Below are 144,179 nucleotides of genomic sequence, written 5' to 3' on the forward strand. Positions count from 1 at the left end.
TGAAAAAGGGTTTATTTAAGTGTCAGATTTTTTTATGACAGGAGCCTCTCATTTTCTCTCCGTCTAGGTCCATGTGGATTTTGTTTTCTGCTGCTCCTGCTTTGCTGAAGGGTGCCTGGCTGTCTTGCATCCACACTACCATTCTGAAGAGTGTTTTGGAGCCTTCTGTGGTGGGCTGATTCGCTCTTTTCACATACAACAAGCAGCAACTTACACAGAGTCAAATAAAAGACTGTGCTTTTAGATATGCTTTTCACAGCTTTCTGTCTCTCTTTCCAGTCTTTTCGTATTCTCTGTGTGTGCTTTGTACTGCGGGGGACATGAGTGGAGATGCCTGACAAGTCAAAAAAGGATTCTGAGATGTAATGTGGAAAAGGAGAAACAGAGAGGAGGAGAGGACTGAGGGACAAAGGGAAAGCAGATGGTGAGGGTCAAGTGATGGAGCAGAGAGAGCAGGCTGTGGATGTTGATGTTCAGATGGCCTCAGAGACACGCAGCATATGTCCCAAGCCAACCAGTTCACACCTGCGTCTGCCAGGCCCTGCAGAGGCTGAACACAATGCTGGCAGGGTCAGTGGTGGCGCACAGGTCTGGACATGGCCGATCATGTCTGCTGATGATCAGAGGGAGGGGGGGACCTCGCAGGCCAGGAGCTCCAAGCACAATCATGCTCTTCTTACCGTGAATTAAAGGGGCATATGGATGCATCTGACCTGATCTGGTTAGATATCACTACATTTTCAGACAGAAATTAAGATAAAAAAGGAAAGGATTATGTTGTTTTTTGTGTGTGTGTGTTTACAATGACCCACCTTTCCCAACATCCTATCAACTCTAAAAGGTCATGTCAAAAAGACAAATCTCTCTTCAAAAACATAATTTCACTTCCAGAGCATGCATATATCAAATATGTGATATATCACAGCCCTGTGGGGTTGTGAGAACATTGTGGTGTATGAGCACAACTGAGTTTATGAGGTCTTTATATACAACACACAAACTTAGTCACTTACTGGTCTATGGGGACTGACAAACATCACAAGGTCAGAGGCAACTGGACTTGTTTCAGTTTCTTGAAGATGTTTCACCTCTCATCCAAGAGGCTTCTTCAGTCATAGGTAACTGGAGGGGAGTTGCAGGCTTTTTAACCTGATAATGGTTTGAGAGATGGGACTGGAGCGACCGTCTTTGAACAGAGGAGGTGGCCTAAGACATTACTTATCACCCACCTACAATGCTGCACTGAGTTTCCTCCCCAGACAGCTTAACAACCATTCACACCTGGGCTCACCTAGCCCTACCAACCCACATGAAGGCCGATTTGACCAACGACCCACAAGTGGCTCCTTAACAACTCTGTAAGGACACTCCCACACAGGGTTTAAAAGCCTGAAAACTCCCCTCCAGTTAGTTAGAACTGAAGAAGCCTCTTGGATGAGAGGTGAAACGTCTTCAAGAAACTCAAAAAAGTCCAGTTGCCTATGATACAGCACTAAATGATAACTTTAACCTTTTAAAACCACTGGGTGATGTGGCTGTTACTGAATGACAAACCTATATACTTGGCATACAAATGTAGATGAACAATTTTGTATAAAACAAATGGTTAATAACTAATACAAGCCGTCTCTTTACTGTTAAGCAAATTATATGAAAAACTGGTCCTTAACACTTAAGAGACAACATTGGGTACTGGAAGACTAACGATATCGGGTACATGTCTATTTACATAAACGGGGCTGAGGTGGTGCGTGATGTCAGCTTTAAGTTGCTGTATCCCTGAGGGCCTTTCCTGGACCCTTACCACCTCCAATAAGGCACAACAGCTCATTTTCCCAAGGGGACTGAAGAAAGGCTCTGTAGCACGTAGTGAAGAGAGTCCAATTAATCAGCAGTGCTCAGCTCCCTGCGAATATGGACCTGCCAATATGAGTATTTGTAACTTTATAGTAAATGTCACCCTAAAACAATTACCACTGCCTGGGAAGAGTGTATTTGATCTGTGGAGATAAAACATATAGCTGCCTGTCATAGAGTGAGTTTCTAAGAACGTGCTATTTGGCTTACTTAATTCCAATGATCAGAGAAGTAGAGTCACACGCTACATAAAAGAGAGCTCTCTGAGATCCAGCAAGTAGCCGGTCTCTTTCTCCCCTCCTATGGTGTTTACATCGCCCAGCAGGAAATCTCAGCTTTGTCTGAAGTGTTAGAAAACCATCTTAACACCTCTGGTAAAGCAACTGCAAAAGAGGTAAAAGCACTGCATGATATTCACAGGTTTAACCTCAGGAATCTCGTGGGGATCTTTGGCTCATGGGGTGCAGGTCTGATCAAATTCTTAACCTCTCATTGCAGTCTTATTTCTATTGCTTATTTTGGGTCCATGTCTAGTAATGGTGGTAAAATTAATAATACGACGGGCCGCTTAAATGTCATCCAAGCCCCTCAGGTAATTGTGAACAATGAGATTGGGGCACTACACCAGTGAGGTATTTTGATTTTCAGGATTTGCGTTGGGCCCCATCAGAGTTGCCAGATGATGATGATGATGATGATTGTAGAGGAAGAGTTATAAAGACCTCACTGATAAAAGTCCTTTGATGAGAGGTAGCTGACACGTGTTCTCCTTGCCTTTAATCCTTGCCTTAAGCAGTCAGATAGGGATTTGTGTGTGTAGTTTGTGTTATCCAATAAATTCAAGGCATACAGGTAATTTTCTATCTGCAAGAGACAGCATACAAGCTGCTATCTCAGGTTTTATTCATTAATACAATACACTTATAGCAAAGCTCTTATCCATTTCTTTGTCACTGTTAAATACATAAATACTTAATACTAAATTGCGATTAATCGCATGATTGTCCATAGTTAACTTCCAATTAATCGCAAATTAAGGAATGGATTGAAGAAATGTTTACAGTGTCAAATCAAACAATCATGTTCATCTGTGGGGATTTCAATAGAGATCTGCATAATCGAAGTTACCTCAAACCAACTGAAGACTTTATCAATACGATGTACAGTTTAAGCCTTTATTCAAAAATCACCAGACCCAGCAGGATTACATCTCATTGTGCCACATTGATTGACAACATATTTACTAATGTTACAGACAACAGTACAATAAGTGGATTACTGATTAATGACATCAGTGACCACCTACCAGTGTTATAGTCTTTGACAGTGACTACAAGAAGGGAAAGCGGGACATTAAACTCGTCATACCAAAAGTCATACCACTGTATTAAACTGGAGACAAACACCACTACAGAAATTACAGGTCTGTTTTCTCTGCTTCCTCAATTTTCCATAATCTTGGAAAAACTCTTTGTTGACAGACTGAACAAATTCATCAATAAATACATTTTACTAACTAAGTCAATACAGATTCAGATCCAACAGATCAACATCTTTAGCAGTCATTGAACTAATTAAAGAAATCACAAGCTCTTTAGACAAAAGGAAAAATGCAGCTGGGGTATTTATTGATCTCAAAGCATTCGATGACATGACAGATGAATTAATAAACTGAAACAGTATGGTATCAGAGGGGATGTTTTGAACCGGCTGAGAAGCTATCTAGATAACAACAGTTTGTGAAGATGGGTGAGTTAATGTCATCATGTTTGAAAATTGCTTGTGGAGTCCCCCAGTGGTCAGTATTGGGGCCAATTCTTTTCATAATCTACAACACAAACACAAATATTTTTTTGTACTAGAGAGGATTTGCAGCAGATTCTGAAGTTAATTACATCTGAAATGAACAAATTAAAAAGGTGGTTTGACAGTAATAAATTATTGTTTGGAAATTGTAAATCAAATAAACAAGTACAGGTTAAGCTAGATGGTGTGAATATCGAAGGAGTGTATGTAAATACATTTCTAGGTGTGATAATAGACCACAAAATCTGCTGCAAACCCCCTGGAAATCTCAGTCCTGTGCAAGGCAAAGCTCGTACTGGATCACAAATCACTGCACATTCTCTACTGTTCACTGGTCTTACATATTTAAATTATCGTGTGGAGGTCTGTGTTAACACCTTCACACTTCAAAAATTTGCCACATGAACATTTCATAAAGTAGGATATTATGATCACACCAACTTATTGCTTTTAAATTCCTGTGTGTTAAAGTTAATTGACCTTCTGATAGAGATGGGGGTTATAATTTGAGGGAACAGTTGAATTTCAAGATGCTAACTGTTCGTACAACTATAAAAAGTAAGTGGATTTCAAACGGCAATGTGAAATTGTGGAATGGTATGAGTATGGAGTAGAAGCAATGTCCAAGCAAGATCCAGTTCAAAAAAAGGTACAAGGAGATTTGAAATCGCTGGTGTTTTCATAGATGTATGCATGTGTTTGTGTGTATAAAATATGAATATGTTATGAAATATACATTTGTGGTAATAACTTTTATAATAAGATATAGAAATGTGGTCAGTGTACAGTATATATATTATGTATATTATATTATAAGCTATGTATGTATATTTGTATGTGTGTGAGTGTATGTATATATGTAGGTGTGTGCGCATACGTACATGTGTTAAGCACATATGTATATATGCATATATGGGTGTGTATGTAAATATATTTATATATAATATATGATTTATTAATTGTATGTATAGTATATAGAATTGTATATAGTTAGATGGGAGCATACGAAAGTACACAGGTTCGGGAATGGAAGTAAATTGATTATGATTAATTACTGAGTTGTGCAGAAGGGGCAGGATTAAATAAGTGTATACTTCTTCCTACTCCTTTTGGGCATGTCAGTGCTTGTTAATGGAGTATACTTTGTAACATGCTTTTCATTTTATTATGCTTATTTGTCAAACTAATTTAACTTTTTGTTTTGTTTTGTTTCAATTCAATTAGTCACACATTTTTCTATCTGTTCTAAATGTACCTTAAAGGGATATTTTTCATGTTTTTAATACTCTTACTAACATAGGAGTGGACAAATGTTCTTGCTTTACGCAAATGTATGTTTATTATTGTTGCAACAATCCAAAACAATGACAAATACTGTCCAGAATATTCTCCAGAATTACCTCAAAAGTACTGCATGCTCCAAAAATATGCTGAAAGTATAACAGGGCAAACTCAAGCCCAACAAGCGACAACAGATGGGCATATTGACCTGAATTCAACATTCCTTAGTAATACCAACACAATGTAGTGTAAGTACACTTTTGAGGTACTTGTACTTTTCTCCAGTATTTCCGAGATTAGCAGGGCTGCAGCACCTTGTCACATCCTATTGTTTACAGCAGATATTGTATACGTTCAGCATGATTGTTAAGATAACTTGTTTCATGTAAGCATAGAGGAAGCATGACCTAGCTCATAGTCATCTGAATCAGTTTGTACTCTACAGCAAAGTATGTGTGTCAGCAACATTCTCCTCTGTATTAAATAATCTGTGAAAACTCTGTTCTTGGCTCATCTGCCTCGTGATACGACCATATGCATATGTCTGATTATTGGAATCAGAATAAATCTTTCGCAAGTGAAGATGCTGTGAAACTGGGTCTGCATTGAAAATGTTACTCTAGTAAATGTAGGTACAATCAGGAAAATGTACTTCAAATATTAAAAGTAGCAGAAAAGTAGTAAACAATCAAATAGTTGCCAAATAATTTTCTGCCAATCGACTAAATGATTAATTGACTTATCATTCGACAGTACTTGAATATACTTTTGGCTAGTTTAATTTATAACAAAACATCAATTCAATGTATAAATCCTCATTTTTAAAGTAACTAGTGACTACAGCTGTCATACAAATGCAGTGCAGCACAAAGTACAATATTTCCCTCTGAATTGTAGTGGAAAATGGCATTATAAGAAAAAGACTCAAGTAAAGTGCAAGTACCTCAAACTTGTACTGAATGAGTTATTGTATTTAGTTGCATTCCATAACTGAACTTTGCCAACATGTCTTGTCATTCATCATTATTTTCCTTTAACGATTTTAAAACCAAGTATCTCACTGGAGCGATCTCCAGCTACTTAAAATACACTGTACATACATTCTCACTCTCATATGGATAGAAAGTCAACTCACACGTACTGTATATGCATTCTCACACGCACATACTCTCATACTTGTACACGCATTCTCACGTTATGCATGCATATGTATGTATACATGTGCATGCCTGTATGTATGTTTTTGCATTAGAGTATGAAATGAAATTTGGCCGGGCCAGCTTCTCAGAGGTTACAGTTTGACCATGAATAAACTCTGCAGCTCCTTAATACCCAAGGAGAACTTATGTTAGAGTGACAGCTATCACTATCCTTTCTAATATTAATGCTAATTGTATACAAAGATTATATACATGCTATTGCTATCCATGCCATCCACGTTAATCTTGCTAGAACAGCAGTCTGGTTGTAATTGTAATAATTACCTCCTGCTATTCCACAGCCCTATCTCTGTTTGAGAAAGAACATTCGTTGACCGTTGACAATAAGAAACACTGACTGGAGTGGGACTTTAAATGTAAAATTTCCATTTAGTATGAAAGCAACGTTTTGTCTGCTGCTGTGTTTACAAATCTACTATGGAATGTAAAGGGAACATGTTTAGTGACGTATGAGGTCAAGGGGCATCATATAGCCTGATTTTTTTTTAATGCTTTATTTTTTTCTACAATTAATTAATGGAAATTAACACATTATTTTGACAACTCGAATAATTATATTTTATAGGTAATTTATAGGTAACACAAGAAGAACAGATTAGGGACTTCTAATGTGAATTTATGAGAAAGGTTAATCTCTCTGGCAACCTCATGTGCACTGCCTCTGTTTCTTAAGAAAAAAAGACGCTATGTTGGCGCTCTAAACCCTTTTTCTTTTTTAATATCTTCTCTCTTGTTCTTTCTGTATCCCTTTCCATATAGGCTAAAATAATTGCAAAGACAGAAAGGGAAGGGAAAGTGGCAAGTTTTGTTTTTTTTTAGCTCAGCCTGTCGATCATTATCTAACTGTGTCAGTAAAGTGGAACAGTGCGCCAATGTGACCTTTCACTGCTTCAAATCACTCTTTCTTTGGGAAAAATGAGCCTGGATTCACAGGCTGGGGGGAACAATCTGCAACCTTTTTTCGCACCTATTAAGACAGTGGGTTGTATTTAGAACACGCTTTTAACATCTCTCCAAAGTTGATCAGTATACTGTATGTTGATTTCAGGGAAATGCAGAAAAACAGCAGCACTCAATTGATGAGGTAACATACAGCCGACTTTTGATGGTATCAGATTAGATTTGGGTATGGACAGTAGGAATGTGTCCCTACCAGTATTGGGTGATGTTACTTTAAAAGTAACTCATTACATTACAAGATTACTGCCACTAAAAAGTAACGCATTACGTAACTGTGTTATCTACTGAGAAAAGTACCGTGTTAGAGTACTTTAGAGTTACCAAAAATTAAGGTAAAACCCCTTTGCTACTTGTTGTGCATGGCGGTTGTATGGTCCAAATGGTGTGCAGCCAACTGTTCATGTACCTTTGAATGTATTGACTCTTATCGTCTTTTGTAGACTCTTTACGGCCCACAGTCGATAACTCTGCAGCCTAATAATAGGAATGACAGATGCAATATAACATTTACAGCTCTTTATTTTGCTAACAATCTGACAGAGAACTGGGCGGAGGCATAAAGACACAGCTGTTTCAAATTTAAACAATACAACATGGCCTTATAGCCTAGTATATGATGTTTAAAATACAACTAATGAACCCATAAACTATGAGTGCTTACATAGAAACGATAAAAGCACAAATACAACGAAAGTACATGGGCTTTTTAATAAAAAAATTCAAGACACATTCCTACAATCTGAGATTTGGAGAATGAAGTAGTAATGTTGTGAGCGTAAATACGAGAATTAAGTTGTAATATTTTGAGAAAAAAGTCATAATATCATGGGCATAGAGTCTAAATAAATATTACAATAATTAAGTAGAAATTTTATCATAAAAAGTTGTCATTTCAAGCCACAGTTAGTCTTTATGTTATTTTAGAGGAGAATATCAGGAGAGCAGCCAGCTGCATGCACGTGGAGCATCTTGTAAATTATATTTTGGCATAGTTTTCACAAATAACTGAATGCTCCCTCATTTTAGTGCTTCTGATATTTCTCTTCAAAATATCATATGGACTAACCATAGCCTAAAATTACAACTTCATACTCGCAATATCACAACTACATTCTCGATATCTCAGTTTTCTTCTTTAATGTGTCCCTCATACTTCGTCGTACAAAACACATACCTACATACAGACTGTAAAGTGCATAAAGGCTTTTCAAACACATTCCTACACACAAGCTACATTAGTGCATTTGGGCCTTTCAAACACACAGACTCAACCAGCCAATGTTCTGTTCTCTCTAGTTTACTTTACTCCAAAGTAATGGTTATAAAGCAAATGAAGAAGTTTTTTTAAAACATGTGTCCGACACTGCACACTGGATGGTGTTGGGGTATTGACTCATAGAAAGATTTTCTTTATAATGGGGCATTTGTTTAAAACGTCCAACCTGATTTCCAACTTGAGATACTCATACATCAGCATCTACAGACTCCGAGGCTGTATTTCTGTCCTGTAAATGCAAAAATTCCCCCTCAGTGTCTCGTCTGATAACTTGTGCAGGTGGCGGGAGTTCTTGTGGTTCCTCAGCAGGGAGGGCTCAGCACTGGACTGGACACAGCACTCCTCCCTCATCCAACGCAGCTTGAACTTAGGAATCGTCACCACAGCCAGCACGGCCTCCTTGCTGTCTAGCACTGAAGCAGACCGTTTCTTGAACGCCTGGAAGATTTATTGGGTCAAATATATTACAGATTGCTTAAAATTATATGTCTAGCTTTATTTATTTTAACGTCATGTGGATGCACCTGCTACTGATAGACCTTATGTAGGCTACAGTGTAAATTCTGTCAATGAAAATTGATAGTGAACATCATGAACATATTTACCTCGACTATAACATCAGGCAGACCAGATGTCATACGGGAGAGGTTTTCCTTTAATCCCAATGTTTTAGTCATCAGGGCCTCAAGTGTTGGCTGTACAGTTCCATAAAAGCAGTTTTCTTCCCCTTGAGATTTTCCAAGGCCACTGTGAGCAACTTCAAAATCGAACAGTACTCCTTTAGAAATTGATATTCTCTGTCTGTGATGCACCTGATGCCTAGCTGGGTGCAAAGGCTACTCAAGTCTGCAATAGGAATGTCGGTGACCCTGCACAAGGCATCATAGAAGGAGTTCCACCTGGTTGTAGAAGGAACGAGAAGCTTTCTCCTGCTAAATTTTTCCATGCTCTCCGATGCCACAGTTGACCTACTAGCTTTGGTCCACAGCCCTGAACATTTGTCAGTGACACTACAGTGCACCGCTCTGGTTTCACTGTTTGATGACAGCCATTCCCCTATATCTGTGGTGGTGATGAGATTGAGAGTGTGCAACGTACATCTGTGGTGTGGAGGGAGAACAAACTTGTTGTCATCGTCATCACTGGTGGAAAGTACATTATGTAGATCAGCAAATATAACTTCTTCGCTCCCTTCATCCACCTCTGATTCAGAGTCAGAACTAGTTTTCTGATACACCTGGAACGCCTTAACAAAATTGGAACCGTTGTCGGTGACTGTGGCAGTCACTTTCCCGCTTAGGCCAAATGATGTGTGTATCTGTTCAATCTCACTGGCAATCGTAAGTGTGCCCCCTCTCACTCCTGTGCATGCAATGGCAACTTTCATGCACTTAAAGAAGATGAAGAAGAAGAAGATGGATGGATCCAGTGTGTTGTCACTCCCACAAAACTTTTATTGTTTGTTGTCAACAAGTCAGCTGTGGTGGAAACGTGTTCCAAGCCCTCGAATGTTTTTTTCAGTTCTTTCTCCATATCAGAGTAAGCTTTGTCCAGGTAGCTAGCAAATATTGTCCTCCCTCCATGCTACGGGTCGTCTGGAATTTATTAACGATCTTATGGAAATATGGAGACTCCACCGTTGATGTTGTCTCCTCCACCACATAGCCAGCTACAAGCTCATTCATTTTCTTCTGGTTGACAGTTTAAACAGAGGTAAAAGCCAGCTGTTGCCTTTTTTGAAGCTGTTGCATCACCGGTATCTTTCTCCTCCTCAGTCGGCCTTGCCACCAGTGTTGTGGATCTTTGTTTAGCCTGCAGAAGCTTCTTCAAATTTGAAGTAGAGCTCCTCTCAGGTGACAAGCACTTATCCTCCAGGCACAACTGGCATTTCACCGTGATGTTGTTCTTGTCCTTTTTGCCCAAAAAGTCAAAACAATTGAAATATTTCCACGAAGTCAAAGCTGTCCTCTCTGCCATCTCGCTACACTGAATTAGCTATGCATGCAAACTGACACAACTGTAGGTTTACGTTCTGCTGGTATGCAGCCGCCTGCTTAGCAGCAGGAGAGAAACAGAAACAGTGCAAATGCTTCAGGGATCTTCTTCAGCGGTGACAGAAGGAAAGGAAAAGAAAGACATTTTTTTCAAGTAACAATTACTTTTCTGAAAATGTAACTAAATAACAGATTACTTGAATTGCTTAATAATCTAACGTGTTACGTTACTCGTTACAAAAAAGTAATCCGAGCACTAAGAGATTATTATACATTATTATTATTACTATTCTACCTGGGATGACCAAACCTTACATTTTACACATCTGAGAGTGTTTGGCGAAGCAATGACATGACAGCATGACTGCATTTGTCTCAAGAGGAGGTGCTTTTGAAGGTGATCACATACTTGTGTGTACAAAAGATTCCTCACAAAATGTACGAGCGTGATCTCATCAATTACAGGAGGTAGCTTAAAAAATTGTAAAATAAATAAAGATTTTTGAATCTCAAATTCATCGAAAACTGACGCTTTGGGATTTGAGCACAACATTTTGTGACAAATTTACCATTTAGAGAACTTTGATTATTGTAGATGCAGCAATTGCTTCTATGTAAACATTCTGCAGACAGACACATCATTGTAATTTTCACACGATATATGCCGTGTACAGTTACAGTTATTCAGAAAAGATGCAGCAATCACAGACATTTTCATCAGGAAATGAAAACATTATAGTTTTGTATGAAACCTTTTCTGTCATTGTAAAAAACTATCTGGAACAATGCAGCTGCTGCAGGAAGAACCTAGTTGCTGCAGCTCAGTGAGGACCTCTCACTAACATCAAGCCAGTGATCACTCTCACATTTAAAGGACACTGAAGGAGAAATATTGAACTATTTATATTCTGTTTTCAGATACTAAAACAGGGAGCAGCAAAAACAAGACAACAACAACGGCTAAATGGCAGCAAGCCAAGGACCAATTAGAATAATTAGAATATAGGTTCAGCATGTTAGCATGTGAGCTAATAAACATTCAGCTCTCTTTTCTAAATGAGTGCATTCGGCCACACACACACACAGACACAGGAGGTGAGGTGGTAAAAGAGACAGATGGAGGAAAAGCTTGTTCTTGCCTCCTTAGTCATATTTTCTCTTTGAAAGCAGGTTGCTTGTTATTTAATTGCATATTTTTGCATAGAGCTGATAGCTTCACGTTTGGGAGGCACTGCATGGGAGGACCGCCAGGTCAAGGAGATCACAACTCTGAAATGTACTTTGGTCCAAGTTTCATAATGTCTTCTTGCTCTTTCCAAGGATTTTTACACAACTCTTCGAAGTGTTTAATATGTGCATATTAAATCACCTCTCTCTCCCCCACTTCCTGTCAAACTCGAAGTCCTATTTGAATAAAGGCTAAAAGCCAAAATGTAAAAGAACAAAACAGGGAAAAAAGGTAACAGTTTTACTGTATTCTCCTGCATTTTATGCCTTTTTAGAAAGGTGACAGTGGAGAGATTTCAGGAGTTGAGTGGAGGGAGAGATATGCAACAGAGGTCCACAACCAGATTCGAATCAAGAGCATTCTGTTTCATGGTCAGTATCCCAAATCCCTGTGTAACCATGGGGCGCCTATTATTTATATCTTAGACATGTGACCAGCTGAGAAATTAATCCAATGTGGGGGCTGTAGTGGGCCGTAGTTGATGTTGTTATGTATCAGCTTGAATAACATACATTCAGTCAGAGACACATCAAGCAATTGGACATTAATAGCTAACAGTGTGTCTACACAGGAGGGATTTCAGCCGCTGTCTGTCAGAGCAGTGTTAGTGATTAATGTCTATACCAGCCAAACCAGGACATTCGCTCGTGTCTAAATGTTTTAAACTGTTGCATATTGCTAGCTCTGTGTAATTAAATTCCATTTGACTTGAATGTATAGTGAGATTAACAAAGAAAGCAAAAGTAGTTGATATTGGATGCATTAGTGAAATAATATTTTGTGCAGTGAGATGAATTTGTGAGTGAACTTCTCATTTTGTGCCATTTGATCATTTTGCTGTAATGTGCTGTAATTTGTTGAAAATGTATGCACAAGAGTAAGAGACGGCATTTATTTTCAAAAATATGTATAATGATTAGAGATGCACCAATCGACTGGCCAGGGACTGGAATCGGACAGTTTTAGGTATGACCAGCTATGACCGGCAACTGGCTGGTCAGCGTCAGATACTGTACGTATATCTGATATGTGCGGCTCACATTTAAACAAATGCTGCCTGCCCCCCAACAGGGCTGCCAGCCCAAACAGAAAGAAATAGACTAGATTTATTCATTTAATTTATGTGAGACATTACTCCAGTTAACAACAAGGTGTGTTGTTAGATAGATCGGTTGTACCTGTTTCCTTCTGGGAAAGTAAAACATTGTAGTCGTTGGCAAGAGTCCCAGATACTTGTATACACTTGTGTAATTGATTAACAGATGGAACTTAAATTCACTTAGACCATTTAACTAACAGGTCATTCAGTAAAAAAGCTTATAACATGTTAGATAAAGTGGGATATACTGCAATTCATTTCCAGTTGGATGTTACTTGAGAGGAGGTCCTCTAACCTGGTGCAGTTTAAGAAAAATATAAAAGTTAGGCCTGAATTATTCTTGTTCACGTGTTTTGCTCATGTTGGCAAAGGGTACAAAATTAGCACCATCCACTAACCAACTACTGCACTTTACAATGGGTGGCTGGAGCTCAGGAGGTAGAGCAGGTCGCTAGTAATTGGAAGGTCACTGGTTCAAATACCCGGCTCCCCCAGCTGCATGTCAACGTATCCTTGCGTGAGATACCGAAACCCTAAATGGTTCCTGATGGCACCTTGCATGGCAGCCTCTGCAATCAATGTGTGAATGGGTGAATGTTACAAGTGTTGTAATGCGCTTTGAGTGGTCTGTAGACTGGAAAATAGAAATGCAAGTCCATTTGTAAAATTTTATATTGAAGGAAACAAAGTTTATCACCTGTTAAAGGTAAAAAAAAAGAAAAACTAAAAAAAAAAACTGAACTGAATCAAAATTAATTGAAATAAATCTGTTCTTGCTTTTTTTAATCATAATCAAATTGAATCTTGAAATCAGTGATTATATCAGCTTCTGACACTTAAAAATCAACTATCTTTCTGAATTTCTTTGAATATTTGCCTATGGCCTGTAGAGGAAGCTTGTTTTGTTTATTATGTAGCAAATCTTTACAAACCACTGCGGTTCCAAATGATATTGCAACTACTAGATGTACTTACCGACTTTTAGGAAACAACAGCATTAGTAGGCCTACATGAAATAGGAGAGGTTGCATCACAGTCGGTGCATTTACAGGAGGGATGTAACACCAGAGAACATGTGCAAACATTTTTCTGTCCTGGCAGTACGCATTGGCCTCATTGGATGAAAATGTCTTTAGAAAGACAGACTAAGGCCGGTAAGAAAATGTGTTCCTCTTAAGTGTTAAGAGGCTCACTTAAACCAAAACATTTGTTGATACATAAAACATGCACTGCAAGTTTTGTAGATGGTTTATTCTTTGTAAGACTAAAAACCAAATGAAGGATTGGAATAAAGGGAAGTTATTAGTTTTATTTCATAGGTCGGAAACAGAATTGAAATCATGTACAGTATGTAAATGTCAGAAAACATTTAAGAAAAATTACTTTTTTTCTTAAAAAATTCTCAAACTGACTAATTAATTATCAAAATAGATGGTGATTAATTTAACAGTTGACAACTTATAGAGTAATCGATTATTGTCGCAGCTCAACAACAGCCTTGCAGCAGATAAAGGAAGCTCTACGAGGTCTGTCACTGCCAGCATCTCTGAGAGGATCAGCCTGCTGTTAATTCACCTTAAGAAAAAGTACTTTGGTGTGGAGGATACCTGCATCCTTTAAAAACATGTTTTTAAAGTAAAATCCTGGCATACCTTGAAACTTGTTCATAAAGTTAGGATGCCTATGATTTTATGAACTCTAAATATGTTTTTGTTACTTTTTAATAGAGCTGCAACAATCAATTGATTAATAATTGGCTGTTAAATTAATTGCAAACTATTTTGATAATCAATCTGTTTGAGTATTACTTCTTTTAAGAAAAAAAACAATTCTCTGATTGCAGCTTCTCAAATGCGAATACTACAGTATGTGGTGTCTTTACTCCTCTCTGACAGCAAACTGAATATCTTTGAACTTTGGACAAACGAGACATTTGAGGACGTGTCGTATTAAGTTACTGCTAATTAAAACCCAATACTACTTATGCTGTTTCACAGTAAAAGCTTTTAACTGGAGAACCATAGGTTGGCTAAAAGGATAGTTTCACAATTTTCCAAGTCTTGAATGAATTGAATCTTTATTAATAAAGGCAGACTAGTTATTGAAGTCTTGAAGCTTCTATAGAGAAAAGTAGCTGTTGGTTTACCTGATTTTAGATATTTCTAGTTTTACAGCTCCTTATCTGTTACTGATCCGTTCCGTTGTCCAAGTGCACTCCTCTCAGGAGGATCCTGTGCGGAGTCAGTTTGCTATCTGGGATGTTTGCTGGGAAAGATTATAAATGGTCCAAGAAATATGAAAACACAAAAATCTATAAATATATTATATAAATTCCACTGATCAATTCTTTGCTTTAAATGTGTTTATGAAGGTTCTCAGTCATCCAGGTCATGGTAATTCAAAGTGCTGTATCGTAGGCAAGTGGACTTGTTTCAGTTTCTTGAAGATGTTTCACCTCTCATCCAAGAGGCTTCTTCAGTTCTAACTAACTGGAGGGGAGTTGCAGGGTTTTAAACTCTGTGTGAGAGTGTCCTTATACAGAGTCGTTAAGGACACGTGTGAGCTCTGAGTTTCAGAGTCGTTAGGGCCACCAGTGGGTCGTTGACCCAACCGGCCGTCATGTGGCATGTGGGGTGCTAGGGCTAGGTGAGCCCAGGTGTGAATCGTTGTTAAGCTGTCTGAGGAGGGAACTCAGTCCTGCATTGTAGGTGGGTGATAAGTAATGTCTTAGGCTGTTTTGACATAGGTGGATTCTTTTACTCCTCTTTCAAACCATCTGTCTTCTCTGACCAAGATGTAGCAGTCAGGCTTCCCTTGGCTATGACATGGAGGTCTATGCAACCCTCCAAGGATATGCTTTCCCAGACCATCACTGAACCACCACCAAACCGGTCATGCTGGATGATGTTACAAGCAGCATACCATTCACCACGACGTCTCCAGACTCTTTCACGCCTGTGTGTTCAGTGTGAACCTGCTCTCATCTGTGAAGAGAACGGTACGCCAATGGCGAACCTGCCAATTCTGGTGTTCTCTCACAAATACCAATAGAGCTGGACTGGGCTTTGAGCCCAAAGTTTCACTGGAGGACATTAGGCCATGCCACCCTCATGGAGTCTGTTTCTGACAGCAGATACTGGTCCTGCTGCTGGGTTGAGGCCCTTTTACAGCCTTGTCCAGCTCTCCTCATGTAACGGCCGGTCTCCTGGTATCTCCTCCATGCTCTTGAGACTGTGCTGGGAGACAGAGCAAACCTTCTTGCGACCACACATACGGATGTGCCATCCAGGAGGAGCTGGACTATCTGTGCAACCTGATTTGGCTGCAGGTACCGCCTCTTGCTACCAGTGACAAGGACACTAGCAGAACACAAAACTAGAGAAGAATCAGTCAGAAGGATAAGAAGAGAGCAATTGTCTGTGGCCACCACATGCAAAACCATTCCCTTTTTGGGGGTTGTCTTGCTTTTGTCTCTCCATTGCATCTGCTTTCACTTTCATTTGCACCAAAGCAGGTGAAATTGATTCACAATGACTTGTGCTTCCTAAATGGACAGATGATATCCCAGAAGTTTAACTGACTTGGTGTCATACTGTGACGATTAAGTCTTCCCTTAATTTTTTTGAGCTGTGTATTTACTGCTGTAGTGCTTCATACAACATTAATAGGGAGTTTTGGGTTAAATTTGGCTGTCAATAATAATTAATGATTATCAGGGATAATTATTAATTATGATAAATAATAAGATCCAATTTAGATTAGATCACCTCAGGGCACCACCCTTGATGAAGGGAAAAGATAGACAATTCACCAAATCAGTCTCATAAAAAGGTACTAAACTTTCAGTTGGCGACTCTGATTAATAATTAACTTACAACCAAAATTACCATAACAGCTTGTAATGGTTGAAGGATTTTGGAGTACTTGACAGAGTAGAGGTTGGCAACAATCACTCCTGCGCAATATTAAATATACAGCATGTAGGTTCAAACGCCTTTTATTTAACAGAAAGATGAAAACACACAATCTAACTAACATGTACTATATACAGATGTGTGTGTGTGTGTGTGTGTGTGTGTGTGTGTGTGTGTGTGTGTGTGTGTGTGTGTGTGTGTGTGTGTGTGTCTGGAAGAACAAAAGCAAAATGGTGGCTAGGGTTCAAAGTACCACAACCACGGCATAGGAGAGAACAAAGAAACAATGGTGGTGCTCACACCATTAGCTCACTGATATCACATGTAGGTGTGATATGGTCCAGGCTGAAGAAGTGTGTGTGTCACGTGATGCCAAGTTAGAGAAGATGGTTACTTGCATGCAAAGACCCTGAGGCTATGAAGCGTAATTCAACTAACATCTAATTAGCCATGTAGCAAAGCAAACTACCAAAAACCTGACCCTGAGATCACAATAACACCAAAACAGTGATTAAACACATAGATTGAACACACATTTGCATTACATCAACCAGAGTTAAGAGTCCTGTGATTAGCAGTGCTATGCTATGCTACGCTGTGTGCTATCTAGGCCCAGTTCCAGGTTACCAGTCTTTGAAGAAAAGGTGCCGGTGGTTCCTTGGCTGATGAGCCAAGCAGGAGACGGCTGTAATTCCAATGTTGAACAATGCCTTTCTTGCTTTTCAAGGTCTGATGAAAGACAGCAGGTGGAGGAAACTGGGCGCTCCTCTCCTTTGCAAGGATAGCAGGTCGGTGCTAACTTGCTTCGTGTTCCTTGGATTGTGTAGTTAGCTCGTAAGCTTTGCGTTGCAGCTGCTGGTGCTAACTAAGCTGGAATACTAGCAGGACCTTGCGTCGCTGCTGTGAGGAGAAGTTCTTTGGGCCTGTTGTAAATGCAGCATGTTAGGCCCAGAAGAATCCAGGAGAAGAGAACTTGAGGGCAGGCAGCCCCGTGGGGAGAGAGGTGTAGAAGAGAGAGAACATGTGGAGTTTTGACTATCTGGTAAGTGTGGGGTTTGAATTTGCACCTAGGTGTGAAGACTGGAGAATTCTGGGAAACTGAGTTCAGTTAAGAGCCTATTTTGAAATCCACAATAAACTACTTCATCTGCGGGTCCCAACACTGCGGACGACTGTACATCTGACAAAATCATTTACTACCATTTTGTAGTGCTGTCCATATGTATAGTAAGAATTATTATACCCTAAATAGTTGATTCAAAGTGTTCCACAATGTATCATGTAGTCAATACATTGTGGAACACTTTGAATCAACTATATAGGGTACAGCCGATGGTCACTAACCAAGCATTATACTGTTGTGGCTAGAGCTGGGTGAACAACTTGTGGCAGGAAGTGAATCACTGCCTTCCCTCCTCAGAGGAAGGGGAGGGACTAGGAAGTAATTAAGTTCACCTGGGAGTTGGGGGAAGAAAATGTTTGTTCAGGTAGACAAAGAAAGCATGGAGGAGAGAGGAGGAAGCGAGAGTAAGAGGAGATACCCAAGCTAATCGGCGCTGGAGAGGAGTTAAACACTTGAGAAGGACTAAACGCTACCCCGGAGTGTGTATCAATCCATCTGATGTCTTTTACGCGGTACTCGGAGCGTACAACCAGACTGAAACCCGGCTCAGCCAACTCTACAGCTAAGTGGTCTCGGCCTGTTGCTCTCCCGGCTTCATCACCCCTCTCAGCTACTGTCTGGTCTTTCCCCCCCAATACAGCCAACCCTCTCCCTATACCCTGGCCCTTTCTACCTCCCCATATACCCATGCACCCATATACACATAACATCAGACTGAACTAAAAAGGACTGAACTGAATCCACCACTATAACCCCCCCACACACACACACACCTTGGTACACACCCTCACGAACTTCAACTAACCTGAACTCAGAAAGAACTGAACTGCATCAACACCCATTCATGCATGTTTTTTGATGGTGAATGCGTTTTTGTTATTTAATGATATGGCTTTTTGGGATTTGCATTTTGAATTTGGATTTGTTATTTGGTTTTTGCAATCTGTTGATTTATTGTCCGATTACCTTTGGTTTTCCTACAGTGATTTATCTGTTTGATTTTTGATTCGTCTAGCGTGGTGAACAATTAACTTTTCGTTTTCAGTTATTTTGTTGGCCAGTGTTTTGTTTGGGTTAATTATCTTTTGTAGCTAGGGCCTTGAGCTAGCTGGGATTTTGTATGGTGTTGAGTTGACAAATGTTTTGGGTTTATCTATTTGTTTTTTTTATTAGAGGAATAAACGGCAGGCTGCCTTGTGCTCCTGTCTGGCGCCCAACTTTTGCTTAGCAAGCATCTTTTTTCAGCCCTACGCTACAAACTAGCTGTTAAAACTAAACAAAACTCAACTTAACTGTAACCACAAACAGAGCATTGTTTATTTATCAATCAGGGCATTCAAATAATCACTCAAAATCAGAAGGGGGAGGTGCATAACCAGCTGTTTACAATCTGCAGTGCATGTTCTCTCTCTCTCTCCTTCTCTCTCACTTTCCTGACGTTCCCTTCTGTCTGCTGATTGCTACATTGGCCAAAAGGTTTATTACAACCGTGAAAAGCAACAGGCTAAGAATCAAAACTAACTGACATGTTCTGTCTGTCCATCAACTGATGGCCTCCGCTCTTTTTCAGTCCTATGGACAGCGTCACACTGACACACAACCATCTTAATTAAGTTTCTCATTTCATCATTTCACAGCACAAATGTCCACTTGCTTGTGGGGCTTAAAGTAATCATATGCCAAAATACTGAGACAAAAAAAGTATTAAGCTACATGCCAGCATGGCTCATGTGATATGCACAAAACTCACAGCTTCAGACATCACTGAATGGCCTGACAGCTCCTTCTTTCCTTTAAATTAGATTTAAAATTCATCCGAAATATGTAAACAAGTTATTTATGAGTAACTTCATGGGGAATAAAATAAGCAAGTAGAAGAAGATCTATTTGAACTGTGTATTGTTTTACTAAGAGGTAATATAAACAATAAGCCTGTGTACTCCACATAATGCATTGATTTGATCTCATTTATAAAGTATTTAAAATGTATATATGTTCTCAATAACAAATGCTTCAACAAAGTTGTGATTTATTAAACTGTCTCCTAGAAAAGGCTGGTTTACATATTCAAGACAATATAGGGTGATATGGAAATATCAGTAAAAATGGTCAGGAACATTAATTTATGCACAAAGTCACTCTTTTCAAGATTATAGGGTCTGTTGTGAGTTGGGTCCAATGGCTTTTGTTGTTTTAAAAAAGTAGGTCAGATAAAAGTTTGGGAATCACTGCCTTAATCCATTACCTCATCTGGAAAGTCTCATTCTGTGTTTCTTCTTGTTGGACTAAGAAGTGTTTCGACAAGATGCATGGAGACATCAAATTCGACATCTCCTAAGATGTGACATCAGACCTCATAAGGGGGAATATTCAAGTTAATGTTAAGAATTAAAATGTATTATCAGTTTCAGTTTCGACTCTGCCATTAAAAGAACAAGTTAATCTCCTAAAAGGAAGCCAGAGTCCTGTGCGTCTTTAGTAGGGAGTTGTTTTTTCTATCTGCATAGCTGCGTTGGAGGAGCAGTGAGGACTTAATATACAGAGACACAAAAATAAGTATTCACTCATTCACACACCACAAAGTCCACAAGGCTAACAAGGAGATTATCTTCTTATAATTATACTATGTAATTGCTGTTTAGCAATGCTCATCATCAGAAAAAGAGGGAGCAAAGCTTACAAATATTAAATACATATTTCATGTATAACAGAGGCCTAATAAACTGTGTAATCAAAATTCCTGCTCTGCTGTAGGGTGCTCTGTGTTGGCATGAAAAACTTGATTTTATAGTGACATAATCTTAGAAAAATAAACTCACAAATAAAAACATCAAATAAATTAAAATGACTCTGTACATTTTCCACTATAACACATAACTGCAATATCTACAGTTACACCAAAATTAAAATGGACCCCTTACAAAAGAAAGGATGTGTCATTTGCTCTCACGCTCTAAATGGCCATAGTTTTTACACAGGAATAATTGGTCCTCTGCTGCCACTCTCAGTAATGTTACTGTAACAGCAGGCCAACTGGCTTTGCAGTCAATAGGCATAAATGCCATACAGCCTTCACTTATTAAATGGGTGGTAAGTTCATACTTGGGATTTTACTGAGTCGATCCAAACAAACAGCAGATGAGATCAGTGCTTGATTTCTGTATGCTGCCCTTCTTCTTTACTGATTGGGTGATCACAGTTCAAATGTATTGGCTGTGAAAAGGGCAGAGACCACAGCGCATAAGGCGTTAAATAAACACAAGGGGTGTCATATGTTCAAATTTGGCGCAGCTTATTAAAAACCTGCATTATTTAAAATGGTGACGATTTGTGAGCCTTTTGGCCTCTAATATGTCTGTCTGTGTGTCTACAGATTTTAGTCAGCACAATATACTCACAGCTGTGCAAGATGCAGTTATGAAACTTTACTTTACTTTAGTTGAGATCAAAATTAAGGCTGAGGTCCAAGACAGGTGTGGTCCAACACATGAGTACTGAGTTCTTCAACTACTGATGTAATGAAGAAGGCTATTTTTTGACCCAAGTTGTGCATTAGGAGGCATTTGCATTGCCTGTGTATCAAATGGTTAAACAGAATTCACCAGACTATTCTTTTCTCCAGAGAAAGATCTTTATTGACCTTTTATTTTTTATGCCTAAACAAACTAAATAAACAAATTCTTTGTTTTCATGACTGAATAAACTGATTAAACAAACTGACCTTAAAGGACAACACAATTTCATAGGGTTAGGGTTAGGGCTAACCCTGTTTGACTTTGTTTATATTTGGCGGACCCTGCCACCTTTCTAGCTTCAAACAGTGTTCTGGGGACCTTATTTTCCTCTGAGAATAGCTTGTTTATTCACTTATGGTAAAAATAAATATTTGTGAGTTTGTATTATTACCTCATTTACATTCTAAATATTAGAATTCAGAGTTTGAATTTCTTCTTCAAAACTGCATGATGCCCCCTTTAAAAACAGTACCTAACTGACAAGACAATGATAGCCAAAACACAGTAATAAGTTACTGTTACCGTATTTTGTATGCCAATAAACTTGTATGAGTTCAGCTGCTCATTAACACTGTCAATATAGATGGCCATGTTACTGAACAGGTTATTGAGTCATGGACTCTCGCCTCCCTGGGGTCAGGTATCATTTCTTTTCTCATTTGGTTTTGTTTATATAAAGAGTGTATAGAAAAGTGGTGGCTGTCACACCAGTTCTTAAAGGTGGCTTTCTCTGTGTGATACACTGAGGGGCAGTCTTCACCATGCAGCAGGCATACAAATTAAAATGTAAATTTGATTGTGTAATTGTTTGGCTGACTGCTCCTGCATTCATTTGTGTACAGGGTGAAGAGGACAGGTGAGCCTTGCGCTACACCTGTACTACAGAACCTGATCTCAGAGAGGGACCCTTTAACCTTGAATAAAACCATTTGATGATATAAATGACTATGACCATCATAATACAGGAGAAAAAAATGTGAAACAAAAACAAACATAACAGAAATACATTGGAATATCTACTTGACGTTCCCTAGCAGCTTTTTGACCTTCTAAGCTAGTTTTTTTCTTTTTTTTGACGGTCAGTCTCCTGATCAATCAATGACAATTTTTTTTCTTCCAAACCACCAGGACTTCAAGGGACACTATGTAGCTTTGGAGAAGAAATTCAAAGTCACAATTTCGATATTTACAATATTAATGAGGTAATAATACAAACTCAGAAATATTTTTTCCATAACTGAATAAACAAGCTGTTCTCAGAGGAAATCAAGGTCCCCAGAACACTGTTTGAAGCTAGAAAGGTGGCAGGGTCCAAATATAAAACAAACACAAAGTAAAGTATGAACTAAAGTAAATAATTGTGTTGTCCTTTAAGGTCAGTTTGGTTATTCAGTTTATTCAGTCATGAAAATTAAGAGAGTTTGTTTATGTAGTTTGTTTAGACAGAAAAAAATCAGTGAAAATCTTTCTCTTCTGATAAAAATGTCTTCCCTACAACTACATAGTGCACCTTTAACAATAGTGTCAAAATATTGTTTAACAATTGTGTGTGGTTTGGCAAGTGCTTGTAGTTTTCTGCTTATGGAGATGTGGATATGTGTTGTGGAAAAGCTTCAGTAGGAGGAAGGAGAGGAATGTACAGGGAGAGAGAACCGGGTGAGAATACCAGAATACGAGAACATAAGTGGAGGAGACGGTTAGGAGGGGATTTATAGGAAAAGCAGCAGAGGCATGGTTGAGGTGTGGTCCTGCCTCTGGAACTATATTAGATAGCTTCATAAATTAGGGAACACTTTTAAGCTTTAACATTTCTGGCTGTCTTACAGGCCTGCAGGAACTTCTTAATATACATTATAGAGTAACCACTGTTTCTGTGAGCCCACATCTGTGAAGAAGCTAGAGACTCTACATCACTCTCCCAATCATCTTGTCTTTCATCTGATTGCAGGCACTCACTCTGAAGAGAAAATACATTTGATTGACACACATTTACATTTTTCAGGTCCACAAATGTCATGGTCAGGTGGTGATTACCAAGTAACATTTTTGAAACTTCTTTGAAATTAAACACTGAATCCCTCCAACCTGCTCTAAGGTTTCTGCCTGTTGAAAGGTAGTTTTTCCATGTCACTGTCTCCATATTAGTGCTTATGGGGGGAAATGTTGGGTCTCTGCAAATTAATATAAGAGTATGTTCTAGACCTGCTCCAATCCAAGTGTCATGAGATGACTTTTATTGTGAATTGGTGCTATATAAATAACATTGTCTTATGTCAAAGTGTTTTGAAAACTACCCCAACATGATTTAATGGCAACTCACAAGCCCCCGAGTGATCGCTGAGGGGAGGGTTCTGACTGTTGTTTGAGCTTCTGCACCAAACAGCAGCTCAGATTACAGACCTGGGAAACCCAAACGACTAGAGAGGTGGAGGCCCTGGACCATCAGGTCTTCAACTCCCACGTCCGGAAGAACTTCTCACTCATCCCGGGACAGGCTGGGGACATGGAATTGGAATGGGCATTGTTCAGAGCTTCCATTGTAGAGGCGGCTGCTTGGCAACCCAAGAACCCGCTTGTGGACACCAGCGGTGAAGGAGCCCTGAAGGAGGGGGCCTTTTAGGCTTGGTTGGCCGAGGGGTCACCAGAAGCAGCAGACAGGTAGCAAGAGGCCAGAAGGGCTGCAGCTTCAGCAGTCACCGAAGTAAAAACTCAGGCATGGGAGGAGTTTGGGGTGGCTATGGATTCAATCGGCTAAGATATTGAGTTGGTCCCCGGGCACATACAAGCACCCACTGCTCTCTTGGGATGGGTTTAATGCAGAGTGCCAGTTTCACTATGTTGTACATTGTATGATATGTGATCAAATAAAGAATCTTCCTTCTTCCTTCCTTACCAGTATGTTCAAACCCTCACCTATGATCACAAGCTGTGGGTAGTGACCGAAAGAATGAGATTGTGGATACAAGCAGCCGATATTAGTTTCCTCCATATGGTGGCTGGGCTCAGACTTAGAGATGGGGTGATAAACAGCATAGTCAATGTCCTCAATGTTGTTCTTCAGAATCATCAACTCATGTCTTTTAGAGGAAACAAAATGCTTCAGGTGCTGAGATTAACAACCCGGAAGAGTAAATTTAATTGGCAACTGTCCGTGTCTTGCCAATTCTCTCTGCAACATTTTATTACTAAGACAGGAAAAAGAAAGTGACAGCAAGAAAGTGACAGCAAAAAATAAGACCATGTTTTTCTTACCAGTTTGTTATGACTGGCAGTGTGGACTGACATGAGGTAGCTAAGGGGACTAATGATGGGTGTGTCTGTCAAGAGCAACAAAGGACATTACACAAATTAAAAAGATACACCACAAAGGACAACATAAAGTTTAAAAGACATAGTCAAACCCACTCTAGGTAAGTCTAGGTAAAAGTACATTTCAGTGAAGCATTACTTGAATAAAGTCCAAGTGCCTATCTATTTAGCAAGCTCATATCTGTGCTAAGACAGAAAAAACTTTCTGGAGGAAAACTGTGGTCAGATGAAACAGAAATTGAGTTGTTTTGCCACAATGAGCAGCAATATGTTTGGAGGAGAGAAGGTGAGGCCTTTAACCCCAAGAACACCATACCTACTGTCAGGGCCGTTTCTAGCTTTTTGGGGGCCCCTATTTTATCAAACTATGATAGAGGGATTCCAAACCCTTTAAGATGATCTGTGGAGATGCATCGATCTGTTACACTTTAAGAGGAAAACAGGCGAGATTTGTGAAAACCTACTTCAAATTCAAATTAAACATTTCAAGTTGACCCAAGCAAGTTAAACCTACAGAATGAAATGATAAAAAAAGGTAACAATGAGGCTCCTCTATGTCAATAAATGCAACAGATGCAGCATTTTCCTCAAACTGTTTTATTTTAAAACAAAGTTCATAAACATAAAACATAACTCAACATAAAAATTCCCTCCCCACCTACCTAAAACCATTTAAAAAAAATTAAAAGAATGGCCCATTGCACAAGATGAGTCAGCTGGATCAACTGGTTGACCATACACTGGCTGTTGTGCTTGTAAGTCTGCAGGAGAAGATGTACCTGCTGCTTGCTGATCTGGAGGTGCTGAGGAACCCTCTGGCTCTGCTTGGACTGGAGCTCCAAAGAATTTCAAATTGAAATAAAATCCTGGCCAGCTAGCTGAGCTAGCTAACTTATCAATTTAGCTGACTGAGGCTAAGACTAACATAAGCTGAGCTAGCCAGCAGGAAAAAAGTAGCAAACTTGCTCAAGAATTGGCTAACATTATGGCAACCCCCTCCACCCTACAATGAATCTACAACATGAACAAATGCCTTACCTTTATCCTATGAACGTTTTTCGTCTTCAGTTTTCTTCTTTTTTCTGCACCAGAGGGATATGTACCGTAATTCTGACTTGATTACCCCACAACCACATGCTACAGCTTCCCTATCATAGCAACTTAGTTTTGTTTATGTCCTACATTTGATTTTTAAGCATATAAATGCTTCACTAAACACATGAGGGAGATTGGCTGGCTACAAATAAAGACAGGTCATTTTAATTCTCTCAAAATATATTGAGGGTGAACTTGCAGCAAGGGGCCCCCCTAGTCTATGCAGGGACCCTATGCATCCGCATATAGCAGGAAACTGCATTGCCTACTGTCAAGCATGGTGGTGGTAGTGTTATGCTGTGGGGCTGTTTTGCTGCCAGTGGATCTGGTGCTCTAAATAAAGTAAATGGAATAATTAAGAAGAAGGATTATCTCCAAATTCTTCAGGAAAACCTAAAATCATCAATTTATATGGTTCTGTATTCTACACACATCCAAGTGTTACTGTATGTTTGATGTACTGGCCTTAATAAAATAAACCGTGCATTCTAATTTTTGACAATTGTAGTTTGATGGTGACAACACGCGGACAGAGATAGCAACAAAGACAATCGAACAATGACCCAATAAATATGTATGATTATGAGGAAAGCAATTATGCTTCACCCCCCTTTGGATGGTGGTGAAGTACTGTCAATTCAATTTAATTCAATTTAAACCTTTATTTAAGCCTCTAAAATCATTGTTAGATGTCAATGTTGTGAGCTCCTGTTAGGCTCGGCACAATGTTGCAGGCAATTTTATCAAGGTCTATTAAAAAATTTTTATAAACAATGAAGAAGTGATATATACAAAGCCCTGAAGTTCTAAAAAAAAATGTTTTCATGTGTGAAACAGAATTAAAAAGTGTTTGTTTTTGTAATACTCATTTTGACCACAAGAGGCTGAAGTTCCAAGTAGGACCAATAGCATCCATGTTCTTCCAGGTGACTTTTAATTTCCCTCTGCACTCTAATCACAAGGTGCATCTACACAAGGCAGAGAAAGAAAACAGCCCTGACTGGGATGCGCAAAGAATAACTTCTAGAGTATGGGAGTATCGTGTGATCTCATAATTGTAGGCAACGTTTTTGTTTTGTCTTTATATAGTAATATCTGCTTTTCCATCTTCTTCTCCTTTTGCTTGAGTAGCACTTAGCTGGTCAAAATGTTGCCTTAGTAAACTTTTCTAATCTTGTATGATTCAGTGTACAGACACAAGAGCAGTTCAGTCATAGAGCCTCGACATGAGTTGCTCCAGTGCTAACGAGCTATGAGTTGTGCACCAACATTTCTCAAAAAGCTATCTATTATGGTGCATTTTATGGAGAATATTTAGAGACAAATTCCAGTTTAATCCATTGCCTTACAGCAAAGGGTGGAAGGCTCAATATACACATAAAAAACAGTGTGTGCAAAACAAACATTTTACCATGAAGCCACAATGATATATATAAATAAATTGTTTATTTTATTCAGGAATATGAGAACATGTTTACTGACAAGTGGTGAAAAAAATATGTTTGTGAATTCATACAAATATGAGATGAATAAATAAGTGATCATAATTCAAAAGGAACCTCCACAGGTATCACATATTTGCAAAAACATGCACTGTCTGTCATGACATTTGCTTGATACCATGTTTGTTGACCGAACCAAAGAGCCAGAGAGATTAATGTGAACTGAGTATGATTCAGGAGAGTGTGTGTCAGATCCCACCAGGTGTTGTGTGTTCAGTGTTCAGACTTAGAGAGACACTGCAGTCCTGGCAGCCTCCAACGATGAGTGTTGCTGTGGATCCTCAGGTCCAACCATTCCTGCTGAGCGTTACCCAGAGCCAGACTGGGAGGACAAAATAAAGATGCTACAGTTTAGTTTGATCACAACAGCACACGTGGGCTTATAATTGTCCCACAAAAATACACTAACACAGAACCATGTGAAATACTTAAAGTGAGGGAGAGGCATTAAGCATCAGTACCTACTCCGAACCACATCACTCAGGAAACGCTGCCTCCATTTAAGAAAAATGTAGTGAAAACTTGCCTTGGAGCGAGGTAGGGCTCTGCGGGGGTGGATGGATCCACTGGAGGGAGGTCAGTGGTCTCAACTGAGGGATCAGACTGAGTCAGGTCCTCACCCTCCATACACCTCAGGTTTGTTATACTGCTTCCCACCACTGCATCAATGCTGTCTCTGCTGGTGTTGGATGGACCTGAGGAGTCACACAGTTTAATGCCTGTGGGTTCTTTTTTTTTCTTCATTAAACAAATTAATTACTGCATCAACAAACAAGAAACAAAAAGCAAGAACAACTAGTTTGCTTAAATAGAACATAAAGACTACGTCAGTGTCGAATCAAATGCAGAATTAAATATCAACTTGAAGTCAACTGTCAATAGATACAGGTACGACCCCTAGCTGTTGACATTTTTTCACCCTAAAATACTTTCCCATCTGTGTGACGTATGACTTCAGTTGCACAACAGTACAGGGTCTCCGTTGTCAGAGGACAACTTGCAATGCAGACTGGTCAGACCAGAGCACACTTTTCCACCAGAGTTTCTGGATTTTAACACATCGCTTTAGCTTTGCATGGATGAGTCTTACAGTCACTTTCATTTGTAGATGTAGTGAACTGACTGCACCAACAACGATTTTCCAAAGCGTTCCCCGGCCCATTTTATATAGTGATATCTTTTATACAATCATATTGGTTTTTATTAAGTGCCGCCTGAGGGATCAAAGGTCTTGGTCATGTCGACATTGGATTTCAGCCTTTCAGCAAGACCACAAACCAAGATTCTCTGAATCTTTTCATGATATGGATTGTAGATGGAGAAATCCCTAAATTTATTGAACTGTGCGTTGAGGACCATTTTTCTTAAACTGCTGGACTATTTGCCCATGCAGTTTTTAACAAAGTGGTGAACCATGCCCCCATCCTTGCTTGCTGTGAATTTGAAGTGAATTTCAGGCTTGAAAGATACAAGCTGCTCTGGCAACATGGGGCAAGAACACAATGCAGCCACTTATAGTAGACACTTGGGGTCATGCTGCCAGGAGAGCAATGAAGTCTTGTTTAGCTAAGAGCCCCACAGAACTCCTGCATATAGTTTGATAGAGTAAGAATTGAGAAGACTCATTTCCCCAAACAAAGGCAAAAATACACTGAAAAATGGCATTTAAAAATCTTAAAAGCAACTTGCTTTTCCAAGGCCAGTGTCCTCATTACTACGGATTATCCACAGATCACACATTCAGGGGTTTCAAGGAACTGCTTTGTGCAGAATAAACAGTGCCAATGACGTGCGACAAAAAGATTGATGTCATTAGATGTCAAATCACTTTGTGGGTGGGCCAGATATTACCCACTGACTGCTATTTTCTAACTTACATTTACATTTAGGGCATTTAGCAGACGCTTTTGTCCAAAGCGACTTACAGTAATTCACACATACATTCATACACTGATGGCGGTGGCTGCCATTCCATGAATCGAACCAGCAACCTTCCGATAACAAGATGCTGGCTCTAAATTTCCAGACTTTAAATATGCTTTAATTCCTCAACTTTTTCACTGAGTGGTGTGATACTCACAGCAGCGTGTGAAAGGCTCCCAGGCTCTAGACTGTAGGTATGGTTTGGCTTGTGGCTGCTGGAGCAGACACACCACTGCTGAGTCCACTTGCTGAAAAACCCTGCAGACAGAGAGATGGATTACCCAATCTGCTCACATAAAGCAGAATGGAAACTGATCACCACAGGTATAGGATCTCTTCCCCTTTGCATTAATTTACCAGCAGGGATGAAAGTAACAAATTCAAATGAGTCAAACAAAAAATTCATGATAACCATTTTGAGAATAAAACACATGAAAGATGCCAATTAGCAGCTGCAGCAGAGCAAAAGCTGTTGGTGTGTCTGCTACTGCAGGAGTGCAGTTCTCCAGAGAGTTCTATGTCCAGGTTAGTGACACCAAGCAGTGTGACTCTCTGAAACCACTGCACTGCCTAGCAACTCTGTACGTGTGCACAACGTGGTGCGTACAAACTGTGCAGGTCTCCTGCTGATGTAAGGACCAGATTTTTTGGTCTGAGAATTGAAGCCAATGTGGAAGTACCAAAAGAAATGCACTTCCGCAAATGGCCACTTATTAGAGCCCATATTAAAATGCCCAACTTTACAGCAGAAATAATCATGTACAGCCTGGTACAAAAAAAAAGGTTTTGGTCTATTTACCTAATTTATCCTTCATGACAACAGCATACAGGATTCATTTTAATATAACCCACTTGTTTAAATTATATTAAGGCTTAAAGTCATGCATAATTAGGGCTGTGGCCGCTTTGAGTGACAGGTAGCCAGCAGCTGTATGCTCGGCTTCACCTCAGCTAAATCCAGTCACTGAACCTGATCTCTCGGATGTATTTGTGGTGTTGATGCCTTTTGGAGTATTTCAATTCAGATATTGGACACAATATGTCTTTTGTGCAGTTGATTGGACTAAAAGACTGGTGGAGGGACAGAGGCCGGTGTTTCAGATTAGAGAGCAACTCTGTTAGCATTAACCGGCAGACTGCAACTGGAGCTGGCAAGCTCTGAGGAGGACAGCCAGCTGGAGCTTCTAAAACACTGGGAGTTCTAAGAGAGTACAGAGTTTGTTTTTTGTGTACAAAGTATTATGGCTGTTTGGAGCAAATAAACCTGCGGTCAAACTCTTGTGAGTTACGTGAGGTGAATTTAACTAATCTTTATGTTTGAACACAGATAGCTTGTTAGTATTGGCTAGCTTGGTAGCTTCCAGCTAGGTGGGCTTGTATAATTAACTAAGCTTGCTTCAGCACCACCCACGCGACACCTCTTTGCTTATTTTTGTCACGGTGGCTCTGTCCACTATTTTACACAGTCAATGGATGAAATGCAGATTATGATACCGGAGGCTGAGCAGTCCGTTGGTGGAGTTCCGCTGACAGGCCATATTTGTCTGACTGGATCAACTCTCGGATAGAATCAAAGTCCTGCTTCAGCTGGAGAGCTCCCTGCACACTGAGGAGGAGGAAAAAAACAACAGCAATCAGAGATGTAACTGAAGAATGCATCAGTGCGATTACAGTAGTGACTTACTTATCCTGCTCTGGCCTGATGGATACTGACTAGATTCTGAATAGACTAAATAGATTCAACAGTCAGTTTATTGACATAGGAAGTAGGAACATGGGGTGAGTATAACATAAAACAAAGACATGGATTGGAGTTGAAGCCTTGGTATTGCGCCTTTGTGGTATGCGCCTTAAATGTTTGGCTACAGGGGCGCCCCATTCTGTAGAATCCTGTCATTAGTTTGGTGAATAACATTGCGGATGACATCAATGCATGATGCCTTGACCGAAAACATACCTGAATTTGATCTTCTGTTTCAGGATATGTTCCATCCATGCCTCCATGAAAGCTGTCATTGTTATACTCAGTGCTTGGACACGGGCATCATCGGACAATGGTGCCACACCTTCTAAAACCTGACCAATCACAGTCTGAGCTGCCAGAGATGCATATTCACTGGGACTGCTGGGAAAACCTGTGCACCAACAGAGAAACAGAGAAATACACAATTATTAGTACACAATAAATGTGCCAAAAGTCGTGTGAGTATTCCCCTGGAAGCCCAGTATTCATGTTAGAGAAAGTTTGACCCATGACTAAGCCGTGCAGGGATATCAGGCTGTGCTACCATTAATCCACTGAGCCCCGTAACAGGCAACACCATTCTCTAGGCCTGACCTAACTTCCCTTTAAGCTGCATTTAACTACTCTCACCAAAGCAAGTAGACACTCTGCAGCTTGATCCAGCTTTATATCTAAATGTATCAACTAAGGCCAAACTACCATGGCTGGTCCCACTGGCTTGAAAGGAAGTATCATCTGAATGCCATGGCATGCTCATGTTGTCCAACCACTATCGCTGTCTATCTGGTATCTGGTTATCTGGAACTCAAACCAATAGTCACTAGTAAGCAACTCCACTGCTAAGAGAAGCTGTTCTTCAAGTATGTCCCTTGATCTGTCTTACCAAAAGAGGCAGTTAAAAGGGAGTGATGTTCATTTGAATATGTTACAAAAACATGTAGTTTTTTAAACCGATAAACTTTGTTCTGAACCTTCTGAATTTGATGCTTTCAACACCTTTCAAAAGTTGGGACAGGGGCAACAAAGGACTGGAAAAGTTGAGGAATGCTTAACAAACACCTGTATGGAACATTCCACAGGGAAACATGTTTATTGGTATGAAACGGCCATCCTCGAAAGGCTGATTTGTTTAAAAGCAAGGATGGGGCAAGATCTCCACTTTGTGAAAAACTGCATCGGCAAAAGGGTCCAACAGTTTAATTCAATTCAATGCAATATAATTTGGATATTTTGACATAGAATCTACAGAAAAAAACTCTTTAATGTCAGAGTGAAAACAGATTTCTACAAAGTAATGTCAATTAATTAAAAATGTAAAAAAAAGTGTTTGCATAAGCATTCTCCCGGCTCAAGTCAGTATTTAGTAGATGCACTTTTGGCCGCAATCACAGCACTGAGTCTTTGTGGAGAGGTCTCAATCAGGCTTGCACATCTGGACACTGCAATTTTACTCCATTCTTCTTTGCAAAACTGCTCCAGCTCTGTCAGGTTGCACAAGGTTTAACTCGGCCACTCAAGAACATTCGCCTTGTTGTCTTTAAACCTTTTCTGTGTAGCTTTCGCTGTATGCTTCAGGTCATTGTCTTGCTGGAAAATAAATCTTCTCCCAAGTTGTAGTTCTCTTGCAGACTGAATGGTTGTACTCCAGGATTTCCCTTTATTTTGCTGCATTCATTTTACCACCTACCTTTACAAGCCTTCCATGGCCTGCTGCTGAGAAGCATCCCCACAGCATGATCTAAATTACATTGACCACGATTCCATTCATAAATAAAAGGGTAAAACAATTAAGGGATTGAATACTTTTTATAGGCACTGTAGATAGTATATTTCACAGTCTGCTGGGTTAGCCACTTCCCATCATTTTTTGTATAAATGATACCTAAAAATTCATCTTCTGTCAAGTATATCTACAAAACCATCCAACTGGTGCCCCTCTGATAGAGAACGTGTGTCAAAGCAATCAAGACAGTGTGTATTCTCAAATTAAAAGTTGAGTTTCGAGTAGTTTTAAGAGTCATCCTCTGCTAGGGATTAGTAAGTATCTGTTGCATAAATTCATGTCAGATACTGCCCACTAAAAACAGTCCATACCTGTCCTGAGGCTGGGTCTCCAGTGTACAGCAGAAGGCATGGTCCGTTCAAAGATCTCCCCTGACATCCTCTTGCAGTCACTGGAGAAGTTCTTCAGCATCAGAGAAGAGAAGGTCTGATGGATAAAGACACAGAGCTGTAGCATCAGGCTCAGAGTAGAGAAAGCTTTCTTCAAAAGAGTGTAGGTAATGAGAGCCATGCCAGCTCAAGTGCATGCTGTCATTAAAGCAAAAGGGGACAAACCAAATATGAAGATATTCTATAATCTGACATTTTTCAAAGATTCAACTTTTCACTCAAACTGTTAAACTGAAATAATTATTCATACTTACTCATACATAAGAATAATTGGTATAATTGCTAAGGTCAACAGATGTTGTCATTGTCACTAGAACCATCAGACAGATTAGTAGAAAAAAACTGAAAAAAAAGAAGGAAAGAGGTGCAACGTATCACATCCAGAGCTAGTCACAGCCCAAATCATATTTTCTTTAAAAAGCTATTAGAAAGTAAAGATCTCATGTAACTGTTTGTATCACCTCGACGGATGTAAAACCTCTGCCCTGATTGCAACAAATTAAACCAACTATTTAAAGGGTGGTGGGTGTCCCATAAGATGACATGAGCTTATGTGTGGCTCTCACTTGGAAGATCATTTAGATTTATGCCAGCAACACATCCACTTAGGCATGTTTGGTGGTAAGAAAGACTGTTCAAGAGCAGCCCCTGTGCTTTACAGAGAATATTTTACTCTTACTCTCTGCTAGTCAAAAAAATCTATTAACTAATTAAAAAATATTTTGATCCAAAAAAAAAAAAAAATTTGACAGCAGCCTATGTGCGCAGGGCTGACACAATTAACGGCTGAAGCTAAAAAAAAAAATGCACTGGTAAAAGCGTCTTTAAAAGGCTTTAAAGATCAATAAAAAGAAAAAATAATGAAGAGTAGATGTTTTCTGTTTCTTTCCAGATGCCTCCGTTTTTTCAATTGCTATCAGGCATCTGTCAAAACTGAAGGCACATTGTCAAAACCCTTCATGCACACCTTCACCCAATCAGCAAAACAGAAGTCTATGTGGACCGAACTGTGGATCATATTTCATTGCTTTCACACAAAATGCATTTGATGACCACATTTTACAAAAAATATATGAACTCTGACCACATGCTAAACACTATGTATTTGCAGCAGCAGTTTTCAAAACTGTTAAATACATTCAAAGCAGAATAATGGCGAATTTCATGCATTTCTACAAGAAACCATATCAAAATAGAATAGAACAGAATATTTATGATACCGTAAATCAATAATAATTTCAGCGGAATGCAATTTTAGCTGAAAGCCTACAGAGGTGTCTATTTTTAGTGTTTAGAGAGGGAGAACAAGAACCCCCACAGTGCTGTACATTGTGAGTGGTTATACCATACATGTTGTTGATAGGTGTTTTTTTAAATGAATATTATTGTGGCCCAGCTCTCATTCCCCACAAATACAGACATTTTGTCACGTCCCTTGGTGTCTCACACAGAAGTCGAAGGTACCATTCATTATCTGTATGAGACACAAAAGGGTTTACATAAAGTAACTCCAATGTAAACCCATCTTGGGCAATATGAGATGATCAGAGCTCCACCTGACATAAAGAGGGACAAAGTCCCAAGATGGGCTGGGGTTGATTGGTGGGTCACACACAGCACCTTCATCCAGAAGATTTGTGTTAAACAAAGGGTCCTTTTTAGATGGTCTATAATGCAAAGTAAGGCACACAGTGCAAAGGGGTCGATTTAGACTCTGAATTAGTCATGGGAGTGTTTGGAGTGGAACATAAAGTGAACCAATCCAATTTCCTTCTCTCATTTCCTTTAAGAGCCAGGTGTGCCAGGAGGCAGAAGGTCCAGCAGCCGAGGATCGACGAGTGCCGCTGTGTAATATGTACCAGGTCCCAGCGCACTCGGCTCTTAAAGGGAATAGGAGATGACACTCGGATTGGTTTGATTTATGTTCCGCCCAAAACACACCCATGACTAATTCAGAGTCTAAATACAACCCCTTTGCACCGTGCACCGCAATATGCGCCCAGATTATCGGCCATTTAACTAGCAAAATTGACACGCCCTCAACACACTAGCACCATAAAAGTTACATTAAAGTTCATGCTTCCTGTTGTTAGTGATTTCAGCATCAATGAATGACAATGTATGCTCTCTGAGTGAGAACCTATGCCAGTGTTGTATAAAGAGTTTTGTTAACGTTGTCTCTATACTGACTGATGCAATAGCATCTTTCACCTTTCCTGTTATGTAAATGGGACAGGGTCCAGTCCGTTCTGGTCCATGGCTAAAATGTTATTTTTGTTTGTTTCAAAGTTTTTACATCCTATAAATATTACATATTTATAGCCCATTGTTGAAGAAGGTATAAACACACCCAGTAGGCTGCTTGGCTCTGATGATGAGTTGATTGATTATTTTGAGTGTTTAATTAATTAATTTAATTAAAATTTAATTATATTTTATTTACATTGATGTACCATCAGTGGTGGCGTTGATATTTATTTTGGTTTCAATTTGATGACAGTTCTGTAATTCTTTTCTCCAAGTGAGGATATTGTGGCGATCTCCATGTTTTATACTAGGGGATGTGCAAAAGTACAATTTTAGGAACTGTTCCTCCTACTGAAGTGCTATGTTTAGTCTGTCAAATATGATGCTGTTGAATGTATGAAAGTTCATTCTTGACCATGGACACAGGTCAACATAACTTGTTTGTCAGTTGACTCTAATGTGTTGCCAGTCTTGACTTTAATCCATACAATCCTAAAAACTGGGATACCCTCCACACAACAAAACTAAACACAGCTTCCACTGCTCTACAAGAAGAGCTTGGAGAAGAGTCAGCATTCTAATGAGTTTGGAAGACACTCGAAGAAATCAGAGAGGTCACCTGCAGCTTGGACACAGCACTGTCAAGTGCTTCAAGTTGCAGACTCAGCAGAAGCTGGTTGTGGTTATAAAGAGTGGAATGATGACCACTGTCCGTCTTCATCATCAGTGACTTAGTCTGATGCACCATCATCTCTAATGATCCTGTCAGCACCTGCAGAGACAAAAAAAAGAACACGTCACACATTGAAGGGCTACAAGGCAAAAAGCCAAGCTATAAGGAAAGTGGATGTTGACCTGCTATGACAACCACAATCACTTCATAAGCTGACTTAAATAAAGTATGTATAATTTAATTTTTTCTTCATACTTTTCACACAACAGTGGAGCTCTATGACACAGAGGAATACCACATATCGGACGTTGATACACAGACAATTATTTTAGTAGGACCCGTTTGTTGTAGATTTGGGTCTTTTCACGGTAATGCTTCTCATAATAAAATACCAAATAACACTAGGCTTATCCTATAAAAGAAGTGTGTACTACATACACTTGTAGACAAAGTGCTGTGAAGTTCACTTTACTGCATGTCTGATCATCCCTGCATCAAGACAAACAGGATTTTTCAAGTAATGTAACTATTGGATTTGCTATTGTCTAAAACATATAAAAGTGACTAATATAAATGAGTAACCTACTTTGAGGTCTCCCTGTGTTATGAGCAGGAATTTGTTGAGGCTCCACGAGGAGAGGAACTGGTAAGCCTTAGATATCACCCAGACTGTAGACAGTTGTATTGTTGCTAATGCCAAGCTGACAGTGAGTCTCTGGAGAGTGAGCCTGGATGGGAAGAGGCTACCTGGGAGGGGGTAGAGAGAGAGGGCGATGTTTTATTGCTATTGTGGCGAGTTAGTTAGTTTGTGGGTAGAGAGATAGAAGACCTAAACAGCAGCTTTATCATGACAACAGACCAGAGATGTAGGCTTTGTAAATTGGACTATAAATCAATACAATAATAATCATCATCACACTGACACCAAATATTTATTCTGAATATCAAGACCCATTTTCACCATCTTTATAACCAGCTAAAATGCAGTTACAACATCAACATGTCACAAAACACAAAGTTGTGTCATCATTTTTATGATTCTTCCATTCGTAGGTTGAAAGAGAGAAGATATTGATTGGTGTACACGGGGGTGTTTCAACATAAATGAAGCTGTAAATGAAGACACTGTTAAGCATTATACCTCTGACTACTCCAGTGGGACTTGTTGAGTTTGTTGCAGAGCTCATTAAATAAATATGAGGCTTCACAACGGAAAAACACCTGGGACGGTCATGAACCTGAAGGTTGGTGGTTTGATTCATGACAGCTGCAGTGAAATTACGGTCAAATAGGTTATTGCAGAATCTGCAATGGAGACCATTTTCATCCTCTACAATGTGCAAATAATTGCATATCATTTTGGAGCCTGACTAAGAGTCCACATCCAGATTTCTCATTTGCAAGCAAGTAATTCAAATCATGGCCATCTATAGTCTTCAAACAGTCATTTAAAAAACAGTTAAATCAGTTATGAACATCTTTTTGTTGGTGACCATAGACGTTTTTCAAAAGAACGTCCTTTGAACAGAAAAATGTTCATTGGGCTGTAACAAGAAAACACAGTTTGAGTCTCTGTCAGAGCTGCTTCTAAGTCTTTTGGACCAAGTCCATGTCAAGTCAGCAAAAGTGCAACTGAGCAAAAAAACCCTGATGAGTGTCTGCCTGTGTGGACATCATAGTGTTTCTATACATCATTGCCCCTGGTTTTGATCTTAACACATCTCTGCTTGCTCACATTAGAACCAGAATCAGTGCCGATCCTGAATGTGTCTAATATTTTAGCAAAAGCTTTAAACTGCCACCAATTATCCTGTGTGCAGCACAGGAGCCTTGTATTTCTGCCACAATATTATGCATTGCCACTGGCTAACCACAGCAAATGAAGTGGAGATTTAGCGATGATGATGCTGTTTCAGTGACAAAGAGGCATGCACTTGAGTCAAATCATTTTTATTACTGTATATAACTCTAGTTGTGCCTACAGTGATATACTGTGGAGGTAAATCATATTTTTCCCAGGATGGGGGGACAAAAGATCTTCATTGACTGATTTTTCAGGTCATGTAGACAGATTTTCATCAGCAATAGTGGTTGTTTAACAATGAAAAAAACTCCCCTGTTCTTATGCTACTTATGTCTTTTGTTGTGTTTGAAAGTTACCCAGTAGTGGAATTTACATAAGTGTGCTAATTAAATCAGATGGTATTTTGCACAAATGATGTAGCTGGTGCTGTTGATGTGACTGCATGATGCTGTGGTAATATTGTGTATGTCATCTTACCTGAGGACCTGCTGTTTGAGTGATTGCAGCACAGAGATGACATAAGAGGAGGGGATAGCAGTAGGAAGTGCTCCATGGTCACTGACATCATCACGCTTCCATCTTGCTCAGATGAGGGGATCACAGAGTTCCTGGCTTGATTCACACCTGTGAAACACTTGTCTTTCAGAGCTGAACCTATACTTCTGCACACCACTGAAAAAAGTCAGGAAAACAGAGAGAAAGACAGCGTGACAAAATAACACAGCAGAAAAACTGATAGAGGCTTGTTTATCAATCAATTCATGAGTTTTTAACGCTTTTATTAAAAAATGATCTTAAGTCCAGATCAAAGTTTAACACTTGTGTTGGGGGTCACGCGTTACAAGGTAACACATTACATTTGTACTTAACGCAGTGGTGTATTGTGTTACTGTTCCTAAATTTTGTGATGACATTACAGTTACTAATCAAACATTATGTTGTTACTTGTGTAAGACAAGTACTTCAATAATCTGCATAATGGGCGGACAGAAAAAAATCCTCAAACGAACAATCGCCTGAACTCTCCCGATATGGAATTCAACACAGTGACACCCTCTAGTGTGTCTTAGGAGAGACTCAGCCTGGACACTGGTCAATGAGGACAGTGTGCTGAGGACAGTCTGTGGAGGAACCGATGCTGTGAGAGACTCTTAATGAATGATAAACACGTCAAATTAGCTGCACTAGTTTACTTTAAAGCCATAGTTTGGTGAGTGAGCGTCTCAAGTGAGTTTGTTTAGTGTGTTTGACACGTTAAATGCAGTTCATATGACATTAAAACTTTTTTTTTTTTCCATCATCTAATGGTGTTAGGAGGGCCAGCCTCTTGTTGATATACAATGGGGTCCAAAAGTCTGAGACCACATTGAAAATCTCTTGTTGTCACATAAACCTGTGAATAATCAGAAACTCTGAGGATTCATAAAGTAAGTATCATACTGCAGCAGGACAATGAGCCCAAACACACCTCAAAGCTTTGACAGAACTACTTGAAGACCAAAGAAGACCAAGGAATCCTAACTGTCACAGACCTTTTACTTGTTGAGTCCATGCCAGCTCGAGTGCTGTCTTTAAAGCAAACCAAATACTAAGATATTCTAAAATTCATGGACATTATTCCAAGACTCAGCTGGTAAACTGATATTATTTCATTATAACTGATATTATAATGAAGAATATACACATTTGAAACAAATGCAAAATACAAGTGTCTTGAATGTTGGTCATAGACTTTTGGATCTCAATGTATGATTCGGGGGCAATTAGGCCAATACTTGCATACTAACACAAGATCTTTCTGTGAAGTGCTGTTTTCTGTGGGCTTTGTGGTATTACATTATTAGAAAGCATAAAATATCTTGTGTATGTCCTCCTCCTGTCCTATAACTGAGTGACAATGCATCTTAGGTGATTTTGCAGAGTGACGCAAGAGTAATGTTACAAGTAGTGTAATAAATTACTTCTTACAGGGAGTTATTAAGTGGTGTGTGCGTGTGTGTGTGTGTGTGTGTGTGTGTGTGTGTGTGTGTGTGTGTGTGTGTGTGCGCGCGCGTGCGTGCGTGCGTGCGTGCGTGCGTGCGTGCGTGTGTGTGTGTGTGTGTGTGCGTGTGTGCGTGTGTGTGCGTGCACTTACCATGGTCCCACTGACGATGTGCTGTAAAGGCAAACAGGTACAGACTGAAGTCCTCGAGCATGACTCTGCAGTCCTTTGGAACTAGATCTGCGACAAACAGCACAAAACCCCAGGAGGTCATGTAGTCATTCATGTCCAGGAGAAACAACTAACTTTTAGCATGAAGATCTAAAACAAAGACTATGTAGAAACCATATGCAGTCAATCCAACAATGGACAATCTTGCAATCACGAGAAATAACTACGGATTCTGACAATCGCCTAAAAATAGTCCCGGATCAGCAGCACTTGCCCCTCCCTTATTATCACCACTGAGGTGCCCTTGAGCAAGGCCCTTAACCGTGACTGCTCCAGTGGCCGACAGATAAGACTGTGGTTGTACTGAAGAGCTTCCAGGTGTGAATGGGCAACTGTGTGAATGTGATCAGGGCGTTCCTGAAAAATAGAGCATTGCTCTCAGTGAGGCTTCCCTAAATAAATTCAAGGTAAAAAACATATGTATGTTTTGAATATTGTTCTACTCTTTACATTCACTGTGTTAACAGGGTAAATTAATAAAAGGATTATGCTTTTAAAACTCTTTACAACATGCATGCAACTGACGTGATATTATTAAGTCTCAGCTATCTCCTAAGATACTGTCATTTCCGTCTCATAATGTCACTGAATTCAGCATTAACTGTTCACCTGAACAATTAATGATATAGTGTATGGTATCATTGTAATCCTTGACCATCAAAACATAGGGGTAGACGTCACCTTTTCTAAGTTATCATGTCTGGTTCAGGAGATATGATGCAAAATACATAATTCAGTTATTGCAGAAAAGTAAAATGGCCACCATGGCTGCAATATGACATTTTTGCAATGGCTTCATATCTGAAAATGTACAACTGTACCAAGTTTCACGCTTCTATGAAAAATCACCTGAACCATCTAGTTTCATTATCACAACGTAACTGAATTCACCATTAACTGTTAATCTGAACCATTTATGGCAGGAAGCTCAGAGAGTATGAAATTGTGAAATAAAACCACTGAATGTAAGATTCAGACCCATATACTGCATATAAAGTATATATGATTTTAGAATAGGAGTTGTATATACATATAATTGTAAAAAAAACAACAGTTTCCCCAGGGGATGAATAAAGTATTTGTGATTATGATTCTGAAATGAAGTAATCAATTGAACTAATAATTAATTAATTAAAAGACAGATAAAGAAATTAATAAATAAGTATTGGCAGTTGCAAATACTAGTGACTGTGTTGTAAGACATGTAAATGATTCCACACTGTTCAGAATGTGACTGGACATTATCATCTTACCTGTCTTTGAAGCTTGAATGATCCTGTGAAGGATTTGGAACCCCCTGCAGCTGTCTTGAAGGTTGATGCTTCCTGCAGAGTATCCTACTTGTGGCATATGAAGCTGCAGCCACAGGGCTTTGCTGCAGAGAGTCCACAGCAAGGTGTGGTACTGTTCAACCAGATCAGCAAACACCAGTGACTGACCAAGGTCCAACCACTGTACAGAGTGAGACCAACGAAGACAGTCTGGCTCTACTGTTGTCCCTTCTGCTCCGACAGGCTCCTTTTTCTCTGGGTCTCTGTCTCTCTGGAAGTCTGAGCTAAAGGACAAAAACAGTTATCATGTGCAGTTATCACATAATGACTGGGTACATGCAACTGTCAGTGTGGCCACCTTAAGAGCCAAAAAAGCTGAATATTCAGGCTGCTTATAAACAAAGTGGTGTACAGTGAAATGTGACAGGAAATCACTACTGGACAGGAATACAAGTGCAACTGAACATATTTCTGGCCACATTGCAAGATGTACAGTTAGTTAATTTATTATTTAAAGAGGCGTGCATATGAAGAGGGACCTGGACAACAAACATGTAGCATGTATGTGTGTTTATACATGTACATGTATAAAGACATCTAGCAGGTAACCCATAGCATCATAGGCTACAAAAGCAGGAGCACCCCCATCATGTGTCAGGCCACGCTGCCGGATGAGCTGAACACATTTAATGCTCGCTTCGATCTCCTCAACAAAGACTCAGCTGTTAGGTCTACTCTGCCTCCAAAGGACAGGCCATCGTCAGTAAGCACAGCCTATGTGAGAAAAATCCTGCTGAGAGATAATATAAATAAGGCTGCTGGTCCCGATAACATCACTGGTCATGTACTAAAAACATCAACTAACATTTTTAACAACTCACTCTCACAGGAGACTGTTCCCTCCTGCCTAAAGAGAGCCACCATCCCTCTACCTAAAATGTCTGCTGTGTCTAGTCTTAATGACTACCACCCTGAAGCTCTCACCTCCATCCTGAAAAAGTGTTTTGAGAAACTGGTTCTCCAGCACATCAAAGACAAAATCCCAGTCAGCCTTGACCCTCACCAGTATGCTTTCAGAACCAACAGATCCACAGGGAATGCCATATCTACTGCCCTTCACTCTTCATACACCTGGAGAATACAAACAGCTACATCAGGATGCTGTCTGTTAACCGGGGCTCAGCATTCAACACAACCTCACTCATGAAACACTACTGTGAAGTATGATACCACCATCACTGGCAGCATTTCAAACAACAATGAGAGTGGAAATTTCAGGGGAAATTAACACACAGAGAACAATCACAGTCAAAGCCTCACATCCCTGTCTACATCAGTGGAGCTGAGGTGGAGCAGGTGAACAGTTTTAGGTTCCTGGGAATCAACATCAAAGCTATCTTGGTCATCACACATCACCACCCTGGTAATAAAAATAATTTTATAAAAACTAACAAAAATGATCTACTTCCTACAGAAACTAAGGAAGGCTAAATACTGATGCCAAGTTCTCATCAACTTTTACAGAGGAGCAATAGAAAGCATCCTGACTGGGAACATCACAAACTGTCATGGTTCATCAAGGCTCTACAGCGGGTGATTAAAACCACCAGAACATCACTGGTACCATCTACAGAGCATCAGTGACATCAGTGAAGTGAGATGTCTGCACAGAGCCCAAAGATACTAAAAGACAACACCCACCCAGCCACAGTCTGTTCACCCTGCTGCCATCTGACAAAACATACAGAAGTATCACAGTTGTGTCATGAATATTTTTCTTGAGTTCAACTACAGTGGGACAATTTGGACTCATAAAAATGTCATTAAGTGTTATTACTTTGTAAAACGCTTTGGTAAAGGTATCATGAAAAGTGTTCTCAACCTCAAGTTTATTATAACTCCCTAAATTACATGTGTACTTGAGCCCTATCATTAAACTGGCCTTGTAACATTTAATGACATCTTCTTGACAAACCCAGCTTGTACCACTTACTTGAGGTCAATAAAATGTTTCATGACCCTGTTGCCAAAGCTTTTGACACAGTATTAACACTTAACATTTTAATGACAACACCAAGTCCAAAATGGCCCACTGTAGTTGAGGTCAAAAAAAATATTCATGACACAATTATAGTGGTCTCATGACTTCCAACGTCAAAACCACACGACAGTTTAATGTAATGTTAACGCATAAAGTTACATCGTTTCTTTAAGGTTTATAATTAGGCTTCCTATGACATGTTTATGACAGGTTGTGTTTGTTTTGGCTTATTTCAAGTTGCCATAACATAGACATCAATGTCAACAAAGTTATAAACAATCATTAAGACTCCTTCACGTTCATGACAGGCGTTATGTCAGCCATAACTTAACATACAATAAGATGCAACTACTTTTTTCTACTGCTCAGTTCTCCTGTTAGGTCTGACTCACAGGTACTTTATTGAAGGCCAGAACTTGTCTAAGGTCAGAAGTGATTCTATCTGTTCCATCATAATTAAGGCCGGACGGAAAGCCTGCCATCTCAAAGGGCAGATACAAAAGAATATGGCTGAGTTTATGTCACACCGCGGTACAAAAGCGGTCATGTTCACAAGTTTGTTGAGCACATAGTGTTTATGGTCATAGGTTTTGGGCTGCATGTGAACTTTCAGTAGTGACCCTGAGTGGTAATGGGATGCAATAAGCACAATTTAGACTATAGAATAAGGTTACAAGCTATTATTCATTCAAATGGGGATCACAGCGAACATTTCAGAGACTCTCTCCTGGATGGCAGTCATGGTATTGCACCCTTTGGTCTCATTAAAATGATGAATTCACTGTGTGAAGTGGACATAATAGTTTATGCAAGTTACAAAAGTGTTTAATTCTGTTGTCAGAATTGCCATTTCAGATGATCTGACACGCGATTTGTTCAAAAGTTTTGGACGTCTAACAACAGAGGACAAACATCAACACAACAGACAGTGGCTGATTATTGGACATTACCTGACAGTGGCTTCCGGCCTGGCTGTTGTTTCCAGTTCAGTCCATTCCTGCTGAGTTCCTTCCACATGTCGCTGCTTGTTTAGCTCTGTGCTCAGTTGATTCATTTCCACTGAATCAGTTGTATTTATGATTTGTGCAGCTGGAATCATTATGTCAGTTTGTCTGTTTGGTACCGACACATTATTTATTGTATTTGGGAGCAGTTGTTCAGTTTGTGCCTGTCTTTTAGGTGTATGTGATACCAGTGGAGTAAGCAGGTCGTTGGGGGGAACTAGCAGCTGAAAAAGTAGCTCTACTGAGGAATGGTCCTGATGGCAAACACCTGACAGAGGCAGGTCTGAGAGTTGATGGAAGGTGGCTGGAGAGGATGAAATGGTCTGCAACAGTTCACAGTTTTCAAAACCAAGCTGTCTTTCAAGATTTGGATGGACTGAAAGCAAAGCTTCTACACTGGTCTGGGTAGGACCAGTCTGGAACATGTATGTTTGGCACTGACTGGATTGGTCTTTGTTAGAGCCTTCTGTTCCACGTTGGACAAAGGTAGGCTTGGCAAATAGAGGATGGTGATTTACTGATATAGTACTGTCCAGCTGAAGGTCAGGGACATAAACAGGAGGAGTTTTATGGCAGGTATAATGAGGCGACTGCGAAGGGGAGTGATGATGAATAGAGAACAAAGGAGAGGAAAGGTACGTATGCTGCAGTTGTTTCCAGGTCCACTCAGATCTCAGTGCGGAGGTCCCACAGCTGGCCCTGGCTACCTGACTAACAGAACTATCAGAACATTTGTAGGCCTCATATTTGGGGTGGACCTGACAGATGTGACAGCTCTGGTCAGAGGCCCAGCAGTGCAGCTGCTTGGCTATCATGTCTGCATGATGAAGTGCTAAAATCATTGTCAGCTCTTTGACTGAGAAGGCAGCAGGGTGATGCCCTTTGCTGTTTGGAAGACTAGAATCCAATGTGGAGTAATGTGGCTGCTGTAATACTGCAGTCCTCAGCTGGGTGGTGCTGTGCTGCGCTCTCTCCCACACTGCCTGGTTGTAGAGGCGTGTGCCAGCTAAAATATCCTCCAGTACTTCTCTTGGAACAGATTCTAATTTAGTCTGGGCTACAGCAGACAGTATGACATACATAAAGTGTTCCACCAGAACCAGCGCCTGCAGACCAAGTAAGTCCAAAGTCTGTTTGATTTCCACCAGAAGCCTAGACTTCTGGACCAAAGCAGACCTCAGATAGTAGTCAGAGTGGACTTTGGAGAATAGACAAGACCAGTGGTTGAGATGGACCCGGAGCTCCTGGCTAAGTGAGCCAAGACCAACGTTGAATGAAGACCAGCTGGACGGGGTCTGGAAAGGAGGGGAAAATGCTTGCATTTGTGAATAAGCACCACGAGTATCCTTTGTATTTGTGTTTCCATGTTTGTGCTTACCCAAGCTTCAGTTCTGAAATCGACATGATTCTTCTGTTATTATCTTACTTTGAGAAATACAAACACATTTTTTCATAAAATAAAAATTAAAACTTAAACTGAAATGTCTGCAGTCCTAACCTGGACAAGTGTCAGGTGTGAATTCTTCAGATGATCCTCCAGCAGATGGCTCACTTTGGATATGTAGGCTGCTGTTCTGCGAGCCCTCCTGGTGTACTCATGTATAAAGAGCAGCAGGGACCGCTGCTCCATGAGCCTCCTCAGAGTTCTGTAGCCTCCCTGCAGGAGGGAGGTTGAGGGCATGAGCAGAACACCACCCTCTGCTGGGAGGCCTTTAACACACACCTGATGGGGGTGGAAGAGAGAGGTATGTACTCGGACACAATGACACCACTTCTCCTCCTTCTATTGATTGTTTTTCAAAAGTTTCAATTAATCAAGAGTTCTTATTTGAAAAGCAGTAAAACTAAACTTCCTTTTTACTATACATCATTAATATAAGTTTGTTTTGATAACAACCACACAGTAGTCTGAGCTCATCTGTTACCAACCCACAGAAATACAGCATCTGTTGTCATTCCAGGCTTAACACATAATACTTGGGATTAACGCTGGTCACTGTAGACTTTGTATGAATGTTCTCTCATGTCAGCTATGTCTGATCACCCACAGTGTTTTCTTTGTCTTGTTCCCTTTTTTCTGTCATGTTGCACTAACAAACATTGTACAGGCTTTAATCAAGCAAAGACAATAACAATCAGTGGCAGGCCTCACTGATCACAGTACAAAAACACTCATTTATATCTTTATTCACTGATTTGGGTGAAACTGGATCATATTTTATGGAGACAATGTTTTCTGGTTTTACCTCTTATGTCCGAGCTACAGCTGTGATTTACAGAGTTTCCTGATGAACAGATGCTTTACTTGTTGCTAAAGTAACCGCTAACAGCGGCTAATTGTAACAGATTAGGGTTAGCAGAGTATAGGTCACAGTGTGTCAGTTAATAAATGCAGCAGCTTTTTAGGAGTCCAGTCTCCCCTGTTGTTTTCCAACTGCTGGAAAAGTGAAAACGGGCTGGTATCAACTCTGCCGACAACCAACAAACGTACACAACTGAATACATAACCTCCTTGACAGAGTTAATACTATGTATGCATTATATGACCGTAATAATTAGCGTAAACATTAAATACACAACAGTCACAGAAACAGTTTTCATCCATTTCATCAAAAGAATCATGGACATTTAAAGAACAGTAATGACTGAATTAAAAGTGAGTACTACTGGCTAAAGGTAATTATTTAAGGTGATCATGCTCATCAGCAGCAGAACCTCCTCACGACAACCATGCCCTCTATGTTACAATTTCTTTCACTCAAGGCGTTTCCTTCCAATCGCTACATTGTCAGCATCCCTGCATCCCTGCAGCTCACCTGAGGGGCTCCCATCGGCGCTCCGCCAATCAGCTGCCACTGGGGGGCCACAGTCAGAAGAGCTTGCTGCAGACGCAGGAGACGTGCAGAGGAGCGGGAGGCCAGGTTGTGAGCAACTACAAAATTTCCCTCTTCCTCTTCCTCATCTTGACTGGGGCCATGAAACAGCCACTTCAAACCAGGATTAAAGGTGCTTCTGAGTAAAGTCTCAGCTCGCTGCAAGGAACGGGAGATGGACCTCTGTGACCAGGAACCTGGAAGGAGTGATTAAAAGAGACAACTCACAAACAAGGAAGAGACGAGGAAAACGTGGAAATCAGAGGAAGACTAGGTGATTTTAGTTTCATTTAAAAAGAGGACTTACAGGTTAAATAGATGGTAATAGAAAAAAGATTTCAAACAACAGAAGATGCTTCAGGGCCCATTTGTGACGTAATGTCGCCAACTTTAACCATCGCTGATCCAGAGGGTGGTGGTAATGTACCAAAAAGCAGTTTGCCAACTGCCATTACACAACAAAGGAGAAGCTGCTATGTTGTTCTGCTACTAGAATGCTGGTTCCACTGGTGGTTTTTTCCCCAATAACATTAAAAATGATCAAATTAATGCGATAACAGACAAAATAACAGAAAACAACCAGGATGTGAGGCATTTCATTATGGTGGGTTTTAAACTGGTGCACAAGACCAAACCAAGTGGTTACAAGTGAAAGATAATGTTACACTGTGTTTAACCATGCTACTGTACTAGTGTCCCCGCTACTGACTCGTCCTACTCTGCCTCTGATCTACGGATCATGGCTTCATCATGGATCAGTGGATTCATAATTTATCAGGCAGGAACTGCAGTGATTGTCCACATTGTCAGATGAAAAGAAGTGTTTTAACTGGTGCACAAGGCCAGATGGAGTGAATATGCATTTTGGTCATTCATACTGTTAGTCTGATTGCCAGCTTAAGTGACCACTCTACCATGACATCAGTTTATGTTTCTCCAAAGTTAAATCTGTTTCAACCTTTTTGCCGCAGCCGGTGTGTTTTTTTGTGTCACCCCCTGTAGTCTGGACGGCCACAGCCAAAACATAACGCCTGATTCTGACTGAATGGGCTCTCACAGTGAGGTGCCAGACATTGCTAAAATGTCATGATATAAACTTATCAATGGACAATTTCAGTATTTTAGAATAAAGCCATCTACAGCATACAACAACCGGTGACATTCTTGGGTGTGGGTATTAAACTCAGTACAGTAGCAGGACACAAAACTGTTTGGACTATGGACTTAAGACCTCTGAGGGTGTCCTGTGGTGTCTGGCACCAGGGCGTTTTAAAGTGGATCCTCTGGGTCCTGTATGTTGGGGGGTGAGGCCTCCATGGATCAGACCTGCTCCAGCACGTCTTACAGATGCTCGATCAGATTGGGATCTGGGGAATTTGGAGGCCTGGTCAACACCTTGGGCCCTTTATTGTGTTCCTCGAGCTGTTCCTGAGCAGTGTTTGCGGTGTGTCAGGGCACATTGTCCTGCTGGGGGGCCACTGCCATCAGGTAGTGTTGTTGTGATGAGGGGGTGTACTTGGTCCACAACAGTGTTTGGATGGGTGGTGCGTGTCAAGTGGCATTCACATGAATGCCAGCACCCAAGATTTCCCAGCAGAACATCGCATTGTGATGGAATGATCAATGTTATTCACGTCACCCGTCAGTGGTTTTAATGTTGAGGCTGATCGGTGTATATATGTATCATATAGTTTCATTTCCTGTTAGTATTTGGCAGTTAAGTATAATGAATTTTGTGCTCAGTCCTGATGGCAGCTGACAGTTCTTCCAGCAGCACGCTACAGTGTTGTTCAATGATTGCTTTATCTACTGCTATCACATGTAGTACAGTACCATCAGCAGTCAGGTCCTCTGTCAACACTGAGGAACTGCATCGCCTCTGAAAGACAAAAATGGAAAATATATATTAAAAGTTTTCGGTGCAGTTGTCCATTACAGACTGAGAGCCAAGGGGCCAAGGTACACCATTGGTCTGACCGGCCTAGAGTTGGTATTGCACCATTGGCCGTTGCTCTTGAAAATGAATAGGCGCCAACATTTGTGTCCTCAGGGCCAAGGTGGGAGAGCTTGAAAGTGCTTTGGAGGTGCAGTATTTTTTAAGCTGGGATTCTTTGATTTATTACGAAAAAATGCAGAAGTAATTTATGTGTGAAGTAACTTGTTTGGGAGATAGTTCTTTTGTTATCAACAAATATTGAACCTAAAAATGTCAGGACATGGTAGAGTAGTGGCTCTGGGTGAAGGGAAGGCTGAACCACTTAGGGAGAGAAGCCGACTTGCCGATCTACACTCGACCACAGCCATCAGTGATCCTTAATGTGGTCAGATGTGAAACAGGCTTGAACCTTTCAATCAGAGATGGCAGTGTAATACTGCTATAGGATGCATGTAATTGATTGCTGGGAGCCCAGCACTGTAGTCTGTGGATAACAAGAAATGGCTTTTCCACTCAGCAAGATTCTCCACACCAGCTCATCTCTAACTTAGTATGTCTGCTGTTTGGTGCTGGCAAGATAAGTGTACAGTGTATTTATCAGAGCTGTTTCACTGAAACCAGCTGCCTCCTTCTGAACACAAAAGCATGGAAATGGTCTTTCCAATGATGCAACCCAATCTATGAGCTACAAGATTATAAAAAGCTCCCTCAAGTACCTCAATACAAGCAGCCCTGTTTACATACCACACAGAAAAACAGGGTTAGCAGACCAACATAGATTTGTACTCAGAGTTTTGAACAAAAAACAAAACAAAAAAACAGCTAACCTGCTCCTTTTCTGGACAGAATGATTCAGAATTGTCCCCGTCTGAAAGAGAGAGACAAAACGCACAATCCTCAGTCATCTGATCGTATTCTAAAAAGAAGTTTCTCACCAGTCGTTTCTGCACAGCTGAGGGGAAGCATGTAGTGAGAGCTCAGATGTAGTGAGCAAAGATGGATGATTTAATATGAACTTTTCCCTCCTCCCTGAAACTTTGTGGAACATGTATTGCAAATTAAAAACGTGTCATCCATTTCTCAAACTGTAACAGATGTCCACACACCGGTGACATCACGTTCAGCACTGTAGTCTACACTGCTTGGCTCTACCCAGGTGCAACAGTTTAACGTCACAAGTACGACAACAATGTGCCACACAAAACACATCATCACACCCCTGTTCCAACCTGATGGCTCACCAGGTCACTGCTTTTACACAGATGTGGATTCTGTTCTGTTTCTACCACTGCTGCTAGCTTATAGGCAGAACTACTACACCCCCACTACACATGACTTTTTGACCGTGTGTGTGTGTGTGTGTGTGTGTGTGTGTGTGTGTCTGTGCGTATGTCTGAATCACCTGCTATGAGACCAAGCTCTTCACCAGAATCTTTCAGTATCTCTGGGTTGCTGTGTTCCATCCCAGACAATGCAGCAAAGCTGTGAACAGACATCACTATTAGTAATAATATCAGAATTCGGAGAAAAAAAAAAAGTCAGAACTCAAAATGTTTTTTGCAGGGGCCCTAATCCTGTCTCATTTCTAGTTCGTAGAAATGTTGCCTAAAATATTATCTTTACTTTTTAAGCCTTGATGAAATGTCTACAAAAAGGACCACAATTCAAAGGAATGACAGCAAATTAGAGTATAATAGATATGTTGCATGACAGTCAACAGTGTTCCTTGTTTAGCTAGGTATTTCTATTTCACAAGACTGTATTTATTCTATTCCACCACATTTCAGAGGGGGAAAATTGTACATTTTACGTCCCTCCATTTTATCTGACAGCTATAGTGACTTTACAGATCCACAGTTCATATTCAAAACATATAATTCACTTATAAAGTATGACACATACTGACACATGCATAAGTGAAATACATAATTAAATTAAAATACATCAACTAAAATTCTTTTTCAGATGGTTCTTTTGCACACTTTGTTTATTAAGGTAACATTCAAATGTTAGACTTTTGTTTCTTCTTGTGTATTGTAAAGACGGACTTTTGGAAAAACCCAGACAAACCGAATGTTAATCAGTGGTTCAGGGATCCATCTAATTGCCTTGCTTTGGAGAAACTGACTTGTGCTATCAAAGGAAAACCTGAAGAAATATGGGGACATTTCTTTTTTTATGGAAAATAATCCTCTGGGTCCTGCACTGAGTAACTAAACGTTATGTATAATGTTAAATGTGTTTTTATTGTTTTTTACTGTCCTTTTCGTCATGATCGCTGTTGTTTAAATCAATAACAACAAATAACAATAAATATATTTGTTTTTTAAGGTCAGTTTGTTTATTCTATGATGAGAATGAAGAGAGTTTGTTTAGGGTGATCTTTCTCTTCTGATTAAAATGTCTTCTTCACACTACGTAGTGCACCTATAAAGTATCCTCAATGTCAATGTCAAGACATTGTTCTTACTCAGCATTAGAACTGGTGTCCAAACGTCCATCCCTGGTGCATCCTGGTGGCACAGCAGGACTGCCCGCCTTGTCTTTATTCTTTCATGAGGAGCTGGTAACTTCACATCCACTTCAATGCGTCTCAATAATCCCACACAACTATCCTCAACAGGAGCAACGAGTTAGCCTAATTAGCAAATGACGGCTTTTTGTCCGTGTATACAATTAATGTTTATTGGTTTCTTTCACGAAAACGTCCCCGAAAGATAAGTATCTTATTACTGACTTACGCCTTTTCTAAGGGGAGTTTGTTAATCCACTGCTCACGGGGGAAGAGTGGTTTAAAATAGCAGCTGCTAGCCAGGTCTGAAAACAGGAAATAACAGCAGCCAATCAGGAGGAGACCTCCCCGGTTGTTATGGAAAAGAGGCTTCTTCTTCTTTTGGTGTTTTATGGCGGTTAGCAAACGACTCCTAGGTGCGCATTACCGCCACCTTCTGAGCTGGAGTGTGAATCAGAATGGTATAATACGACTACTGGGAGAGGATCGATAAAAAAGAGAAAAAAATAATTAAATTTAAAAAATAAACAAGAAAAGAAAGAAAAAAACAAATAAAAACTATATTCTTTTAATAAGTCTGGTCTTTTCTAAAAAACAAATATTGCCCTGTACCCTACGTGCCCTGAATTCAGTTGTAATATTTCTGTAATACTAAATTTGATTTGCTCCCTACTGAGCCTGGCTTTTAGAAGCCTCCTTTGTCGCTGACACTTAGGACAATTTATAAATACATGCTGAAACAAACTGTTTCTTGATAATTACACTGTTCACACGTACAAGTTTCATGTTTCCCAACTACTTTCTTCGTACTGTTTAGTCCAGTGTGCCCAAATCTCATTCTTGATATTTTATCTTCTTCTTTTTTACTTCTACTATTTTCTCTCATCCTTCCTTCCTCCCTGTGGATACTGTAGAACACTCTGCCTTTGTTTTCCTTGTTCCAACCATCCTGCCACTTCTTTTTCATTTCTACTTTGATTGTGCTTTTGACTTCAACTGTCATATTTACTTCTACTTTTTTTGTTGCATCTTTTGTGTATTTGTCTGCCATTTCATTTCCGTCTTCACCTATATGGGCTGGAATCCAAGTGAACTTCACATTTACTCCTGCTTTGGTAATTCTACACTAGGTTTGAGCTATTTCCACCAGAATATCTTGTCTTGTTTCTGACTGCATGTTTTTGAGACTGGTTAATGCACTGCTTGAATCTGAACCTATTAGTACTTTGTTTGGTTTATTTCTTTCCACCCACTCAAGTGCTTAAAGAATAGCTACCATTTCTCCTGTAAATACCGATAGTTTGTTACTGATCCTTTTATTTGACATAATATTTAAATCTGGGATGGTGAACGCAACTCCTACTCTGTTGTTAGTTGTCTTTGATGCATCAGTATATACTTCAGTAAATGTTGAATAATGTTCCTCTATATATCTATTAACCTGATTCCTATTTATACTTTTCCCTTTCTTCCTTTCTAAAAGGTGTATGTGTATCTCTATCTTCCCTAATAGCCAAGGTGGGACAATGGAGAACGGTACAGTGGGGCTTAACACTAAAAACAGAGGCTGCTGCTGCTGCTTCTTCTGCTTCTCTAGTTTAATGGCGGATCGCAAACCAATATGTAAAGGTGCATGTCGCCACCTACTGTACCGAGTGTGAAGCCTCACGGTTTCAAGTACTTCTGGTTACATTCTACAATACATGATTAATATTAATAGTACCCCATGTAATGTAATATCCATGTCAAGGAATGGTCCATTACTATACTTCTTCTTTGTTACAGCTCTTAAAATGTCATCTTTTTGTTGTTTATGGATTTCACTTAAACACTTCCAAACTTCTTACCCATTGAATCTGCTTTTTGCTTATTTGTAATTGCCAGATATTCTCCATCTACCTGGAATTTAACAGATTTCCTTTACCCACTCATTTTTTTGACCAGTGACCAAATGTCATTAAGTCAAATTTCTCTGCCTATGGAGGAGCAGAATTGTCTCCAAGCATTCTTCTTGGATGACTTAATTATTTCTGTGCCATAGCTCTCTTTCTTTGATAACCAATGAGATTATCTTGACTTAAATGATTTTAAGTTGCACATCCTCCACCTTGTCTTCCAATTCTATCATATCTAACATAGTCCAGAGGATATGTCAAACAATCTTTCACTTTTTCATAGAAGCATGAAACTTGGTACAGGTGTACAGTTTGGGGGCCTGAAGATTTTCAGATATGGAGCCTTTGCAAAAATGTCATCTGGCAGCCATGGCTGCCATTTTACTTTCTGCTATATGTGAATTATGTATTTTGCATCATATCTCGTGAACCAAACATGACAACAAAGAAAAGGTGATGTCTACCCCTATGTTTTGATGATCAAGGATTACAATGATATTAGACATTAGCACTACATCATAAATTACTCTGGTGAAGAGGTAATGGTGAATTCTGTTACACTGTGAGAAGGAAACTAGAGACCATCTTGCAGCAGGAACACACCAGCCATGATGCCCATTAACATGTTGACCCATGAGTACTCAGTAGTCATTACTACATTATTACAGGAGTTCTCAGTAATCATCGGTCAGACCACAGTCATCTTCAAACTCAGCCTTCATTTTGATTTCAACTACACACCTGTTTCATGACTGCATCCTGCACAGTTATTATTATTAATAATAATAATAATGCATTTTATTTAAAGGCGCCTTTCAAAGCACTCAAGGACACCTTACAAGACACACATAACATAACAACAGTACATCAAACAATATAATCAGGTAACATTGGTGTGGAAGTTAGAATAAATAAATATGAATGCAATTACATAGTGCAATAATACAGAAAATAGGCAAGAATGTGATTGCATAGTTAGTGTGAGACAGAGTATGCCACTCGGAATAAGTGCGTTTTGTGAAGGTATCACACTGTGTAACTGTGAGTAAGTGAGGTACGTGAGGCAAAGTACTCAAAACAGCTTCTGTGGCTGGTTCCCACTACAGTAGGTGTCCAGGTCCATGCCATGATGACACACACACACACACATACACACACACACACAGACTCCCAAGGTGGAATCACAGTATCTGAGAACCTTGGGCAGACTTTCTAATAATATCATGTCTGCGTGCATGTTGTGTAGAACTTTTTGTGAATTTACCTTGACAATACAGTGACTATACATTTAATATTCAATATGAACTTGGCAACTTAGCTGAAAGCAACAACAAACAACTTTCATTTTCTGTTGATTCTGGCCCCTGTGGACTGCTTGAGCACCCCCTCCTCATGTTGTTAAGATGTTCATCATGCTAGACCCTATTAAAATCATTAATACTGTTTTTAGTTTTTAAACACATCTGTTTGCAGAATGCATAACAGTGAGGCAATGTATCTATTTGTGGTGATCAAAGACTTATATATACGTATCCAAAATATGATATAGGTCATTAAAACCAGTTCACCTCTACAGGTAAAAGCCTCTAGCTGCCAGGCCAGTAAGAGCTTTGTAAATCATCATAAATATTCTAAGTGCTGTATCGTAGGCAACTAGACTTCTTACAATTCCTTGAAGACGTTTCACTTCTCATCCAAGAGGCTTCTTCAGTTCTAACTAACTAAAAGGGAGTTGCAGGCTTTTAAACACTGTATGGGAGTGTCCTTACAGAGTCATTAAGGACACGTGTGAGCTCTGAATTTTAGAGTCGTTAGGGCCACTTGTGGGTCGTCTTATTCTTTCTGTCTTTAAAACATGCAACTACCAGGCTAAATTCCTTGTATGTTCAAATATACTGTACAGTATTTAGCCAAAAGTGCTCTCATCCTGAACTATGTGATGCTTGCTGATGGTACGAAGTGTAACTTGGGTTAACACTCTAAACTACAGTTGGTTTGGCTGGAGTCAATCTGATCCAAAACACAAAAGATGTCTGTTTATTATGACATAATAAACTTCATCCATAACCCACAAGGTCTTCCAGTTGGGCATAGCTTTTACTTTTCAATAAGTTGTTTATGAGAAAAAGTATAATAAATACGTTTGATTAAGGCATTACATACACTTAAATGCATATTGTATTTTGTTACGTTGTAGGATGACATCATTAATCAGAAATTCAGAATGTTTGGTCTTCAAGATTACAGCCGGATAAATGTTTGTGTGTGTGTGTGTGTGTGTGCGTGTGTGTCTGCGTGTGTGTGTGTGTGTGTGTGTCGCTCATTGGCATAAATAGACTCAGGACCTGTCCAGTCTCCTGAGGGGGCGGGCCAGTGATGGGACCCACGTGACACGGATACAGGAAGTGAGTGCCGCCCTCCCGCCGTCTCTTTCCTGACCGTCTCTTGTTTGGTTCCGCGCGTCTTTCAGTTGGCGGGTATCTGTATCTGTGGAGCCAGAGCAAGGAAGGACTGCTTTATCACTCATTATCAAGAAAATGTCGGACTGGACCAGAAGCAGACACCGTGAAGCTGACAACAGCGAACATAAAAAGAGGTAAGTGTGTAATTTTAATGTTGTACTTCCACCTCCTTTAAACATCGTTGTTACGAGCTTCCATTGTGACCAGTCCATTATGTTGGTTTAGCTGAGGTCCTTGTTCCGCCTGATATCTCTGTAAGTTAACTGGATGTGTTGCTTGTTACAAAACACATCTAACCTTCTGGTTTTTAACGTTATAAGTCAAGCGAACGCTGCACACAGCTTAAACATTGAAGCTTAATGTAGCTATAGCTGTCTGTCCATGTTACATTAACCACTAAGCTTAAATGTTTGCTGTCGACAGCTCTCCTTTTGCTGCGAGTGCTTGTTTAACTACTACTATACTATTTCTATCTAGTTACAAGTTGCTCCTGTTGGGGTGTTCTCGTAACATTGGGACACACAGCCTGTTCAACATGAGAAGAAAGGCTGAGAAAGGCGCTGAACACTAACACCGGGTCGGAGTGTGCGGATAACTGAAGGGTTATTTAGTTAATCACCTGGACAGGATATAATGGACAGCACAGGTGTTTAGCTGACCGTAACGTTAGTTAACGTTGCTCATGATACTACCGAAGTTAAATGCCTGCTTCGCGACACTTAACAGTACACAACATGACCGGCTAGATAATGGATGGATGAACAAACGGAAGTCAGCAGCAAGTGGCGGGAGAAGCTTTTAAATGCGGCTGCATCACGATTAGTGGGAATGATCATTTTTACATCACAGTTTATAATTCCAATGAAAAAGCTATTAAAGTCTGCCGATGTGACATCTGTCGGGGTCTGTAGCAAATAAACATGTTTTCTTACATTTGTAGAGCAGGACAGTACCTCATTATAGCGCTGTCTGCCACACATTTAGCCTCACTCCAACAGTGGCATCTGCTTGTGATTTGGATATCGCACTTGCCAATATTGCGATTTTGATTATAAATCGATTAATTGTTCAGCCCTACTTGTAAACGGAAATGTTGTATTGTATTACACAATAGAGCTCTGGTGTGAGGAGGTAAAGATCGATTTATTGTAAAGCCCACTTAAACTTAACGTTACTTAAACTAACTAAAGGTTCATAAACTGGTGATGTTAAGAAAAACCTGGTGGCACTTTTAGAACTCTAAAAACTCTTCTACGTTAACTTATCTGGATGAAAATGTTTTCCCTCTGTTGCACTATAACTAAGATTGTTAACCTGTTTCTTAACCAGGTAGCTGAAGCTGTCATCTTTGTTTTTGTTGAGAAACATTTGCATTGTGCTGCGTTCAAGACAACTCAGAACCTCCTGCCCCTACTAGAAAAAGTACAATGGAAGGACACTTGAAGTCAGAATTCCTACTTTTGAACTCAGAGCACATCCATCTATGACATTGACCTCATAAAACATGTCTCTGTGGTCACACAACAATGGTAGCACCCATGGGGAGGGAGTAGAATGTATTTGTAGACTACTGGGTGATTCGGTCTCGGTTGAAACGTTCCCTTCCTTGATGTGCTTGTCATGAAGATCTCTTAAAATGAGGACATATGCTTGTATGTTAAGTGTCTTCCCTGTGTTGCAGCTATGGACTGTCCCGGTGGTCCCACTGCAGGAAGAGAGGGGTCGATGGAAGCCTCCGGGCCAACAAAGAGGCTGATGGTAGTGATAGGGGAAACGGTGGCAACACTGACGCCAGCTACAGCAACTCTGACAAAAGACATGCCAGGTAAGAGTATATACCAACAGTGGAGTGCCTGAGGACTTTAGCAGCCCTGGTTCTCGCCCACTGATTTTTGCAGAAATAATCTCTGTGACAAATAGTAGTTTCTATACTTCCAGTATGTTCAGCAAGATAATCTTCATAAGTGAACATTGCTTTCATGACCTTTTGAAGCACAAATGCCATTGCCTAAAATAAAAAGCTCACATTATTAAACTACATTAGACTATATTTACTGGCACTGTGGCAACAAAAAAATCATAATCCCCTAATTGTCTGTGCTGGTATGTACCACTTTTTGTTTTCTTAATAGTTTCACCACTCCCGAAGGCACAGGCCCAGTGTCTCGCTGTGATAGACGGGATGACTGGGGCAGCCAGGTGGACGATGATGAGATGAGGAGAGATGTACAAAGAGACATGCAACGGTAAGCAAAATATGCTTGTATTTTAGATTAGACTTAGATTTTATCTTCAAGTCATTCAAAACTATATGTATTGAGATTGACTCCCAATCTTCACTGAGTGTATGTGTTCAGTTACAGGAGGAGGATACTGGGTACAGAGGTCACCCAGAGAGAGAGAAAGGCCTCCTCTGGCTCTTCTGGAAGGTATGTCACCTCTCATTCTGTCTTTTATGATTATTAAACCTACAATATTCATTTTCTGGTTAAACATTGTTCTCTGAATGCAGGTCAACATGCTGCAGACAATTAATATGAAGATAATTTGTTGAGTCTGTATGTGTCAATGTTTGATAACCCTGTCTATCTCATGCAGCTGTGACTCCAGAGATGGAGAAAACATGGAGACGGATGAGGCTGTGCTGCTACGACGACAGAAACAGATCAATTATGGCAAGAACACACTGGCCTACGACCGATACATCAAAGAAGTCCCAAAGTAGGTCCACAACATAAACACGCACACCATACAGGTTTGAAACTATTATGAGCACTAGATATTAAAGTCAAGTAAAGTCCACAGAGTAAAAACAGTTTTTCCAGCTGCTTCCTCCTGAAAAAATGCCCGTCTTATCTGATGAGTTATTTTTTACAACTGAAAGGACATTTTTGTTAATACAGAGAGAGTAAAGTATCGGAAAAAGTTAATGTCATTTATTGACTCTGCTGCACACACCTCTCAGATTTGGACGGCAAAGTTGACGGCCCTCCTCAGATCTTTGCTGATTAGCTGGGCTTGCTGTTATTATTTATGGCTGCAGACGTTAGCTTCAGATGAAAATGGCTAATGTGATTAGTAATCATTGTGAGGCAGAAGTCAGCGTGGGTCTGATCATTAATCATCAGTTATAGAGATATAATGACTTGGTGGGTAATGGAAAATATTAGAACAAGTAGAACAGTCTGGTAAGTTCAGAAAATGACATCACTTTGCAGCCTTTAAAACCAGGAAAAGACAACACTTCTGTATGCCATACCACGATATCCAACACCTGAGACGATAGTCTCATGTCATGATAACAATATATATCGCCTAACCCTACTGTACAGTTATGAAAACATTAACAATGAAACTCACATTACCTGACATCTGGTTAGGTATAACCAGTGCCACTGAGAGAGACTGGAACTGGTGCATATAGAACTGTGGGGGCTCTGTGTGGCGATGTTTCTCCCAGATTGGGGAACTCTAATGAATGCAACCATATAAAATTTTAATTTTTAACTTGTAATGGTCCCAGTCCTATAGTCAAAAGTAACTATTGTGTAGAGGCAGAGATGGTTATTGTAGGAGAAAGAAATAAAGGTCTCGGTGCTGGTGCTGTCACGTGTTGTTCTAAAGAGTAATTTACCATTTACAAACTATTAACTTCCCTGTTTTGTTTCCAGACACATGCGTCAGCCAGGTGTTCACCCAAAGACTCCTAATAAGTTCAGGAAGTACAGCCGTCGCTCATGGGACCAGCAGATCAAACTGTGGAAGGTCAAACTGCATGCCTGGGACCCCCCAACAGAGGGCAGCCAAGACAAAGTCCTCGATAACATGTAAGAAGATATTTGGCCTTCAACAAGATATAGGTCACCTGAGGCCTGTAAAGAACTGACAGTACACATTCTGTACAGTCCCAATCAGCTGTCAGTCATGCTCATGTGTTTGTCGTTCCTTCCTCCAGTGACGAGCTGGGTCTTGATGATGTCATGGACATTGAGCTGGACTTCCCAACCCTTTCAGACTGCGAGAGTGCCCCAGCCTCTATCACAACACGCAACCATTCATTGGAGGTGAGTTTGATTTTTTTTTTTTTTTTTTAGAATAATTGTAGCACATCTAAAGCTGAAACAACAACAAACACATGTTTGTGACTGCAGAGAAAACAGTTAACAAACAGTTGAGTTTTAATAGCACTAAAAACCTAAGAAATCTATTGAGTTTTCTGCCAGAAATTACAAATAAAAATGTTACTTGCTGGGAATATACAATGTGCGATCTACATGTTGTAGTAAATCTGTGGTGTGGAAATGCTTTATAAACATTTTTATTGACCTTAATTGCTTGTTCTCTCTTGCTCAGGGTGAAGACTGTATGGGTACTCCAGTTAAAGTACAGAAGACAGACGCCACAACAGAACCTGACATTGCATAGCTCTCCCCATCTTCACACACATTTCAAATGGTTTTTGTTTACTCCTCATTGCCGTCTATGTTACCCAGAGTGACTCTGTTCCAGGTACCAGCTACTTGATCTGCTTGATGCAACGCTGCATCTGCACAGCATCACAATGTGCGTCTTAGCTGGCAGTTATTAGTTCAGCACTGGAACATATTTACTATTCTTTCTCCATTTATATCGGTCCTTTTTAATTTGTAGGTTGGGACGTTTTACAAATGACTAATCTACTCAGGGAGGTTTCTATTATGGCAAGATTTTACATTGCGTTGCATGTTTCAAGTTTCATTCAGTTTACATGGTTTAGGATTTGGTGTAGCACTGATCTGTGGTCTGCTATAGCAGACATCAGTTGTGCAAATGTTAAATCAAACCCTGCTCATACTTGCTTAATATACTGCAAGAATACTGACTCAACCTAGTAGCTTAATGGAAATAGGCAAACCAAAGGCAAACATATTTTCCCTTTATGATTCATTTTGACAACATTGTGTGTATTATTTTAAGTTCTAAGGAGAATTACTTGAGTTATGTGGGGCTGTGATTTGTTTTTACATAGGCTGTTTTTTAATTCAAATGTTACTGTTTCTTATTGCTGTTTCCTCTGTGAAAAATTTCAAATAAAAAAGACAAACTTGAACGTCTCATTGTGTTTTATGACCATAGATTATTATTGTGTCTGCTTTATATTAGAAACACTCAACGCACCATTGCTCCATGAAAACAGTTGTGTTGTTTATGATGACTAGCCCTGTAAATTTACCTGAGAACCAAAACCAATTTCACGTCTATTGCTCCTGCTGGGTAGGGTTTTATTAAAGCACTGGTATGAAATGTTATAACTCAATTCTCTAAAAGGTTAAAAACGCAATTCTTGCCTCATGATGGAAAGTGACCTGACATCATTAAGGAGCATAACTCCTTTATGCGTTTTTTGTTATGAGGATCTCTACAGAAATGTTCTTTCGCATTAGTGAAATAATGGTAATGTTAAGGTTAGTTTCTTCTGATGTGTGGTGTGGGGGTTTCCAACAAGCAGTTCAGTTTGTTGCACATCAGCAGTTATGAGGTTTAGGTATGACACAGTTTTCAAGGGTACTGTAATGAAAGTACATGTATAGTTTCCCACTGAGCCCCAAAAAAGCTGTCCATGTTAAAGAAAGTTTGAGTCAGGGGTGAAGAAGAAAACAAACTAGTAGGAACAGTGTTCATTATCAGCTGTTCAGGTTATTCCGTTGCTTACTGAGGGATGCAACAACATTTACACAGCTGAAGAAAACAAGAATGAGAAAACATTAAGTACTTGGAATCTATATGAAGTGTTTTCTCAATAAGCAATGATATTACCAGAGGCAGGGGGTTTGTTTTTGGTGCGTTTAAGAGACGTGTATTTCTGCTTTTGACGAAGGGGGGCAGTATTGCGCACACAAGTGTTTAAGTTCCCTGAGTTACAAGGTAGAAGGAGAAGGGAAACGACAACGGAGAGGAGGAAAGAAGAGAATTGAACTTTACTGTTACTGTAAAGGTTAAATTGATTCGAGCTTGAGAAGAAAGGTGACTGAGGACCATGCTGAGGGCTTGTCTGAGAGGCGCTAATGTCACAGCCCGGGTAAGACTCGTGTGTGCGCCAGTAACCACTCCTTTACTGCAGCGAGCTAACGCTACCGTGTCGGCATTATCGTGTTGTCATTCAGTGACCCTGGCTCAAGGTGCCATAGCGGATTTTTTATTGTGAACAAGATTGGATCATTTACCTTCAAATCCTCCCTAACTGCCCCGACATCCTGACAGGTCACGGCTCTTTATTTACGTAGGCATCAGAGAGCCGATAAGAAAAAAGCACAATGTCGGTGCTAGCTGTTAGCTTCAATGACAGATGCAGCCGTTGACGTTTGAACCATAAGCAAGCTAAAGCTAAGTTAGTGGACATGAGCTAGCTAGTTGGGAGGTAGACACACTTCATCTGCGACCTCACAAACACACTACTGTCGACCTTACTCCTTTTTTCATGTCAGTAAACGCGTCATGAAGCTTACATGTTAAAAACTAACGTTAGCATTTTTAAATATGGCTAATGCCAGCAACATTTCCGTAGGTTTCAGTCATTAAAAAAAAAACGAAAAAGAAAAAAGTTCATATCTGGTACATGTCAGCTGCAAGATGATTGAGCTAACCACGTTTTCTGTTGAGCCCCACCGTCTGCCCCAGCTCACTGCAGACCTGTCAGAGTCATATTTCTTAAGTGAGCCCTGCAGTTCACCAGGAGGGACCAGTGATCTCACATGGCTCGCTCAGGTTTAACCGACAGGCACAAGCGCACACAAGTAAATACGGGCGTCTGTATAAACTGATAATATGATTGCTTTGCATACTCTGCTGTCTCTGTACTGAAAGAAATATACAGTAGGCCTATATAACGCAGTTATAGTGCCTGTAGTATGATAGAGCTGTTGAGCACACATCACAATATGTGTTTGTATGTTGTAATAAGTAAGTAAGCTTTGTTCAGGTCATTACACTGTGATTGTGGTGACTCGTGTGTTCTTGGAAACCAGATACTGCATTTTGGACTGTAACACAGCCATATACTGTATTTGTATTTGTGTCGGCACAACCCTAATCTACACAATGTCTATATACATCTATAACGTCAAGCAGCAACACTGCATGAACTAGCTGTCTGTCTAATATTGACTTTATTTCTCACTCCCTGTTTCCGTATCCTGCCTGCTCTCTAGAACAACTTCGGGAGAACCCGGTTAACCAATGTGCAACACTGCCGGCACTACACTGCAAGAGATACCGGGTAACACACACACACGCGCACATACACACACACACACACTGTTCAGAGATGAATTGTGCAAAGTTTCAAGTGAGTCATATGGGCAGCTCACACATTAAATTGACCCCTCTTGATGATGGCAAGGCATTGGGTCATCATCACTGGAGTTTCATGCCAGACTGAAGACAGATAACAGATTAAACTTAAGTGTATCACTCCCAAGTTTAATATTTTGCTATTTTGCATATATCTGTGTTAACTGTAGGCCTGAACAACAAAACTGGCCATATGGAAGCATGAGAGACCGAGTGGGGAAATACTCTGGACAGATGTTTCGCAGAACTTTGACGATGAGCAGTTTAAACTGCATTTTTGCATGTCCCAGTGTATGTTTGAGTATGTGTTACAGCTGATTAAACCAGCACTAACACAGAAGATTACACATCGTCGACACGCCCACTCCCTTGCTGTGAATTCACTCCAGTCTGGGGCAAATAATGCAGACATTTAAGTTCACACATACAGCTCCTCTGGGTAAACTCTGGATAAATCTATACAGTGCATCTGTGAAAGGGGCTTAAGACATAAGGAAAGGACGCAAGTGAGGCAAACATGGATTAAAGGGAATTGGGATATACCCATTGTCACACACACTACATATTGACCGCAGATTAATGTCTATCGTTTGCTGTCCTCTTCCACCACAGTGGTGCTGCAAAAGTGGTTGCTGCCGGCCTGGTGACAGTAGGCGGTGGCATTGGAGGTACGATACTCTACGCCTCATGGGACCACAAGTTCCGAGCAGCTGTGGAGAAAAATGTCCCATACTCAGACCAGCTGTTTGGTTTGGTTTTGGGACCTGCTTCTCAAGATGACAGCCTCCCCATCAAAAAACAGGTCAGGATTGGTTCACAGCATATTTTGACTATGCACTAAGGTCAGCTGGATTCTCTTCTGCATTAGATGAGACTGTTTTAAAATACAATAGGGTGTGAAAGAGAAAATCCCACTCCTTAACAGAGCTGGTAAATAAAGCCAATGACTTTAAATTACACACGTCCCTAGGTGATCCTGAGTACGATCTGTTCTCAGGGCTCATCCTTGCATATTTTAAGAGAATGTACCAGCTAGACAAAAGCGGGTCAAAATTCAGTCCTTTCTTTACTCAACTCTACAGTGCAAATGGAAGTAGAAAATATTTGATTGCACCTTTGATTGACTGATCTGACACTCAGACAGGTTGTCAAGATTAGCTAAGCTCTGACCCGTAAAAATCACTTCACCACCACCCAAACTATCGGCCAATCAAGCACCCTTACTTGCTTTTGTTCTATGCCTAAAACATCTAAATCACAGACTTTGTGCATAAATGATTGTCAGATGAGACTTCTACAAAAACATTTTGAGACTCTCAAGCCTCAGCTAAAATGGCTGCTGTTGCTGCTGTTTAGATGGAGTTGGCGCAGCCTCCCTCAATGATGGAAAAACAGATGAAGGCCAAAACCAAGTCAGAGAAAAAGGTGAGGGAGGCGGCAGAGAGTTCAGCCAACGAGACAAGTCCTGTCCCAACACAGCCGACACAGAGCATCGAAGGTACGTATGGAAACGAGGGAGAAAGACTGAGCCATGAGATCTTATTATATAGTGTTATTGTATAAATGATGAATTTGAGTTTTGTTGAAATGTCAATGTTTTACGTGGACTCTGTTGTTTGTATGCCCCCTCAGAGGTTTCTCAGGGTAAGCTGTCTTCTGTCACTTAAGTTTTCCTGTAGAATGCTGTGCTCCTGTCTCTTACTCTAGAGTTTAGAGCCGAAACAATTAAGGGCAACACACACGGACAGTGTCATGGAGAGCCTGTCTCTCTCTGACAGTCTGACTTTTGCTTACGACACTTTCCTCAATGATGAAGTCGTTTAGAATACTGCCAAATCATTTCCCCAGGTTACTACTAACCCAGATGCCTCTGTAGTTGTTGGGATCAAATGTGTCTCCATTCTTGAAGATGGGTTTGATTTCAAGACCTTTTCCGTTTTTCTGATATCCTTAGCTGGAGTTCTTTATCTGTCACTTTCATAAAACACACTTGGCATCCATAGCAAAACATTGTTCTCCTAAACAACAGCATTCAGCAGACAAGACCCATAAAAACAAGGTCACTAAAAGAAAGAATAGATAAAAAGAACATGTAAAAAACATTAATGTGTGTTTTTGGTTAACCGGGAGAGGCCGCTGTGATCGTGTGCACCCCCAGGTGCCCCTGCCCAGCAGCTGCTGGACATCCTCCAGTGTGAAGTTGGAGTGGACAGGTTTATGAAAGGGGAGTCCTCTCAGCAGCTCATAGAAAACAATGGGTGTGGATGTTTTTACGAATGTCATCCACCGATGATGTGTGTTGCCCTTCAGTCCTTTAATCGATCACAGTAAAATAATTGGCAAATATTTTGGCAATTGATTAGTTTTCCTTTTCAACAAAGACGTATGTTTGTCTTAGTCTGTTTTGGCCTTCTTTGACTTTACAATTGGCGTTTTTTTAGTCCTGTTCAAGCACAACTAAGGAATCCCAAAATGTTAAAAAATGAACATAATATAACTCTTTAGACCTTCTGCAACAAAATCCAGAATCTCAAAGCCAAATTATTTTACTATAATTTCAGAAATTCAGTGTGCATAGCATCCAGCATTGTGTTCCTTTGATTTGTTCAAGGGCCCATCAAAGGTCTACACGTTCAGTTTTGTTACACAGGCTCACGTATGTGCAACCTCACAAACTGCATGCGTCATTCTGAATTTGTGTCCCATCCAGAGGCTTCAGCAGAGGCGACTCATATTATCTCAGCCATAAGTGAGGTCCCATCAGTCCCTGCTCCATGTGACACTGAAGCAGCAGTCAAAGGTAATATCATCGAGCTGCACCTGTCCACACTCTGATATCTGAAAGTAAAAGCTCTTTGGATATTAAAGTTAACACATGGATAAATGTTTGTATCAGTTAGGTAGAAAAATTAATTTATTTGATCATTACAGTTGACAATGGGTTGGTACTGACTCAGTGACTCTCTGGGAGCTATAGATATTGCTATCAGTAGAGCCTTTGAATGTAGACCTTCTAGAGGTTAAATCACAAAATACACCTGTAATTCACATACAATCTAGCAAGGTGTCTGTGGTTCTACAGTGTGTACGTGTCACATTACTGGATTGCTATGGTAGAGGACATAAGTTTACATTGTGTCTATGAGTGTGTGTCCATGTTGTTTCCAGAGTGCAAAGAATGCCATGCCCATGAGGAAACCCCGGTGACAGCAGTAGTTCATCCCGACACAGAGTCTCTTGCGGCAACAGAACCACTGAAAGAACGTCCAGTAGAAGAAGTGACGGCTAGACTGGCTCAACAAGACCAGGAGGAACAGGAAATCCTAACATGTAGGCTGACAACGACGACAACACACACACACACACACTGTATAGGATAATCGGTCATATGGTTAATGGGAAATACTCTAATCAGTTTATGCTATTATATAACAAACTGTTCAGAATATAAAACTTTAATAGAGGTGGTGGAAAAACATATTTATCTCTGTGTGCAGACATATCTGCTTTCTTCTAGACATTTTTTCATAATTTCTACCTGCATGTTTCCTTCGTAACATACTGTCACTACCACAGGAGGCTGTCACACACACACCCCTCCATAAGACACCCCCAACTCGTAAACCAATCCCTTCATTTACCTTTTTAAAGTGGTGAGACTGTCCTATCTGAGCTGGCAGCGTGGCCTTCATATTCTTTCTTTTGCCGTGTTTAGTATAAGTCTGGGAGACTTTGGACATTTGAGTTCTTGGGACTGTGCAGTAGCTGTGATAAATCCAAACTGACAAGAGGTAAAGCAACCCAAGCAACCGGTCATACCGTTACACTACACTTCCTTTATTGGCAAATCATTGAAAACGAACAAACAAATCTAATGTTGCTTTTCAAGTAGCTAGTCAAATTAAAGCTGAAACAGACACCCCCTTCCTAGTGGCACTGCTGTTGCAAAGACAACAGCAGTGCCACAGTAGTAGCAACATGGCTACTGCTTGCAGCCTGGCTATTGTCCAAAGCATAACAAACCCATAAGAATCTCAATTTGCACCCTGATCTCAGTGCTGTGAAAAGACAGACTTAAACACGCTGTTGAATTAATAAGTAGGCAGGTTTTGTTACTTACCGTTCTAGTATAAGAATGCTGGTTTTGAACTGTCTCCTGTCCCAGCGGTAAGAGGAAACACAGTTCAACAAGTAAATGTCCGTCCATTCACTCGTGTTTTACCTCAGTTTCTATCACTCTCTCCCTTCACCGTCTTTGCCTCCTCCGTCAGAGGGGTTCTTTTCTTTTGCAGTGTAGAGTTTCCACAGTTATTCCAGTTGTTCCACCGTTACCTGGGGATAGTGATCAGAGAAAACGGTGCCTCTTCCTGTTTTGGTTGGGCAATGGCAGAAGCACTTCCTTTGTGCTGAATTCAACCTTCATTTTTGGAGGAGAAATCCAGCCCATTGGCAGACTGAATAGCATACATTTGCAGTCTATTCAAGGATGTTATTTTTCTCTAGCCATTACACTGTGCAATCAGTATTTACTTCAGAATGATAAGTTAAAGCAAAAAAGTTGTCTATTGTCAGTTTGAGTTGAATGTACTAATTGAGCATTGTGTAGCTACCCCTCTTTGCACACACTCTGGATTCTCTTCTTCTACTCTACACCCTGCTCTACACTCTGTCAACCTCTGATCTTTCCTGTCTGACTGTTTTGCAGCTGTATCAGCCAGTCTTGAAGACTCACTGGCCAACACAGCTAAAGCTACATTGCAGGCCATTGGAGCGCAGGAAGCAGCCCTGCAGGCTATCACACGGCACACACTCAAACTGAAGGAGGCTATGGAAGCAGAGGTACAGTACACAGTGACACTGACCAAAATCATTTTTTGATAAATGGTAATAAATTAATTTTGTGCTGAAAGTTACAAAATTGAATCTGTTGCTAAAATGGAACAATGATGATGAAGGGCTGTACGATATGGTCAAAAAGTGATATTGCAATTATTTTGACAGATATTAAGATTGGGATATAATTCATGATTATTATGGATGGTTAAATTTTACGTCACAATTTTCATTGTCACTGAAAAGCTAGTAAAATAATGCTGATGTGGCATTTCTCCTGGTCTCTGCCAAACAAACTTGTTTTATTACATCTGGAGAACAAGCTGTGTAGGCCAGAGTGTCTCTGCAGCGCTATAACATTTCATTAAAACACTGTTTTGTGACACATCCTACCTTTTTATAAAATTGCAGTTCTTGTGATTTGAATATTGCACATAGTCATATCGCGATTTAGAATATTTTGCGATTAATTGTGCAGCCCTAATGATGACGATAGTAGAATGCCATTTCTGTTTTCCTTTCTTTCTAAGTACTAGTATTGACGGCATACACAAACATTTTTTTAAACTTTCCTTAAATGGAAAATTCAATTGTATGTTCACAACAAATCCTATACTGTTATATAACATTTTCTGCACCAGGTTACAGGACCTTTCTCTCACTCTCACTCAAACAAATCTCAGAATTAAGTGCTCTAGCACTGGACAGAATCCAACTGAAAATGAATTGTCGTATAACTCTCTCACTTTATCTAACATGTTGTGAGCTATTATATGAAGTGTCCTGTTGGTGAAACCGTCTAAGTGAATTTAAGTTCGCCTTTATAGGCATTTACATAGTATATACTGGCATATGCAGTACTTTTGTTTGTGAAAGGTACAAACGGAAGAAATCTGTAAAGTGCTGCAGTTGATGTGAGCGGAATAAAAAGTAGGCCACTCTGGATGAGACATTGGAGCATCTGTGTTGTTATTTGAATATATCGTCAAAGAATAGGCGCAAGTTATAAACCACAGCTACAATGTTTTACTTTCCCAAAATAAAACAGGTGCAACAGATCTTAAACAGCAACCCTTGTGTCAGCTCGAGTAACGTCCCTGTCAATGCTGCACTCTGTGCCTCTGTGGACTCTGCTCCCACAGTGAAACATACCGACAGCACAGGAGAGTAGAGAAAGCTCTCAGAGCGACCTTAAATGTCAGCAGAAACCCAGCAAAGACTCTCACACTGAGCTGAAATCAAACGATAGCACATAAATTAGGTAAATAACAAAATATGTTGTTCCTCTCTGTCCGTACCAACTGTCCGTCTCATTAGGGGGCGGGCGGAGTGTGTCTATATCTGACACTGTGTGGTCACCAGTCGTGGCCGATCATGCTGAAAACTGGCCGATTCTGTTCCCAAACGCCGTATCTCTAGTTTTTGGCAACCAATGGCATTCAGCTCATGTTTTAGTCTCTTAGTAACCGGTACGGCCATAAGAGTTATTGGTAATTAAATCATCTATACCTAACCACAAAACTTCTTGCCAGTACTTCCTGTGCTGCATAATCATTTTGCAGTAGAGTGATTACTCTTATTATGAATCCAGGTTCCACCGCAGGAGAAGTCAGCCCAGTGGAAAGATCTAGAAGCTGCTCTTGCTGATAGAACTTGTGCTGTGACTGATGCTGAAACTGCTCTGCTGAAAGCTAAGTAAGACTTATGTCGAACCGCATACACACATGCACACACACAGTGTTTTGTTGTTTTGTTCCATCTCAATTTTTATAATAAGAATTTGATCTTTTGTTGTTAAGGAAGATGCTTCTAATTTCAGACAAGAGCATCCCTGAACTTCCTCTCTAAGAATCATTTGAAAGATGTGATGATCACATCAGGGCTTTACAGAGTGTTAAGGACACGTGTGAGCTCTGAGTTTCAGAGTCGTTAGGGCCACTTGTGGGTCGTTGACCCAACCGGCCTTCATGTGGGTTGCTAAGGCTAGGTGAGCCCTGGGGTGAATGGTTGTTAAGTTGTCTGGGGTTCCCTCCCCAGACAACTTAACAACCATTCACACCTGAATGGAACTGGAGAAGCTTCTTGGATGAGAGGTGAAACGTCTTAAAGAAACTGAAACATGTCCAGTTGCCTACAATACAATACAATACAAAACAATACAGCACTTAGAATAAGCCTGTGTTCCCATCCTAAACATTACCCTGACTCACTTCAAAATTTTGCAACTGTTTTCTTCTCAGACTTCTTCCTCCCCTAAACCATCCTGTGTCTCTCTCCCTGTAGTGAAGCTTTGGACGGTCTCAAGTCAGAGATTGACAAGTCTAAAGGGTTGAAGGTTGCTTCTGTTCGCCCGCTGGTTTTAGCGGCAGAGGAGAATCTCCATAACATGGTGGTGGACTTGGACAAAGTGGTCACTAAGGTGAGGACAATGTTTGTACATTATGTGCAGAGATCAGATGAAAAGACTTTAAAATATAATTGAAGATTCATTTTGCTGCTTTCTTGCTAAGAGATTAATGTTCAGACTGATACCACTCTCAATCTCACCAATAAATATGAAGCTACAGCCAGCAGCCAGTTAGCTTCATTTTGCATAAAGACAGGATGTACGTGTTTAGCGCAAAAGGGCGAGGGTCAAGTGATGAGGTCAAATTAAAGCAGAGCCACATACACATCATTTCACATTAAGACAAAGTGCAAAGTGTCACTGAGTCGGCGTGGGCCAGACGTGTGGCTCTCCTGGGCCAGATCTGGCCTGCAGGCTGCTAATTGGGGTTTACTGCTATCAGCCGACATGCGAAATTGGTCGAATTTATTGTCGGTGGTTAACCGTTAGTTCAGCTCCCATAGCAGCTCTTGATTGCTCAACAAAAATAATGTCCCTGTGTTTTTATTGTTTTTAAGGATATTGGCAGTTCTGCTTGCCAGTACATAAAACTGCTAAACTCTGTGTCTGTGTCTGTGTCTGTGTCTGTGTCTGTGTCTGTGTCTGTGTCTGTGTCTGTGTGAGTAGGTGCACTCTGCAGAGTCTGAAGCAAAGATTGTCTCCCAGTACAGTGAACTGGTGAATGAAGCTAAACAACAGTTCCAGAGGGAAGTAAGCAGCCTCACTCCAGAGATCCAGGCCAACTGGAAGGGGCTCAGTAAGACCTTACACACACACACACACACTATACTGTTAGTACATGAGATAGAATTAGGACACAATTGTTCTCTCCCTGATCAATATAAACACCTGAAGTTGTAAAAGTAAATAATTGTGTTCCTATTTTTCTGTGAGCTGGTAAACTGTCAACAGATGACCTGAATGCCCTGATTGCCCATGCACATCGTCGTCTTGACCAGCTGAATCGAGAGCTTGCTGAGCAGAGAGTCAGAGAACAGATACACATTGATGCAGCACTTGAGCAGCAGAAGCTGGAGGACCAGAAAGCCCTGGAGAAAGCTGTCAACACTTCCCTGCAGCATGTCAAGGAGGAAGCCCGGCTGGAGCAGGAGAGGAAGGTATGGAGGGGAGAGAAGGTGGTTTGTGGTTTGCTGACCTTGATCAGTGTTATGCAACAAACAGATGCCAGGAGATGACTGGAAGTTACCAAGTTATCAGTTATCAGTGTAACTGTTCCAACAACACAGATTAATTAAGTGTGTGTGTGTGTGTGTGTGTGTGTGTGTGTGTGTGTGTGTGTGTGTGTGTGTGTGTGTGTGTGTGTGTAGCTGTCTGAGTTAAGGGAAGTGATGGAGGCAGAGATGAGGACTCAGCTGCGGCGTCAGGCGGCTGCTCACACAGACCACGTCCAAGATGTCCTCAAAGTCCAGGAGCAGGAGCTGAGAGCTGACGCTGAGCAGGTGTGCAAACATTTCTACAATTCTACAAAACACTGACAACAAAAAACTTGAGACACTGTGTCAAGCTTATGTGTCAAACTTATGTGGGTTGTTAACCCCCCCAACCAGGTTTAATGTTGGCCTGTATTGGCCGAATGGAAATAGGAACAGCTAAAATGTCCTGTCCGAAATATGCCAAATAAATACAGGAAATAATGAATTAATAGCATGTTAAATAACCAAATTCAAGGTGATTTATTTGTCATTACACATTATGGGTTGTGTCACGAAATGAATGTTTGTGAACTTCTTCGTGTGACACAAACATTAGAAATATATACAGTTACTTATAAACAAATATGCATAAACACTTTTAAATGTGCTTCTGGGTTAATGTTAATAGTAGCAACAAGATGGTGATGATAATATGGTCAGCATCGTCATATTAAAAGTCTGACATCAGGAAAACACTGTCCATCCACTTTTGAGTGTGTGCCCCAAGCATCAGTTGTTTGTTTTAAAAAAAAAAACACATGTCCTGTAGTTGTTTTATATGGACTGAATTCTGTAATATTAATAGACAAATTGGCCGTCAAAACAAAATGTCTAGTGTGAACTCTTGTTTATGAGAGTCATTAGGGTTACATGAGTGGAGGCATGGCTGGGTGTTGTAGCTGCCTGTGGAGGGACTGCATTGGTTGCTGGAGAAATGCACTCTGCCTCCCCCTCATTTTGTTCAAAGGGGCAGAAGACTGTTCAATTTGTTTTCAAAATTATTCTTGTTAGCCCAGTTTAAAAACAAAAATGCAAATATAGTGTGATAATATTGAATAACCCTAACCCTATCAAATCAGGAGATAAGCATATCATCCCAGACCTAATTTTTAATATATTTATTAAACTACAGTCACAGTGGGGCAGCTCAGTTGGAAAGAGATGGTCTAAAAGCCCACAAGTGACATCTGATGGTTAAGCCTGCACCAGGCCTCCATCAAAGAAGGCAGTTGGTGGCCAGTATCAAATTCACAATAAGTAAATACTTACAATAATCAATTAAGTTGATGAGGTTTAACATTTAATATATTCTCTTTGTACCATTTTTCAATTGAAAATATGTCAAAAAGGATACTACTTGCTTGTTGTGGTTCATGTCTCTTAAAGTCTGTCAAACATTCCTTTAAAGCTCTGCTGTGGTCTGTGTTGTTCAGGTCCTGGGCAGCAAGTTGCTGGAACAGGAGACCCACTACCGTCAGCTGAGCCAGGAACAACTTGATAACTTCACTTTGGATATGAACACTGCATATGCAAGACTAAAGGGGATGGAGGAGGCTATTGACAGTAAGATAAACATGCACACACCAAAATAATAATTACATTACCTGCAGCGATTCGCTGTGCGCATTTAGGCCTGAGGCACAGCAGCTTAACTAAATTGATCATTTAGATCTCTCTACAGGCTGACAAGATTGATCTGAATCTAATGTTAATTATTATTCTTCTACACATCCAAAAGTTCACACACACAGTCCAGAATCATGAAATAACCGCCCTCCTGATAAATCCTGAGCTCCATCTAGGCCGTCTAAACATTTTTATTTCAGAAGCTAAAAATTAAATTCTGTTTCCTCTGGGGAGTAAGGTGTAACTCTCTCCATAGTACTGAAGCAGAGGAGATTGATCAGTCATTAAAACAAGTATGATCATTGGTCAAATGTTCAAGTACAATATTTTCCATTGAAATGTAGCGGAGTATAAAATAGTAGAATACGTAAATATTCAAATAAAGTTCAAGTACCTCAACTTTTTATTTTTAGTTCAGTACTTCGGTAAATGTACATCACTCGGTAACAACCGAAAATGGGTTGAGGAGCATTAATATTAAGTGTTAATTAGTTGACACTGAAGTACAAGCTTACAGACTTTTGAGCACCTGTTCAGATACTTCATGTCTTCATGCTGTGTCAGATAATCAGCTGAGACAACATTTCACCCTGTTGATTGTGTGTGTTGCAAAAACACAATCCAGACACATCTGTGGAGTGATGTACTGTAAGAGAGTGGAGTTTTCAGTTTCTCACAAACCAACTCAGTGCGAGTACAGAATACAATACAATGCCTTGCAGAATACATGAACCACACAACAGACGAGCTCCATTTTGTCTGGTCGTCAGGATACTCAGGGAAGTAACACTGATCATTGACTAACAGCTGACATTATTGTGATGTTATAATAAGATTTATAGCATTTAAAGATATTTTTACATTATTCTAACAACAAACTTTTGTTTTCACCTCCTGATAACCTGTTGTTTTGTTGTTATGACACAAGATATTTCCATGTTAAAACAAGATATACTCACTTTATAATATCTTTTCATCTTATAACAGTAAAAATGATCACGTTAAAACATGAAACATTTGAAGCTATAAGAAGATAACAGTTTATTGTTACAACAAAAATGATTTCTTTGGTAGTTATGCCACTACTAGGTATAGCCGGTATAATCAGATACATTTTTTTTGTATCATGTAAAAATGTGAAAATATCTTTTTAGTATGAAAAACATCTTGTTTTAGCAATAAACTGGTGTGGTCAGAGATTGAACAGACTTAAACCTTTCGACCAGCAGAGGTCAGAGCACAACCAAGTTGTAGACAGCTTGTACACAGCGTTCAGTGATGTAGTGAGTCATTTCGATCTTTTAGTATGCAAAGGTATGGACCTGGGTCAGAATAGGTGCTTTGAAAAGTGAAATATGGTCTCTTGATGTCACATCTCGTACTCTGTTAAACCCTGTCATGTAAACACCTTCCTGTCTCTTGAATTCAGGCCATGTGGTAGCAGAGGAGGAGGCCCGGAAGGCTCACCAGCTCTGGCTCTCTGTGGAGGCTCTCAACTACACTTTAAAGACTGCTGATGCTGATTCCCCCACCGTGCCTCTAGAGGGCGCTGTTCAGGCTGTGCGAGACAGCTGCCACGACAACGACTTTGCCTTGGCTCTGTCATCAGCTCTCCCAGAAGAGTCCCTGCACCGCGGCGTGTACAGTGAGGCCTCTCTCCGTGCCCGCTTCAACTCTCTACGATCGCTGGCACGCCGGGTTGCCCTCGTTGACGAATCTCACAACTCCTTGTACCAATATTTCTTGTCCTACCTTCAAGCTGCATTGCTGTTTGAGGATAAACAGAAGGCCCCACCTGCCCAGTTGAGCAGTGAGGATTTAGACCCGTTCAAGCTTCTGGCATATGCAACCTTCTGCTTAGAGCATGGGGATCTGGAGTTGGCAGCTAAACTGGTGAACCAGTTGAGAGGAGAGGCCAGGAGAGTGGTGGAGGACTGGCTGTCTGAGGCCAGACTCACACTGGAAACCAGGCAGGTAGTCAGCTTGCTGTCTGCTTACGCAAATGCTGTGGGGTTAGGAACCACCCAGGCTCCATAGGCTGCCACTCTCATTTAGCCTTGTAATCCTTAAAGAAAAATCTCTTTCCAGTGTCAAGTAGTTGCCCACTTTAGGCTTGAAAGGTAGCTTGATAGTGGTTGTAGCTTACATCCCTGTGGAGGTAGGTGTACTCACCTTTGATTCACAACAGGAAGAGTGCTTGATACTCACATACCCCCTTTTCACTGTTGTATTCCTTTATGTTAACTGAAGTTAACCAAGTGATGGATGTTAAGATGCAACATAAGTTTCTTTGTAATGAAGCACTAAGTCACCGTGGGTAGTAATTTGTAAAAAAATATGATTTAATGCATCCTCTCAATCTACTCTTGTTAATTCAGGCCTACAGGTTTAGTACAGCTATTTATTTCTGGTAATTTTGGCATGGAAAATGAATCCTATCATTGATTAAAGAATTTATCATGCTGCATTTTATTTTTGTCAATACTGCACATTACAATAAATCATCAACAAGAATGCGAGTGGTAAACGTCTTAATTCCTCCCTTGCTACTGTTGAAAGGACTGCATTTCAAGTACTGAATATTCAAAGACAATCAGCTGCAGTTGAACAGCAGAATGTCAGTGTGTGCTACTGTCGTGGTCAAAAGTTTACATCCACTTGTAAAGAACCCGTGTTTCATGGCAGACTTGAGTTCCAATGAGTTCTCATTTTTCTGTGATGGAATGAGAGGAACACAAACTACTTTGTCACAAAAAACATTCATGAAGTTTGGTTCAATATTGAGTTTATTAAAGCTCTTCTGAAAATGTGACCAAATGTGCTGGATCAAAAATATACATACGGTAACTTGAAGGATCAATTTTGGTGATTATAGAAAGTTGTGTGACTCAAATGTTCTTTGTAGCATGGCCTCTTAACTTCAAGTGTCAAGTGATTCTGATTGACTTTTCATTAATAGGGCTTGTTTGATACACCCATTAGACTCAGCCACAAACACTACAATGGGAAAGTCTGAAGACCTCAGCACTGATCTGTAAAAGCACATTATTGATTTGAACAAGTCAGGAAAGGCACTTGGAGCAAATTCAAAGCAGTTACAGGTCCCAAGATCAACTGTACAAACAACTGTTTGTCAGTATAAAGTGCATGGCACAGTTGTGTCACTGCCACCATCAGGAAGAAAACACAAACTATCACCTGCTGCTGAGAGAAAAGTGGTCAGGATGGTCACGAGTCAACCAAAAACCACCAAAAAGCAAGTCTGCAATGAATTAAAAGCTGCTGGATACAGGCAACTGTCCACAATCAAGTGTTTTGCATCACCATGAGCTGAGAGGATGCTGTGCAAGAAAGAAGCCCTTGCTCCAGACATGACACCTTAAAGCTTGATTGAAGTTTGCTGCTGATCACATGGACAAAGAAAAAACCTTCTGGAAGAAAACTCTGTGGTCAGATGAAACAAAGATTGAGTTGTTTGGCCACAATGAGCAACAATATGTTTGGATCTTTTTAATAAGAACATTCTGGCATTTTCTGAGAAAGGGTAAATAACTAATTATTACATTAATGTAATTTATTTGAAGAGATTTCCAAGAAACATCCAAATGCTTTCTTCTGTACTATCATGTCATTTTAATTTCCAACTAGTTTCTGTCCCTTCAGCAGGCCAACAAATTAAAGTGTGTTGTTTCAGCTTAATGTCCAAAAATAAAAATTAAAAAATGTACTTGCCTGCAGCAGTCTGGCAGAAACTAGTTGGAAATTAGGCTACAACAGTTCACTTCAATTTAGTGACCTCCTGAGGGAAAATTAAATGGAAACTTGTTGGAGATTAAATTTACATGATCAGCAGAAGTTAGGGGCTAAGATGCTTTGTGAATAACTTTTTTCTTTTCAGGATCTAGTCTTAATTTTCAGGAAAAAATCTTAGAAAACGTCATTATTCTAAGAATTTTCTTAGGATTTCATCACCAGGAGCAACTCTCTGAACTAGGAGGATTCATGAACATGGCTTCCGCCTTCTTTCGTCCAGATCCATGCATTACTCTGAGAAATTAACAAAAATGTTGAGAAGCGCTCTATCCCAGAATGTTCATGGATTGCCCTTTATCAAGATCCAAACCAAAAGTTAATGCAATCTATTCTGGGCCCAGACCCATCCTCCCTCCAAGTTTTGTGGAAATTTGTTCTGTAGCTTTTGTGTAATCCTGCTGACAAACCAACCAACCAACAAACAAAACTGACATGGCTGAAAACATCTTGGTGGAGGTGAAAATAGAACTGATAAGGCCAGGTTGCACAATGATTTTTTTTCTAAATTGGGACAGCAGGTGATTCATTTATAAATCAGGAGGTCCCACAACACAGAGGTGCTTCTCACAGCTTTAAATTACGCTTCAAGTTTCACTGAATCTTGACTGCTTACTTGCTTACTTGAATCATTTATTTACAAAGACCCAACATTTCCCCCACGAGCAAGCACTTGGCGACAGTGATAAAAACTCAGGAGCATGGTACGCTGTAACAAACAGGATTGGCTGTATTGTTTTCCAGGACATACCGCTCACCTCACCTTCCCTTACTGTGGCTGGGAAAAAGAAACCTCACAAAAGGACCTCTCTAGACTCAGTGTTTAGTGTGTCCGTTCTGGGCTAGTGTACAAACATGGCAGCGAAACACAGCGGACACGGTGGAAGAGGACCTGCTCCCTCTGTAGACTGCAGGCATTTTAAGATATGACAACCCAACAATCTTAGTTAGATTAGTGATTTAGTTTCTACAAGATGTATCTCACTGGACCTTTAAGAAAGATGCAAAGTGTGCACAACACAAATGAACACAAAATATATGGGCACAAAATTCAGAAAACAAACAAGATAACATAACATAATATGCTGGACAGAAACACAAAAACCTTTTTAACAAAGTTTAATGATTTTAATGTCATAAAAGACAAAAGCCCAGCCAGTTACTTTCCTCTGAGAAGCCCAGAGACTGTTTATTGAAATGTATATCGTTGTGTAAAATAAATCCACACATAACCTGAAATACATTATTTACTGTATGAACACTTTATTTGCAAAATTGGTTCAGACATCCCTCAAACGAATAAACAAACACCTGTCTGATACTCTGCACACACACAAAAAACATGATTCTTCTGAGTGACATAAATAACAACTTATCCAAACATACTCAGTTTGTATATTAAGATTCACATGTTCGTGCACAGACACCTTACAGATTAAAACATCCAACAAAAACATGTAACTTATTCAACCTCAACTCATCCTCTCTTCATATCAGTGCAGACTGTTGGCTTCACTGGATGGCTGTTGGGAGTGTTTTAGGCTGTTGGAGGGAGGACTGGCAGCAGTCATTGTAATGAAGGCAGCATGACATGCCATTAGATTATTCAGTAGTGCTCCAAGAAATCACTATTTGTCCTTTGCAGCCTAAAAGGTGTGATCAGTGATATTCACTGTCTGTTTGCACAAAATGAGCAGAATATGGGAACAGCTGTTCACCTAATGCACCTTATGTGGAATGTCACTATATTTCAATGCGATCATCAGCACAACCCAACCAGAAACATGGATGATATCTTGTGTCTAGTGACTGTTCTCTCTGATCGAGTCACCTTGTCTACACAGGCAGCACATCTGCTTCGAGGCCTGGTCACACCAGCATTTACACTGTGTCCAGTGGAGTGACATATGGAATGTTAAGGTTTTTTTTGCGCCAACTTCAACTTTGGTGAACCTTGACAGGCAAATTTATGCCAATAACCGCTAGCAAACAGCTCTGGCTGTTTTGACGGAGAGTCCACAAAAGACAGAGCTATCACAGCTGATTAGCTGTGTCGTAGAGTTTATGTAACTGCTCCACAGCAGGCTTGTAGACAGCTGTGAGACAGGAGTCATTGCGTTAACACTTCATTGTACCTCAAAATGTATCGAAAATTACCCAAACATGATTTAATAATAATATTCAGCTATTTTCCAATGAGCAGTTAATAAACAGCTGGTGATTCCCAACTAGTTTCTGCTTAACTTCCACAGGTCAGTCAATTGAATGTCTATCACTTCAGCAGATCAGTCCAACTTTGGAAAAAATTTCCTAAATGTCATTTTTTTAAAAGTTAGTCACCATAAATGCTAGTTTCCAACAAATACAACTAAATGTCACTCATTATATTTTGAGAAACCAATAGATTAGTAAATAAATTAATAACAGGAAAAAAGTTTATATTTTATATCATTGAAGTACCTGTGTATAATAACCATATGTATGTGTGTGTGTGTGAGAGAGAGAGAGAGAGAGAGAGAGAGAGAGAGACAGAGAGAGCCTGATTGCTGACTGTTGAATTGGCGAGAACGTAAGTGGTTACAAAATATACTTCAGTTTACTGACCTGCCGAAGTCGGGCAGAAACTAAATGAAAATGTCATGATCAGCAGAAGTGAAGCAGAAACTACTTGGAAGTTTCCTGGAAATGTATTAAAGATATTACCAGCTATTATTTGAAATATCTGACCATAGTTGAAAGTGAAAACATCAAACATTATGTGTGTGATGCATTTGATGACACAATAATACCATCTCTACTGGAGATAATGCCACAGAAAGAATCAGGGATTGTGGAGGAACACAGTATTTCCCTTGCCCCTTAATATATGTAAGGGGCCCAATTGTACTGATAGCAATGTTAACACTGACACTGTTTTGTATTTTAGTTTGTCCATCTTGGTCTTCATCCACAGCCATGTTAATGCCACACATCAGTTCATGCAAACATTGCCTACAGGTTTCCACTCTGGTCCATTGTGTTATAGAAGGAGAACATGAGTAGTCCAACAATACATTTCCTAACCCTTATCCTGACCCAACAGTGGCCTTGACTTGGTTCTGTACTGTTGAGAGTTTTGATATTAAACTTCATATCCTGGGAAGAAAGTGTGTCATGGTCATAGAGGGTGTGACCCGGTTGCCTCTCTTGGTTTTGCCAGTTTTGCTGAGGCCGATGTACATGCCAGGGTAGACTGCTGACTCATAAGCATTATAGTTGTTGGCCAGGAGATTCTCCTTGAACTTGGATTCATCATTGTAGTGGCCCTGAGGGAAAGGAGGATAACAAATTTAGCTCAACTTCACCGATTCTGTCAAGAGGAGTGGTTAAAAATTCAGCCAGAGGACGACCAGAAACTTGTGGATGGCTATCAAGAGCAGCTAACTGAGGTGGAAATGGCCAAGAGACATTTAACCAAACATTTAACCAACACATTTTCAGGAGACCTGTAATAAATTCATTACTGAACCAAACTTCATGAAGGTTTTTTGTGACAAAGTAGTTTGTGTTCCACTCATTCCATCACAGAAACACAAGAGCTTGAGTGGTGACCAGATGGAGAGTGTGTCTAGTCGAGTAAGTTTTTCCATTGTGTAATGTTTGTGTTGTTCTTTGCTTTCCAGTTCATGAGGATAGTTTTCTTGATGATATTTAGGGCTATAAGTGTAGTTTACTGTTTGATTTGGTCAGGTCAGTTGTTGGTGTGTCGCCTAATAAACAGAATGAAGGGGATAAAGGGATGTGGCAGCCCAGGAAGACAGAAAATTAGTCTGTGATTTTTTTTCCAAAATTGTTGAAGGGCGTGCAGCGTGAGAAGACATGAAAGTAACTATCAGGGTTGTTTTGAGTGCAGTTTTCTGGTGTGAATGGTAAATGTTCTGGGATGAGATTTAATAGATTGGCTGAGAAATGGTAAATCTAAGATCAAAATGTTGTTACAAACTGTTTGTTCCACATCTAAGCAAGTGTTTCCTGATTTGTGTTTTTCCAGGAGAGTTTGGAGGTCATTGAGTCCTTTTGCAGCCATGATTGTGTCCTTACATGTGTTGCCGTGTTTTTAAATTTTTATGAGAGATTTTTAATAATTGTGAAAAAACATGCTGGTTATAAAATGAATAACTTAATGTTGCATTAGTTAATTGAACACAAAATCATTTTGTCATTTGAAAACTTAAACATCCTGCCATTTTGTAGAAAATGAATGAAATGTTTTATAGAAATGGTTTCAGATGGAAAACCTTATTCTGAATGTCAATACATGTAACTTTGTGATCTTTTGTATCAAATCCTGTTCCAAAGACAAGACAGTTCTTAAACATTTAGAAAGGAAACAGAAATTCTCCAAGTGCCGTATACAGAATTCCTAGGAATTAATGCAGATGTAAGATTGAATTGGGGAAACATATTCAATGCAAGAGGTCCATTTAATACTGTGGGGAAGAACAATAGATGAAACGGTAGACAGGCCAAAAACCCTGGGAAAGGATGTGGTATGGAGGTGTTTGTTAAATTCATTGAATGCATTTGATAAACACAAATGATGATCTAAGGATAGATGCATGTTGAGACATGTATAAGTATCATGCCTTTCTGGGTAAAAAACTGTGTAACTATTTTCCACTCAGATGCTGTTACACTCTTACAACCCAGTGTTCATCCAATGCTAATCACACTTGTTGCTTGCTGGGAAATAAGGGAAATAATAATTTCACACACACACACACACACAGGTACGTGCTTGCATAAGAAAAACGGTGTGTGTATATACATATACTAAGAACAAGAATGACAGCAATTCTAAACAGAGTGAACGGCCGTGTGTTATGGCACTGTTCTCTAGCTGCAGATCTGCCATCATATATGTTCTCCCTTCAGACAGCTGCAGGGATTTGATAAGAGTAGGAGGGTTTCACATGCACATAAAAATGCTATGGACAACAGATACCATAAAAATCACTCATATCCATTCATAGATATAGTACAGACTGATTTAATGCACAGGTTGGATGGGAAGTGTTTAATTAAAATAGTTTATTTTATTTAATTGCTGTGTTTTACAGGGTTTGCGTCCAGTTTGAGATCAAGAGTGATTTGTTTTTAATTTATGTAACGTAAGTAAGTCAATGTACATAAATGATGAAACTTACTTATGTCACATGAGAGGTGTGACATATGTCACATGTCATGCGCTGCGTCACTTACGTAACCTACATTACAGGACTTAATGTAGTTATATTACCCCAACTATGATCTTACCTAACCAAGTAGTTTTTGTGCCTAACAGTGAAAAAGTCATACTATGTCATAATATGTGAAGTGTTTGTCAGCAAGATTTATTTTTAAAGTGTAACTGGATGTTGTGTATTAAGTATTATTGCTAATTTGACCCATCACATACAAAACTGAAACTAGAGGGGTGGGTAGCAGGACTGTAGCCAGAACTGTAAAAACGACTGAGGTCATGTCCCCCACCCCAGCACAGACATCAAGAACACTTTGAAGACTATAAATCTGTGCATTTCTCTGCATTTGAGTGAACCAATAATTGTTTATGAAGTAATATCAGTGCCAGCAAATAGATGAAAATTGGACTCAAATTCTAACAGAAGAAGAAGAAAAGTAACAAATATGGCCAATTTTGACTTAAATTTATTAAAATTACTGACGTCGGTAACACTTTATCATAACCATCATTAATAAATGATAAATTTATAGCTTATTAGATTTAGTTAAGTAATTCATTATAAATCAATTGCAAAGGTTAAAAACATCAGTTGCAACTCTCTAATGGCCATCCAAATAAAGTTTATAAATGAACTACACAGTAATATTAACCATTTTCACAGTATTATGAACATCAATTGTAACTTTCCAATAAACAGTTGCTAATAAATAGTTTATAAAGCATTTCATTGCTTTTAACAGTGAAAAAACTATGAACAAAATTTTCATTAACTATAAACTTGCATTTTTTGTATCATATATAATTGTTTATTTTAATGATATGACAGATATTATAAAGTGTTACCAAATATATATATGAAGGTATCAAAGACCCGGAAAAAAATACCGCGGACATGACCTCAGCGTGAGTAGAGACTGACCGAGCTGCTGTATTTGAGTTGGGAGTGAAAACATCTTGACATTTGACGCCAACAGCAGTTTACAGTACAGTATAAAGATATGGAATAGTGCAATGCTTGTCACAACCCCACCTGTGCTACAGTACTAAGACATGTAGGAATCGGTGACCCTCACCAGGCACATTCCGGCATGAAGATGATGTAGTTTGACACCAGAATCAATATACTTGTTGTGGAAAACATCTGCACAAAAAGCTTTGCAGAAACTCTGATAATCTAAGTTCAGTTCAAACATTGAGTCATCAAATTAGTAAGCCATGACCAGTTCTTACCGAACCATAGAGTTTCCCTTTGTCGCTCATGGCAATGAACAGACCGCTCCTCACCCCATATAGCGTCACCACTCCTCTCTCCACTGGGGAAATTTCTAGAAGGCCTGGGATGAAACATGAACATGATCAGCAGCAGATACAATACATCAAAAAAGGAAAAGCTGAACAAAAGGGAACAGTAATGATAGTTAATAAAACAGGAAAAGCAGAAAGTGACAGATTAATCCTAATGTATTCAGTTACTTAGATTGCACAGATGATACACTGAATATATATTTTTACACTTTAAAGCATCATTTAAGTCATTTTTGTGATTCTTTGTATGTGTATGTGTAAGCCTCACCAAATGCTCCAATTTCACTGGATTGATTTTTTTCAATACAATCCATGAATGAACTGGGAGGGCCTAAGTTAGTTAGTTAGTTGATATAGAATGATTCAGTGATTGAACTGGAAAAATGAAGTGTTTTGGGGGGTAAACCAAATTATTACCTTTACAAAAGATGCATATTCATGCCCTAAACGGTGAACACAATTTGGCAAAATATCTCTTTACTGTCAAATACAGACTCAGTGACCACTGTCTAGCCATAGAGAAAAGAACACAGAAGTCCAACAGGGGAAAGAGTTTGTGGTAACTGCATGGCAGGTGAGGTAGAGACAGCGATGCACTTCCTCTTTAAATGTAGCAAATAGAATAATTTAAGAGAACACTTTAAAAATGTGACTTTTTAATGCTCAAATTCACAGAATTAGATGACAATCTTGTTTTCATTTCGGCGTCCATGTTAACAGGTTAGTGCAGCCACACTGCTAGCGTGACATACGGTTCTCTGCAAAAATAGACCTGTAGACTCCATGTAAACAGACAGGGCCGCAGCAGCTCAGCAAAGCAGCCATACACTAAACAAGCAGCCAGTGAGGACGAAGCGTTAACCATGAGTGTAGGCATGATTTGACACTGAGAAAGCCCCTCTTTGCTAAGAATAACAACAAAAGAACAACAATAATCATTTTCAGTGTGGTCTCAGACCTTTAGACCCTGTCTTGTTTGTCTGTTAGTCAGATACTCTAGAAGTACACAAACTGAGAAACACATGATACACATAGTGACAGAAAATATAGAGTAACACGCAAGTACTGTGAACAAATGAACAAAGAAAGAAAGAAAGAATAAGACACTCTGCCTCCCTGTTGTTCACGTGAGCTCTGACTGAGCTGAAAGTGGGGGTGCATCAGGTCAGAGGAGAGAGAGCAGCAGGCCTGACTGACAGAGGTCAAGAGGCAGCTTACAGCTCTCTATTTTTACATTTCAAGGTCCGAGCCTTCAGGTGAGCACTTTAGAAAAGGGAGAGAAGAGGAGGAGGGAAAGAAATCCCACTATAGAGGTATGCCGTCTTTTATATCATTAAAAACAATACCGTGTTGTATAAAGACGTTTCATTTGTACTAGCTAGCTTAAAATAAAATGAAGTATGGCAGATGGCACTGACTGAGCAGGAAAAGGGGAGGTGCACCACATAGTGGGGTCTGCAGTTATAGATCTACACAGGTTGAGACATTTGGTTCAGGCTGGTGGAGTGAGGGAGGTGCACACCTCATTCCGTGCTGTCGTGCAGGGATGACGCCAAGGCCTGAAACAACTGGAAGGCTCAAGGCTGTTTCATTAGTGTATTGTTGTGTGCTGTCAGGTTTTAATGTGTGGCATTTGTTTTCATGCCATATAGTCCCTTTCACACATGCACTGTAACTCTGGTTTTATCCAGAGTTTACCCAGAGGAGCTGTATGTGTGAACACAAATGTCTTATATGCCCCAGATGTTACCCTGCCAGCTGCCTAGTCCTCCGGGTTAACCACATGTGTGAATAGAGCAGACAATTGTCCCGGGAGAATTCACAGCGAGCGAGTGGGGGTGTCGATGACGTGTTAGCTTCTGTGTCAGCGCTGGTTTAATCAGCTGTAACACATATCCAAATGTACACAGGGACACGTGAAAATGGTGTTTAACTGCTCATTGTCAAAGTTCTGCGAAACATCTGGCCAGAATATTTCCCCGCTCGGTCTCTCGTGCTTCTCTCGTTCACGCTGCTGCTGGACATAGATCCAACATTCTGCAGCTTTCTTTCTACAGTGGGATCTTTGTGGACGGAGTGTAGCTTACTCTTCTCTGCTTGCCTGTCTATTATTTTCCACTCTTTCATCCACATTGCGGATATGTCCAAATGCATAGTATTAATATCAATGCAAAAACAGTCATCATTACAGAGCAGTCTGTAGCCTACTACCCAGGCGTGGTGTGTGCTGCATGTGTGAACAGGCAACTGTGGACAGTATCCTGATCTGATTCTCCAGATATATTCCAGGGTTCATATGTGAAAGGGGCTTATGTAGGTGCATAAAGGCAGGTGTATGATACAGGTCTCAGTTCAGTTTGAGAAGAGTGAAAGTTTTCAAAACTGAGCACATCTGGCAGCATTGTCCGCGAGTAAGTTGTTAAGCTGCCACACTGCATTTGAGAGAGAAGTTAACGTCAGGATGAACTCTTTGGACGTTTCTTATCAAATAAGTTTGTGTGTATCCTGATGAGTTAGCATTAAGGTTTCATTGCAATAAAGTTGAATTGTGTGTTATTGTACTTTGAGAAACCAGTCAGGATATAACATTTTTTGCAATGTGCAGTAAGTACGGTTGTTGTAATGAGCTGTTGAGCTGCCCGTCTCTGCTTTATTCTCGTTTAAAGACTAATTCCAGTGACATGCAGGGCTGCTGGTCTAGCTCTGGTAAAGCACACAAGTAAATGTATGTGTATTTGAGCTTTGGTGGAAGTTAATGTGTATGTGTTGTAGAAAACGTGTGTGCAGGCTCGTTTTTTGAGGGAGGATTCTTTTTGTTGACAACGTGGAGCTGCTTAGTCTTCTGTTCGGATTGTCATTGGGCTTTGAATACCTTCATCTTGTCTGAACACTGACATCTGAATATTTTACTGTTCCATGGGGTAGGAACCAAATCAAAGGAAAGTGAACTAATCAATTTTATTTGCACCTTTCCCTGAGATTACATTTTTGCTGGATCCAAAACTGAGGATAACTGGTATGTTTAAAGAGGACCATGGTTCAATGATAGAAACCCAAGACTTATTTAAAACTGATAACCTTAAAGGAAAGTAAGAATTTCAAAGTGGGAAACCAAAGATAGTTAAGAACTGGCATCGAGTGTTTTCTCTGTTCAGTTTTTATTTCTTATTGATATATGAATTTCTTTGGTTGCATATTGTAATATTATTCCTTTAGATACTAAACCTAGGACCAGCAGCATAGATTCCCTATCTAAGGGAAATGTTAAAGGTTAAAGTGTTACAGTAACATTAACTCTAAAATAGTAAAGTAAGAAGTGTATCAGTGTGTGATTCCTTAACTCTCATACTGACATAGTTTTCAACCAGTCCATAAATTAAATTTATTTACAGCTTTTGGTTTTTCCAGTCCTGCTAACTCTCACACATCAATATTTAGACTCAACTAATTCACACATGCTCTGATGCTACACATCTATTTTTTCACAGCAATTTTTTTTAATTGCAAATGTATTGCTGATAACTGCACAAAAAGTGCACAGACAGCCAAGCATCAGCGTCTCTCCCTCTTCTCTGCACCACAGTGCACTCAGGCAAGAGGAACATTGGGTTGCTATGGTTACATGGACGTTCCCTGTCGCTCTGAAACTTTTTTATGACTATAATAAGAGAATAAGAGGTTATTAAGATAGCATGCCTATGCAGAATCATAAATGTCCACAGATACCCTGGATAGGTTTGAAGCACAATCTGACATTCTTGTCCCTGGAACATTGTAATTAATGTTGCTCCATCATTGAAACCGACCAATCACATTTTTGTAATGTCATAGCTTAGCAACTCGGGGAAGAAGACCGGAAAAATTAACATGTGGGAGTAGTAATCCTTTCAAACACATGTTTAATGCTGTGAAAGGGGCTATTTGAACCCAAACCATGTTTTTCTGAACCTAGCCAAGTATTTTTGTCTCAAGTTTTTCAGTTCCCTAAACCTAACCAAAAAGCGACAGAAAACTGAAAAGAAAAAAATTAATAATAAGAAATTAATAACTGAAATTAGTGTAAAAACAATAAGTGAACAGTATAAAAATATGTTACGAATGTGGTTGTCGTCGTCGTTATGATGTTACAGGAACAACGCCAACATGACTCACAAAGCAACTGTGTGATTGGTCAGTTTTTCATAATCCACTCATGAATCATTGGTTGCATGGCCCTTACTTGATTTAAATTCTCTCTCAAGTTACTGAAGTCTTGATATTTTCATTTTTCTTAACATAAAATAATTTGGACACAAGCTGGCTATGACCAGTTACTTTCCTGATTTACATGGATATAAACAGGGAATGTCAAAAAACTTACTGTATCTGTTTTCATTATGCACGCCTGTGATCTTCCCATTTGGTAAAACCTGAATGTGGAAGCCGATGCCAACATTACAGTAAAGCCTTCTTAGTCTCTTTATCCCCAGCAGGTATTCTCCATCTCTTGCTGTCACCTCCCTTTTGTCCCAAGAGCTGCTGCTGGCCCAAAGCAATGACCCGGCATTGCGCAGGGTTTGTCTCTTACTGCTGATGACTGGGAGAGGAGCAAAGAAGCTACATAGAAGGATCCCATACAAGAGCAGAGGTAGTTTGGACCTTGATGATGACATCCTCTGTGTGCCAGTCGCAGGAATCGTAGAGGCACACAACTAATGTGTATTTATAATCCCAATTAAATGTTGACTTAGTATGTACAGAAAGAGTCATAGAATCTTTACAGCTTCAGTCTCGCAGAGATATACCAGGAAGAAAATGTCTCAACTTCTGCACTCTTTAAAGCCCAGAGAAAAGTTTCAGTATGCATATTTAGACATCTCTAAGAACTGAACCAAGGGGTCCCATTTGCAAGTTATTTGTCTCCTGTTCTCCAGTTTTGCTTCCTCCCTAGGTTCAGCAGACAGACAACACACTTATATGTGCCCCATATTACATCACACACCACCTGCTGTCTTGTTTGTCTGTGAGTCACAGATGCTGTAGAGGCACACAAACTGAGAAACATATAAAACACATAGTGACAGAAAACATAGAGTAACACGCAAGAAGACAGAAACATAAACTATCCGATTATTAATTCTCTGTAATTAATAAAGAGATTTGAAGTAGATTTGATTACGTCAGAGCCCAATGGCCAATGTTCACCATGTCACCAATATGTAGGTGTATACAGTATGTATATGTATATATTACAGAAGCTTGAGAAGACGAGCTTTGTTATCCTGAAATAACAAGATACATTAACCCATTCATGAGAAAACAAAAGGTTGTGTGCCAATTAATTGAAGCTAAAAATGTCTGATCAAGGATCTAAGAGGATTGATCTGAAAGAGAACATTTTGATTTGAACAAGTCAGGAAAGTCACTTGGAGCCATTTCAAAGAAGTTACAGGTCTCAAGATCAACTGTACAAACAACTGTTTGTAAGTATAAAGTGCATGGCACAGTTGTGTCACTGCCACGATCAGGAAGAAAACACAAACTATCACCTGCTGCTGAGAGAAAACTGGTCTGGATGGTCAAGAGTCAACCAAAAACCACCAAAAATGGAGGCTGCCATGAATTAGAAGCTGCTGGAAGACAGGTGACAGTGTCCACAGTCCAGGGAGAAAGAAAGAAGCCTTAGGTTTTTGAATGGTCTTCCCAAATACTGACTTGAACCCCAATGAGAACATCTGGACTGTGTTGACGAAACAAGTCTGTCTAAAAACTGTAGTTGAACTTCACCGAATCTGTCAAGAGGAGTGGCTAAAAATTCAGCAAGAGGTCAACCAGAAGCTTGTGGATGGCTGTCAGATTTGGTCACATTTTCAGAAGACCTATAATAAATTAATTATTGAACTAAACTTCATGAATGTTTTTTGTGACAAAGTAGTTTGTGTTCCTCTCATTCCATCACAGAAAAATGAGAGCTGTAGAAATCATTGGAACTCAAGTCTGCCATGATATACATGTTCTTTACAAGTGGATGTAAACTTGTGACCATGACTATAGCACACATTTATTCTGGGGATTGGATTGAGAATGACAAAACAGAATGAGATAAATGAACCTTGAGCCTTGATACAGTTGCTCAATTCTAGAAAAGAATGGTAACAGCATAGATAAGTCACGACAAACACAGATCTTAAAGTATTTGCATCAAACTACAGTATATAACAACAATGTACTGCATATATGTGGAAGGGCAGACAACAGGAAGCCTAGCACTAGGAGCCAGGAAAGGGGCAGAGTCTGTAAAAAGGGGTGGAAATCTTACCTGGGCCTTTCTGCCTGCAGTGAGACACACCTGGGGAGCAGCTGAGGCCAGCCTTTCTTTGCTGTTTGATTTGGTAGGCCACTTTTTTTACTACAAAATGTGTTTTGAAAGCATGATTTTAGAGAATAGGGAAACTGTGTAATCATGAAATGTTTGATTTTAGCTCATGGTATTAAGGAGTTGTTAAATTATGTATATGTAAGATTCTCCATGTTTTTTGAGGGACTGTGAATTGGAGTATTCCTTAGGCATTTCAGCCAAGGAGTAAGATTCAAGTCATCTGCATGTCTCTGATTAATGGAGAAGACTGCTAGTCTTGAAAGGTATATCCTTTATTTATTTATTTATTTATTTATTTATTTATTTTGCAAACATACCATACCATATGTTTTGGTTGTTAAGTTTTCATTTGTATATTAATTTGTGCCTGTTTCTTTTTAGTGGCTAAACAAAGACAACCTTAGCACTAAGAGCTTGTAAGATGAATTATTCAAATAACACAGAGTAACAAGTAACATAACAAACATGTTCTTATCTGTATTTTAGGATTATGTAACAGTGAAGAACATCTAAAATAATAAATGATAATAGAAGTCAAATCATATGTAAATCATACTGGTTAACATAAAATTGTATCATTGTGTTAAAAGGTATAACCAAAACTCATTAGATAGCAGAAGGGAATCCTGTAAATTAGTGGATTTTGAAGCAGTTAGAGTTCCAAAAATGACATGCTCTGAAACACAAGCTGTATATATTTACACATTCAAGCAGATCGTTCTGAACATTTCAGGTGAGTAGAAGGAGAAAAAAGAGAGGAACTAACTTAGTGAGAAATTTGGTATATTTATGACTCTTGATAGGTTTGAAGAAAGGATGAGGATGCGAAGTCTGTGGTTGGTGGGACAAGGCATGAAAGACAAGTTTCTTTGTGTGTTCTAGTGTTTGGTCTGCTACAGTGCAATGCATTTAACTAGCCATGCTTGTTGGTATAACCTGATGAAAAAAGACAAAACAGTAGTTGAAAAAAAGACAACCACTTTTTTCATGTGGACATGACTGATATAATGTTTTAACCGCAGTTGGTCTTCTTAAGGTCTAAGTAAAGAAGTGAACACACCTCTATTTAGTATACCATGATGAAATATCAAGGTACAGCATTATCTCCTAATTCACCTTAAAAAGTAATCTAAGCACCTCTGTAGTCTTATTGTCTTCATGTGATTGGATGGACCTGGATATGGGGGTTCACACTTGATTGTGATGGAAACCCAGACATCTGTACTGGAATGATTGAACTTTAAGGTAACTAACACGTGGATATTCTTTATATTTTATATATATATATATATATATATATATATATATTATTTCACACAAACACAGTACACATTATACACAAGATTTGCTGATTTATTTTCCAAATCATAATACAAAATAGGAGACAACAACCAAAGAATGTAACAAGAAACTTTATTTATAAAAGTGTATAATAATGTAATCATTTGTGATCATACTTAGAGATACGGACTGGGAAAATTGTCCTGGTGTAAATGTGGCAGATTATCTAATCAGGAGATGAGGATGATTTATTATTGTGTCACAATTAAATACAGTTCACTTCTTTACCTGATGAAGACCATCTGCAGTTCAAATAATTCCAGTCAGATCCACAACAAATAAGACTCTGGGAAAAGACAGAATTGTGGCATTGTGTTTTGTTTACTCACTACTCAAGTAATTTTTTAGTTAGGACTTTTTCACTCTTACTTAGGAAGTTATTTATCGATGGATGACTACTTTTACTTCTACTTCAGTAACTATGAAAAGTAACAATACTTTAACTTACACTAGTACAGTTTTTGGCTACTCTATCAACCTCTGCTCAAAATTGTATTGGACCGATTGCATTCAATTCTGAAAGTGAAATGAGTCATTTTGTGGAGGCTGTGACGCTCAAAACTATTTCCCCACCAATTTTACAACCACTTCTTTCACAATGTAAGCTTATGCTTAACAGTGTTTCTAGGCCACTATGCATCCTGTGACATTGTTACTTAAAGGTGTGGCCACATATTAGCTTGTTTGGGACTCTCTTAATTGAGCTTAATGCCTACAGTGCGTTTTACACGGCTTGCTTAGATTCAATTTGTCACAATTTTGTAATCCTATAACCTCAATCATTCATACTACTGCCCTCCTTTCTTTGACACCAACTATTCTCATATTAAGCCGCCAACTTGGTTCAACTTGGCCTTTAGCGACTTGTTAGCCACCTGTAGCTCCCTGCAGGTAGATCAAGTGAGGTTATCTGACCATCCATTGCTGTGACAGCCTTGTCTAAGCCCTGTATCCATACGTTGCTCTGCTTCACGGTGCTCTTTCTGTAGGGTAGTTAAACATGATCCAATGGCAACAAAACTTCCCTCCATAGATCTTTTCATGTCGTCCAGAAGTTTGGAGATTTAGCTCCGCACCTTGAGCGTTAATGTCGTTGCTAGTTGCAGTCAGGCTAACATCCATCGATGGTTTCTGAGGCTCTTCGTCCTTTCTAGGTTTCATGATCAGATAATAAGATAACCATACACTGATGGCTTTACTCGAAGTTCAAAGACAAAATAAAAACTGGTGTAGTAGTTTCAATAATGTTTTTGGGAAAAAACAGCAGAGCTCACAAAAAACTGGCCTACTCCATTACAGAGCCCCTTTGTCCCCCAGTGTAGTATGTTTACTAACTGTTGTACAAGTAATATCAAAAGTCTAGGATGGCCATTGACATCAGGAGAAGGAACTAGCGATGAAAACTAGCTGTTCAGCTAATACGAAAGAATTATGGAACTAAACTTTAGTCTGGCTAAGAGAAAGAAGCAAAAGTATATGATTTCTAAATCAGTCTAAACTTTGTTCAACATACATGAAAAAAGGTGTAAATAAATGTTCTTCCTTATCTCTACATGTGGGCTCTTGCTTAAGCAGTGGTGAGCCATAGGATCCCACTTGCCAAATGTGATTAGGGTTACAGAGTTGCAGCCTTGTTTAGAGATAAAAACACAGGAGGTGAATGAGAAAACCTACTAAGCAATACCAAGAATAAACATCTGTGACCCAAGATTCTCAGAATTTTCTAGGCAGTGTCACAATTCCTCCCACATGGCTTGGAGGAGATTCTGTTGACAAGGTTTGATGTCAGAGAAAATGTTGATAATAGGTTACCTACGTCACAACTTCTATGGGGTTTTCTCCCAGTGATGAGACTAGTCCTTCACATGTGTACACACATGAGCTATCATTGTCTCTGTCTCTCTTTCTAAGCCCTGCAAAGAGCCCTACATGAGCAGTGCTCTGACGCACCACATGTCACATGATATCAATCCTCCACCGTTGCTGTATTATATGCAGACTAGATAGGCCAACATTTGTTGGTATGAATCACTATGTTGTTTGCAATGTGTCTTTACGCTTGAGCAATCTGTATGCTTCCGAGCAGAAGCAGAAGTTACATACAGGAGGGAGAGCATCATACTCCATCCTACATCCTTACTTTCCAGTAGACTATAAGAAAAGCTGTTAACATTGATAATTATATGAGCCATGCTGTACTCCACTGAAATGACACAGTCATTGCCCTATAATTTTAAAAACTTTATAAATTGTTCTGTCTGCAAAAGCAGACCCTAATTTATTTAATATATACTTTAACTCCCATAAGGGGTGTAACGGTAAACAAAACTCACAGGATCTGCATGTACCTCAGATTAGGACATTTATGTCACTTAATGTCCATAATCTTCGGCTGGGAGTCCCCCCCCCACCCCCCCACCCCATATACAGAATAGCTACTCTTTAAACCTATACATATATTCTTTTACTCCATTATATCTCAGTGGCATTTATTTCACTACATTTATTTTAAAGCTTTTGTTAGTTTAGTTAGCATTAGCCCTACCGGTTACTTTACTTACTTTATTTATATTTTATATCAATAATCTAAAGTTGTAGCTAGGTTATATTATCATAGGTTAAGCCACACAGCAGTATATACAGTTATTAAAATTAGTTCATCCTTTACCTGCTGCAGCCCTAAAGTTATGAACACATTAATGCATCAATAGTTATAATCTGAGAATATACTATACATATATTATTCTGAAATGGACCATTTGTTTATTCAGTCATGAAAATGAAGAACATGTGTTTATTTAGTGTGTTTAAGCACATGAAATCAGGCCATGAAGATCCTTATCTTCTGATTAAAATGTTTTTCTCTGATGCACCCCAGTAGCTCAGTTGGTAGAGCGTGTGACTCATATACCGACAACCTGTAGAGGCCCACGGTTAGAGCCCGACCTGTGGTCTCTTGTTGCGTGTCATCACCCTTCCTCCCGTCACCTCCCAAGCTGTTGCGCCTAGAGCAGTGAAACATGGTTTTTAAACCTCCGATATTATTATACATAAACAAAATGGCGGCTCTCAAGATCTGTCTGTGCTCTTTGTGTCTGTGGACGCACGCTGACAAAATACAGGACAAAGTTCTCTAGTTGATTCAACAGCCCTGCAGCCGCCACATGAGTGTGGGGGGCTGGGAGACCTGTTGGGATGTCCACTGAATAAGAACAAAGAGATGCACTGTAATGCTCATGATATGTTTGGCCTCCGTCACCTCCCAAGATAGGCAGAGGATGTTTGTGAACACACTTTTATAAACTGATTGGAGGATTTTTTGATGAAAATATCAGAAAAATTATACAGCACAATGACAATCATTTCTGCTGTTGTAACCAACCCCCACCCAATGAAATACTCAAACCAAATACTTCAAAGACAAATACGATCACAGACTGAGCGTATTTAAAGATTATCTACCATATCATGAGGTCATCAATATTATGCCTCAGCTTTTTGTTTTTTAAACAGTACTGCATGGAAGTTAAAGTAATATGGCTGGGGAATTCATTTATTTCGTGGGTTAGACTTCTGTATTCATCCCCAAAAGCGGTTGTAATTACTAAGAAATCATGTTCACAATATATCCCTCTATGCAGGGGAACATGGCAGGGTTGCCCTCTGAGTCCTTTGCTGTTAATTTTAGCCATAGAATCTCTGTCAGTAAAGTTAAGAACGTCACAGTTCATCAGTAGCCACATTCACACTGCCCTTTGTGTGTGGGGATCCTGCGCCAATTCTCCGCATCATCCTCTGTGTGAAAGTTTCAGATGCGGCGAGGGGTGAAATTTTGCTGCGCCTCAGAGGAGGTAGTATCAGAGGTAGTATCAGAGATAGTATCAGAGGTGCAGCAGAGGCAAACCAGCATCTTTGTGAATGGATAAGCTGGCGGGGCGGAGTGGGGGCGTGTCGATCTGATGGAGTTCACAGTCTGATAACTAAACAGATCCTTCACTCACGAAATAAAGAGAAATGTCCCACACAGCATTACATGACCAAACAACAGTAACGTAGTAACTGGTAGTGTCTTTGGCAACTTATGTGAAGAAAAAAATACTGCAGTTATACGTGGAGAAGTGTCTCTCATCCTGTCTGTCCTACCGACTCTTTGTCACATTTCTGCCCGAACAACAGCGTCTGTCCCCGGCAAAAAAATCACTGCGACGGTCAGCCCTCCTGACCGAGACTTCAGTGAACTTTCCCCCAGAAAACAGCGTCCCTCCCCGCGACTGGCAGAGTCAGACAGCACCCTGTTTACTGATGGCGATTATGTAATTATGTAATTAAGAGAAAAGCGTAACTTTGTCACTTTCCAGGATGTATGGTGGGTCAGGATCTCAATCACAACACATTATAACAGCATCCATATGATAATAAACAGTCAGCAGGTACATGTTTAGGTTGACAGGTAGACAGCGGGGGAAACATGTTGAAAAAAACACACAGACGTCATCATCATGATGTGTACCGTCACACCTCTTTTGGATCCGCAGCGCCGGCTTGCTGTATGAATTGACACACTGGTGTGGCTTTACACCGGAGCTACTTGGCTCTGTGTGAACACACAAAGGTGGAAATGGGAATGGAGTATAAGGTTTCTGTTTTGCGGATGATCTTTTCATATGCTTAATATTAAGATTAAAGACCCACTGTCCTGTGCACCTGAAGTTTTGAGGATATCGGGTGACTTTGGTATGTTTTAAGGCTATAAACTTAACTTCATGAAAAGCATTTCCTTATTAGTAACAAGGCCGCCCAAATGTCAGATTCAGGCTTGCCCTTTTGTATCTCGAATTCAGGATTTCGAGGAAGTACCTAGGAATCAATATCAACCCATCCTATACTGATTTGTTTAAAGCCAATGTTACACCCATACTTGAAAAAATGTACTACTTACTTGAAATTAGACCTCCAACACTGGGGTGCCCTTTATCTATCCCTTTAGCTGGTAGAATTAAATGTAATAAAATGAACGTAATGCCTAGTTTGCTGTATCTTTTTTCCGATGTCTTCCAGTTTCCAAAGTCCTTCTTCCGCTCAGCATATCATCTTATTTCAAATTTCATATGGGGAGGTAAAACCCCAAGACTGCGTGTTAAATGATGGGTTCTCATCTTATAGTTTAAGTTGTATTATATCATTTGTGAGAATAATATGCTCCCATATTATATAATTTACGACCGATTTATTTTATCCACCTATTTTGTAGTCATACGTACGATATTGATTTTCCCGGAGCTGTGAAGAAATGAATAAACACATGGAAAGAGATCTATACATTGTATTTCATTAATATGGCAAAAGAAAATGGAAACGCAACACTGCATAAGGAATTCCTTGAGAGGCAAAGGCAAAAGGGTGGGCTCGCCCTCCCAAATTTGATACATTACAATTGCACAAAATTGTCTTCTGGTTTCAGGCTCCAGAGACAGATCTGTGTGTTGCTGAGGCTAAATTTTGTATGTCAGTATCAGTTCACTCTCTGCACTGATTACAGCACGGCTTCCTCTCTCCCTGTTGCAGTTCACCTCTAGCCTGGTAGTAAGATCTACTCTTAGGATTTGGATACAATTCAGACAGCCATTCCATTTTGAGTTTTCATTGTTAAACCCCATATGTAACAATTACCTATTTCCAGGTGCTGGATCAGATTGCACCTTTATGTGTACAGGTATTCATTCTTTGATGCTATCTGATGTAATCTTGGATTTCTACAACTGATGACGATCATTTCGTTATCAAACAGTCTGGCCCTCTCCGCTGTGCTCTGAGGGTGGGAATGAGATGGTAGCGCTTAGGAAATATTGACTTCAGATTTGAGTTAGCTGATATCTTTTACATTTAAAAAGTGTTTATGGAATAGTAATACACTAGTAACACTACATACTACATTGATATGAAGTGAAATCAATTGTGAGATATAATATTATGCACAGAATAATGCCTCTCCTGTTAAATATCTACAGTCTGCTTCAATTCAGCACCTCACCATTTGTGTCGCCAGTTCCCCTTGCCTCCAAAATGTTGTACGCATGGGTCAGAGTTAGCTTACAGGTGTGCACATTCTCCTTTCAAGTTTGTTTTTATAGGTCACAACTTTTGCATGGGAAGTGACATATGCTTCTTTCAGGCCACACTTTGTGCGTACGCAATGTTTATAAATGAGACCCCAGCTCTTGCTGGTGCCCAGGGAAGAAAAAGAAGAAGAGAAAAGAAGGAAAAACGGGAAACAAGAAGGTAATGTGATGAACTGCATGTAGTTTCTATAGGAGCAGTGTGTTACTAGCTTACTTGGAAGATGGTAACGTTCGCTAATTTAATAAGCAGCTGGAGTTATTGTAAGTTACTCCCACTTCATATTCATTAGGGCATCTTGGAAAGACTATATAGGTGTTTGGGGAATAACCCACAAAATAATTTGAGGAAATACACTTCAAAGTGTGATGCACGAACCAACCACTGTCTGCCTCAAGAACAGTATCAGTCAAGTTAGCCAATGTTAGCCTGCTTGTAATACATTAGTCAATTAAAACACTCTCCATTTTCCATCCCGTTTGTAATTAATAGTTTCAAACCCCTGCAATTGTTCACTGAATACATGTTTTGTTCAAGAATGCAGGTGTAATTACTCTTGTAGTTTGTCTTAAGAATGTTTAAAGTTATAATCAGTGGTTGAGTAACTAAGTAAGCTACATTTACTCAAGTACTGTACCAAAGCAGAATTTAGAGGTACTTACTATATACTTACATTTTCCTACTGATACTGAGGTACTTTTGCTTAAGTAAAGGATCTGAATACTTCTTCCACCACTGGCTATAATATGGCTTTGGTGTTATTATTGGCTGGATTCACCATCAGCAGCTTTATTTATTCATATAATGGTGGTCACATATATACTCCTCTTCTTTCTTCAGATGCACTTTCGAAACATTTTGTTCCCACGCCTGCAAGTCCTCGGCCACCTGCTGACACCTCCACCCCAGCCCCTTCCAACAATGCAGAAGCAAGTGCTCCTGTCCCCCTCACCTTGGACAAGCCCAGTGTGCAGTATCAGAGCTCAAACTCATTAAAACCTACCTGAGATCTTCTATAGGGCAAGAATGTGTCAGTGGACTTTCCATCATTAGGGTAAATCATGTGGTCTTTCAACAGATGGCTACATTATGCATATTGCACTGATTTTTCTGTAATATAGTTTTTTGTGCAATAGTCTTATTTATATTTGTAAATCTGCACTGATGTCTTTGATTTTATATTTTTGTGCAATACCTAATTTATATTGTATTTATATTTCATGATATGCAATTGTTTCTTTAATACTGGGTTATTTCTAAAATAAAGAAAATTGACACTAAGCAATGCAGTGTCTTTGTGAGTGTATGAATTTAATTGGTGTGTGATGGCAGTTGTCTAACATGCAAGGGGGCAAATTGGTCAGGGCTGGCTCTGGAGGCTAGCATGGTGTTTTCAAACTTAGTACTTCAAACTGAGTAGGCTTGTTCCCAGCAAATGTTTTGTTCATTACAATAAATGTACTCAAATTTAGCTGTATATTTGTCTTTTTAAGGAAAAGGACAACTAGCTTATTTGAAAAACAATGAATCGCCTAACACATTTATACACAGATACACAACATCAAAACAGGATTGTTGTGGAACTCAAAATGTTAACTGTATCAGTATTAGTCTATGCACATCAGATAATTAATAACATTAAATAAGAAATAAGAAACCAAAGTTTAACAGGAGGCGATTCCTTAACTCTTTGCCATAGTTTTCAACTAGCCTATACTAAAACAGTATAATATAATTCCTGAAATTCAGTTATGATTTCCAGTGGCCCCATCTGGTCACCTCTATTAAACATTTCTGGAGGCGCCACTGTTGCTGAAGTAAATGATGTGAATATTTTTCCACTCCTGACCAAACCTTGATGGAGAGACTAAATCATTGTCCTGTTTTGAAGTTATGTGCGCCGAAGAGGAGTGTCATTAAGTCCATATATTGTCTGTCCATAGAGGTCGCTGTTGGAAAGTGACGCGATTTTCTTTTCAAACTGCAGTTTACAAACACCACGCCCCTGTGTCAAGCCTCATAAATAGCTGCAGGCCTATTATATGTCATTCTCATGCAAGAGAGGGAAATGTCGATGCAATTAGGTAAATGAGATGCACCCAGAATGTAGCTCAAGTTATTTAAGACCTTTTCTTTTTTCTTTTTTTGCCTAGTGTTACACAAAAAGATATTTCTTCATACTCCGGTACAGTTGGTGGCGGTAAAGCTATTTATTGCAATCCGCCGGCGGAAGAAGAAGAAGAAGAAGAAGAAGAAGAAGAAGAAGAAAACTAGGTCGATGGTAACACGGAAGTAACTTTAGTGAGCGTAGATAAAGTATGGAAAGCCCAGAGTTAACCTTCACTTTTGCCTATATTGTGTTCGCTTTCTGCTTCGTGTTTACACCAAACGAGTTCCGCTCGGCCGGTCTAACCATTCAGAACTTGTTCTCGTCCTCGCTGGGGAGTGAGGATGTGGGATTCACCCAGTACCACATCAGGAGGACCAGCATTACTGTACTAGTACACTCTGCACTGCCTTTAGGTAAACGGACACTCCCACGACACGGATATAACTAAGTCATACTTGTCATACTACCAATACCACACCGACAAATACTGGATAAGCTAGTTAACGTTACTCCACACAGTTTACCAGCAGTACGTGAGCATTGTTGGATAATCTATCATTAAATCATTTACGGAAGGTGTAGCGGTAGTTTTAACTTGTGAACTTCAGTCCCATGTTTACATTTAGGCAACGATTATTACCAAACTTTGTTTACAAATGATGTGACAAACGGCGTGTTGGACACTTACCTATAACTTAAATGTAAGGGTGCAGTGTTAGAGTTTTGGGACGTGTAAGAGGACATTCACAGGGATGTGAACACACAACACGTTATCCCCACAGCCACTGTTAATGTACCAACAACACAAGAAACCACCAGCAAATCCTCACAGGCTGCGTTGTACATTTTTGTTCACATGTTTGTGCATGGGGCAGGGTGGTGTAAAATCATGTGCTTTGCTTACGTCCACATTGTTTTTCATCTCTCTAGGTTACTACATAGGGATGTGTATTGCTGCTCCAGAAAAAAACCTGGGATACATTCTCCAGGTTGGCCTGTCTCTATCTGATCACTGCACATTAATGAACACTCAGTCTGCACACATGCCATGACTATTTAATTTCCCATAATTCCGATTCGGTAAATTGTGTAATGATTGATTAGATTTGTTCTGGAGTTGAACAAAGACAGTTGTGTGTACATTCTACCCTAGATTTAAGCAGGTGCAGAATATCACATTCAGCAAAGGAGGGTACCTACACACAAGATTCAAGGCACAGTAGTAAGGGTGATAATAGAACTAAGTACCCAAGGCCTCGCCAAGGGGGAGGCCCTCAACAAATCATTTTGAAAAAACATTTTGAATTTTTACACCACTGCTGATTTTCTTGTGCTTTTTCACAGAAGGAAGGGGGAGGATGAGGAGAAAAGAGGAGAAGCAGATAATGAGCCATCTTATCTCTTTATAAACAAACTTTATATTATTTTGCGCCATGCAGGTCAATTCACACACCTGTGAATAATGCCTTAACAGACAGGAGAGGTCTCCATCTAATAACATTAGAACCTAACGCTATATTATTTCACACATTCAAGAGTAAATTATAAAAACCAAGAGGACCCTGTCTTAGTTTAGAAACTAAAGTTATTGTTTGTTTGTTTTTTAACATATTTTGTTGGCTGAATAAATATTTTTATAGACTATTTCCTGTCCTCAAAGCAATATTAGAACCTCTCAGCGTCCACCTCCATGTGAAGGGTGCACTAGGTTTAGTCCATTTCATTTAGTAGAATATCCTAACAGTTTTGTCTCCAAATGCAGTCGTTGCAGCTGATACTAATGATGAGACGTTCAGGGGCCTGTTTCCAAAAAGCAGGTTTAACAAACAAAGTTTTCAGCTCTGAGAATGTTCAGCCAGAGCTTAGTGTGTGTGTTGTGAATAAAACAGGCCATCATCAATGTATCTCTGATACTATAGCCCCATTCACACTGTCCTTTCAGTGCAGGAATCATGCACCGATACTCTGCCTCACTGCAGCTCTGATCCGCCTCCGGGGGTAGTATCAGAGCGCAGCAGAGGCGCTGCCTCAACAGCATTCAATGACTATATTTAAACATAGTCACTGAATTGCGGTCAAAACACGTACGGATATATCAAAAACCCGCTTTTCAACTACTTCTTGTCCAGTTCTAGAATCTGTTTGAATTTAAGTTATCGCTCCTTCTGGAACGCAAATTCCAGAGTTCTCCTCATTTCAGGTACAAAAGTTAACTTGGCCTCAAAGATAAACTGATTAGTATTGTTGGGCAAAGGTCAGGGTCAATGTGATCTCATGGTGTCCCATTAACATGAACACCACATCTTATCTCATCTTAACAACATTCTGAATTAGACACATCATTTTTTTTTCCCCAGTGCTGACGATGGAAGTAGCTAAGGAGTGAGACATCTGGCTTCTTTGTCATCTCTGTTGAGAGTTGCAATTGCACAGTACTGATCAGGCAGCTGACAAGGATTGGTTACTGACATGGAGGCCACTGACAGTGTCATGGTGGTTACTTTTTCATATCTTTTACTTCAGTCTTTCTTTTAAACTCAATGCTAACTGTACAAGTGCTGCTGGAAAGGAGAGAAATGGAAAATAATTTACTCACCAGCGTCCTTAACAATGTATGTTATAGCATGTCCACTCGGGTGTTGTGTTTTCATCACAGCCAATCAGAGCTGGAGCCAATAAATGCCCGTGACTACTGCAGAGTCATTTGACGCAGAGTGAATGCAGATTATACACATTCACATTAAAGACACAAACCAGATTTTAGTGTTCGTTTTTTGTGGGAATTTTTGTTCAGTGTGCAAGGGATACTAGACCTTGCAAAAGAATGAGACAGGCTAACAACATACTCTGGATGTATTGAAGTCTTCTGCTGTTTAAATACACAGTAATACTCAATTTACATTACATACCATCCAAACAAAACTTTGGGACACAAGGCTTTATGAAATATTTATATATTATTTATTTTTAATATTTCTGCCTCAGCAATAAACAATCTTTGACTTATTGGCATATCCTTCTTTCATCAGGTGAGTGACAGCTGGAGAGCATTTCTCTTCCTCTCTCTCTGCCTCCAGTTGGCCAGCTGGACGCTCATCATCTACTGGTCCAGCCATCACTGGCACAACCATCCAATCAGCCGGGCCCTGCAGGCCCACATACATCCTCCTCACTCTGGTTGGGGCTCTGTGGCAACCAGCGTCAACGATGAGTTCAGACGAATAGATAAGTTTGCTACAGGGGCACCTGGAGCCAGAGTTATTGTTACCGACAGCTGGGTGTTAAAGGTGAGTGTGTGTTCATGTTTAGTGAAATCAGTGGTGTCCCAACTACAGCCCAGGAGCCATGTGCTACCTAACACACTTTTACAGTTATTTTATTTTTACACAGCTTAAAATTAAGCCTGGCCAGCCGACCATATTACAATGCAATGTAATTACTTTTGTAAGCACTAGGTGTCATTATCACCATATGTTCAGATGGCATCAATGAAGTCGATCTTCCATGGGAGAAATTGTGTTGAGTTACAGTCAATGGCTCTCTGGCCATCACTAGTGAGTGAGTAGAATACCATCCCTGGAGGTCAGTTAAGGCCTGGAGTCTGGAAGTGAGGCCTCATTGACCATTTGAATTGTATGATATATCAGAAAACACATAATGATGTAATGTGTACTGTGGTGAAAACTGTTCTTGTCCAATCAAGAGGGCTTAATCAGCAGGGCTGATGCACAGGAAATGATGCACAGTTTACAGGGATGTAATCTACCACACAGATGTGTGTTTTTTGAATGGTCTATCAAAATATTTAGATACGTTTTTTTTGTATGTTTCATTTCCTTGAATTGTTACTCTCATAATGTTTAGACTTGACACTTTTTTTTTCTCAGGTTAAAATTATTTACACAAGAATGATGTTCTATTGCATGTAAGAGTTTGCCTGCCTAAACAGTGTGTTTGATATCAAAGCTGAAACAGGCTCAGATTGGTCGACTATACAGGAACACAGCATCTGATTCGTGAGCATCATGGACATAGTGGACACAGGGAAACTTGGCAACAACAGCAATAACTGTTATTTAACCTGAAAAATGGATTATTATCAAAGAAGAAGACATTTAGTGTCAAATTTATCATTGTGGATTATTCCTCCAAAAAGAGGCTCGATTACAAAACTTGCTCAAAAGGAAGGGAAAATTGTATCTCAAAATTTGTTTGGAGTCTGGAGACTTTCTCCACAGATGACAAAAAAGCAGCCTATATCATTAATACTTATTAGTTACCACACACTTCAGAAATGAAAACAGACAAACGGGTACAGCGATGCTGTTTACAAGGAAAGAAACCTGTGTGTGTGTGTGTGTGTGTCTATCTATATATACACACATGTAAAGTTTATACACATATTAAAACAAAATGTTGTAAAACTCTCACGAAAACCATGCTAAACATTTTTGAGGATCTTACCTTCATCAGGATTGTCCCATTTTGTCTCTTTCTAGGTGACCACCTATCACGTTTACATGGCCTTACAGAGTGACTGTCATGTGACAGTGACAGAGTCTAGACAACACCAGCTGAGTCCAGACCTGGCCTACCCTGCACAGATCTTGACGCTGAGAGTGGACAGCATCAACCCTGCTGTCAGACCCTTTGATATCAGGTATGAATGAATGTGTGTGTGTGTGTGTGTGTGTGTGTGTGTGTGTGTGTGTGTGTGTGTGTGTGTGTGTGTGTGTGTGTCTATTTTGACATTTGAGCTGCCAGGACAAAACGCTATATGCCATGTCCAAAAAGACCAAGACACTTTTCCACTGTTTCCAGGCTCAACTCTACAGAGTATGCAGAGCTCCGAGAGAAACTCCATGCTCCCATCAGAAACTCTGCCAATGTAGTGATCCACCAAACTATCAGTGAACTCTTCCTGGAAACATTTAGAGCTCAGGTGGACCTCAATCAGCCGTACACACTCCCCAGTGGACAGGTACGCTACCGTATTTGTGTTTATGTAATTGCTGTGCTAAGCTGAAAAACCCTGTCCATCTGAACAAGTAAAAAATAATCTGAAGACTGTTTCCTCTCCATACACAGGAGATTGAACCCTGTATTGGCTGTATGCAGGTTCCGGCAAACACCAAGCTGGTTAGACTCTGCCACACAGAAGGTAAGAGTGTGTGTGTGTGTGTGTGTGTGTGTGTGTGTGTGTGTGTGTGTGTGTGTGTGTGTGTGTGTGTGTGTGTGTGTGTGTGTTAGGCATGGGACAATATGAAAAGTTGATTTGATATCACATTTATCCTGGCCAAAATAATTGCGAGATTAAAGTGTTATCCCGATAACTGTATGAATTTGCTTAATAAACCTGAAAATAGCCTTTTTTTCTCTTTCTTTTTAGATTTATAGTTTTATTATTATTTTAAGGATGTCGTAGAACATATCCAATGTCGACAGGATGCATTGCAAAGTCAAAACAACGCATAACAGTGCTTAAGAACAACCCCTTTAAAAGGATAATGTGTTGAATAAAGTAAACTTGTATCTAAAGAGAAAAAGGGAGACAAGAAAATATTTACAGTACTGACAAAACCTAAATAGTTACAAACAACACACAATAAAAAAACTTAAATCCCTAAGTAATGAAGGATCACCTTACACAAATAGACTAGGAGAGAAGGGGATTTTGCATTTCTGGATACATTCAATCTGGGTACTAAATCCCACCCAGAATTCTCGTATGTTAGGACAGTCCAATGGCACATGCCCTCTCCCACCTGGCATTTCCAGCATATAGGGCCAACTCTTAGTTTAACATTATATCATGTTGATGGTGTCCAGTAGACTCTGTTCAGGATCTTAAATTGAGATCTTAAGATCTCTGGACATCTGGAAAAAATGCTTTATTAGCATTTTCAAGAGAGTTTGTGCACTCAAGAGCATTACCAATACATGCTGTAATTTCTGATAGCTTAATTTCAACAGCCATAGTTGCTCGCTGAATGTTGCTGCGTTTTTGCTCTTGTTTCTCCGACTTTTCTTTGATTAGTGCTAGGGATACAAATTTTCAACAGTTTCTTTAATTGATAGTCGGATGCCTTAATAATCGATAATCTGTTAATCATTAATAATATATGAAAGATGTTGTACATTTTTTTCCAGTAGAAGACTGTTTTAACCCTGACATGATCTATGGTCGATGTTAAATGATTGTAGGCTACATTAGGGGTTGGAAGAACAGATAAAGTTCCTTTATTGATAAACTTGATAACACAAAATTGTGACAACTGGCCCAACAATTGGCTATAATGCAATAATATCAATTTGTATAGAATGTCTTTTTGTATTTTAAAATGACAAATGACTTGTATTTTAATAAAAGATACTTTTTGATGTATTTGTGCTCATCTCTGATTGTCGATTAATACATTTTTATACATAAATATATACATATACCGGTAAATTCTTAATGCCGATTAATCGATTAATTATTAATCATTAACATCCCAAAATAGTGCATACATGTTAGCAATGTCTGCTGCCAGCGAGGAATTATGAAAGTTGGGCTTGCTGGGCTCTTTGCTTGGTTAGGTATCTTAGTTGTTTTACTTCAACATTTCAACTCAACACAGGTCGATATTATGAAGTAAGCTGTATCGTCAGCCAGAGTCATGTGACTCCCTGGAATGACTTTACCTGACACTTTGTTCAGACAAATATTTGTAATGCTTCATTTTTATTGTGGTATCCATAGGATTTGACCATATCCAATTTCATTTGGGGGCAAGCTGAGCCTTCAGCGATGGTGACAGGCTTAGGATTGTGGAATGACAGGGAAAATGCAGTATTCCCTTTGTGGCAGTTCAAAATACATCAGGGAATCAATTTAGAACTGTCTGTTAGCAAGCTAGACAGCATTTTCAAGTCACTCGTGAGGATATTCATGATTATCCCAATGATGGAAAGTCACCACGATCAACTTGTCCTGATTGTTCTATTGTCCCATCCCTAATCTGTGTGTGTGTGTGTGTGTGTTAATTTTGTGACTGTGCCTTTGACTCTGTGACTGATGTGTGTCATAGGAGCTGATAATGAGTCGGAGTGCCAGCAGTGTTACTGCAGACCCATGTGGTGTCTCTCCTGTCTGGGTCGATGGTTTGCAAGTCGCCAAGACCAGCAAAGACCTGAGACCTGGTTGTCCAGCAGAGTCCCCTGCCCCACCTGTAGAGCTAAATTCTGTATACTGGACATTTGTATGGTCCGTTGAAAAAACCCATATAGAGATCTAAACTGACTGACTTTGACTTCCCCTGGACTTAATGTGGAAGTGTGTGTTTAAGAAAAGACACTTTATTGTCATTGTATAAAGAAGAAAACAACAAAACTGTGTTTGTAGCAATCCCGTTTAGCAGCATTCTAAAAATCTCAGCATTGTAAAATCTATAAGAGTAAAAAATATCCACAATTAAAATAATAATATATATCACATAGAGAAGTAAATTCTAGCCAGTAGGCAGATCTAAATAAACAGTTTAAAGCATCATTCAACAACAAGTCCCTGGAGGAGAAGGAGTGGACAGGACACTGGACTGAACTTACCTGAAGTTACTTACCTGTCTATTCTGTTCTTTTAATAAGGAGTGATAGTATAAGGTAATGATATAATACTGATAAACATATGGTTTGAAGGAGCAACTTGTAAAAATGAACAAACATTATCAACAGACTGTGAGGAAACAACAGTGTTGGAGTTATGTCGAAGACCTCTGTGTGCTGTGTAACAGAGATATCTACTGAAGTTGATAGTCCCCAGTAGTTTCAGCTGGGTGATATACAGTACTGTATGTCTGAATGTTAAATTCTAGCCATATTCTACAGATTACACCTTTAAACCTCAACAATGTGTCAAATGGCATGATCAATGTGACATTTGGGGAGCTTTCCTTGTTTTGGGGTTTTACCCAGAGAATCAAAGTAAAAAAACGTCAATATCAACCTTGGTGGGATCAATCTGTGACTGAAGGTGCTCTGCTGAAATACCTCCAGGGCATGACGTGGGTGTGTGTCATTGTTCATTATAAAGTTAAGCTTTGAGAGCATTCTCGCCTCAGCCACCGGCTGAATTGTGTCCTATTCAGTCCCAATGATGGAATTTTTTTAAAACTCTTTTCCTGTCTGCTGTGTAAGCACCCTCCCCCCAGCACACCACGCCAAAGAACAGAGCACTAGCCACCACAGTCTGATAGAAGGTGCACAAGAGAGGCTTGCAGATGTTAAGGGGGGCTATGAGCCACAGGCAACAGATCCTGCCAAGAAGAAGTGCTCACAAACACAGATTTTCATAAATTTGTGCCCAAGTTATGAGAGAAATAATTATTTTGTGTGGAAAGAAGAAGTCTTACATTGTTTTACAAAAATGTTGTGTTTATATGTGTGATAATTGTAGTTGAAACAAAACAAGAAAGTGAGGATGATGTCAGTCAAGCACAGTCTGTACACAGCCACACAACCTGGCCAGTGAGGAGAATCGAAATCACCTGTATGAGTTTCCGTCATGGATGTGCATGAATCTCGGGGAGTTCCTTTTAAAACCAAGTTAAATGGGGAAAAAAAGAGCAGGTAGAGTAAAGATATCCATTAATACAAGACTTTAAACAATAAATCACCCCTATCAGTATTGAGATATTGCTGTGAACAAATGAAAGCACTGCAAAGATAAATCAATCATTTTTGACAACTATGATGCATCTTGTCAGTTTGTAATGTTGGCAGCAAAAAAAATGTTTGTAATTTGACATAATTGCTGACTACACAGCAACATGCAGGCAGCAGGAGAGTTGAGCTGCAGATTGAGACTCTAGGTAAAGTAATAGCTGTTAATTTAACTTTTTGCACCACCTTTTCTTTATTATATCTGTCTGTTTAGCATCTAATAAGTTAATAAATGGTGTACATTAACAAAATACAAAACTGAAATTGTGTTCAGAGATAGTATCTTTGATAGAATGTCTGGTTGGAGAGTTGACATTCAGAGGTGACTGCAGACCTACAGGAGCAGCAATTATGTTTTCTTTGCCATTTAGACAGTGTTTGTCGTTTTGCTATACAGGATATAGATTGTACAACAGTTGGAATTTGGTTGTAATCTGAGGCATTAGACGTAGGCATGAATGCAGTTCTGCTTTTATTGGTATTAATTTGCTGAGGAAGCTTGCACGAAGTAGCAAGAATATGGCCACAAGGGGGCGTTGGTGATTGCAATGGATGGATAAAGGTTCTCACTGTGAAAGAATGTTAAAAACAGTATAGAAAATATTTTCTGTTAAAATGTGTGCACCCAGGCTGCATGTGTGGATGCCATTGTTTCAGTTGAAGGATGGATGACTCTAGAAAAGATTAGTTATCTATAAAAAACACAAAGTGGGCAGGACAGACCAACCAGAGCCGGGTGTGGAGGTTAAGGGTCCGACTGAAACATCCAATGTCACACTTGAAAGATGGGATTGGGCCGGACACAAAAATCCACTTGTCTAAAAAGTTAAGAGGTTTACTAAAATCGCATTTTGATTTTCAGTCGTCTGATTTTCTGATTTCATGGACAATTACATTACGAGGGGTGTTTGGCTAAGAGGTTGGGGATTTTTTCCAGAATGTGAGCAACCACTGCTCCTGGGAAGTAAGAGTTTATGGACGATCTTCTCTGAATGTTTCTCACAATTGAGTCCCTGATGACCAGGATGGCAGGAGGTGGGGCTGGCATGGGAATTTGAGCTTTTTGGAGTGGAAGCCGCAGCTGGAGGAGTACGGTGACAGTCATTTTTTATTGACAAAAGCAATATACATATATATATATATATATATATATATATATATATATATATATATATATATATATATATATATATATATATATATATATATATATATAAATATATATATATATAAAAGCCATTAATAAACATAAAGACAAGTTAAGAACAGAGCCAGAGGGAGTTTTCAAATAAATAAATTAAACATGGAGCACAAATGAAGTTTATGCAGTTCTCTTATTTTTTCAGAAATGGTTTTAATGTACTGCTTAGTTTCCTTTTTATAAAACTATAAAGACAGGTTTAGAGTGGCTAAATTTGGCTTTGTGGATATACGAAGAAGATGGTGGCTAGCAGGATAATAGCAATGTATGATTTTGAAAAGAACTTCCCTTTATTTCTAAAAAAAAATAATTGTATTGAACATTCCAAATATTTCCCCAATGTTTGACATTTCAGTGTTACACTGAGGCTGATCATCCCTGAGTGGTGGGACATCATTATGTGATTGAAACACTTATTGAATGAAACATTTGGCTTGTGAACAATTTCCAGTCTTCAAACACACCATAATCACATTCTGGGTTATTACCTGATCATTTCACAACCAGAATATCACTGCAGCAATGCGCTGCTGATTGCACCATCTACCTCCATACACTGATCAGACCACACGCCCCAGCGCGAGCACTTCGCTCCACTACATCAGCTGGCTGGTGTCAATCTTGGTGTTGGTGTTCATGTTGTTGTTTGTTGTGTTCTGTCCGAGTGTTTGGACAAGTTGTGATTTGATGCTTCGGCAACATTGTTGTTGAAACTTTCATGCCAATAAAGCCCCTTTGAATTTATGAATTTGAATTTAGTACCGCCATCGCTGAGAGCAAACAAAGGTCGCTCAGCGAAGTCGCGACTCTTCACTGTTCTGGATTAAATAGGAACCAAACCGCAAAACCAGACAGCAAAGCACTTGCAGTTGTTAAGAGTTTCTCGAGAGATCAGCCTTTGAAAAAAGAGATCATACAGCAAAACTGTTTTCTGTCTGCTTTAACTATATTTACACATGTAAAGAGGACAAGATTGGTTTTAATCTAGGACACAGACACCAGTTAAAATAATGCAGTCATAAGGATAACTGCAATAGAAATAGCCTAATCCATCCATAAATCCAAGTTAATTACAGTCTAATTTCCATTTCCGGTCTAGGTCAAAAAATTAATCTTTCTGATTAATACAGCTCATTAATGAGGAAACATTGCATTACCTGCACAACCAGCAGCAGAAAATGTAAGTGTCTCTCCATTAAGAGGGCAGTGCGCAATTACGTATGAGGCACATCAGTTTAACTTTATTCAGATTTCTCGACAATTATAAGTTCTGTTAATGTTCTTTAAAAAATGGAGATAATGTTTGTGCATTTTTTGAAGAGTGCAGACAAATTACTGGAAAATCCCTTCAGCTATTAAAGCCGACTAACAGCTGATCCAGCTGTGATCATAAACGGACGTCGCTTCGGAGGAAAGGACATCTCATTCTCATTTCGTAAAACATATTTCCTTGTTTCCTCTCTCCTCCCATGTGTAGCGTTCTCACCACACTCATTAGAAGGGGCACCATCTCCATTTAATTAATTGATTCATTAATTAATTAGGAGGGAAATTAATCACATCAAATGAATCAATCTTATATCTGAAAGCTGTGAATTCTGATTACATTGACCTCCATAAAGGAAAACAAAAATACAATCACCTAATTCAAGATATTCATTGAAATATAAGGGACATGGATGATGAATAAGGACCACTAAAAATACACAGCTCAAAAAAAACTAATGGAACACTTACAGTAATCGTGACAGTATAACACCAAGTCAGTTAAACTTCAGGGATATCAATCTGTCCATTTAGGAAGCACACGTCATTGTGAATAAAATTTCACCTGATTTGGTGCAAATAAAAGTGACAACAGGTGCAATGGAGAGACAAAAGCAAGACAACCCCTAAAAGGGAATGGTTTTACATGTGGTGGTCACAGACAATTGCTCTCTCCGTATCCTTCCTGACTGATTCTTCTCTAGTTTTGTGTTCTGCTAGTGTCCTTGTCACTACTGGTGTGAGGCAATACCTGCAACCCAGTCAGGTTGCACAGGTAGTCCAGTTCCTGCAGGATGGCACATCCATGATAAAGTTGGATCAGCCTGTGATTTCAATTTTTTTACTTAGTTGGTTTGATTTTGAATCCAGCCCTCTACCGGTTGATGATTTTGGTTTCCACTGACCGTTGTTAAATCATTTTGTTTTCAAGAAAGTATACAATGTATCAGTAAAGATTTTCAACTTGAATGATTTGTGCATCAAGTTGAACTTGAACGATCAATTTTGGTGATTATAGAAAGTTGTGTGAATCAAATGTTCTTTGTAGCATGGTCTCTAAACTTCTTCTGAGTGATTCTGATTGATAACAGCTGATGACTTTTCTGGGCCCATAGGGCTTGTTTGACACACCCATTAGACTCAGCCACAAACACTACAATGGGAAAGTCTAAGGAGCTCAGCATTGATCTGAAAGAGCACACTATTGATATGAACAAGTCAGGAAAGTCACTTTGAGCCATTTCAAAGCAGTTACGGGTCCCAAGATCAACTGTACAAACAACTGTTTGTAAGTATAAAGTGCATGGCACAGTTGTGTCACTGCCATGATCAGGAAGAAAACGCTGCAGTGAATTAGAAGCTGCTGGAAGACAGGTGTCAGTGTCCAAAGGCAAGCATGTTTTGCATCACCATGGGCTGAAAGGCTGCCATGCAAGAAAGAAGCCCTTGCTCCAGCACCCCAAAGTTTGATGAAAGTTTGCTGCTGATCACATGGACAACGAAAAAACCTTATGGAGAAAAACTATGTGGTAAGATGAAACAAAAATTGAGTTGAAAATTTAAGATTGGGTCTTGGGTGCAGTTCCAACAGGACAATGGGAAAAAAAAGGAATGGCTAAATCAGGCTAGAATTGAGGTTTTGGAATGGCCTTCCCAAAGTCCTGACTTGAACCCCATCGAGAGCATGTGGACAGAGCTGAAAAAACAAATCCCTGCTAGGAAGCTAACAAATTTAGTTGAACTTCAGCGCTTCTCTCAAGAGGAGTGGTTAAAAATTCAGCCAGAGGACTACCAGAAGCTTGTGGATAGCTATCAAAAGCACCTAAATGAGGTGAAAATGGCCAAGAGACATTTAATCAAACAGTACAATTACTCTATGTTTATTTTTGACACAGCAGATTTGGTCACATTATCAGGAGAACTATAATAAACTCATTATTGAACCAAACTTGATGAATCTTTGTTTTTTGTGAAAATGGTCTCATGTATTGTATCGTCCTGTCATTCACTCTGTGTGCGATATATGTAGGCCTATGTATATATATATATATCATACATACATCATGTATGTGTGTATATATATACACATATATACCAAAAGAGCAATATATATATATATATGTACATATACATATACATATATATATATATTGCTCTTTTGGTCACTACCCACAGCTCGTGGCCATAGGTGAGGGTCAGAACGTAGATAGACTGGTAAATCAAGAGCTTCGCCTTCTGGCTCAGCTCCCTCTTCACCATGTTGGTCCGGAGCACCCACAGTACTGCAGATGCCGCACAAAACCTCCTGTCCATCTCCTGCTCCATTTTCCCATCATACTTGAACTCCTTCGCTTGGGGCAAGAGCTCTTGGGGCAATCCACCATTTCCGGCAGAGAAACATTGCCTCAGACTTAGAGGTGCTGACCCTCATCCCGACCGCTTCACACTCCGCTGCAAACCGCCCCGCTGCTTGCTGGAGGTCACGGGCCAAAGAAACCAACAAAACCATGTCATCTGCAAAGAGCAGCTACGCAATTTTGAGGTTCCCAAACTGGACACTTCCCTCCCCACGGCTGCGCCTCCAGATCCTGTCCATGAAAATCACAAACAGGATCAGAGACAAGGGACAACCCTGGCGAAGTCTAACACCCACTGGGAACAGGCTTGACTTGTATGTTCAATTGAAGAGGAAAAAACTTCCACAGGACTCCGATGTAGAAAAGGATAAAACAAATATATTTCTTCCTTGGGTTTGCTGTATCTTCTTACAAGAGTATTCAAAGTCAAGTTTTCCTAATCAGCAAACTATACTACAGTAAGAAAAACATGTTGCTCCGTCCTTGATTGAGCCTCAACTGTCTGAAGTCACTTCTGTTGTGTGTTGGAATGAAGATGAGATGCTTTGGGAGTGGCGTTACATTTCCTTTACTGAACAAACCGCAGGTTAAACATCACTGTCCACATGCAGGTAACTAAGTGACCCCGATGCCTGTGACCCGGAAGCTCTATAAGCCTGCTCCATGGCAACCCCAGCGTATCCAGTGGCCACTGATTACATTACACCACATCCCCCTTACTTTAAATTGAAGTGACCCTTAACTTAAGCTTACATTCAACACAGTTAACGTAATAAACTTTCCCAACTTCTATTTCTTTTTAGCTGACTTTGTTCTAACAAATCATATTACTTTACATAACAGCAAATTCAGATTTCTTACAAAGTGTCGCAACATAACTATTAAGGCTTCTTTTTAGCTGCCTTTGTTATAACAAATCATATTACTTTACATACCAGCAAATTCATATTTCTTACAAAAATCTTGCAACATACTGTAACTATTAAGACTTCAAACTAAACATAACTTTAAGTCTATATTTACGCATACATAAACCATATACAGTCTTTTTATTTTAGTTTCACAGGTCTCTGCGGTTTTACCCCTTCTCTGCCTGACCTCGTTCTCACGATGCCGGGCGTGTTTTGCAGTTTGGCCACAAAGGTAGGAGCCTCTGAAACTGTCTCTATAGATACGTCCACCTCAGGCGGGCATGACTGCTGAGTCTCACTCTTATACCCTGGCAATGGTATTGGTACAAGATGACTGCGATTCCTCCTCAGTGTCCCAAGTGGCCCGCTGACCAGGTAGGAATGCGGGGTAGGGTGGACAGATGTCACTGTACCTTGTGCCTTTGCATCAGAGATCCAAACAGAATCCCCTGGCGACCCCTGTGTCTCCTATTGAAACTTTGTGCCATCTCCCATCTCCTCACCCCCTCCTCCTGACAGAGTCGATGCAGGTCTGGGAGAGCTGGCAGCAAAGTCTCTGGAAGTGTTGGCAGCGTGGTGCAAAGGCGACGTCCCATGAGTAGCTGGGCCGGGCTGTAGCCATTACTCAAGGGTGTGGCTCTGTAGGCTAACAAAGCACGATAGGGGTCTGTGGCCTTTTTCAGCAGGCTTTAACTGTTGAACAGCACGTTCCGCCTCGCCATTACTCTGAGGGTATTTAGGGCTGCTGGTCACATGTTCAAAGCCATAATTGTCTGCAAACTCCTGCATGTTGTGTCCAGAACTGCGGCCCAATGTCACTAAGAAGTGTCTCTGGGATGCCATGACATGCAAATACCGACTTCAGATGAACAATGACGTCTGTGGACCGCGTTGGACTGAGCTGCGCTATCTCTATGTACCTAGAGAAGTAGTCAACCACTAGCAGATAGGTGCTGTTTCTCAGGGTGAATAGGTCGGCACCTAATTTTTGCCAGGGCCTCTGTGGAAGCTTGGTCAGCATCAGGGGCTTCTTTGTAAGCACTCTTTCTTTGATGCACTCTCTGCACCTTAAGACTAGCTCACTTACCTGATTACTTAGTCCAGGCCACCACACTGTCTGACTGGCTCGCTCCCTGCACTTGGTGGCCTTCATGAAACTTCTCTAAGACGTTATTTCTCATGTTTACAGGTATAACTAACCTAGTTCCTCGCAGCATGTATACCTCCATCATACACACTCAAAACAGTTCTTTCCGGCCAGTAGTGTTTGACCGCTCCTTGTAGCTGGTTTCGGTCCGGCCAGCCCTCCTTACAGTACTTCATGACTTGAGAGCAAAAACTGTCAGCGCACAGTTGCCCTCAGAGCTCAGCAAGATACCTCACTTGTGGGAAGACTATCCAACACAGAGTCAACATAGATATTAGTGTCCTACATCAGGTCTGTGTCAGCACGTATGGCACCATCTGTGAGTGGCAAGTGAGATAGCATGTCAGCTGTCGTGAGGCTTTTACCTGGGGTGTGCATTATCGTGTAGGAGTACCTCATCAGGCGCATTCTGAATCTCTGTATTCGCGGTGGCAGTGAGTCCAGAGCCCGCCCCCCCAGCAGACTCACGAGAGGCTTGTGGTCAGTTTCCAGCTCATAATGTAATCCCAGGATGAAGTCATTGAACCTTTCACAGGCTCAAGTAAGCACTGGGCGCCTCCTTTTCCAGCTGAGCATAGCGCTGCTCTGTGTCTGTCAGTGATCTGGAAGCATAAGCGACTGGTGACCACACCTCTCCATCCTTCTGTAGCAGCACTGCCCCTAGCCCATATGATAGGGCATCAGTAGATATTTTCTGTGGCTTGTTAGGATCATATAGCTGAAGTACTGGGGTGGAGGAGAGCTCACTCTTTAGGCTGCAAAATGCCTTCTGTTGCTCATGCCCCCAGCACCACTGATTCTTTTTGAAAAGCAAGTCTCTTAGTGGCTTATCCTTTTCCGACAGATTTGGTATGAATTTACCCAGCTGGTTCACCATCCCAAGGAAGCTCCTGAGCTCACTCACATTTCTTGGTTCTTTCATATCCTGCACAGCTCTGGTTTTGTCTGGATCTGGCCTCATGCCATCCGCTGAGACAATGTAGCCAAGGAATTTTATCTCTCTCTTTCCAAACTCACACTTTGACATATTTAGTGTGACTCCAGCCTTTTCTGCTCGCTCCAGTACAGCATGAACTCTAATGTCATGCTGCTCCTTTGTGGTCCCCCAGATGATGAAAGTGGTGAGGGGAGCAGAATCCTTGGACAGGGGTATTTACCAAAAGCCCATATTTGCATCCAACTTAGTGAAATACTGTGCACTTGTGAGCATTCCTAGGGTTTGGTCTACGGAGGGGAGGATGTACCTTTCCCGACACAATGACTCATTTAGTGGTGTCATGTCCACGCAAATGCAGGCCTTATCTGTGTCCTTTTTAGGGGCAACCACCATGCCACAGCACCAGTCTGTTGGTTTTTCCACATGGCTGATGACCCCTAATCTCTCCATCCTCTCCAACTCTTTCTTTACTTTGTCCATGAGAGGCAATGGGACCCGTCGTGGCACTTTAAGAGAAAAGGGCTTGGCATTGGGCTTGAGCTTAATGGTGTATGGCTTCTAAACGAGCCCCAGTCCATCATAGTTTGGGATATGTCTGTTTGATTGTCTCTTGGTCTATGGTGTCAACTCTAGCTATTAACTTGGGTCTCACCTAAGCTGGTCTGCTGGGTAGTGCCCGCACGTAGATTTCTCACAACATAGATTTTCTCTGCGGTGCTCCTCTCTCCATATGATAGAGTCTCTGTAGCTGACCCCAAAACCAGTAGTTCAACCCCACCAGGACTGTAGAGTGGTTTTTGAGCTTTTTCAAGTACTTCACCTCGGTGTCTTATTCTTTTGAACATCTGTTCAGGAATGACAGTAAAATCAGCTCCAGAGTCTAGTTTGAATGTCACTTTACTGCCCCTTATGTTAATGTAAGCTCACCATGGTTCCTCCCCGGTATCCAATTCTCCCAGAAAAAGTCCACCGATGTCCTCAGCAACTTCATCTACTGTGCTGTTTGACCAGCAGACTCTCCCATAATGTCCACATTTACCACAGTTATGGCATCCTGCACTCTTAGCAGGGCACTGAGACACTGAGTGTGCTTTGTTTCCCACTCTATTTTGCATTGTCTTCTTAAATCTCTGTTGTCCCTGTGTCTGTTCCTTGGCTTTATATCTGTGCTGCTTTCCCCTTTTAACATGCACAACATCCATAGCAGCCGTGGCAGCACTCATCTCCCCTCTCAAATCAGTCTGTTTTCGTTTAATTTCCTCTGATTGTCTAGCCATTATAACGGCTTTAGTGAGAGTGAGGTCTTTGTTAAGCTGCATCCTCTCTGACAGTGACAAATCTTTAAGACCCATTAGTCTGTCTCTCAAAAGTTCATCATGCAGTTCTCCATACTCACAGTTCCCTGCCAGTGCATATTGTGCTGTGATGAAGGAATCCACTGTCTCTGTAGACTGCTGCACTCTTTTGTTGAACTTAGCCCGCTCATAGATCACATTTTTCTTAGGAATTAAATGTGTTGAATCCTCTTCTTACTGCATCATATTGCTGGCGCTGCTCGCTCGTTAGCTCAAACCCCCGTAGCACATTGTCAGCCTTGTCCCCCATGCAGTAGACGAGTGTGTTCACTTGATTAGCAGCAGAGGAGTTGTTCAGGTTACTTGCCAGTCTGAGGCGCTCGAAACACCTTATCCACCTCTCCCACTCCTGTGGTTTTGCAAAGTCGAAAGGCTCTGGGGGTTTGATGTTGAAAGTTGCCGCCGGAGGTGTCGCAATCGCCGGGTGGGATCCCTCCGCAGGTGCCACTGCCTCACCCTCCGTGTAGCCGCGTAAGTCGCTAGCGGTGCCGACTTTCTTCTCCTCTGTCGCTTCTGTTGTGTTGGAATAAAGACGGGATGCTTTGCGATTGACTTTACGTTTCCTTTACTGAACAACCAGCAGCTTAAACATGACTGTCCACATGCAGGTAACTAAGTGACCCGGAAGCTCTATAAGCCCGCTCCATGGCAACCCCAGTGTATCCGGTGGCAACGGATTACATTACACCACAACTTCAAAGCACAAAAGAATTCTCTTTTTCTTAAAGCAACAGTAACCTACATCAGTGTTACAACATAAAGCTTTCTTAGTGGTCTCTTTTACAGAATATCATTCTTACATCAATGTGAATTTAATCAATAAATATTAGCTGACTTTTAAAAAATACCTCTGACTTAATTTTCTCTGTTTACATGAACTATCAAACAAAAATACCCATTTTGCTTGCTTATTAAGCCAAACATGTACAAACTTAACTTGGCTCCCACAGTCAAGTTTACTGAATGATGTTCCTGCTGCTAAAGTAGCAAACAAATCTTCAGGAGTAGTAGTGTCTGCTCTTCGATACACTGGTTGACGCCGAACCTATAGTCACCACATATCCTGATTGTTTTATCAACTAAGGTACGGTGACTATGGGAGCTGCCCACGCACTTTTCTCAATCTTTGCTTTCTCCAACCTATCCAGCTCTTTCTCTACTGCTTCCTTGAATGCATAAGGAACTGGGTGCGCTTTGCAGAAGACTGTGTGTAAGGGTTTTTGGGGAGTTTGATGCTTGTGAGTGAGTGCATGTTCTGCATCCACAGCAAACCACCAATTGCAATCATACTTGATCCATTTATCAAACAAAGCATTCATATTCATATTCATATTCATTTTCATATCACACTTTATATTGCAGAAAAACAAAAATATCACAACGCCAGTTTTTTTTAGTATCTTGCTGAAGACCATGTATGGAAATGAGGCAAGAGATGCCCTGGATCCAAAGCCAATATGAGTAAGTTTGTAGTTATTATGAGTAAGAATCTGTCTGACATATAACTAGAAATAGTTTTGTTTCGTTGTTGTGAAGGATGTGATGTTCCCTATCATCACTATCAACTATTCAAGTGTTTATATTTCTATTGCCAGCCGTAGATTCTGTTTCATAAGAATAAAATTATTTTGAAAACTCTGTCCAATGATCTTTCCTTTAATCATTCCGCACTGCTATCACAGCAATAATACAGATGTAGACATGCAATAGCAAGTTAAAAGCCTGGTGTCATATACATAACTGAGAAATTGTCTTTCTCTAGGAACTCTTTTTGTATGTTTATGCACAACAGTGCTTCAGACTAAGCAAGAGCTTATAAGGGAGGAGGCAATCAGTTGGTTTACTGTTTATAATAAAGTGGCAGTCACCAGATCTCAACCCTATTGAGCCATTGTGGGAGCAGCTGTCGGTAAGAAGATGCATCAAGCTGTCCACCCAGTGGGAGGTGCTTCAGGAGGCATAGAGTGAAATTTCTTCAGGTTACCTCACAGCTAGAATGCCAAAAAATCTCCAAGGCTGTTAACTGCTGCAAATGGAGGATTCTTTGATGAAAGCAAAGTTTGAAGGATTTCCAGTAGACATCATTATTCCTAACATTGTCACTGTCTGACAATATGCTCTATTCTTTTGGCAACTCAGTTCATGAGTTTCATGGGAAACATGAAGATGTTTTGGTAGACCCCACGTCCTATGTAACCTCTATATTTCCTTAATAACTAACACAGAGAACGAACCCTGCCCTTTATGCAACATTCGCAGTCCCCCCTCTCTCTCTCTCTCTCTCTCTCTCTGTGTGTGTGTGTGTGTGTGTGTGTGTGTGTGTGTGTGTGTGTGTGTGTGTGTGTGTGTGTGTGTGTGTGTGTGTGTGCGAGCGCGCGCGCGCGTGTTTGGGAGGCTCGAGAGTGTTCCAGCCAGGCAGACGCCAGCAGAGTTAGAGGAGCGGGAGCCCTCTGTGCTGTGAGCCCACTCAGACATCTGCTCTGTATTCCGCCGGCAGGCTGAACGCTGCACGCGCTTTTGTGTTTCCAGATAAGCAAAGAGGCAGGATCCCAGAGACACCGAGGACCGCATCGAGGGTGGTGTCAACGAAAAAGATACAATGGACTAATTAACCGTGATTAACATCTGGATAACAAGTAGCGTACTGTGGCCAGTGAGTCCCGTGGAGCCCGAGCGCCAGACATTCCGCTGCACGGCGCATTACCTGAGCTTCCTTCCTTTATGAACGGACTCTGGCTGCGGGATGTCCCGGAGCTGCGTGTACGGGACATTACCATCTCGGGATATTAGAGGCCAGCGCCTTTGAGCTGTCAGCCGAACCCTGACCTGCTGCTGTGACACTTTTTCACAGAGGTGTGGTGGAGTTTAGAAACTTACAGATGTTACTCTGTGGGTAGATGAGACTTGTCCGCGTTCGGAATGTGGTCATTGCTATTCAGTCATTACTATTCCCCGTGACGAGTAAGTGTTTGTTCACTTCTGTAAATAGTCCAATCAGATTATGTCGCCTCTGGCTGCTTTGAAGACTGTCGGCGCTATTTCACGGCTTGTTGAGCACACCGTCACCCTGTCAGCGTGACTGCATTTGAGATTGTGAATTTGCTCCTGAAGAGCTGCCGTCCTGTTCATGTGCTGTTCCCATTATTTCGTCCAGTAGCTGCAGCTCCACTGCAGCATATCTGTACTCAGTGTGTGTATCAGTGTGGGTTATTCTCAGAGCTGCTATGCAGACTGACTGGAGCCACGCTCAGACAGCTCAACTGTAACCCCGATTGTGAGGCACAGGCCTGGACTGCTCACACCAAAAGAAACCTTTACAGTCTAGTAGTCTGCTAGTATCTTGTGGTCCACAGTTGGCATCTGAAAGTTTGTCAGGAAGGATTTTTTGGCCAGTGTTTAGATTTTGTGTCACTGAACAAAAACTCATACCAATTAAGTTATGTGAACATTCTAAGTTTCACATTAATGAGGACCAACATTTGTTTCAAGGTCCCCTTTGACTTCTGTGCAGTAATGAAACAAATTTTTCCAGCAGGTGAAGTTTAGAAAGATGACATTCAAAATCTTTGTGGAATTGAAGCATTTTTTTTGACAGTTTTGAAGGATAAACTGAGTTCAGTTTCATTTACTTTTTGTGTAGTTGAAATTAGATTTGTTGTTCAAACGAATTTCACTTCAGTTCTTTAGTTACAGTAATTGTTGGAAAATGAAGAACCTTCATCCACTGAATAACACCTGGAATAGATCTGCTAATAAAGACCCAGTACAGATCACTGTGCCAGGCACTAATAAGAAGCTCAAGAGAAAGTCCCGGGAGCCTAAAAGGCTTTTCAGTGAACCTGAGCCTGAGAGGATGAAAACCTACCCAGCGGACATGTCTGATGTGGACTCTGTAGATGACATCCAGACTGAGGCAGGTAATGTCAGGTTGGGTCCACTACAGAGGCAGCTGATGATGTCACAGGAGGCGATGGCCAGTACTACAGGGATTCTGTTGGGACTACCAGAAGGCAACATGGCTCCAGCTCAGAGTGGTGCCATAGACATGAGAATTGGCATTAACGTTCCTGCCATCACTACCAAACTGTCCCAGTTACCTGCCTCTCCATTCTCTAACTTGGAGATCTCCCACTGGCCCACAGCCATCTCCCAGCCTCTATCCAACAGACTCAAACTGGGCCTAGGCTCCACTTTCCCTCTGTCGGCATCAATCACCAGCAGCCACGGGCACTCACCGAGCCACCAGGCTTTTTCCCTGGAGCCCTCTTTGTCAAGCCAGACTGCAACTCTGCCTGTCCCCAGAGCCTCCCAGACCTCCCAGTGTCAGGAGCATGTGGAGTCCCAGGTCCAGTCGCCGCAGGTGAATGTGTGGAATGTAACCTGTTCCAAGATTTACCTTTGAAATATCTATGTATTGACATTAGAGCTGAAATGATGAATTGATTAGTCTGCTGACACATAATTAAGCAGTAACACATTTGATAATCTATTAATGGATAAAGTTTCATTTATTACGTACCGGACATGGACTTGTTCAATTCATAACCTGATTGCCTGATTCTGGTGACCCATGAAAAAAATTATAATATGATAATATGATTGAAAACCAATAGACTTGTGTATCCATATTCACTGGAACATCTGTTTATCTAGTCAATCCTGCTGGATTACTACATTAGCATAACTTTAGTTGAGGGAGCAGTTTATTTTTAAATTACATTTGTTTTAACAAGTTTTTACACTTTAATTCAGTTAGTTACATGTTTAAGCTATGCTCCGTGGGTCATTATCAAATAAAAATAGAACACCTTCGAACACGATGAAAACACTAAAAACAATTCTGTCTGCCATAGAAAACATTTATTGTTTGCTCTTTCTGGCCCTCCACCATCCCCATCTCTGGCATCTTTTATTAATATACTAATTAAAAACTGCATTATATTAGTACAGTATTAAACACACATGTTATGTTATATATACATTATATTTACCTTCTGCAGATTGTAATTACTGTCCATTAATAGAGGTTATGGACATATTAGCATCACTTCATTGCCTATATCAACTGTGTGAACATTAGCTTGCCCGGTTTGCTTTCTGTCCAGTTAGCCTGCAGCTCACCCGGTGGTGTTATCTCTACGCCTTGCCTAAAACTTAAGGTATACTATATACTAAGGTATACTTCCTAGAGGACTGCAGGCACAGCTGACCCCAACACAGGCGCTGCACTGCTTGCCAAACCAGTTCAAACTGGTTCTCAGTGCAAGTCTCATGCCAGATTATGGGAGACTGAGCCATCTCAATACAGTCTGAATGTCCATATGAAATGCCAGGTGATAGCCAATCAGAGAGCTTCCTAATTTGCATTGCTGACCTCTTTCCCAGCACAAGGTGTCATGGAAAAGCTAAAGGGAGAGGCTAAAAGGAAAAGCTTAATGACAAAGCAAATCAAATAGCTAATAGGATAAAGAAAACATTGTGGAAATGGAAATGGAAAAAGAAATTGCCCTTTAAAATGCCTGATTTAAATCTGTATTCTTAATTCAATTTGTCTCTTGTTAAACTGCATTTTCAAAAACACTTTTAAATTCCACCATTTATTTCTGAATTAGTTAATGTATTTATAGATGATGTACTTAATGTTTTATGTTGTTTTTCGTAAATCCCTTTTAGTTTGAACTATTCATTCATGCATCAATATTTCATTTGTAAATTATTTTTAAAACTTCTTTGCCCATTAAAATAATAAAGAATGAATTACTTTCCAATTTAGTCTGTTAATTCATGGATTAATGAATTGATTTGTGACCAAATTTCTTAATGGCAATTGTACAATTAGTTATTCATTAATGCAAAACAATATTACCATTTCTGTGACTCTTGTGGTCCACCATTTCCATCGAATATTTTCTTGTTATCAGTTTGGTAAGCTTCTTTATCCTGCTTCAAACAGTATGAAGCCTCTTCTTTTCCTGGTTTCAACTCAACTCACTGCAAAAGAATCTGGTTTAACAAGTTATTTCATCTTCTACTGAGTCCAAAAGTCTACAGGCATGGTCAAAAGTTTACATACACTTGAAATAACATGTATATCCTGTATGTCATAAAAAACATTCATGAAGTTTGGTTCAATAATAAATTTATTATAGGTTCTTCTGAAAATGTGACCAAATCTGCTGGCTCAAAAATATACATACAGTCATTCTAATATTTGGTTAAATGTCTCTTAGTAATTTTCACCTCAATTAGGTGCTCTTGATAGCCATCCACAAGCTTTTGGTAGTTCTCTGGCTGAATTTTTACCCCTCGGTGAAGTTCAACTGCTTCCTGGCACAGACTTGTTTCTTCAGCACAATCCACATGCTCTTGATGGGGTTCAAGTCAGGACTTGAGAATGCCATTCCAAAACCTCAATTCTGGCCTGATTGATCCATTCCTTTACCACTTTTGATGTTTGGGATCATTTTCCTGTTGGAACACCTAACTACACCCAAGACCCAATCTTCTGGCTGTTGATATTAGGTTTTCATGAAGTATTTGGAGATAATCCTCCTTCATTATTCCATTTACTTTGTTTAGAGCAGCAGATCCACTGGCAGCAAAACAGCCCCACAGCATCATACTACCAGCACCATGCTTGACAGTAGGTATGGTGTTCATGGGGTCAAGGCCTCACCTTCTCTCCTCCAAATATATTGCTGCTCATTGTGGCCAAACAACTCAATGGTTTTGGTGGTTTTTAGTTGACTCTTGACCATCCTGATAGTTTGTGTTTTCTTTCTGATCATGGCAGTGACACAACTGTGCCATGGTCTTTATACTTGCAAACCGTTGTTTGTACAGTTGATCTTGGGACCTGTAACTGCTTTGAAATGGCTCCAAGTAACTTTCCTGACTTGTTCAAATCAATTATGCGCTTTATCAGATCAATGCTGAGCTCCTTAGACTTTCCCATTGTAGTGTTTGTGGCTGGGTCTAATGGGTGTATCAAACAAGCCCTATTAAAGGGGGAACAGAAAAGTAACCAGCTGTTATCAATCAGAATCACTCAGAAGAAGTTAAGAGGCCATGCTACAAAGAACATTTGATTCACACAACTTTCACCAGAATTGATTTTTCAAGTCACTGTATGTATATTTTTGAGCCAGCACATTAGTCAGAAGACCTTTGATAAATTCAGATTTGAAACAAACCTCATGAATGTTTTTGTGACAAAGTGGTATATGTTCAACTCATACATCACAGAAAAATGAGAGCTGTAGAAATCATTGGAAGTGAAGACTGCCATTATATACATTTTACAAGTGTATGTAAACTTTTGACCATGACTGTAGCTGTGCTGTGCTGCTGTGGTCTTGCTATGTAGAAGAGCCGACCACAGCCAACCCGTGCCAGTGACTAGAGAGAAAGCTCTGCTTTTACTCTCTGTTGAATGTTTGTGGTTTGAAGTTTAGTTTGACTCTTATGTTCCTGTTTGTACTTTTACATAACTCTTATTTTACTGTTTTCTGAGCACTTATATTGGAGCTGTGTTAATTTACTTCTGATGCAAAACTAACCTTTCCTGCTGTTGCTGTTCACATTTAAAGCTTTTAAATGATAAACCGACAGGGTGCTTTAATTGCTGGGAAGGTATGGGAAATGCAATGTGTTTGTCACCAAGTTAAACAGCTTCATTAGCAGTGGTAATCCTCAATAAAAACAGCTTTTATCATCCAGGCATGGAGAGATTCTGCGCTACTTCGTCAGCCAATAGTACACACACCACAAGACGTGCAGGTGACAGGGCTTTAATGTGGTTTTTGACTCAAGAACGTGTCATTCAATGGAAAAATATTAGCACCATGCCAGCAAGGCTCAACTGCTCGCAGCTCCTGGGTTCGAGACCTGACTGGGGCAGGGCCTTTCTGTGTGCAGTTTGCATGTCCTCAGTATGTCTGCATGGGTTCTTTCTGGGTAATCCGGCTTCCTCCCACAAATCAAAAGACATGCAAAAAAAAAAAAGTAGTTGTGAATGTGAGCGTGAATGGTTCTTTGCCCCTATATGTCACCCATGTAATGAACTGGCGACTTATCCAGGGTGTACCCCGCTGTCGCCCAATGTCAGCTGGGATCGTGACCCTGAAAAGGATAAGCAGTTTCAAATAATGGATGGATGGAGGAGTTTTATAATAGTGTTGTTGTTTTTTTTAGTTCTATAATCTGAGCTTCCCTCATCTTCTGTTGTCAGGAGTCCCCTAGGAAGCGGGTTGGCATGAGTGATGATGGACCTGGGCGTCTTCCAGAGCTTAAAGCCATCCAGCAGACCAGGAGGCTGCTGGCCAATGCCCGGGAGAGGACCCGTGTCCATACCATCAGTGCTGCGTTTGAGGCCCTTAGGAAGCAGGTAAGACACTTTTCTTAATAGAGCAAATCTAGACTATACTCCTTCATTTTCAATATCCACACTGAAAACTCACAAACAGCTGTGAACAAGGTCAGGCATATTCATACTGTACAGATTAAAATATCTTAGAATCACATGCAAAGTGCTTTTGGTTACAATAAATGCATTCATTATGGCCTCAAAATGCAGCTACTGACTCTACGCTGCTGTCTGTTTCACTTTCATTATACTACAGTCTCTATTTTATTCTTATAATGTTTCATCTGCAGTTTTTTTCTTTCCTAACACAAGTTTGCATATTTTGTCATTTCAAGTATTTGTAATGTTCCTCTAACAGACCAAAATGAGCATGGCCACATCCGGTGCAGCAATATGGACCAGCGCAAGATAGAGATTCTGATAAGATCAGAAAATAAAAATGTAATGCTCCTGTGTTGTTGACTCAATGCACCAGTTTACTGCTGTGAAACAGGAGGCCACTGTATAACAGAGGCTAGTGAACCAAGCTAGGTAGGACTTGATAGATATAAGAGGTGTGAATCTTAACTGGCCTCATGATTCGATTTGATAACGATTCAGCTGTCAATGATTCCAATGCAAAATAATTCTCGATGCATCGCAATGCATCTCAGTGTATGGCATCCTCAGTGATCTCCATTACTGCACATGGCTACTTTTTCATCATTTAATTTCCCCTCCAATTCCTTCCAATAGTCAGACTACAGCAGTCTACAAAATAAAAGCTGCATGTTTTCAAAACATAAACATTACAAAAACATAACATTTATCCATCTGCAGTGCCTTACACGTTTGTTGTAATCTACAATAATATTGTTTTCACATGGCAGCTTTAAGATAAGTAATTCATTGCCTCCGCTGCACACACCTCTCTCAGAGTTGGATGGCAAGGTTGACAGCACCTATCTTGGCCCCTAGCTGGGCTTGCTGTTATTATTTATGGATGCAGACGTTAGCTTCAGGTGAAAATGGCTAACGTGATTAGTAATCATTGTAAGGCAGAAGTCACGCTCAGCGTGGGTCTTGTCCAGTTCGTGCTTCTCAGCAAGTTCATAAAATCCGACATGTGACCCAAAATGTCCCTTTAAAAAATACTCAGCAAGTTTTTTGGGGTTTTTTTAATCACTCGCAGATGATCTCTGCTTCCCTCCGACAAAGCTCCTGCATAAGTAACATTAGCCTAATGTCCGTCCACAATTCAAAGCATGGGAGCAACGTTGCTACGTAACTTTATTGTCCAGCTGAGGCCGAACGATCAGCATAAGCTGCAGACTCTCAATAATGCTCTGCGTCCGCATCGATGCAGATTCTTCCACGTCCGCCTTGCGATGCATCTTATAATCAAGAAATTTCCACACCTCTAATTGATAGAGTGAGAAATATATGTTCTCCAGTGTTTTGATCAGGCTGGATTTTGTGTACTTCTCTTTAACAATTAGAATTCTGGCTTAAGAGCACAAAAAGTCACTTAACTTCAACCACCATCCATCTAACTATAAAGGAAGGAATCTGTCTGTCTGTATGTTAGTCGCACGTCTCGAGAACCTTTTATCCAATCTACGTTACATTTGGTAGGTTTGTTGCCAAGGACTCAAGTAAGTGCACTGTCTCTGGCTTGTATGTGGCAGCAGACGTACAAAAAAATGGACTAAGGTGTTGCAGTGACAAAAAAGCAAAAATAGTAGGTTAAAAGAGTCTGGATGAGTAGGAAGACACGGTCAACACAGGATTGCTCTTCTTCAGCCAGAACTCGGATTAGATTTTAAGATTCTGTCAACAATAGTATGCTAGCTAACGTTAGTCTTGGGTCCCCAGCAAAACCCCTGCCGAATGTGTGAAGTAGATTGGATGAACGGTTTTCGAGAAATGTGAATAACATACATACAGACAGACAGAGACTCCTTACTTTATAGTCAGATACCAGAGGGTCAGCTGTGCTTTGGTTCTGTGGCCACACCTGGTAGAGATGACATGTAATCTGGGGCTGATTCATGATTATGATTATTGCATGAGGCTTTGACTTCATTGAAGCCATGTTCATGTGAGCTTTGAAACCCAAATGATGCACACACTCAAGAACTGCTAGGGGATGAAACTATGTCATGGATGGTGTACCCAAGGAAGCGCAGTGTCTGGTGTTATTTTGTTTTGATTGAGCTTTTCTCAAAAGATGCAAGTGGCATTACCATAGTCCAACCAATTTTTAAACAGCTCATAGTACAGTACATGCAGTGGTAGTGTACATGTGTTTTTATGCGAAGCACATTGATTCTCACCTGGAATGAAATGTGCTATATAAATAAAATGTGCCTGGCTTTACAGGCTGAGAGGTGTGCCAGTGCTCACAGGTTTCTCTGGTTTCTAAAGGTCTTCATCCTTCTCCTTGTTTCAATTCCAGCTAAATGACAGTTTGCCAGTCCAATGTAAAAGAACGTCCTCTGCCCATCTCACTCCATTTCCTTCTTCAGGTGCCATGTTACTCATATGGGCAGAAGCTTTCCAAGCTGGCAATACTACGTATAGCCTGCAACTACATCCTGTCTCTGGCTCAGTTGGCAGATATGGACTACAGTTCAGAGCACAGTCTGAGCTTCTCTCAGTGTGTGGAGCAGTGTACCAGGACCCTGCAAGCTGAGGGAAGGAGCAAGAAGAGGAAGGTGAAGCTAAATTCTATATAATATGCATTCTCAAAAAGTGTCTGGGGCCCAAGCTGTAAAAAGAAACTAATGAACAAAGCCTTTCTTTGCTTTAATAACTATATTTGATCATATTTCATTAAAGCCCCTTTCACACATACACTGTAACTCTTGTTTCATCTGGAGTCTACCCCGAGGAGCTGTATGTGTGAACACAAATGTCTTTTTTCCCTGGACTTTACCCTGCCAGCTTTCTAGTCCTAAGCCTGGTTGAGCCATGTGTGAATCGAGCAGACAATTGTCCGGAGAGAATTCAAAGCGAACGAGTGGGCGCGTTGATGATGTTTAATCTTCCGTGTTAGTGCTGGTTTAATCAAAGGTCTGCAAAACATCTGTATTTCCCCACTCGGTCTCTCGCACTTCCATATGGCCCGTTCACGCTGCTGCTGGACATAGATCCAACATTCTGCAGCTTTCTTTCTACAGTGGGATCTTTGTGCACAGAGTGTAGCTGCTTCGTACTCTTCTCTGCTTGCCTGTTTATTACTTTCCACTCTTTCGTTGATATTGGGAATATGTCCAAACAGGGACAGCGCTACACCGGGGCGAGGGTGTGCTATAGCCACGTCATAAATCTGTATAGCCCAAGTTAAGACCCCTTAAGCATTTTACTATTTTTTTTATCATAGATTATCATATAGATATCTAAAAATAAATTACCATCACTTTGTTCCCAGTCTTATCCTGACTGCATATATGTACAGTTTACAGGGTCATAGGCAGAGGCTGACGATAGGGAATTACTTGTTTTATTTGTTTTAAAGATCATGGAGGACTAAGTTATTATGTTCATAACTAAACTGTCATCAGACACCAGAAAGTATAAAAGCACATGCCAGAAGAGCTAATCTGACAGGCACAAAACTCTCAGGCATCATTGAGTGACCTAAGAGTGCCTTTTTTTCTCTCTTTTTAAAAAATCAGTTTTTAATGCATCCAAAATAGGATTAGGCTAGACTAAAAGCATGCGTAAAAGTGTACGGTGGATGCATTTAGTCTTTTGTTTCTGCTTCTAGAGGATTGCTGCAGGTAAGGTAGGCTAATTAATATTTTCCTCATTAAAGATGTAGAATTCCACCCACTTCTCGTTGTGGCTGCACTATGGATATTACTTATTTTGTTTCTGGCGTTGTGATATCCAACATTCAAAATATTATTACAAATGCACAGACATCCAATTATGCATATGGAACAAACTGACTTTTTGTTGTGGCATTTTGAATGTATTTTGTTCTTATTAATCGTGGCTGCAAGAGCGCTGTCCAGTGCTGAAGTTGTTCACCTCAGCACCTGACACACTTTTTTGTCATTGCTTTGTGATGACTTATAGATATTCTGTTGTATATTCTTTTGCCAAAATTCAGTTAGAAACTACATTTATATCAAATGTGCTGTGCCATATCTGCTTTTATCAGAAAAACGAATACTTCCTAATAAGGTCACTCTGAAGTCAGGAAAATCAACTATTTTCTTCCCCACGTATTGGTCAAGCCCCATCGGCAGAGAAAAAATCCTGGCGCATCCAAATAGATGCAATATAGATATCGATGCAAAAACAGTCATCATTACAGAACAGTCTGCAGCCGCCCCTCGCCCAAACCATACGGAGTATTTCCAACACGTGCAAGCACATCTGACATGGACGATCTCCTGTTGTGTGCTGCATGTGTGAACAAGCAAATGTGGACAGTATCCTGAACTGATTCTCTGGATATTGTCAGTGACCTGCTCATGTATTAATTTGCTGTTGATACAAGCTAATACATTCTCCTTCTTCACAATGGTCTCCATAAATTCAGTGTATTAGTCCACAGCACCAGTTCCATCAGTGCAACATGTCATGTCATACTCACAACAGTGCACAGAACACTTTCTCGTTTTTACGCTATTAATGTTTTAACCAGTTGTGAAAATGGCCCAATTTGCTGGGGGAACCATACTTCAAGTATTTTAATAGCACTTTTATATGCAGTATTGAAATGATGCTGCTGAAATAAAAGGTTGACTGGCATTTGATGTGCAATGTTATTGGAAATATGAGTCATTATAAATTGTCTCTAGAAGTGTATGATTTAATATTTTCCCAGGGTTAGAACTGAAATTACATTTTTGAAATCTGAACATTCTATGCTTTCTGTGAGACAGATGGCGGCAAATCGAGACCTAAAGCGAGACCTGTCAGACCCCACCAGAATGCATTCTGAATCAACAGATCCACAGAATGCCATATCCCCTGCCTTCCACTCAGTCTTCACACACCTTAAAATACACCTACATGAAAATACGGTTTGTTGATTTCAGCTCGGCATTCAATACAGTCTCACCCATTAAACTGATTGGTAAACTTCACACTGAGCTTGAGTACTGGATATTGGCCTTACAAGCAGACCCCAGGCAGTCTGTTCATGACTGCAATACCCAGTCTGGTTGGTGAGTTTGTGGATGACACTACCATCATCGGCTGGATTTCAAACAGTGATGAGACTTTATTTTGCAAGGTAATCAACCATCTTGCAACGTGGTCCTAGAGAACCATATACTGCTCAGTAACAGCAAAATCAATCTGATTGTTGATTTTAGAAAATAAGAGGCATAGACACACACCCCTGTTAACATCAGTCATCAGACAAAATTCTTGTGAGACTCCACATCTCCACATCATCCTTTCACGCCTCATGAGGAAATTACATGGCATTTGCTGATTTTGCACATTTGCCCACTAACTTTTGCACCCCCTGATTTCCTCTATAACCAATTCTTTGCAATTTAATTTAATTTAATTTATTTCTTTAAGGCTATTTTTAAGGCCTTTTATGTATGTTTTAATTGATTGCCTATTTTAACTTTAATACTGCCTAATAATATTTGTTTATCCATTTTCTGTGTGTGTAGCATGGAGGGGGCTATAAAGGCATTTCATCGTGCAATTCTGCTTTGTATAGTGTTAAATATAAAACCTTTAACCATGAAGCAGCGCTACAGATGCTGATTTGTCACCTTTCTTCTGCTCCTTCCTCACACAGTTTATGACTTTTATTTTTACTCTGTTGAGGATGAGACTTGAAATGAAGATTTAATAAAAATACTCAAAAAAGGTACATGAAAAATGTCTATGTTGAAGTAAAGAAGGTAAATGTAATCGTTACTTCCACCCCTGGTCCTCATTCTTCAGTTCCACTTACACATTGTCTGCACATGACATGGAGGCTACAGCGCAAATATGTTTACTTTGTCCCTAAGGTTCCCTGTTCCCTACAGTTTAACACCTACTCTCTGTCAGTCTGCCAGTCAATAAAGTTGACAAAGACGAAAAGGAGTATTCCCTAATATTTCCCCAAAGACCTTTTTCTTCTTTTCCATAATAAAAAAAATCATTAAAAAGTCATTTCTTAAAAAACATGTAGACATTACTTTTGTTTACAAAAAGGGTATGATAACATTTGATTACAGTTGGGCTTTAATGTATTTGACAAGACCATAAAAGAGCCTGTCCCAAAGAGCTCACTGAACACATTCCACAGCCTTGTGGTTAAAATAAATATACTTTAAAGTGAGTAAGTTTGGTTGAAGAGGTTTCCATGTCTGTGACAGTCCCAGTGTACAGCTCTCACATACAGCTTCACACTAGTGCAGTCATGTTGCTCTTTCACATGTAAACTAGATGAGGGCTTTTTTCCCCAGTTTGCTCTCTGTTTCTCTCTGTATGCATGCCGACGTGCATGTGTGTGTGTGTGTGTGTGTGTGTGTGTGTGTGTGTGTGTGTGTGTGTGTGTGTGTGTGTGTGTGTGTGTGTGTGTGTGTGTGTTCTCAAAGTCCCAGACACCAGATGTTTAGAGTGGAGGGGAAGTGGAGCTGGCGCCATGAAGGGCAGAGGGCAGAGAGAAGGCACGCGAACTGAAACCACACACACACACACACACGCACTTGGCACATTCCCCAGCAGACTCTCCAACACATTCCCCCACTGCCTCTCCAGGCCATCTGCTCCAACATACTTTGAAACAAGGAAGGGAAAAAACACAGTCATCATCAGCCTGTCAGACAGCAGCTGGTGGAAAGAGGCTGAGAGAGGCTTGGTTGGGGGTGGAGCATGTGTGTTTTTTTTCACTTTCTTCCCAGTCACTGAGTCTTTGTGTGCACATTTTTTGCTTATGATTTTGCACCACCATTGGCCTGAGGTCACTCAAACAACTAATTATTGACATTGTCATTTTAAAACAAAGTAGAAAATGTAATTCTGACAGACAGATGGAGTTATCTAACATGATTTATAACCTGAGTATTATTTTCCCAATAAATAAATAAGTTAGAGATAATGTCTACAGACACTCCTTTCTGTGGCCTTGCTGAATCTTCTGGTGTTAATCTCACGATATTGTGACTGTGTTTGTTTGAAGTGTGTATGCGTGAAGATATACTGTCAACACTGAATAGACTGATGAGCTCCTTGGCAGTAATCACTCCTGTCTCAACGCATTGTGTAAAAAAGTGCTAATCACAATTCTTCCAAAACTTTACCAACAGATGATCCAACCGGGAGCTGTCAGAACTGAGATCGAAGTAGCCTGTTTTAATGATCTCATTCCTCTTTGTGTTTCAGGAGTGAAGCTGATAGCAGTAGATCCTCTGGCAAAACTATAGGGATGCAGGACACTGGGAGCACAAATGACAAGACCAGGATCCCTGAAATGTTCAGGAAATGGATGAAATGAATGGAAGAGTGGACAGGATGATTTATACTTTTTTTATGAATTGCTCTCACCACCCATTGGCTGATGAACTAACACAAATACTTATCTGACATGGAATTGTGAAATCTCTGTCAAAGTTTAGGAACAACAACTAACTAAAAGACTCATCACTGGCAATCCCTCAGCAGTTATCCTACTCAACTATACATCAAGCTACACACACTACTGTGTCCAAATCTGTATTTTCCATTGTTGACTTATCAATAAAATGATTAGCTATATATTTCACTTTTGAGCTGGCAAAATCGTGAGCATGAAGCTTGTCTGGTCGGAGGTGTGTAAGGCCGTGTTTATACCTGGCATTAACATGCATGTTGGGTGGACAGCTTTAAGTACAGGTTTGAATGCACCCAAAACACACTGAGAACACAAGATCCGTAGTTTTCACGCCTCCCATTCATTGTCTGTGTAGAAAGCCATGCAGTGCATACTGGATGCGGCACATTGTGTTTTGAGAAATGGCGCATTGTCTGCTCCTCATTTGCATAACGTTGAATTGTGGCTACTTAATGTAAATCAGTGGCGTCTGGCACGCCACGCTGCTCCTGGAAACTACGGAACAACTGTCAAAACTAAAAGGCATCATATTAGTGTAGAACAAGCAGAAGAAGCCAACAACAGGCAAAAACTGATACTCATGGATAGAGATGGAGTCTGATGTCCTCCGGCTGCTCTGCGTCAACTCTGTGATTTACAGATAGCTTAATTTGATATAAATGTAACTGTTACAACCTCGAGCAGCTGTAAGCTGGTAAGCTCAGTCAGACATGCATGTCAGACATGGAAGGAAGAGGTTGAATTAAGCTAATGAAGCTTTATTCAAGCTTTAAAGCTAGTTGGACCATTAGCAGCAATTAGTGATTCCCTCAGCAACAAGCAAAGCTATCTGTCCATCAGGAAACTCTGTAAATCACCAAGAGTTGAGGCAGAGCATCCGGAGGACATCAGAGGGAAAACAAGAGATTTTTTTCTCCATAGATATGATCCATTTTCACCCAAATCCGTGAATAGACTTATAAAGTGTGTTTGTACAAGTTATTAAGCCGTGTTTTTGTATCATAATCATTGAGGCCCAACACTCTAATCTAGTGGTGTCTGTTTTTTTCCAACCTAATTCTTGTTTTATTTGGTATCTGATAACCAATAAATTCATGAAATTCTGGTTAAATACAACAATGCATTTAGTGTTTGCAACCTGAAATAATGTAAGTGTTTATTGCATATAAAGCAGGGATGTGAGAGGCGATCACACGGCATCACTCGTATGGAGATTCTAATACCAGGTGTGTGTGTGTGTGCAACTGGTGATTGGATTACCCAAGACGCATGTTAAACCCAAGTGTAAACAGGGCCTAAAAAGCTCTGGCAGTCAGTTTAATGAGGATAAAACATTTGAAGTCCCTGTACTTCAAGCAGCTCATTCATTCAGCCGTTTTAAAATTAGAAGTTTGTTTTAGGTTACTGTATATGCCTGTTGTATTTTGGAATACTAATATTCAATACAAATAAAAAATACTTAAAAAATGATTACCCCCAGTGATTTTTTTCACAAACATTATGCTGATACAATACACATACATTGTATTTGTGCATTAGCATTTAAACCACATTGAGCAGTCATGATGAACAAAAATATAAAATGGTTCCTACTGTGAATTAGTTTGCCCCTCTATAAAATGAGGGGACTCTTCAGAGAAAGAAATTCCAACATTTGTGCAGCAGAGGGGTAAAGAAATAACATTACTGGCATGCCAGGATGAGTATTGCTGACCAAGACAGGTGAACTGATCTTTATAGTTGGCTAAAATTGGTATCCCATTTGAGAGTTATGTAAATAATAGCATCTGGTTAATTGTTCGTGCAGGAGCATCATATGTGTGGCAATGGATAGTGGTTTTATCATGATAAAGATACAGATATGAATACACGGGACACAATGTGACTGTGGCTCAGTAAGGATTGGATTTACTACCATTTTTGCATGAACCTAGCAAAGACACTTTACGTCATATACAACCTCAATTCTAAAATGTTGTGTGAAACATAAATACAACAGAATGTGAATATTTCATGTTTTACCACATTAACTTAATTGATTTTTTTAAATCTATGTTTATTTTGAATTTGGTGGCGGCAACACGTTTCAAACAAGTTGGGACAAAGACTGTGAAAGTTCTAGAATGCTCCAAAAACACCTGTTTGAAATGTTCCACAGGTAAATAGGTTATTTGGTAACAAGTGATAGTATCATGATTTGATATGAAAGAGGCATTCTCGAAAAGCTCAGTCGTTCACAAACAAGGATGGGGTGAGGTTCACCACTTTGTGAAACACATGATTGTATAAAGGATAGAAATGGTCTCAGGAACACTTTATAATCCTGTTGTTGTTAATACAGTTAATTTGTAAATGGTTGCATTGTTTTTATTTACATTTCACAACTTTTTGGAATCTGTGTTGTTTATACATGCAATATCACCCAAAAGCATTGAAGGTACAGGAGATTCAAAGTTGTTCTTACCAGATTTTATTGTTTCAAGCATCAAAAATTGATTATGCTTCTTCATGGACGTTTAATAAGAGATTTTTTTTTAATTAAAATACAAATTTGGGGCTCTGTTGTCCTGAAACTAGTCACACATGCAAACACAAACAGTGACAGGGGAAGAAAAGGGGGAAAGAGTCTGAGGTTTCTGAGAGAGAGAGACAAAAAGTTCAAAAAGTTCACCTCCATGACACAGCTTAATGTTAAACTGCACATATAGCATGAAAAAATAAAGGCTGATTAATTCATCAGAGAAACATCTGTTAGATGACATGTTGCTGTCAGTTGCATCATAACTTTGATCCATAAAATCAAGGTGGGGTGAGCTTGTAGGTGACAGAGATGGTTGTTTTGGTGCATGCAGACGCGGATTAATGCATAGGCTTCCCTAGGCTGCAGCCTAGGGGCCCCACGTGTGGAGGGGCCGTGGTGTCACAGCCGTGGGGGACTTTTAAAACAAGGTGATTTCATCCCCCCGACTTTCTCCTAAGGTATTAAACCGTTTGCCCGCCCTCGCGGTGTACCAGTGTACTAAAATGGAGCGCACCTCAGTCCCCCATACATGAAAACCCATTGGCCAAGTTAGATTGATTGACAGCCATCAAGCCAATCACAGCCATTTGACCAAACACACTAGTCCCGCCCCCCGGGAAAGTAAACCCTTACAGGTAACACGGAGCTGCCGTCACTCGCTGCCGCAGACAGCGAACAGAGCAGAGGTATGAAACGGTCATTTAACTAGTTAATAATGTAGAATTTTGTCTGTAAATAACTAAACTATGTCTTGCTTTGTGGCATGTCCGCTAATATTAAGCAAGCCAGGTGGCAAACAAAGTTAATGCAAGCCAGGTAAAGTTAATGGTAACTGTTTTCTACAGACATCCACTGATTTTGATATTATTCAACATTATCATTGTTCTTTTTGTTAGGAATGCCAAACAGGAAGAGGCAGCAGAAGATTGACTTCTTTTTCAAGTCAAGTTGTCATTTAATTGGAGTTATGTGACAGGAGGGAAACAGAAAGCTAGCTTTCAATCCATAAATGCACTAATTCAATTTTATGGTAGTACATTCATATTCTTGCATTGATGCCATGTAGGTGTTCATTTACGTAACTTAAAGCTATTTGTTGGAGCTTAAAACCTTCTTTTCAATGAAGAAAATCTCCTACATCAACTCATCCCTGTTACTGCTCTCAGAAACTAGAAAAGAATAGAAATGAAGACAATGAAATGCAATAAAACTATTAAAATCTTAAATAATAAGAGGAATAAAATAATATAGAGTACAATAAAGGCTAGGATGAAAGATTAGTTAAAACAGATTAGAACAACAAAATATATGTAAAATAATTAATAAAAAGCAGATAAAAGAACAACAAAAGAATTGAATGTTTCCTAATCAAAATCAAGGCTGTTTGTTCTAAGTTTACATGTTCAGGAATATTAACATTGAGTTCTTTATGTAGGATGTTTCTGAGGAAGGGAAGTTCAGGAGTCAGGACAAAGGAGAGCATGGAGAAGATGAGGGAGAGAACAGGAGAGAAGTTGGAGAGAAGACAAGAGGGGGAGAACACAGGAGAAGAGAGGGAGAACACAAAAGAAGGAGAAGGGGAGAACATGAGAGAAGGAGAGGGAGATAACACAAGAGAAGAGGGAGGAACACAGTGTTCTTGCCAATTTCACTCACTCACACTTGTTCTTTAATAAGACATATACATTAATTTCTTAATACCATGGTATGTGATTGCTTGTGAATATATAGTATCTTAGGTTAAAGAGCGTTGTGCTATAATGTACATTTTGAATGCAATATTATTGGCATATCCTAGTGAAGAAAATCTAGAAATGCATCGCATTAGTTTTGGAGACTAAAACAGGGGCCAAAGGTGGTTGCGGTGCTCATGTGCTACCCCAGAACACCCCCACATTTAAAATTGCTGCTCCACCCCTGTGGAGGGGTCCTTGAATTGGTCAGATTATTTTTTAGAAATTTAAATACACTTGTATAATTATGGTACTTTTACAATAATGGAAAAATTCATTGACCTCTATTGGTCCATGGGGTAATAAACAAACAAAACAGCACTGATTGGGCAGACACGGGTCACCTCATCCAATCAAGCTCATCGATTCGATTTGACCTACCTGTGTGCTAACTGGAGTGTATGTGGATCATGTTTACCAAATATTCTCCTGCACTGTTACACATGGTGCAAAATTACATTTTTTCTGGGAGAGCATGATGCATAAGGGGGGGCCCACATAAAAAATAGCCTAGGGGCCCATGACTACCTTAATCCTCCTCTGGGTGCATGGTATTAAAACTGATGAAAAGTCCATGTATAAATCTCATGTTTATGCCTCTGCGTTGTCTAGGTCTTGTGATACAGCATTATACAAGAGGTTGCTCTTTGACGTCTTTTGTGGCACGACGCGGAGCGGTCCAGCAGCAATCTGACAGCACAACATTTATTCATTAGAGAAAGCTGACTTAATAAAAATCATGTATAAATCATTTAATCCGATGATCACTTACATGAGTAGGTTAGACAGGTTTGCAAATGCAGTGGTTAAGTTCAAGGTCTGAAACTTGAACTTAACAGAGATCAGAGAAGGATGTCCTTGCCAAAGGACTGAACTTTGCATTAGCTCCAGAACACATACCGGTAGTAGATCTCATCACAGCAACAGAGTCAGCCATCAGAAACAACAAATTGGCAGACTCAGAGACAGAACAGCTATGGTTAAAGGTATCAGCCGCTCTTGCTAATGCAAAAGCACCCCCCTCCAACCTCACTAGTGAGGAAAGGAAGCCCCTGTCATCACTCAAAAGAGACCAGAACATCACCAGACAAAGGGAGGTGCACTGTAGTGCTAAACACAGTGGACTACCACACCAAAGTCACTGATCTGCTTAGTGATACTAACACCTATGAGACTCTGAGGTGAGATCCAGGCCATTATATCACAGACTGTACCCCGGGGAAGCCATCCCATGTATCTATGGACTCCTGAAGATACACAAGGAAGGAGCACCACTCAGACCCATCAGCAGCAACATTAACTCAGTTACCTATAACATATCCAAGCACTAAGCCAGTATCCTAGTTCCTTTGGTCTGCAACACTCGACACCACATCCAAAACTCACAGGATTTCGCCAACAAGGTGACAGAAATAACACTGGACCCAGATGAAACAATGGTTTCTTATGATGTCACATCACTTTTTATATGCATTCACACTCAAGAAGCGATAAAGATGGTGAAGAAACACCTGCTATAGGACAGCACTCTGCCCAGCAGATCCAATTTCACCCCAGACCACATTTGTGCCTTACTTGACCTCTGCCTGATGACCACCTACTTCCAGTACAGTGAAGGTTTCTACAGACAGAAGCTCGGCTGTGCCATGGTGTTCCCAACAGTGACCAACCTCTACATGGAAGAAGTTGAGAGCAGAGCCTTGATTACCTTCACAGGAACTGCTCCCAGCCACTGGTTCAGGTATGTGGACGACACCTGGGTCAAAATCAGAGCAAGGGAAGATGTCAGAGACAGTCTCCCCTTCTTGGACTGTGCAGTAGACATTGAAGAAGACAGAAGCCTCAACATTGAGGTGTACAGAAAACCCACACACACATATCAGTACTTGCTGTTCGACTCTCACCACCCACTGGAGCACAAGCTGGAGAAAAATCATTCCTTTGAGGACAACAATGTAAACATCTTGGCAAGAGAAGACATGGTATAAAAGAGGAGTAAAAAATCCCTTCCAGTAAGTTAGAACTGAGGAAGCTTCTTGGATAAGAGAGGAAACATCCTCAAGAAACTGAAACAACTCCAGTTGCCTACGATATAGGAGGGGCAAAAGAAGAAATAGTAGGAAATGGAGGATTTTGCCAGATTAAACCACCATGGGTTGTGGGAGTAGCCTGTGCGGTTGTTATGGCTGGTACCGAGGTGGGAGGAGGCGATTTGGCCAGAGAAGGTTGAATAGGAAAGGAAGAAGCAAGAGGAAAGGATGCTGGAGGGGTTGGATGCATGTGCACAGGTTGTTTGTGACTGAGGGAAAATAGTGGAAGAAGGAGACAGACAGTTGTGAAAGTGGAAAGGTTTGGGTAAGGTTTTGATACGACTTGGCCCTCAGAGAAGGCTGATGTGGAGGGCTCGGCATCTTGAGGTGTGGAATGCGCCATGACTTCATTGACATACGTGACCCTGGGAGCCCGAACCCAGGAGTTCTCTGAGAGGGAGAGTAGTGTCTTGCTGTGAGTCGGTGAAAAGTTTGTAAACTTGGCATTTTTTGTCAGAGCAGAGGAAAGGGATGTTTCTCTGGCAGAGTGCACTCCTCAGGCGTGTAACAATAGGATGGTTTTCCTAAGTTGTGGTTCCGGGGAGCATTTTGAGTGTGACACAAACCAAAAGTGAGGCTGGCTACAGCAAATGTAAACATGCTGTCTGTACAAGTTAATAAAGTTACAAGTAAGCAAGTGTACTGCTTTAATCGTCCATTCTGTATGGTTTAATAAAGAACGGAACAGAATGAAACATAATGGCAGTGGGAAAAAGTCTAGTCGCTGCTGAATGTGGATGAGTGCTGCTAGCTAGCTAATTAGCCTGAGGAGTCAACTGGCTGACGACAAAAAGTGAGCGGAGAAAATAACGGACGTCGTTATGGAAGAACTTAAATCTCCGCCAATACTGAGTTTGGACTCCAACAACCTAGCGAAGACATGGAAGAGTTGGAAGAAGGAGTTCACGCTATACACTGACCGGTTACACCCCGCCTTTCCGAAACCCCGCTGTTCCGAAAATAGACTTCCATTCTTCGTAATGGCGGGGTTTCCCATTTTTTCTAAAGAACCCGCTATTCCGAAAAGGCTATTGGGGAACCCCTAACCCTGACCCTAACCCTAACCCTATTGGGAAGTAATTGGAACTTGAAAGTCGGATTCGGAACAGCGGTGTTTCGGAGTGGAAGGCCGTCCCCACATTGACCTTACCATGCCCGATGCAGAGGAAACTATGAAAGTAAAGCTGTTTAACCACCTCAGGAGTGAGTGGAAGAGAGCTTTTGAACATGCTGACGAGTGATAGAGCATCAGCAAGGAGAATAGTAGGCTAAGTACAATGATGGTACTGTTTGATGAACACTGTTATCCAAAAGTGAATGAGATGCGAAACCAAGGACCAGATGAAAACATTGACAAATATGTCACAGACTTGAGAGTGTTGGCCAGTACATGTAACTTTGGAGACATTAAAGACTCATTGATAAGAAATCATATTGTTTGTGGCACAAATAGCTCTACAGTGAGAGAGAGATTACTCAGGGAAGAAATCCTGACACTGAATAAATGCCTGCTAATATACAGAACTGTCGAAGGTCATTGTCAAACACTGCAAGGACCGACAGCAGAGGAAGTCCATGCACTAAAACAGACTGCAAGGCAAAAACTGATGAGATCTGCTGTGGCTTTTGTGGCAAAACACATGAGAGAAACAAGAACAAGTGCCAAGCTTTTGGCAAAATGAATGCAGCAAAATAAAGGGAAATCCTGGAGGGCAACCTGATTCAGTCTGCAAGAGAACTATGACTTGGGAGAAGATTTATTTTCCAGCAAGAAAATGACCCAAAGCATACAGCGAAAGCTAATCAGAAATGGTTTAAAGACAACAAGGTGAATGTTCTGGAGTGGCCGAGTCAAAGCCCAGACCTCAATCCAATACAGAATTTGTGGCTGGACATGAAATGGGCTGTTCGCCTGATCCAAGTGCAACCTGACAGAGCTGGAGCAGGTTTGCAAAGAAGAATGGAGTAAAATTGCAGTGTCCAGATATGAATACCTGACTGAGACCTATCCACACAGACTCCGTGCTGTTGTAGTAGAACAGAGCTGTCTTGTATTCTGCTCTGGTTTAAGTGGGCCCGCATTGGCTTGCTTTCTCAATTACTCTGTGATCAATAGCCAATCACTGCATGTGGGCATTCTATAAAGACAGGTAGTTGTCATCTCTGCTCGCCCTCTGATGCCGAAAGCAATCCTCACTTCCTGTGCACCTGATTACCGCCACTGTGGCAGGTATGAGAGCGGTCTCTGTATTGTTTGTGCTTTAGTTTATCCTTTTTGCTTATCGTGTTGTTTATACCAGTTACTTATCATTTTGTAGATCTCCCTGTTGTGGACCCTCTCTCCTCCCTCAGAAGTGACTCTCACAGATCGCTGCTGGTAGGTCTACCTATACCTTGTGCTGTGATATTATCATGTTGTGTGTAGCAGCTAAACAGGTGTTTTTGTTTTAGGAATTCGCTCATTGTGGCAGAATACGCACCATAGGCTCTCGTCCACTCCCCTCCTAGGGCTCACAGGCCCTGCCGGATCGGGACTGCAGGTCTGTGTTGGTGTTGAGCAGCCTTACTGGGAGTTGTGACGGCTACTTTGACTCATGCTGCAACTACGCTGCTGCTTTGCTTACCGTTGGCTTTGCCTACAGCCGGTTTATGATTGTTGACCTTTTCTTGCACAAACATAATTGCCATTAGTCCCTAATTATTTTAGCTTGGGCCATTTTAGCAGAGTGTGTGTTGTGAGTGTGGCTTAACCTATTTCAGTTACTTTGTCCCTGATTACAATTCATTTGTTTGTGATTGTCTCCTGTAGTTTATTTCATTTATTTCGTTCCTGAATTACTATTGTTTTGCCCGTGGGAATCGTTTGGGACAGTAACTTTTCATTATGTTTTTGTTTAATTTCTAACTGCCTGGCTGCTTATCCCACATCATTAATACTGTTTTTTGTAGTTTATTGTGTTTACTTTATCTTAATTTCTTTTGTTATTTTGTTGTCAAATTCTAGTTTAAGTGGTCGGTCATTCACCACGGGCAGGAGGCCCATTTTTCTGTCATTGCTGATAACCAGTGTTTAGTGTTTCAGCATTTAGTCACTGCAGTATAGTGTTTTGTTTATTTGCATGAGTGGAGCCCCACTAACTGTATCTCGTCCCCTTTCTGTTCTAGAAACTGAGAGCCTAAGGTGGTGGGGGTCGGTGTCTCCTACATTGTGTCTACTGGCCCTTTTTTATTAGTATTTTGATATTGTTAAAATAAAGAATTATTGTTTGATGGAACTACGTCTCTTGCCTCTTAGTATCACGAACCTGTGTGCCTTTTGAATTATCAGTCTTGGTCTGAAGTAACATTCTTCTCTGGGTGAATTCCCAGGGTGGCGTTGTCAGCTCCTCCTTAATTATACCAGCTCACTGGTCGACCTCCTCGCTGCCCGCCACTGTGATTGCGGCCAGAAGTGCATCTACTAAATACTGACTTGAAGGGGGTGAATATTTATGCAATCACTTATTTTACATTATATACTTTTAATTAATTGACATAACATTGTAGAAATCTTCACTTTGACATTAAAGAGGTTTTTGTGGGGGATTTTTTTTGTATTTCTATATTGACCATGATTCCATTTATAAAAGCAAGAGGAAAACAATTAGGGAGTGAATGCTTTTTATAGGCATTTTTAAGACTATATGCTGTAGGCACATTGTGTTCACCAGCTAATAGGCGCAGTAACAAAAATGCCCACAACCATGCCTGCACTCCAAATGCAAATACAACAGCTATGAATTAACTTTTGACTAGACTGAGATAAGCATTTTAGGATAATTTTACACATATTTTCCAGGGATAAGAACAGGTTAAGAGATTTTTAATCTCAGTGAGGAATTTTCCTGGTTACAGAACACATTAAAATACAGCACAAACTAAGGAATATGTGCTATGTAACAATAGTGTCAGCTGGATGAAGCTCTTAAACTAGATTTGGACACAGAGAGCTTTAAAACAGGGTTTCAAGTAATAAGGCAGACTCAGCTGATATTGTGCTTTAATGCTGCATATTTCCACATAAAATTACAATAGATCATATTACCACAAATGTAGAGAAAAGTTGTAGCCTTTATTGATTAATTTTTCTTGACCTAATATTCAAATGTAACATATCTCAAAACCCTGGAATCAGCTTAAGAAATATCCACCATGTGTTACTTTTTTTGATTCTGGTAACGTTGCTAAAACCTCCAAAATCATGGAGGACATGAGCTCCTAGTGGTAGCTACGGCCTTGCTCCTGCATTTGTGGCATACCTCTGATGCATAGTCTGCAGAGTTCCAATGATTTCTGCAGCTCTCATGTTTCTGTGATGGAATGATTGGAACACAAATAACTACTGTGTCACAAGAAACATTCATGAAGTTTGGTTCAAAATAATGAATTTATTATAGTTCTTCTGAAAATGTG

At 40.2% G+C, this 144,179-nt stretch overlaps 6 protein-coding genes across 9 annotated transcripts; 4 read left to right on the forward strand and 2 right to left on the reverse strand.

Annotated features, from left to right (window-relative positions):
• Positions 1–27,101: 27,101 nt before the first annotated feature.
• Positions 27,102–51,882, reverse strand: ccdc142 (coiled-coil domain containing 142). 2 transcript variants are annotated; one of them, XM_073487704.1, is made up of 18 exons: positions 51,550–51,882; positions 50,482–50,561; positions 49,907–49,947; positions 48,977–49,022; positions 47,087–47,340; positions 45,769–45,993; positions 44,217–45,565; positions 41,208–41,509; positions 39,877–39,963; positions 38,220–38,414; positions 36,525–36,685; positions 35,885–36,037; positions 32,941–33,055; positions 31,060–31,237; positions 30,597–30,708; positions 29,260–29,360; positions 27,706–27,874; positions 27,102–27,501 (listed from the first exon to the last, which is right to left on the reverse strand). In XM_073487704.1, exons 2-16 carry the CDS (start codon positions 50,540–50,542, stop codon positions 29,286–29,288), a joined length of 3,354 nt encoding a protein of 1,117 aa, XP_073343805.1. In that variant the 5' UTR covers positions 50,543–50,561; positions 51,550–51,882; the 3' UTR covers positions 27,102–27,501; positions 27,706–27,874; positions 29,260–29,285. The 2 variants fall into 2 exon arrangements, with proteins under 2 accessions (XP_073343805.1, XP_073343806.1); XM_073487705.1 differs by lacking the exons at positions 48,977–49,022; positions 49,907–49,947.
• A 4,041-nt stretch (positions 51,883–55,923) lies between these two features.
• On the forward strand, positions 55,924–61,037 carry slbp (stem-loop histone mRNA binding protein). Of its 2 annotated transcripts, none has more exons than XM_073486973.1 (8): positions 55,924–56,082; positions 57,630–57,773; positions 58,081–58,194; positions 58,306–58,377; positions 58,547–58,669; positions 59,620–59,775; positions 59,904–60,012; positions 60,302–61,037. In XM_073486973.1, exons 1-8 carry the CDS (start codon positions 56,024–56,026, stop codon positions 60,371–60,373), a joined length of 849 nt encoding a protein of 282 aa, XP_073343074.1. In that variant the 5' UTR covers positions 55,924–56,023; the 3' UTR covers positions 60,374–61,037. The 2 variants fall into 2 exon arrangements, with proteins under 2 accessions (XP_073343074.1, XP_073343075.1); XM_073486974.1 differs by having other exon boundaries at positions 58,312–58,377; positions 60,302–60,463.
• Positions 61,038–61,856: 819 nt separating this feature from the next.
• Positions 61,857–75,850, forward strand: immt (inner membrane protein, mitochondrial (mitofilin)). The gene is made up of 14 exons (XM_073486787.1): positions 61,857–62,006; positions 63,136–63,203; positions 63,890–64,079; positions 64,634–64,775; positions 65,988–66,077; positions 66,446–66,607; positions 67,983–68,116; positions 69,702–69,805; positions 70,394–70,529; positions 71,124–71,253; positions 71,391–71,614; positions 71,825–71,956; positions 73,144–73,273; positions 74,766–75,850. Exons 1-14 carry the CDS (start codon positions 61,965–61,967, stop codon positions 75,371–75,373), a joined length of 2,292 nt encoding a protein of 763 aa, XP_073342888.1. The 5' UTR covers positions 61,857–61,964; the 3' UTR covers positions 75,374–75,850.
• Positions 75,851–80,274: 4,424 nt separating this feature from the next.
• Positions 80,275–88,327, reverse strand: LOC141013647 (fibroblast growth factor 4-like). Its single transcript, XM_073487434.1, has 3 exons — positions 88,036–88,327; positions 83,601–83,704; positions 80,275–80,451 (listed from the first exon to the last, which is right to left on the reverse strand). Exons 1-3 carry the CDS (start codon positions 88,325–88,327, stop codon positions 80,275–80,277), a joined length of 573 nt encoding a protein of 190 aa, XP_073343535.1.
• An 11,355-nt stretch (positions 88,328–99,682) lies between these two features.
• Positions 99,683–108,326, forward strand: tmem129 (transmembrane protein 129, E3 ubiquitin protein ligase). Its single transcript, XM_073487555.1, has 7 exons — positions 99,683–100,014; positions 100,532–100,590; positions 102,631–102,888; positions 104,101–104,261; positions 104,423–104,582; positions 104,690–104,762; positions 106,672–108,326. Exons 1-7 carry the CDS (start codon positions 99,810–99,812, stop codon positions 106,854–106,856), a joined length of 1,101 nt encoding a protein of 366 aa, XP_073343656.1. The 5' UTR covers positions 99,683–99,809; the 3' UTR covers positions 106,857–108,326.
• Positions 108,327–119,948: 11,622 nt separating this feature from the next.
• Positions 119,949–134,853, forward strand: atoh8 (atonal bHLH transcription factor 8). Of its 2 annotated transcripts, XM_073486237.1 has the most exons (4): positions 119,949–121,835; positions 125,706–125,861; positions 128,348–128,536; positions 133,176–134,853. In XM_073486237.1, exons 1-4 carry the CDS (start codon positions 121,182–121,184, stop codon positions 133,179–133,181), a joined length of 1,005 nt encoding a protein of 334 aa, XP_073342338.1. In that variant the 5' UTR covers positions 119,949–121,181; the 3' UTR covers positions 133,182–134,853. The 2 variants fall into 2 exon arrangements, with proteins under 2 accessions (XP_073342338.1, XP_073342337.1); XM_073486236.1 differs by lacking the exon at positions 133,176–134,853 and having other exon boundaries at positions 128,348–128,557.
• The last annotated feature ends 9,326 nt before the right edge of the window (positions 134,854–144,179 follow it).

This window comes from Pagrus major, chromosome 18 (assembly GCF_040436345.1).
Source record: "Pagrus major chromosome 18, Pma_NU_1.0".
Taxonomy (NCBI): Eukaryota; Metazoa; Chordata; class Actinopteri; order Spariformes; family Sparidae; genus Pagrus; species Pagrus major.

What these genes read in the sequence shown, in the direction of transcription:
- ccdc142 (XM_073487704.1), bottom strand. Translation starts at nt 50,542, where the DNA reads ATGGAACACAGCAACCCAGAGATACTGAAAGATTCTGGTGAAGAGCTT. An exon ending in TCTGTCCAGAAAAGGAGCAG is followed by an intron (nt 49,023 to 49,906) that starts GTTAGCTGTTTT and finishes TTTGTCTTTCAG; the next exon opens with AGGCGATGCAGTTCCTCAGT. An exon ending in TAACACAGGGAGACCTCAAA is followed by an intron (nt 36,038 to 36,524) that starts GTAGGTTACTCA and finishes TTGTCTCTGCAG; the next exon opens with GTGCTGACAGGATCATTAGA.
- slbp (XM_073486973.1), top strand. Translation starts at nt 56,024, where the DNA reads ATGTCGGACTGGACCAGAAGCAGACACCGTGAAGCTGACAACAGCGAA. An exon ending in GACAAAGTCCTCGATAACAT is followed by an intron (nt 59,776 to 59,903) that starts GTAAGAAGATAT and finishes TCCTTCCTCCAG; the next exon opens with TGACGAGCTGGGTCTTGATG. An exon ending in CACGCAACCATTCATTGGAG is followed by an intron (nt 60,013 to 60,301) that starts GTGAGTTTGATT and finishes TCTCTTGCTCAG; the next exon opens with GGTGAAGACTGTATGGGTAC.
- immt (XM_073486787.1), top strand. Translation starts at nt 61,965, where the DNA reads ATGCTGAGGGCTTGTCTGAGAGGCGCTAATGTCACAGCCCGG. An exon ending in GCCTCCCCATCAAAAAACAG is followed by an intron (nt 64,080 to 64,633) that starts GTCAGGATTGGT and finishes GCTGCTGTTTAG; the next exon opens with ATGGAGTTGGCGCAGCCTCC. An exon ending in TGAGAGCTGACGCTGAGCAG is followed by an intron (nt 71,957 to 73,143) that starts GTGTGCAAACAT and finishes TGTGTTGTTCAG; the next exon opens with GTCCTGGGCAGCAAGTTGCT.
- LOC141013647 (XM_073487434.1), bottom strand. Translation starts at nt 88,327, where the DNA reads ATGTCATCATCAAGGTCCAAACTACCTCTGCTCTTGTATGGGATCCTT. An exon ending in GCATAATGAAAACAGATACA is followed by an intron (nt 83,705 to 88,035) that starts GTAAGTTTTTTG and finishes GTTTCATCCCAG; the next exon opens with GCCTTCTAGAAATTTCCCCA. An exon ending in AAGGGAAACTCTATGGTTCG is followed by an intron (nt 80,452 to 83,600) that starts GTAAGAACTGGT and finishes CCTTTCCCTCAG; the next exon opens with GGCCACTACAATGATGAATC.
- tmem129 (XM_073487555.1), top strand. Translation starts at nt 99,810, where the DNA reads ATGGAAAGCCCAGAGTTAACCTTCACTTTTGCCTATATTGTGTTCGCT. An exon ending in ACACACTCCCCAGTGGACAG is followed by an intron (nt 104,583 to 104,689) that starts GTACGCTACCGT and finishes CTCCATACACAG; the next exon opens with GAGATTGAACCCTGTATTGG. An exon ending in TAGACTCTGCCACACAGAAG is followed by an intron (nt 104,763 to 106,671) that starts GTAAGAGTGTGT and finishes TGTGTGTCATAG; the next exon opens with GAGCTGATAATGAGTCGGAG.
- atoh8 (XM_073486236.1), top strand. Translation starts at nt 121,182, where the DNA reads ATGAAGAACCTTCATCCACTGAATAACACCTGGAATAGATCTGCTAAT. An exon ending in CCCAGGTCCAGTCGCCGCAG is followed by an intron (nt 121,836 to 125,705) that starts GTGAATGTGTGG and finishes TTCTGTTGTCAG; the next exon opens with GAGTCCCCTAGGAAGCGGGT. An exon ending in TTGAGGCCCTTAGGAAGCAG is followed by an intron (nt 125,862 to 128,347) that starts GTAAGACACTTT and finishes TTCCTTCTTCAG; the next exon opens with GTGCCATGTTACTCATATGG.